Source organism: Lissotriton helveticus, chromosome 1_1 (genome assembly GCF_964261635.1).
Source record: "Lissotriton helveticus chromosome 1_1, aLisHel1.1, whole genome shotgun sequence".
NCBI classification, from domain to species: domain Eukaryota; kingdom Metazoa; phylum Chordata; class Amphibia; order Caudata; family Salamandridae; genus Lissotriton; species Lissotriton helveticus.
Genome location: NC_136057.1, coordinates 1,873,214,948 through 1,873,359,126, shown reverse-complemented (window position 1 = coordinate 1,873,359,126; position 144,179 = coordinate 1,873,214,948).

Below are 144,179 nucleotides of genomic sequence, written 5' to 3'. Positions count from 1 at the left end.
TGGCAATGAAATTACTAAGTTGATGTTGGACCATTAACTTGTACTTGCATGGTTCAGGTGGGCTTGTAACACAAGGTAGTGATGTTAATTTCACGTGCAGAGTTTGCACGCCACTAGAACAGAGAAATTCATAATTAGGGTCAAGAATCCCAGTTGCTCAGCATGCATACAACTATTGTCATTGTGGTCAACACCAAAACACCATAGAAAATTATGTAGGATTGATCTCCTTGAAAGGGGGCCAAAACAAAGTGAAGATCTGAAAATAACTAATCAGCAGCTGGAGTGACAAAGGTACAAGTCTTTAATCTGTGAAAACAATGCTGAGTAGAATGTGTGGGCCTTTTTTTGGCTTTTGACAGAGAAGGACACAACATTCTGTTCACTTATCGAGTGAAAAAATAAAAAGGACCAATGTTACATCAAATAGTTTCTTCCTTTCCTTCTCAACAGATACTGTTGGTAAAAGGAACGCGTTTTACGCTTAAAAGAAATTGGAATAATTTGACCGAAACAGCACTAAGATCCATTTTGCAAGATAATCCCCTCTGTTTATCGGCTAATCCCGATGTTGATGCAATATCGATACACCACTGGATCGCTACGGCGGTGGAGTCGGTAGCACCAGGCAGAGTGGTGCAATCAACTAGATTATCCCCTACTGCCACATGGTTCTCCAATGCCCTTAGGGAGAGCAAAAGTAAGTGCAAAAAGCTGGAACGACAATGGAGGCTGCGCTACTGTGAGAGATCGAAGGCAAATTATAAAAAAGCCTTAAAAGGGTTTCATAAGGAGATAAAAACAGCTAGACGAAACCATATTGCGTCATGTATTCGAAATGCTAACCAGTCCAGTAGTGAGGTCTTTAAGGTAGTTCAATCTTTTTTCAAGCCCTGGGTACTGGAAACAGAAGTAACCCCATCCCCAGCTGTGTGCGACAAGATCGCGAACTATTTTAATAATAAAATCTTAAAGGTCTACGAGTCATTCCAGGCCACAGAGGCCACTGTGAAAGGGGATAAATCTCTGCTCGTAGGGGAGATACCCAGATTGAGTGAGTTTACTCCAATTCTGCTGCAGGATGCCCTAATTGAAATTCAGAAATGCCATTCAGGAGCCCTAGATGATCCATGCCCTCCTAAATTATGGAAGATGTGATCTTCCTCACTGGTGGATGGGTTACGACACATCTGGAATTCCTCTCTGGAGACAGGCATCTTCCCAGATAAATGGAAGCATGCGACACTGCTCCTGCTGAAAAAGAATCAAAATGGAGACGCGGGTGATCTAAAATATCTGCGACCAATCTCTTTATTACCCTCTCCTGGAAAAATGTTGGAAAAATTAGTTCAACGTCAATTGACCAGATTTATTGAGCAGAATGGGGCTCTCCATGATACTCAATCAGGCTTTCGAGCAGGATTTAGTACGGAGACTGCTCTCCTGGAGGTGGCAGAGTCAATAAGGTGGTCTCTGGATTCAGGAGCACCAGCATTGTTGGTGCTCCTGGATATTTCCGCGGCATTCGACACTGTTGACCACACTATTTCGGTTGAGCGCCTAAAAGAAGTGGGCTTTGAGGGTAAAGTACTCACTTGGCTAACTTCCTATCTGAGGGAACGCACTCAGAAAGTTGCCCTTAAGCCATATGAATCTCAACCGAAACAGCAATGGTGTGGGGTGCCCCAGGGCTCAGCTCTGAGTCCTCTATTCTTTAACCTCTACCTAGCTCCTTTGTTTTCCTTGATTGCCAACTGGGGAGTGAAAGCAATTTCTTACGCCGATGACATCCAGTTGGTTTCCTCTTTCAAAGAGCAGACGGTGGATGGTTTTAAGAATTTCAAGGGATGCCTACGCGATATAACTAATTGGATGAATTCTAATAAATTAAAGTTAAACGCGGATAAAACAGAGGCTCTTTTTTTTGGGCAGGGAACTGTGCCAGAGTCAACACTATGGTGGCCATCAGAAATGGGTGCTCCACCATCCCCGGCCACCTCTATTCGCAATTTAGGAGTGAAATGGGAAGCAAATCTCGCCTTCTCAGCTCAAATGCAACAGGTCTCTGCGACTTGTTTCAGCAAATTGAAAAATCTCCGGAAAGTCTTGCATTTTCTACCAGAAGATTGCTGCAAAACAGTAGTACATACTATAGTAACTTCTAGGCTAGATTTTGCCAATGCTCTGTATCTTGGCCTCCCTAAATATGCAATCCAACGTCTTCAGATGATTCAAAATGCAGCTGCGAGACTGGTTTGCCGTATACCGTTCCGACACCATGGGGTCGATTCCAATCCGGTAAAAAGCGCTCCGAATCGTCGTACGGAGCATTTTTTCCCCGTACGAATCGTACATGTAAACGTCCCGTATGTACGACGAAGTACGATTCGTACCTGGAGCTGTACTCCGTACGAGTCGTACAAGACACCGTACGACACTAATCTCCGTACGATTCTCCCTCGGAACCCGCTGTACGTGACATCTGTACGGTTCGCGGCGGGTTTTTACGACCCAGCAAGTACGATACGTGTCGGGTACGCATCGTACGACCCTTTTTCTACGGGAGCTGAAAACGGCCGTAAAAGCAGAGTTTGCGCCGAAACAGGTACGGAACGGCCCCCCCGGGTACAGTGCGTACCCCCCATGATCGCAGGGATACGCACCGTACCCCTGCGATCATGGGGTGTACGAGCCGTACCCCCATTGTACGATCGGTGTACGAGCCGTACCCCATGTACGATCGGTGTACGAGCCATACCCCCATTGTACGATCGGTGTACGAGCCGTACCCTCATTGTACGATCGGTGTACGAGCTGTACCCCCATTGTACGATCGGTGTACGAGCCGTACCCCCATTGTATGATCAGTGCACGAGCCGTACCCCCATTGTACGATTGGTGTACGGCTCGTACACCGATCGTACAATGGGGGTACGGCTCGTACACCGATCGTACAATGGGGGTACGGCTCGTACACCGATTGTACATGGGGTATGGCTCGTACACCGATCGTACAATGGGGGTACGGCTCGTACACCGATCGTACATGGGGTACGGCTCGTACACCGATTGTACAATGGGGGTACGGCTAGTACACCGATCGTACATGGGGTACGGCTCATACACCGATCGTACAATGGGGGTACGGCTCGTACACCGATCGTACAATGGGGGTACTGCTCGTACACCGATCGTACATGGGGTACGGCTCGTACACCGATCGTACAATGGGGGTATGGCTCATACACCCCATGATCGCAGGGGTACGGTGCGTACCCCTGTGATCATGGGGGGTACGGACCGTACGGTGTGTGTGTTTGTGTGCTTTTCCGTATGACTCGCCCTTACCTGACGTGGACCGTACGAATCGCGTCCTCATACCCCGATCCGGATCGTACTCGTCGGGTCGTACGGCATGTGTACGAGTTGTACGGTATGTGTACGAGTCGTACGGTTCACGGTTTCAGCCTTGCAATACGTACGGATCGTGACGATTCGGACTGATTCCCGGAATACGGATCGTACTTCGCGACTCGGACGGACGGGTACGATTCATACGGAGAGGGCTCCGGATACAAATCGTACGGACGTTTTTTTTCCCGAATCGGAATCGACCCCCATGTCTCTCCGCATTTACATAAACTTAACTGGCTTCCAGTGGAGAAAATAATCATATTCAAGGCTATGACAATGGCCTATCGGTCTCTGAACGGAAACTGCTGAGTTATCTGAAGGAAAGATTATGCCCCTACAAGCAAAACCGGGTGCTGCGCTCAAACTCTTATAACTTACTACAGACCCCACGTTTTAAGAAATCTCGGCTAGGGAGGAGAGCATTCACGGTCAGAACGGCCGCTATGTGGAATGCCCTACCAGGCATCTTACGGAATGCCAAGTCAGAATCCTGTTTTAAAAAGACCCTGAAGACGTGGCTCTTCAGGGAAGCTGTTATGAAGGATCAATAAGTGTACTACTCCTTTTGTCGCTCTATCACCTGATGTTTCTAGCGCCGGGACACCCCTGTGTTGGGGGTAGCTGTCACGCTTAATAAATCTCAGTATTATTATTATTATTATTATTATTATTATTATTATTATTATTATTATTATACTGGCAGGTGCGGAGGATAGCTGCCTTTTCAGAACTCGTGCCACGCAACAAACCTGCTGAACTACTTCAGGCTGCAGTATCCGTCCGCCTAAATTTGGGAAAAACGGCTGAGCCAATAATCACTGTCTAGCACTCCCAGCTCTGAAATCGGTGTTCAGACAGAATATCGAGTTGGACATGTCGACTTACACAAATATCGAGTTGGGAATGTCGTGATTCAGAAATATCAACAGTAAGAATATTGCGATCACAAATATTGAATTTAAGGTAAGATATATTGTTTAAAAAAAAATCATTAATATTGTTTGCAAAAGTATAGTTGTTTAAAATATAATTTTTTTATTAGTGGTATGTATTTTAGTTTGTATTTTAAATGTATGTGATGTATGTTTTTTGTATAAGTATTGTTTATGTTTTTTAATATATGTATTACATTTTTAGTAGTTAACAATTTTATTTTACTAAAACATTGTGTTTCTCAGTTCCGTAGCGGCTTCTGGGTTTATAGGGGGATAGGGTGGGAAGTAATTTAATTACAATAAATTAGTGATTATTTTTTATTTACTTAATTTAGATTTTATAGTGCTAATTGTTGGAAGTTATTTATCTATAATTAATTATTAATTGGCTGTTAATTAATATTAATTAATTATGGTAATTGTGTCATTTGTTAAAGATACAGGTTGTGGGGTTTATAGGGGAAAGGGTCAGAAGTAATTTATTTTTGATTCATTTTATTTAGTTGTTAATTTATATTATTCATTGATTGAAAATTAATTATGGAAATTGTGTAATTAGTTTTAGGTCCGGGTTGTTGGATTTATAGAGGCAAAGGGTGGGAAGTAATTTATGTGTATTTAATTCATCATTAGTTGTTTATTTATATTAACTAATTAATTGATCATTAATTATGGTAATTGTGTGATTTTTGTTAGTTGTCTGTTGTGGGGTTTATGGGGTACAGGGTGGGAAGTAATTTATTTTTAATTAATTAATAATTAGTTTTTAATTAATATTGATTAATTCTTTGAAAATTAAATATGGAATTTGTGTAATTAATTTTAGTGTTGGTTATAGGATTTATAGGGGTAAAGTGCAGGAAGTAATTTATGTTTAATTAATTAATCATTTTTTGATCATTAATGTTAATTAATTATTTGATATTTAATTAGGGTAGTTGTTTATATTTTTTGTGTGTGAATTTAACTTTTTTAGGGGTAAAGAGTGGGGACTAAATTAATTTTAATTACTTTATAATGAGTTTATATATACTAATAGTTTTTTTAATTGAAAATAAGATTAAATTGTGCAATTATTTTTTTTACAGTTTAATTGTACCAGTGGTTTGTGGGGTTGTAGGGGTAAAGTGTGAGAAGTTTGTTAATTTTTATGAGTTTTAATTTGTTTTTTAATTAATATTATTTCTTTAATTGGTAATTAATTATGCAAGTACAGTTGTTTATAAAATGCTGATGTGGGTTGTGGATTGTGTGGTGTTATACGTGGGACATAAAAAAAGTAAATTTATGTAATAATTCATGTTTTGATTCTAAATAATTTCTAATTAAAATATATATTTATGTTTGAGAATTATCTTTTCTTTTATTTAATATAATATGTGTAGGTATTTGTAATATGCATTTAACAATATAATATGTTTTCTTTTAATTTGTAATATTAAATATAGTTGTATTTAATTTTTTTGATATATTTATGTATGTTTTTATTTATTTTGTTTTTAAAAAATATTTTTGTTTTTAATATTTTGTTTGAACTGACTGGAATGAGAATATTAATTGTTAACTCTTAGCAATTCAACATTTTCCACACTGTTGCTCTGATTGGAGTGGGAATAGTACATGTTATCTTGCCACTATCCAACACTTTCCCTACTGATGCACTGATTGGAGTGGGAATAGGAGATTTTGTCCTGCCACTATCCAACACTTTCCCTACTGTTGCACTTAAAGGAGTGGGAATAGTAAGTTTTACCCCTCCACTATCCAACACTTTCCCTACTATTGCACTAACTGGAGTGGGAATAGTAAGTTTTACCTCTCCGCTATCCAACACGTTCCATACTGTTGCACTGATTGGAGTGGGAATAGTAATTTTTTCCCCTCTGCTATCTAACACTTTCCCTACTGTTGCACTCATTGTAGTGGGAATAGTAATTTGTATCCCTACACAATCCAGCACTTTCCCTACTGTTGCACTCACTGGAGTGGGAATGGTAAGTTTTACCCCTCTCTATCCAACACTTTCCCTACTGTTGCACTCATTGGAGTGGGAATAGTAATGTTTAACCCTCCGCTATCCAACACTTTCCCTACTGTTGAACTCATTGGAGGTGGAATAGTGATTTTTACCCCTACGCAATCCAATACTTTCCCTACTGTTGCACTGACTGGAGTGGGAATAGTAAGTTTTTACCCCTACGCTATCCAACACTTTCCCTACTGTTGCACTGACTGGATTAATTGTTTTAAAGTCAATATGTATATGTACATTGATTATTATGTACGTGTTTACATTTTTTAAATTAAGTTTATTTGTTATATTTGTTAAAATGTACAATAAATCCACTTTCTTTTTTTAGTGAATTTTATTATTTAATATATATTATTTTATTATATATATATATATATATATATATATATATTTATATATATAAAAAAAGATATTTTGTACACCTATATTATTAACATCGTTATTTTTTCTGTCTCTATTTTTGTACTTACCTGTTTAAGTATACGAAGTCGATATTTTTGCATTCTATATTTTTTCGTGATATTTTTCACTTCTATATTTTTTACATCAAGCCGGGCCTGGTGGCTCAGCGGACTAAAGCAGACACTGCAGGGGCCTGTGTTCGACCTCATGGTCACAGGTTCAAATCCCGGTGGGTCCACTCAGCCTTTCATCCATTTGAGGTCGATAAAATTAGTACCATTGAGTTGGGTAACAATAAACATTTGTTATTCAGCACCAGGACACCTTCGGGTTATCGTGCGCTTTACAAATACACCTGTTATGTTATGTTATATTGATAGTCTGTCAGTGAACCCTGAAACCTCCACCAGTGTTATCCTTCCACCTATATTGGAAGCAGTTACAACTCCACATTGTCTACCTACTTTAAATCACTCTCGCCCAGTCACTTAATAAATCTGTTTGGTCTTGCATATGACAGGAGCATTGTCCTTGATGCCCACTCGATATTGGCATGCTATAAATCCCAGATGGCATAACAAAGTAATATACTTAGTACAGCCAGAGTCATGTGATGACACATCAGCACTGCTTCGACCTCCATCATTGTTTACAACAAGTCTACAGAAGTTCTCCCATATTTGAGAACACCATTCTGGCTCTCAGTGCCTGGACATATTTTGTGGCTTTGATCACTAAATCTACTCAGACATACACTGCACCTGTTAACAGGTATGCCAAAAGCTTATGTGGCATCATAGGTTGACTTTTAACAGGGTCTCTATTTGGCCTGAAGCAGCTCGAATTAGGAAGACGTACTATAGCCCAGTGGCGGCTCCTCCTCTAAGTTAGAGGAGCAACGACCCACTGCTTTTTTCAGTATAAAAAAAGGAAAAATAAAATGATAATAACTTGAGATTATTATCATTTTAATTTTCCCTCTTGTGGCGTCTTTGTGGGGTGGGGCGGATCTCAGAGCAGGGGGAGGAGTGGTTTGCACTCCCTTGATGAGCATATGTGCTTGGCCGGCCCTTTCGGGCTGCATTACAGCCTGCTTGGAGAACATGCCCACCCCTCCAGACCCTGGCTGAGTGCTGTGTCACGGCTCTCAGACCAATCACAATGCTGCATTGTAACATTGTGATTGGCTGCAGGGAGCCTGGGAGCCCTGGTGCTTCCTGTCTACCCCAAGAAGCCATGAAGAGGACGCAGTAGAGGCGGCGATCGGCCAGCCGGGTGGTAAGTGACAGTTTTTTTAACTCACCCCATTCCCCCGACCCTTCCGCCCACCCTGACCCTTCTCCCCACCCTGCCCCACTGCTGCTTCCAGATAGCAGCCGCTATTGCTCTAGAGAAATTAAAAACACAGTGTCCACCTAGCAGAGTTACTGCATTAGCAGCATCAAAGGATAACAGATTGAGCCTTCTGTTTTAATTTTCATAAACATGCTGTTCTAGGGGCGGCTCCTTAGTATGGGTTCCGGAGCACAGCCTGCTTCCTGTGAGGTGCCACTTACTGCCCTTTCTCTGAAATGAGTCCTCGGAAACCGGGGACTATGCAGCGCACAGCTCTAAGGTAATTATACCTCAATCAATTTTAACTATAATTTTCAAAAAAATCTTTTTTTATTTGTTTAAACATAAATTGTTCCGGTGTTTTAACTCTCCAACAAAATATTAGAAATGCTTCAGTAATTCATGACTACCATGAAAATCGTACATGCATCAACCAAACTGTTGTACATATATGTTAAATCAATGGCAATTTATGAAACAATAAAACAAAATTCACAAAATAACCCAATGCATTTCGGGTCCCTCCTGACCCTTCCTCAGGGGTATGGGTGAATTTTCTATGTACAAGAGTTCAAAGTTCAAAATCCTCAGGGATGATTCAGGTAACGTATCTACAACAAGATATGTGTAATATTCAAATTCATGAAAATATGCAATGTATACTTGTAACTCAAAACAAATAATGGCAACTCATGAAAATCATGCTCAAAGTATCCTCAGGGTATCCTTTGCATTCTCCCCTGTATACCTTTTATATACCAACAAAAAGACCATGTGCCATACCAAACTCTTTAAAAAACTCAAAGTGCTGTTGATAATGTAAACTACCCAAAAGTCATGCTCCAATATCACACATATGACTGTGTTCTATGAAGAATTATAAAAAAAATATATAAAATGAAAAGTTTGTGCCAGTGAAACAGAGCAAGAAATAATAAATACCCTTGTGTAATAACCATGGTGAAAAATGCATGCTCAAGAGAAACTATGTAATGTATACCATGTAGTATCCAACTACGTTCTGAGGTGAATATAGTCGCTTGAAGGGAATTAGTCCACTCTGCGAACAAACAATAATGGATCAAAAATAATCCAATTGAGGCTCGTGCACCAAAATACACTCGTGAATAGTGTGTACATACCCGTTACTCATGAATGGATCCTGACGCTATTGTAGGTTAACTGCAATGATCCTCCGGTGATGTGTACCTAATTAAAGGGGTATATGTGTAAACCTCGTATGTGCACCAATATCGTGCTATATGAAAACTCCACAGGGACGGCGTCTCCTGCTTACCCCAAACGAAGAAGAAGGATGTCCAATCTTCTAATGGCCAAATGCTACATCCGTATGTAACGTCTCCGATTAAGTCTGTGAGAATTTACAAATGAAAATATTGTAGAAAGACTAGACACGATAGTCTGTCAGTCTTCTCGTGTTACACTAAAACGCACGTACCTGTACTATGTTGAGAACTGTCTTGCACCCGGTCTCGCCACGATGTAAGCAGTGAGTTACCGGTCTGTTTGGAAGCCTCAGTTTAAACGCGACGGTGTATAACAACAATAGAAAGCGGACTGTGAAGAGTATGTATTCCAAGATGGCCCCTATCAGCAAACACGCAACCGAGTGTAAATTGCGTTATAATTATAATGAAGTGCATCAATTCAATAAAAAGAAACCCTTGCCAAGGCTTATAGTAGTGAAACTCATGTTAAAAATTAAAAATAAAAATGAAAGAATAATAAAATATAATAATGATAAAATAATGAAATGAATTAAATCTGTGAAGAGAATAATTATAGGTTCATGTTATAGAGAATGCAGAGTAGCCCCTTACAGTCTAAATATGTTCGCATGGTTACAAATAGCATAACAGTTCATAATGGTCATTCAGACCCCCCGGGATTATGGTCCCCAGTTTTTTTATCCATGCAGTCTCTTTTCTGGCTAGAGTGGTGTTGATGTCCATGCTTGAATGTGATCTAATCTGTTCTGTACTGCCCTTTGCCACCAACTGCTAATTATTTAACTTATCAATGTTCATGAAAACACAACTTTTGTGACATACAGAAAATGTATGGTATAACTACAATGGATGCCTGTGCATGATTGTGTGGGAGGGAGCTGCCGTTTAGTTCAGCTTGGGCCCATTTAACTGGTCTAATTTTTCCATTTTATATTAATGCTAATGGTCTTTGACAGTGAGGACTGTCAGACTTTACTTTTTTTATCAATGACTCTTAGTTTATATTGAGTAGCAAGTGTATAGGGACTTGCATTTACATTGCAGGGGATAGCGAGGAAGTTGGGTGGGATATCGCTTAGCCTAGTTTATATGGTGAGAGCAGTGGCAGTGTTTGCCTTCAGGTTCAATTACTTTTTTTTATCCACATATGAGGTTGTGAGATGGGTGTGTGATGTTGTTACTCATTCAATCACTACTCCAGATTTCTGGAGTCTCTATTATGCTTACTGTACTGTACTGAATTGCAGTATTTCTTAGAATTAAGCGGAATCTTTAATTCATACATATCCTTAGTATGTTGGATCTCTGTTTTGTTTTCTGTTTACCCCATTCCTCTCTTTCCTTCTGAAAATAAAAAAAATCATTGCAATAAAAATAATACAGCACTCTGTAGGTGTGTCTGGATTGTGACTGACTAAGGGGGTGTAGTCGAACTATGATCCCCTAACACAGGCGCAAACCATTTTATTTAACAGAACACTGCGCATGACTCAGACAGCACAGTATATTTTCTAAAATGTGGGTGTAAGGGTGCATATTAGTGCACCACTCAGGTGGTTTTCGATGTTACCACACATGTCAACACAATGCATACCTTTACCATGCATGTAATAACACGCGTTGACCTTTACAATGCATGGCATTACATTGTGGACCTGCACCATGCAGTTCTGTGGTTAAAGTAATGTTATAGTTAGGTTAGTATAGTTAGCCAAAAATGTAAGTTTAAACTCAATGTTTTAACTAAAAAACACTGAAATTCAGCAGTTAAAGTTAATTGAACTAACTCCTGCCTCCGCCCTGCAGTGTTGTCGTCAATGATGTCAGTTCAGTTGTCATCAGTGATGTTATCAATAATGTCACTGAACATGCCATAAGCACTTTAATATGTGAAGACATAATCAGTGCATGGTGAGGGAACAAGTTAATAGGTATGGTAATATTATCTTTCTTTGATTTACAAAAATCTCAGAAAATCACTGAAAGAAACAAAGGTTAAAGTGAGGTTACAACTAGGTGAAAATGTTAGTTTAAACGTAACATTCTAAACTAAAGAAATTCACCAATTATAGTTATTTCAAGTAACCATAACTTGTGCCCTCACCCTGCACTGCTTTTAACTCACATATTACAACATTCATGACATATTGTAAATGTAAATGTAAATGTGGGATACTTGTAAAGCGCACTGTTACTCTACCCGAGTGTCCTGGCGCTGTAGACAGCTGGGGAACCCGTCCTGGTTTTCCCTGTGAGATGGTCCCTTTCTGGGTATCTCCAGGGTGAAACCAGGCATCCCCAGCGTCTGTGGGGGGCCGTTGTAGAGATGAGGCAAGATTAATGCCCAGAGTTACCGAGTGTGTTCCCTGGTTGGAGTAGGCACTGAGGCGAGAATTATCGAGTCCGTTGACCCTGGTCCAAGACCCTGCCGTGTCGGGAATTGAACCCTGGTCCCGGGCTGTTCTCTGCTTACAGTTCTGGCGCCTCTAACCAGTGAGCCTCACCTCTCCATATTCTATAACATCATTGATAACATCACTGATAACAACTGAAATTACATTATTGATGACAACACTGTGCATGGCGGGGTTCCAAGTTATTGTAATCTGAGGTTGAGCGAGTGCATGACTATGTGAAAGTGAGCGTGAGGGAGTGAGTGAAGGACTGTGAGTGTGTTAGAAGGAGTAAGTGATTAGAGATTGTGAGAGGGGGTGGGCAGGAGTTAGGAGTGTAGTTATCAATTGTACCAGGGCCCAGAGTCAGTGAGTGTTAAAGAGTTAGTGTGTGTTAGCATGTTTTTAATTTTGAGTGAGAAACAATGAATCTGCATACATGTGGAGAAATCGAGTGAATGTTAGAAGAAGTGAGTATGAGTGGGAGTGAGAACATACAAGTGAGTAAGAGTGTGTTTGAGTATTTTGAGTGGCCATGGCATACTCAATATAATTCTGGGCTTATGGCAGCAACATGCTTCCACTGGCATACTGAAAATACTTCTTGGCATAAGGAAAGGGACCATTGCAAAGTGCAGGCCCTGATATTCTAGAAGTAATTATTGGCATAGAGGCCCATGTGCGAAATGCTGGTGCTTGCATACTGGAAGATAATCTTGGCATGGTGGAACCTATGGCAAAATGCTGGTGCTTGGACATTGGAGGTGATTCTTGGCATTCCGGAGGACACCCATGCTAAAATGTGGACTTTCAAATACTAAAAGTAATACTTCATGTAAGGGGACACCTATGGCAAAAATGCTGGTGCTGCATGCTTAAGGTAATTTGTTGCCTCAGAGAGGGTAGCCGTAGCTTAAGCATATGAGGGGCCGGTTTGATATAAGCAGACCATGATAAAATGCCGGCTTTGAAATACTGGAAGCAATTTTTGACATATAGGCTACCATTGTTATATGGACAGTATCAGTGACACAATTCTGGTATTGGAATACTGTATGTAATTCTTGGTAACCATAACAAAATGCTGGTATTGGCACAATAAAAGTAACTGCTAACGCATGGGAAACTCCCATGGAAAAATTTGGGGAAAAAATGGGGTGAATTCCAGGCAAGTATTACTCCAACTCCCTGCTGGGAGGTGAGTTCTTCGACCATTACAACCATCTGCTCAGGGGCATAGCTACACTTGTGCAATAGATGTGTGCCACTGGGGCTCATTGAACTCTGGCAATGTTTTATTTGACTACCCCAAAAGAAGTCAATGGTGTAATTTACCTTGATCGCACTAGGGACCATGCAACCTTCCTAAGCTACTGGCTTTGCTGTCCTTTTCCTAGGCCATCCCCACATTATAGGATTTTAAAAATTAAGTACATACAAGGGTTTTTCACACTAAAGAAACTAAGAACTATTGCCATCAAAGGTGCCCAACAGTGATAAAATGTAAGGATATATTTTTTTAAGACACAGTGAAAGGGCATTTCCTATGCAAACATGCCTCCCGGGTGCAAAAGTTATACATGAAATTATTTCGCTGGCATAATTACAGTTTCATCCAGGTGTAGTAAATGGGCGTGATGGTGGGACCAATGCAAACATAACAAGGGAAAGTGTGACTAAGGGCCTGATTTAAATAATGGTGACATTGTACCCTTTCCAGCAACCTAAAGGTCCACCCACCTCATTTAGAGTCGGGTGGATCTTTAGTGTGTAGGCAGGGGAAACTACTCTGTCTCCTCCCCCTACACAAACATCAGGCAGTCTGACAGAATAAGAGCTGTGGGAGGTTTGGCCATATGCACACCTGCCCTATTTAAAGTGGACGGACACAGGTTAATTTTCTCTACCCGTCATCACCATGAACACCTGGCGGTAAGGGGTAGCAAAAACGTTTAAATCACCCCCACAACAAGGCCTAATGCTCCAATGGTGAGGGAGGATGTAGTGTCCTTCCCAGCCCGGGAGCATGCAAATGAATATGCCACACATGGAGCTCTGTACCAGGCGTCTTTATTCCTCAGAATACGAACACACACTGCACTCTCATTATGTCATAACTGGTAATAGCCACACCTTAGCACCTCCCAGCTAGTTGCATAATTCATCTGTTGAGCCCATCCAGAACCACCAGTGTCCTAGCACACTTAAGTCTCACCATACTATATCTCCTCCTTAATTAAATAAAAAGTATAAACAACAGTTACCTCATAGCTCTTCAATAAGTCCTCAAGGCGCTCGCACTAAAAGGACAGATCAAGTTGTATGAGGTAGCTGAGGTGCACTTTGATTGGGCACCGATGGCACTGGTTCTGATGCTTGATCTGGACTGTTAGGCGGAGTCGCCTCATTCATGATTGCAGGAGCTGACGACCATAAACGTAGGTGCTTAAAGTGTGATGAGCCCCATCTGATGGACATTCCAGGATGATCTACCGTCACCATGTGGTTCTGCACGTCACAACCCTCAGAGGTTTGACAGCACAGAGTGTCTGTTTTCTGCTTTTGTTTCTGCTTGAACAGGACCCAGTTGAAGACTCTTTCCTGAGCTCCTCAACGCCAATCGGCATGTCTTCATTTTTCACTTTCGACAAGTGTCTGTGACACGAACGTTATCAGCATTCATGGATCGGTCGGCTGCACAGTGTGGGCGTTGGTTCTGATAGATCTCCCAAACAGCAAGGTGGCAGGAATCACCAGTTGTGGAGTGAGGAGTTGAATGATAAGCATGGAGGGCTTGATGGTGTCCATTTCCTAGGGGCTTAAAGAAAATAACTGCAAATCTTTCCCAGGCATGTGGAGGAAGGTCAGATATTGTCAGTGCATGCTGCAGCACGTTGGGGGAAAGGCAGTTGCAAAGATGGTACTCTTTTAGTTCCCTCTCAACTCGCTCATCTAGGCGTGGGAACCACAATCAGGGTCATATTTACAATGAAGTGGCAGAGCATGTCATTAGGCTCCTTGGCTTAACGACACAATGTGCCACTTTCGATATGCAGGGCTGCACCATATTTACATGAATATGGTGCAGCCCTGCACTGGTGCTAAATTTTGCATCCTAGGGCCAACGCAGGCACCCTTGCACCATAGTGTAAGGGGGTTTGCATTGAGGGGGAAGATTGTTTATGTGCAGGAAGGACCCCCTTCCTGCACATAAACAATATTTAAATGCCGTTTTGTAACTTAATGCAGCACACATAGAAGTTGCAAAACTGCAGTTTTTTAAAATTATTATTTGTGTGCAGGAAGGTTCACCTTTCTGCACATAAACAATCATAGGCAATTTGCTGTTTCTATGTGTGCTGTACAAGGCAGCACACATGGAAACAGCAAAAAAAAGGAAAAATAAATAATTTCTCCTCATTTCGCCTATTTAAGACCATGTTTTCCCTGGTCTTAATTTTGGCTCTGCCTCCTATTTACGCTGACTTAGTGAATAGGAGGCAGCATCAAATCAATGGGTGTTACGATGGAACGCCTACCACAACACTCATTACCCTCTCCTTTCACGCTAATTACAGCATGAAAGGGTGCCTTATTTACAAGGAAGTACAAAAGGGGGTGGTGATGGACGGAGCATCTGAACCAATCAAACACTCACACCCAGTCAACAGATCTGGGTTTAATCCATCACCGTTCTTTAGCCCACTCTGCCACCCCAGTTCAGACATGGCCATATGCAAATCAGTCTGACCCTGTGCCTCATGGGAACAGTCCAGCCCGAACTGCCAAGCCATGCCTTCCCTGGACCGGACACAAGCTTCCGAGGACCGGTTTCTGGCTTTTCAGCCGTCTTCAGCCTGGCTTGCTTGAATCCAGTGGCAAAGTGAGCAAGGGACTCACGTCTGAGCATACCCTGCCAACTTATGGCGAACAAAGTGGTACAAAAGGGGGTGGTGATGGTCGGACAAGGCAGCGTAAAGCTACATTAAGAGGCTTAAAGCTGCCATGTAAATAAGGTGAAGCGTCTATCGCCACTACAACGTCCTGAAAAGGGACACTGTGGTGGCGATAGGGGCTTGTAATTATGCCCCTCAGTCTCTTAGGGTTCTTTTGGTGGATACAATGCCACAATGTCCTTCATGGGCTAGTTCAATGACTTGCTGTCTTTGGCTATCAGGTATGACAATTCTCAAGCCTCTCAATACAACACCATCCCTGGTAACGGACAGTTCATCCTGTACATTTTTTAAATTTTTTTAATTCAACATTGTCTGCAAAAGGTCAAGTCTTCTACCTCCATGACTGAGATGAAATTATGTCTTTGGGGATAAGCATGTTGTTGTCAGCAATAGTAGCGGCAATAATTTGTTCAACAGGTAAGGCTGCAGGCGTGCTGGACCTCACAATGAAGTTGATGTACTCATCAGCCGTTTTGGATGTCAAACTGTGAGGAGGTGGCGATACTCGTGAAAAACAATCAGCAGGGTTCTGATTTTTACCTGGCTTGTGTACAATTGCATAGCCGTACTCTTGCAGTCGTCACCCCCACTTTTGAATGCGAGGGGCACCTTGGCTTTCGAAAAATAGTGAGCATTGCTTGGTGGTCTGTAACAATAGTAAAATGTTTTCTGTATTGAAACACATGAAAATGTTTGGAGGCCAGCACTACAACCAGGCTCTTCTTCTCCGGCTGAGAGTAGGCACGTTCTGTGTGAGACAGGCTTCAACTGGCTTAGGCCACAATGTGATTCTGAGCATTCGGACAACCAATATGTTGAGCAAGGATTACCCCCAACCCCACTGGGCTTAGTAGACTGAGCTCTCAGTATGTAAGTTGGGGTCAAAATAAGGCATCTTGGTTGCATTCTCAATTGCATGTTTTATTCTTTCGAAGCTTTGGTGACATTCAGCAGACCACTGGTAAGGGACAATTTGTTTTGTAAAGTCTCTCAATGGGGTACACACGGTAGCAAAGTCACAACTGTACCTTGAGCAATAACTGGCCATATGGGGGGCATGTAGCTGCCAGTGCTTGCACTTTATCTGGGTCAGGCGTCATTCTCCCATCAGAGAATGTGTGCCCAAAGAACTTGAGTTTGGTGAAACTCACACTTTGTTGCATTCAGAGTGACACGTGCATCTGCCAATAGCTGTCACACTTGTGTAAGAGCCTTGTCATGATCCATTTGTTTTGTGCCACATACCAGTATGTTATCACTGTAGTTAAAAGCATGTGAAACAGGTTGAATTATTCGACGTACATCCTGAAATATTTCTGCAGCTGACGACACTCAAAAACGCAAGCTTTTGTATGTGAAAGAACCAACATGAATCAAAAAAGTAGTAATGTACCAACAGTTCTCTTCCAGCTCAAATTGATGGTATCCTTTGTTAAGGTCAAGATGAGAGTAGACTTTGGCTCAGTTCAGCTGCATGATCATGTCCTCTATGTGTGGACCAGGATGTCTTTCTCAATTGCTTTGTTGGCCTGGTGCATTTGAACACAGATGTGCATCGTACCTCCACTGTACTGTTTTGGCACCGTCACTATGGGCAAGACCCAGGGTGTAGGACCAGTGGAGCGCTCAATGATGTCATGCTTCAACAGCTTTTCCAGTTGTTTCTAAACAGATTATTGCAAGTGAAAAGTGACTCTGCAGTGCCACTGGGCAACAGGGCAAATGTCTTCGTTAATATGAAGTTGCACTTTCATTTTCTTAAGCCTTCCCATGCCATGAAACAACAACAGTAACTGACTCACAATTTCAGATTGAGTATGAAGGTTATAGCTGAGGGAAATCAGTCCCATGTCGGCAGCAGGAGAAGAACTGAGTAGACATGTACTGGATGAAGTTCCTAGGAGAACGTGATTTGTAGTTTGAACTGATGTTGTTTTATGTTGCATGGTTGCTATTGTATTGTAATATATTGCAATTGCATTTATACAGTGCCTACTACCCCAGACAAGGCTTTGAAGAGCTTTTTAGGCAAGTAGCCCACTACTCCGGAACCCATAAAGGATTAGTGGCGAATTAGTATAGTGAAATAAATTAAATGAAATGAAAAAGGTCTTATACCGCGCTACTAAGCCCGGAGGCATCAAGGCGCCTAAAAAGGAAATCAAAATGACCAGTTAACCAGCGCTATGGATACGCCTTGGAAAATAGCCACGTTTTTAGGGCTTTCCGAAAGTTCTGGACTGACGGTTGGAATTTAATTTCAAGAGGAAGGTTGTTCCACAGTTTGGGGGCTACTGTTGAAAACGCCTTCCCACCCCATTTGGTTCTAAGAACACGGGGGACCACCAGCAAAATCTTTGTTGAGGAACGGAGAACTCTCTCCGGTGCATATAAATGCAGCAATTTCCTCACCCCCTCAGCCCCATTACCATTAAGTGCCCCATAGGTCACACAGAGTGTCTTAAAAACAATCCTAGACTCAATAGGGAGCCAGTGTAATGTTTTCCTGGTAGCCGTGGCGGAAGATAGTCTAGAAACCTCCAATACAAATTTGGCCGCCGCGGTCTGGACTGTCTGTAGACGCTGCACAAGACCTTTGTTAGCCCCAGCATAAAGGGCGTTACAATAGTCAAGTCGCGAGGCCACCAATGCAACGACGACCTGCTTGCGGGCCTGCAGGGACAAATAATGCTTGATATTGCGAAACATTTTAATAATGCCCCAGCAGGTAGCGACTGTTCTATTGACCTGCTGTACCATTGAGAGATCAAGGTCAATAATTACTCCCAGATTCTTAGCAGAATCCGTGGGTGTAGGACAGACTCCTAACGAAGGGGGCCACCATTCGGCACTCCAGATGCTAGTGTTTCCACCAAAGAGCAGAACTTCCGTCTTCTCCCCATTCAGTTTGAGTGAATTGTTGATCATCCACTCAGCAACCGCCTCCATACTGCTTCTAAAGTTATAAATGGGAGCGTGCACTGAGCGAGAGAGGGACACCAAGATCTGTGTATCATCGGCATAGGAGACTACCTCCATCCCATACGATCTCACCAACCTGGCAAGTGGGGCCACATAGATGTTGAACAGGGTCGGACTTAATGCCGACCCTTGTGGGACCCCACATTGCACAGGTGTGGGAGGAGATAAAAAGTCTCCGAGCTTAACCCTCTGCTCCCTTTGATTCAGGAAAGAGGCCAGCAAGCTCAAAGCCACGCACTCTACCCCTATCTCCCTCAGACGAGATGTTAAAATCGAGGGAGACAGGGTATCGAAGGCGGCTGTCAGATCTAATAGGATAAGCAGGGAAGTATGGCCCTGATCGACCTCAGTGCGGTGCGGATGTTGTCAAGCACTATCGTCAGGGCCGTCTCCGTGCTGTGCGCTCTCCTGAAGCCGTGTTGAGACTGATCGAACTGACCCGAGGTATCCAAGAATGCCGCCAGATACTTATTTAGGTGAGTCTCCAGCATCTTGACAGGAGCTGGGAGCAAAGCAATGGGGCGGAAATTCTTGAGTACCTCTGGGTGTAGTGTAGGCTTCTTAAGGAGGGGCTTGACTACAGCACTCTTCCACTGGTCGGGAAAAATACCATCCCTCATTGCTCTATTCATGATGTCCAAGAGCGGGGGCAGCAGGGTATCTCTGCACTCCTTAAGAACTTTAAGAGGACAGGGATCTAAAGGAGACCCTGACCTCATCTTGCTTAAAAGCAAGTCAAGCTCCTGCAGAGAAAGCGGTGGAAACACAGATAGATTCACATTGATGACGGGAACATCAGCTTCGGAGAGGAGAAGAGCAGGACCAGGAGAGGGAGGAGGCAATAAGGCCTTTTGTGAATCAAGGGCCAAGTAGATGTCTGCTATTTTCGTATGAAAATATCCTGCGATATTATCACAGAGGTCTTGTGAACATACTATAGGATCAGGCATCTGTAATGTACAGAGGGAATCAACTACCTTGAAAAGGTCTCTTGGGGAGGTAAGGGTAGTCGTTAGATGGGCAAAATATTCTTGTTTCACCTTAACGACCTCCACCTTATACTCCTTAAGGAGAGATTTGTGTGTCTCTCTCTAGGGGATTCCAGCTCGCCCGCCATAGCCTTTCCTGCCTCCTGCACCCCTGCCTCAGGAGTCTTAAAGACTCCGAGAACCAGGGAGCTGATGGTCTCTGACGGGCAGAGTAGCGCAAGGTTACAGGGGCTAATACATTTACTGCTGTCATAACAGCGTTCGTTAGTTCAGAAGCCGCTACATTAACATCTGTAGCTGAGCCGATGGCAGATATCTGCATCAGAGGGGCAAGAGAGGCATTGGTGACCTTCCTGAAATCTCTTCTAGGTTCTAGTTTACTGGGACCAGTCCACCTAAGGTTGCTAGAAAAAGCTTGACGTTCCAATGGGACTGCCAAATGGTCGGACCAGCTCAGTGGAATAGGAAAGCCTATCATAAGCCCAGGATCGTTCGAAAAAACCCCATCCAGGATATGACCTGCTTGGTGAGTGGGAAATTTAACCAACTGCTGGAGACCATAGGCGGACAGGGAGTCCACAAGAGTAAAAGAGTCGTTGGAGGTAACATTATCCAAATGGAAATTTAGGTCGCCCAGGACCGTCAATTGGCCGCAGCCAAAATAGGGTTCCAAGATGTTAAGCAGGGACTGGCTAAAGTCACTCCTAGGACCCGGAGGTCCATAGATCAATACGCCCACAAAAGGGGCAGCCCTGGCAAGACCAATTGAAAAGTGAAGGGCTTGAAAAGAATCAGAGGGACCAGACAGTTCCGAGGTACGACACGTATGGGAAATCTTATAAAGAATCCCTAAGCCGCCTCCCCTGCGCCCAACTCTATCCAGCCTGGGCAGTGCATATCCCTCCAGAATCACAGCCACCAGATCAGGGCCTAATATGAAATTAATTTGAGTGGTGGATATGTTAGTCAGTTATTTGGATTCAGAAGGATAGTGGAGGGTTAGAAGACGGACAAGGTTTGCATTTATATAATGCTTGCTACCCCTGATGGGGTGTTGAAGTGTTTTTTTGGCGAGTAGCATGCTACTCAGGAACCCATAAAAGATTAGTGGTGAATTAGTATATTGAAGTATGAAATTCATTTGAGAGGTGGACATGTTAGTCTGTTATTTGGATTGAAATGGATAGTGGAGGGATAGAAGAGGGAAGGATTTAGACATTTATTTTTTGTTGTTGTTTTGGAGGTCATAGCAGTAGGAGGACGCTTGGGATGAGTAAAAAGGTTGTGGAGGGGGAAGACTCAGAGGATATGGTTTAGAAAGGCTGGTTTTGGAGGATTGGAATAGTAAAAGAGGTTTGAGATGATGCAAGCAGGGGTAGAGTAGGGAAGATTTTAGAAAGGGTTATTTTGAGGATCATAGTAGTGGTATGGGGTTTGGGATGAATGAGAGAGGGGACGTAGAGGGTATATTGATAGAGGTATAGGGTGAGAAATAGGGTAGTGCATTGAAAAGAGTAGTAGACAGAGGTTTGAGATGAGTCAAAGAGTTGAGGTAGAGGTTATATTGAGAGAGGTATATGATGAGAAATAGGGTAGTGCATTTTTTATTTTATTTTTTTATTTATTATTATGTTATTATTTTTTTATTTTATTTATTAATATATAATTAAGATATTAATTAGTTATGCTGAATTTGAAGGAAAGTAATAAATATATAGATCCATAAGTAAATGGAAGGTATATAGATGGATAAAGGAAGTAAGTATATGTAGATTATAGATGCATTAAATAAACTCTGGCTTTCAAGTGTTGTTGTACTTAAAATTAATTTTATTTATTTGTTTATATATAGTTTTCTTTTTGTAATTTAGTAGTGAAGCAATTGTAGATAAATAGTTATGATACAAGATTTACTTATTAATGCAGTCACTTATATAAATGTTAACAATACAGAATAATGTAACTTTCAGTAATATGTACATTTGTTTAGCAGAACTAATGAATATCTATATTTTTTTTAACATAATTATTCTACACGTTTATACAAAGCAATACACCTATATAGGTAGATATCTATAGTGCAAATAAATGCTTATATACAGAGAGAGATGCTGTATGTTTCTGTTTGCGTATGGTGATTCTGTGGGGCAGAGTAGTTTTCTGAAGATAAGGTAGTTATCCGTGGATCCTATGTTGGGGGTAAAGAGTTCTATAGTTTGGCTGCTTGAACAGAGAAGGATGTGCCACCAATGTTTTTTTTCCTATATCTTGGTATTTTGAGGTGAGGTACCACTCTAGAGCGGAAATTCTTTGTTGAATGTGTTTGGCGATTTTATTCCTAATGAAGAGTGGTCCAGTTCCATGTATTGATTTGTGAGTGATACAAAGCAGCTTGAATGTGGATCTTCTGGCAAACAGTCACCAATGCAAGGCTTTCAAGGCAAGGGAGATGTAGTTGTGCGGTTTTATATGTAAGAGTAGTATGGCAGCTGAGTTCTAATTGGTTGTAGTCTTTCCATGTTCGTTAAAGGTGATCCGTGGTAGCGGCTATTGGTGTAATCGAGTTTGGACAGAACAAGGGAGATGGTAGCTTGGACCTTGTGTTGAAATACCAAATGGGGGAAGATTGTCGCAGATTTTTTATAATAACAAAGCTTTTTCTTGCTAGTTTGTCCACTTGGGCGTTCATCGGTAGCTTGGAGTCCATGGTCATTCTAAGGTTTCTTACTTTCTCTGATTCTTTAGGCAGTGTTCCCAGAACATCAGGCCAGGTGGCAAGCGGGTCATAATGTTTCCAATCACCATACATGAGTATTTCTGTTTTGGAAACATTCAATTTGAGATGACTCTACGTCATTCATTGATCCGCAGCTCTGAGACAACTGAAAATTGGTGAGTTTCCAATGTCTTTGGGGCATTCCAGTTGAAAGAGTATTTGAGCATCATCTGCATAGTTATAGCACATGAGGTGAAACTGATTGATCAGTGCTGGTAATGACTTCATGTAGATGTTGAAAAGGATGGGCCAAATGATGGAGACTTGAGGGACCCCTGCTTTTGTGGAGTACGGCCTGGATGAGAAAGGTGGGCTATTGATGACATTAGTTCTGTTGCAAAGGTAGGATGTGATCCAGTCTTGAGCAGTCCCCTCTATGCTGGCTTTGTAGAGTCTTTGTATCAGAGTGTCATGGTCAACTGTGTCAAAGGTAGATGAGAGGTTCAAGAGAAGTAGCGCAGCAACCCCGTTGCAGTCAACTGAGTACTTTAGGTCATCCCAGATTGCAAGGAGGGCAGATTCTGCGCCTCTTCCTGGATGGAAGCCTGAAAGTATGGCATTCTCTTCAATGAATTGTGACATCTGGGCAAACACTGCTCTTCCTATCAGTTTGCCAAGGAAAGGTCCATTTGTTATCGGTATGTAGTTGTCAGGGTTCAGCAGGTCCAAGTTTGTTTTCTTCAGTAATGGGCATATGTATGACTTTTTGAGTTCTTCGGGAAATATTCCGGTAATTAAGGAGTTGTTGATAATTCCTCTTACTGGAGTGGCAGGCAGCAGAAGTTGTTAGAAGAATTATCTTGAAGGTTTGCGGTGGACACGGGTCAGAAGGGCTGCCGGCAGGCCTGCTTGCTTTAACTAGGTCATGAGCCAGGTCACCAGGCAATGAAAAACCTTAGATTCTGCAATAGTTTGGTGGCCGCCCACGTGTATATCTTTGTGCTTGACGGGTTGAGGTGTGGCACAGGAGACAGGCTGTTAAACCTTTTGACTGACAAGATGTTAATTGATGGACAAAAGTCTACGATAAAAGTTATGGGGCAACTATTGACCTTTATTGTAATCTTGGCGCAGTGTACAAATCAATTCTGTTGTTTTGTTTGTTGGTTTGTCTTTGTCCTTTGTTCTTCTCTGCAAGCAGCCAAACCTATATGTGCATGTTGCTCTTTGGTTGATTCCATCCTCGCACATCCATCTTCTTCACGGGTGCTTGATAATGACTTGGAAGAGACTTTGTAAGAAAAACTTGATGACGAACCACTTTGTCTGGTTTCTACTTGTAACTGAATGTTGGCCTTTTGAGTGTGGCTAGAACTCTTCTGAAACCTTCTGGCGTCCATTTGCACTTTCCTTGCAAACTGTTATGAAATGTTTTTCTTTCCCTCAACCTTTGCACATCTATCCTATAGCTGGACATTTACCTTCATGGGAAAACAAAAACTAACATCAAAAACACAACCTTTTCTTCTTTGGAAAAGTTGACGTGTGTGCATCTACCTTGTGCTTGCCATTAATGACCAACGGCAGCTTCCTTATCAGCAACTTGTCAATCCACTCTTTTCTCTGCCCTTGCAGCCATTAGTACTTTCTCCAAACTGAGCATCTTTCTCAACATGATTCTTCTGAATGAGTCTCAAAGACAGCCATCGATGACACTGAGGCACATGGCTTCTTCGTCATTAACCCCATTATACTTCCAGTGTTTGATAAGCATATGACGTCTCTCAACAAGCTCATCCATCATTTCACCATCTTGCAGTCTTTCGTGATTGAAAATGTACCTTTCATAGTCAACATTCAGCATCAGATTGAACTTGGTTCCCAATGTTGCTTTGATGTGACGGTACGATATTGCATCAGTCTGCAACATTTTCTTCAGCACTTCTTTTACTCCATCACCGGCAAGGTTCTTTGAGTATTTAAAGATTTTCTTATCATCTACTGCTTCAAGGGCGTCTATGGAGCCATCAAATGTCTTAATACATGCAGCTTCTCATCGATTTGGGCGCTCGTGGCATGCACAAGCAGTTTGCTGTACTGTTGCAAACTCTCAGAGTGAGCAGTCTCATTTCTTCAGGACACGAATCCCCTACTCATCACCAGATGTAGAGTCCTCCTCAGCCCGGGAGCATGCAAATGAATATGCATACGATCACACACTGCACTCTCATTATGTCATAACTGTAAAAACAAACACACCTTAACACCTACCAGCAGTTTGTGTAATCCCTCAGTTGAGTCTACTAAGAACCACAAGGGTCCTAGTGCACATAGGGGAGATTTCCTAAGAATTTAAGCCATGTTTGCATCACAAAAGTGATGCACATTGGTGCTTTGCATTACCAAGCGCCAAGAGGGCGTACCATGGGTAGAGCATGGGCGTTCCCATGCAGCCACTCAAGGTTTCTGATGGTTAAACCACATTAATAAATAAAGTAGACAGGGTTTCGCGGCAGAAAGCTGTGCCCTTTTGAAGTAGGCACAAGGAAGGAGAAATGCATTCATTTCTCCTTCCTTTTCAGACTTTGAATGTGTGGTGCTCTGTACAGCACACATACAAAGAGGGAAAATGGTTTAAGGCAGCCTATGTATAGGATTTTGTATTGGAAGTGTGCCCCTCCAGTACAAAACCCATGCTAGACTCATAGAGACACCATGGTGCAAAGGTGTCTGCATGACGCACTGCACTAGGGAAAGGGGAGGAGAGTGACATATTTGAGCAAATTTGGCACTCTCCTGCTCCCTCCTTTTCACATCACACTGCGCAGCATTTGCGGCTGCTGCACTGCACTGTGTGAAAAAGTGGTAAATATGCCCCATAGTCTCATGATACTACAGAGGTCATTGTTTTTTTTTTCAATTTCAAAAAGAAAATCCTGCTTTGAGGTTTTCTTTTTGAAAATAAAAAAGTGTGTAAGTTTGACCTATGGTCTGTCATGTTGACGGAGCAGTCCATCTAACTTACAGTGTATTTACAGTGTATTTCCAGGAACCGCTGTGACAGCGGATCCTGTAAATGCAAGGGATGTCCACATTGGCAACAGGCATCTCTAAAAACGGTGGAGTACACTTACCATGGTGGGAGTAAAGTACTCCACCATAGTGATGGCACTTATTCCGTCCTTCAAGATATAAATCAGCCCCTAAGTCTAAATGCATTGAGAAGAAAAGATAATAAAGCTGGAGAGAGCACTTGGAGAAGAGGGTGATATTAGATTTTCATAAAAAGAGAAGAGAGTATGAGATTGGAAATATGAATGGAAAGAACATGAATGCATAACAGACAAGAGAATAAAGATAGGACTGGAAACGACCCAATTGGGGAAAATCAAACAGGGACAAATGCAAGTGGTGAAAGGAAGGGTGCGAAGCATGAGGATACAGCTGGGAAAAGAAAGAAAAGGAAGCTTAAATATGAAATGAACAGATGTGTAAAAGATACAGACTAGGGGTGACAGAGAACAAGCTAGAGGTCCCACAAGAAGGGAAGGGCACCTGTAATAGCAGGAAATAACAGAAGTAAGAATAAAGGTTTTTGCAACATGAAAGAATTGCTACTCATTCCGATTGGTACCCATCACAGGGGTGGTGGCCTACTAGAGTCAGCAGTCCACCATGCCTATGATTGCCTTTAAATAAAGTAAACCTATTGTTTTAAATGCAGACTGTTTCCCTTAAAGGAGATAGTGCTGCTTTTAGAAATAAAAGTTTCTTTTTTTAAAGTTTGCTTTAGAATTTGCATTGACCTCTTGGACAACTGCCTACTCTGCAAACAACTTTTTTTTACGCTCCCAATGGAAAAGGTGCCCCAAGGAGACCCCTAACCCTTTTGAGAACGCCTTCCCACCCCAATTTAAGAATCAGTAACTTTTTAATATTTTGCGCCCAGCTTACAGTTGCAAAACATTGATACATTTACATGCCGAATCAGTATTTGTAATTGTTACCTACAACACACTCCTTCTTCAAATGGTGATTCGGTATAGAGCCACAAACCAATTTTAGGAGTTGGTAAAAATTGACCACCTTCTAAAATAGTGTTATACATAATAAACAACGGGGTATATTTACAAGCCCCTATTGCCACCAGAACGTCACATTTAGTGACATTCTGATGGTGATATGGGCTTCTCCTTATTTTACAAGGCAGCGTTAAGCCTTTTAGCATGGCTTAATGCTGCCTTGTAAATAAGGCACCCTTTCACGCTATGCTTAGCGTAAAAGGGGAGTTGTGATGGGCGTTTCACTGCAACACCCATTGACGCTGACACATATTTACCAGGGTGGTGTAAAGATGGGGCAGTGGCAAAATTAAGACCAAAAAAAACCTGGTCTTACCCTGGAGAAACGAGGAGAAATGCTTTATTTCTCCTCTTTTTTGCTGTTTCTATGTGTGCTGCATTGTGCAGCACACATAGAAACAGCAAAACACCATTGATTGTTTATGTGCAGGAAGATGTCCCTTCCTGCACATAAACAATCTTTTAAAAAAAAATTATGCATTGGAACTTCTATGTGTGCTGCAGCACACATAGAAGTTATAAAACACCATTGGATATTGTTTATGTGCAGTAATATAAAACACCATTGGATATTGTTTATAAGCAGGAAGAGACACCTTCCTGCACATAAACAATCTTTCCCTGCAACGTAGGCACCCTTGCACAATGCTGCAAGAGTGCCTGAGTTGGCGCTAGGCAGATGCAATTAGCGCCAGTGCAGAGTGAAACGCAGGGCTGCACCATATTCTTGTAAATACGGTGCAGCAGAGCGTTTCAGAAGTGGTGGAGCGCAGCGTTAAGCCCACAAGGCTTATGCCACTCTCCATCACTTCATTATGAATATGCACGAACGTTTTTGTGGTCGCAAACAGCGTTTCGTACATCAGGCACTAAGGGACATGAATGGAAACAGATAGCATGGGATGAAAACGAGCAGTTAAAGAAAGAGAAAAGATGAATATTGGTTGCACCCTGCACTTGTCCGAATCAATTATTTCACTGTTCCACATTTACCATACGTAGTAGGCTTGATTGATTCTTTGATACTGTCGTCTGTAGCCCTTCAATGCCAGTTTCCAAGACCACAAGTAATCTGCTTGGATCCTCTTCCTCAGGTTGCTGCTATGGTGCCTCCTCGTAGCCTGCTAATAACATAAACACATCATTTATCTTGAGGTAAATCCCAGGCTGATGTTTTTAAGTCCTTTACTCCCTACAAGTAGTTGGCAATTTCTATCATACGTAAACTGCCGTGAACTTCTACGTGCGTCACGTAACGTGAGCCAGGAAATAATGTGTTCCAGAATGCTGGGATACCTTCCCTGCCGAGAGTTCGAGGCAGAACACCAAGGGTGAGCGATGGCCATTTATGTTTGCTTGATCACGACTTGGCAGAAAGGTGAGCATTTTATTTGTTTTCTGCCCTGGCAGAGGAGTGGACAGTGTTGGAAAGCCGTCCAATGAGCTGCTCTCTACGTTTTACGGGATTTGGGCTCCTCGTCATACTCCACGGTTTCTTCTTTCTTGACATAAGCTCTGGGATCCTCAGTACATTGTCCAGCTCCTTCTCTGCAAATGTCAGACATGAGAGAGAGGCTGGCGGGCCTGGCAGGAGGCAGGGGCTGGAGAGAGGGGGAGGCTGCAGTGGTCATAGAACAGAGACGGAATCAGAAAAGAGACACTTAAAGAGCAGCTAGAGAGGCACATGGAGTGAGATTCTGGAAAAGAAAGGAGGCCGTTACAGAAAGAGAGAGAAAGACACAGAGAGGAAAGGAAAAAGTGAATGGGAGGGTAAGTCTGGAATATTAATAGGAAGTGAAAGGCAGAGAAGGAGAAACTAGAAACAAGCATTTACAATGCAACGGTTTCGCCTTTGGAAAAGTTAGAGCTATTGGCATTGTAAATGACAAAATTTGTATTTATGTGTTGGTTTTGAAAACAGGTAAATAAATGGCATTGTCATTTACATTGCCAATAGCTTAATGTCTCGCAAAGGTGAGACCTATTGTACAATACGGACGAGCTCAGCAGACAGCAATTACTACCACACACACACCCAGAGCCACACACACACACACAGACACACCCAGAGCCACACACACACCCAGAGCCACACACACCCCCAGAGCCACACACACACACACACACACACACACACACCTGCTCCGCTTAATTTTGTGCGACAAGGCGGGATTATGAACACTAAAGTTGTATTTCAGAAATTAGCACAGATGTCTTCTGCTTATGTCAATACACAGAATTTTGCAGAAGGCCTCTAAGTTTACACAAGCCCGCGGGCTGCTGGTGTAATAGTGGAGAAGTGTGGCTCACTGGTTAGAGCAGGCAGACCCTGAAGCAGAGGTCAGACCCGGGACCAGAGTTCAATTCCTGACGCGGCAGGGTCTCGAGCTCAAATGTCCACGGACTCGATAATTCTCGCTTTGGTGCCTGACCTAATCATGGGTTCACACTCTGCAACTCTGGGCATTAAGCTTGCTTAATCTCCACAACGTCCCCCCGTGGCGGGATGCCTGGCTTTCACCTTGGGGATGCCCTGTAGGGGCTATCTCACAGGGAAAAGCCAGGACGGGTTCCCAAGGCAAAGCGCTTAGAGACCCCTTGGTTATAAGCGCTATATAAATCCAAACATACATACAAACATACATACATAATAAGCTGTCTCGGTCCACCTAATAATTACTTCATGTAAGCAATGAGCCCAGGTGGGTTGTTGGTTCCTGACCTCTTGCCTTAATCTCCTATTTTTTAAAGTAAAAGTGGCAATGAACTTTCTGACGCGGGTCAGCGGAAAAATGACAGCAGGCTTTCAAACGAGGAGCTTTATTTGAACTCCCTGACAGTGACAGATGACTGCAATAATCAGATTTCACCATATGCCATAACAAGGTGTATAGTTAACTCACCACTTAACACCTGAAAATTGATACTTCTGAAAAAGAATAAAGTGCGGCTCTGTTAAGTTCCTTCCCATGGCTATCTGTCGTCTCCCACCGTTCCCCCATCCCCTCCGCAATTTCCTCTTCGTCTTCACAAACAGATCAGCCGATTGAGATAGACTTTGCGACTTTACTCTGTGGACACGAACGGATCCCCTCCTTGATGAACTGGAACCTGCACCCCCACCCCCAGCGCCTTGAGACCCTTACAGGTGAGTAGTCGCGCTCAACAAACGCTTGATTGATTGATTGATATACATCCGGTATCGCATACTGTAGAAATGATGTCAAATAAAGTGCCTTACTTTTTGCTCACCAAGAGGAGTCATTGTTTTCACTTCTAATATGGTTAGTCCTAAACTGTACAACGAATAGAAGCACATAAAATAACCGCCCAGGGTTTGCATGCTGCCTGTTATGTTATGCACCTATTATCTGTCTTCACTGTCATAGAAGTGGAGCTGGCCCAGATCGTGAGCTAGTCCTAAATGTCCGCTATTCCTATAATTGTATTTGTGGTGTCCACTTTGAGGAAAAATGATGCAGGTTTTGTAGAATATTAGATTAAAACCTTTGCAAACTTGATAATACCGGTTTTTAGACAGCACTCTCTGACGTGGCTTTTGCAGTTGGTATTTGCTGCAGACACCACCATGGGCGATCTATTATCTAACTTAGAGGTTCTAAGTTCCCAGCGTCGGAATAATAGAAAGCTGAGCAGCTTGCTGCGATTTTTTACTTGTGACAGCAGATGTCAGCAGGGAGCTATGATCTGTGGATTAACCATGCAACCATGAGCGTGTTAATTTAAATGTTTTTTTATATATATCTTAAAACTTACTGTCTTGAAATCTATTTTTGTAATATATCTTAAAACTTACTGATTTGATACATTTTAAATTTACTGATTTGAAATGTTACTGTATGTATGTTGTTATGATCTATTACTTTTTAAATGTGTATATGTGTCTTTTATGGCCTAAATTGGCCGAAATAAAGAAATAAATAAAAATAAAAATGTTTTTTTTGTTGTTGCGATATTAACACGAACATTAATCCAAGCGACTCCTCAAAACAAGACACGATGAAGGGTCTTAATGTAAATGCTGGCTTAGAGTGGGAACTGTCAGAACCCGGGTTCCATTAGATTTTCTTATGCGGGAGCTAGGTTCTGGGCTGGGCCTGTTGAAGCATCACGTCTATGGTACCTGCACCAATGTGATCAACTGTTAAATAACGACTCGTTAAAAACATTCTGTGACTGAAAGGTAGGGCTATTTGCAGGCCCCGCTTAAATCCATGAATTATTTTACCAACCGGAAACTTGTGATCTGCGCTTAACGCAAGGGTCTCTGCAAGTATCGCACTAACCCACTGATCGGTCTTGCATGGACTACTGCAGTTTACATGCAGTGTCCTGGTGCATTGCCACTTTAAGTTATTTTATGATGATTCAGACCTGCGACCGCGCACAGATCTCTGTAGCAAGTGCATTTCCCAGCTGAACTACCCCACTTGTAGTAAACTATGAGACGAGCTGTATACACGTAGACTATGTGACACTTACTTTGTTTTAGCTGCAGTTCCTGCTTCAACTCCACAGGCATAGCGGCAATCTTTTAACAGCATATCAGCGCCCCAAGCACAAGCCCACACCTCGCCGCACCCGCTCTGCGGGTGCCGCTTTGACGTGAGCTGCGGATACCTACACAGCGGGGCAATCCTTGTGGCGGTAAGGCGGCTGTGGGCGCGAGGCGACAGCGGGGCTGCGAGTGTGCGGGGACTTCATTTCCCAGAAGTCCCTGCAAGACCGACGGAGAGCTTCCGGTCCGCTCTCCCTGCTGGCCCGCCCCCCCGCCCCCCCCCACGAGGCTTCTAAGAGGCGACCCGGACCTCCAACGTGTGGGACACTTACTTTGTTTTAGCGGCAGTTCCTGCTTCAAGTCCACAGGCATAGCGGCAATCTTTTAACAGCATATCAGCGCCCCAAGCACAAGCCCACACCGCGCCGCACCCGCTCCACGGGTGCCGCTTCGACATGAGCTGCGGATACCAACACAGCGGGGCAATCCTTGTGGCGGTAAGGCGGCTGTGGGCGCGAGGCGACAGCGGGGCTGCGAGTGTGCGGGGACTTCATTTCCCAGAAGTCCCTGCAAGACCGACGGAGAGCTTCCGGTCCGCTCTCCCTGCTGGCCCGCCCCCCGCCCCCCCCCCACGAGGCTTCTAAGAGGCGACCCGGACCTCCAACGTGTGGGACACTTACTTTGTTTTAGCGGCAGTTCCTGCTTCAACTCCACAGGCATAGCGGCAATCTTTTAACAGCATATCAGCGCCCCAAGCACAAGCCCACACCTCGCCGCACCCGCTCCGCGGGTGCCGCTTCGACGTGAGCTGCGGATACCAACACAGCGGGGCAATCCTTGTGGCGGTAAGGCGGCTGTGGGCGCGAGGCGACAGCAGGGCTGCGAGTGTGCGGGGACTTCATTTCCCAGAAGTCCCTGCAAGACCGACGGAGAGCTTCCGGTCCGCTCTCCCTGCTGGCCCGCCCCCCACACCCCCTATATCATAACCTCCGCCTCCCGCAGCGCGGGACGCAGCCCGGGCGAAGACTGGGCAAAGACAGGGCCGTTTTAGGCCGTTATAGACCGGTAAGACCGGACCGGGCCATCTCTTTTGGTTTTAATTGCGTTATTTAGTTGGATTGTTTGCTTTGTTTTACTGCACTTACTGCCCACGTAATGTCTGCCCGTGAAACTAGGAGTAAGTCTATTAAGACCTCGAAAAAGGCTACAGGCACCCTAGATGATTTTATCACTAGGACTAATCTTTCAATTGACAATGAGATAACCAAATTCCAGCACAGAGTATCCCTAGAGTTAGAGTCTGCTAGGAGGCTCTCTATTGAGTTAGCGCTAAAGAAAAAATCCTCTTTAGGTAGTATTGCTACCGCAAAAACTCCTGAGCGCACGACTGGTCCCACTCCAATTATCACCCTGGCCGAGGTTCACTCTATTGCTGAGGAAACAACCCCCTTTACCAATCATGACCTCGCACCCACTGGGCCTTCTGTCAGTGTTGAATCCGAAAGTCTTCCACCTTCGGATCCTCTGATAGGGAACATCGAGGGCACCAAAAATGGAGAGACCAAAAATGGAGAGAAGAAAAAGGCACTGGTGGAATTAGAGTCGAACAAAAGTCAGGTGCCTGCTAAGATATCATTAAAACACAAGAGAAAACGCAAACATTTAACTGCATTTGCTAGGAAAAAGGCAAAAGTAGCCCTTAGCCAAAAGATTATAGGGGGTGCCCCACACATACCTAGCGTAATTACTGATAACAACATATCTGACCAAGCACCTTTAGTTGCAGTAAGTGTTAATGACAGCATCGATGAGCAAAATTCGATTGTAATGGTTGACCATTCTGTTCATGAGGGCCAGAGAGTCTCTTTGAATATGACAGAACAAGAAGGGGGAAGGGAAGAGTTTCTTAAACTGGTGTGGGAGACGCTTAAGAGATTACTTAGGCCGCTAGAAGTCCGGCTAACGGGCATCGAGAATCAGTTGCTTGAGGTAGAGAAAAGAGTTATCACATTAACTAGCCTAAGCCTTACCTGTACCGATGTACCCATAGTCCCTAAGCAAGCTCCAGCCACTGCTCCTGTGTTACCTTCGAATAAAAACTCATCTAGCGTACAGCAGCAAAAAGAGGGAACAGTTAAAAACATAAATACAAACTCTTTAACTAACACTGCTGATAAATTAAATCCAGTACCCTCAACTTCATCATCTGTAAATACCACTAGTAAACCCCTGCAGAAAGGTCATGTCAAAAATAAAACATCTCAAATGCCAAATACTGCCATCACTCACTCTCCTACTCCGAATGCATTGGCTCCACAGAAATCCCTACCTAATCCTTTTACCCACTCTCATATTATCCCCGCAAGTAGCAAACCGCTATCTGACAAAGCCTTTGCCAACACTGTTAGCAAGCCAAATTATCAATCTGGTTATGCGTATAATAACTTTAAAGGAGGGTATATAGATCTGCCACCTGATGCCAGCCCATTTGTAGCCGTTCTTACAGGGGTGCCTGAATTAGAAAGCCAATATGAAGAGAATTTTCAGTCTCTGAAGAACAAAGTGATATATTGGTTAAACTCAAATAAACCCATTCCGAACCACATGAAAAGCAAAATACTCATGGTTCGTAGGGTGCCGTGGGTGGGACCCTTGGCCAAATCAATTATGGGTGACTGTATAGTCATTTCTTTTGAGGAACCCCATAGTGCAGAACAGATTTTCAAATGGAAATCATATGATGATATATCACCAACTGAAGCTAGGCCCCTATCGTTTTTTTACCCTCCACCCAGGCCTATACAATATGGGCCTAACTGGAATACTGTTAACCAGTATCACGGTTATGCACCCAATTTGGCTAGACAGGTTGATCGAGATATGTGGTCTGGTATTCCCACCTTTAATAAGTACAGTTGTTTAGATGCCGTCGACTGACTTGGAACTATGCCAGAATGTATACCCAAGCTGTATGACACCTACTGCACCCTTGGTAATGATAATTCTTATCCCAGAACAGACAAACGAATGATCACAGATAGTAAGGGTGTTGTAGATAGGAAGAGTAGTAGTATGGGGAACCATCAGAATAAAGAACTGTCCCTATCAGCTGATAAAGTATGTCACAGCCTGGATATGGTTTGTATGAATGGGGGAACCAATACTGTAGCTAGAGATATGGCTAAAGAGTCAGGGAAAGAAAATGCCGATTCACAGCTACGTAGTGTACCTCACCAGCCGGTATCCATGCCAGCCCTTGATGAACAGAGCCTAACACCGCGTATGCTTGTTCTGTCATGGAATATCGCCGGTGTTAGCAAAAATTTAAAGGATCCTGAATGGGCTGACTATGTTGACACCAGTGACTTTTGTTTGCTGCAAGAAACTTGGGCGATTGAAGTACCACACAGGGTTGGATATAAAACCTATGGGAATGAGGCAGTCCAGTCTGACAGAGGGAGACCATCAGGGGGTCTGATCATATGGCTTAAAATTACTTTGGCCGTGAGGGTTGAATCAATTGACACAGGTACTCCTAACATTCTGGCCTTAAAGGTTATACCCCCAAATGGAAACGTATGTTACATCATCAATGTCTATAATAGACCAATTGGCCATTCCAAGGTCTCACCTACTTTGGAAACATTGGATCTGTTTTTGAAAAATGTTGTTGGAGATACTCCGGTTATTTTAGGAGGTGACTTGAACTGCAATTTTGAACCTGTTTCTGGCATCAATGATGTTTTTGAGGATGAGGATCAAGTGTATCAAATTCCCCAGCTTGAAACCTCAAAATTTGTTAAGTATTCGACCTTGGCCAGCCAATTACTAAGGCTCACTGCAGATCATGGCCTCAGAGCATGTAACGGCCGACTTCCCTCGGATCTGAAAAAACAACCAACCTTTGTGAAAGCCAATAGTAATCTAGACTTCATACTTGTTTCACTTAGTATTTGGCATTACTTGATTGACTTAAAAGTGGCATGTAGGGGGGAAAGTGATCACTATCCTTTGGAACTTTACATTGATGTGCAAATGTTTTGTGACACTCTCGCCAATTCAGCTACTTCACCAACTGAGAACACCAACGGAAAAATGTGTGAGGATGTACACATAACTAACAATAGACGTGCAGTAAAATGGTCCTATATTTTGGCGGATGGCAAGGCTCTGGCGTCGGTGTATTCTCTTTTTGAGAAAACATTCGAACATATAGTTGGACAACCCTTTTTACCGGTACACTTTAAACACTTTGTCAAACTTCACAATGCATTTTTTAGTGAACTAAAAACCTACTTGTCAAAAATGCCAAAGAAAAAACAACAAAATATAAGAGTGGGAAGTCACGGAAAATTATGGTACGACCACTCGTGCAGGACGGCTAAGAGAAACCTACTGCTTGCTATAAAAAATAAATCAAAAGATGAAGTTAAACTTGCAAGGGAGGTATATAAACGTGCCCAAAAAACAGCAAAAAAATTATGGGAGGAGTTGATTTGGGCTGAAATGCTAGCTGCTGCAAAAATTAATGAAAATGTGACGTAGATGTTTACAGCAGGTACCTCAACCCCTAAGCTACCTTAAAATGCCATTTGTTAGTGACCCAGAAAGTAAACCGGAATCGTATTACTTTTCGAGTTTTCGTTGGCGCCAATTTCCTGAGGGAGGGGTACAATAATGCCATTGTACTGATATACCATAGACTGGCTGTTATTAACCCGCCTCGTGACCCTGGCCCATGGTTGCTGCCACTAGTGCAACAGCGAGGTCTTGTTAAGCCACGTTGAAGGCAGTGCTTAATTTGTCAAATTTGAAGTGCAGGGGCTCAAATGTTTGTCAGAGGCCACACCTACTTTTCTCTGGCTCCACTCACTTCCTCCATTGGCTCCACCCACTTACTCTATCCGCTCCACCCACATCCTCAATTGGCACTGCTAAAAGTCAGATGTAATACCCAATCTGAATTTCAGGATAGGAGGTTCCCCTGCCTTGTGAAAAAGATTAAATCAAAAAGGGCATTTTAAGCACAATTTTGGAATAAATTGGCTAAAATCACTAATGATTTGAAAAGGAACAAATCCAGTGCTCTATGTGCCGATTTGGGGAAATTACAATATTGGGGTATCATAAGGAGGACAGGTACCTCTCCAGGCAGGTGCAATAACAACAGGCCATGTTGCCAATGCATTGTGAAAAGTAGAAGAGCTACTTTAGTCAGCTGGTCCATGTTTTCACTAATGTGCTGCCTCCATAGCAGGTGTGAAGTCACGGCTGCCCGGAGAGAGGGGCAGTGCTTTATATATGCACTGACCAAGTCTGCATCTGGTGCACCCACTTAAAGAGGCCAGGCTTGTTCACTGGAATATTGGGCTGCAGTTTAAGTCCCATGTGTTTCTAAGTTCATCAGATGCTGATGCTCTTATATCACTTCTTTCTGGTCTGATGCTCTTGCCAAGTAGAAAACCTGCTCTCAGCCTCACTGGCTATGCTGCAGCCCCACATTACCTCTTTGAGCCACAATTGTGCATTTTCAGGTTCAACAGATGCTAAATGTCTGTCAGTGCAAGTGCTCTTACCCTTTAGTCCAACTGTAGTTTGTGTTTGGCTACTGTTTACTCACACAGATGATGGGAATGTCACGATGCAATCTACATGGAGCTTTCTCTTTGCCGGAATGTTAGCACACCTCCCGTTTTTACCAGCTCAAAACAAGCTCCCAACAACTGAGCAACCGTGTAATGAGCAGCATGTGTTGTTTGAATTATAAAAAGTGCAAGCAGAGGTCATGAACTTGGAATTAAATAGGTGATCAGCAAAATAAACACACAGTGTGTGAAACGGTCATGTATACATGTGTGCTTTTTCAAAACGGAATTCTGTTCCTATTCAATATATGAATTTAAAGGGCAGACTTACTTTCCTGTCCTGTCCACAATCCTCTGTCAAACTCCAGGGTGCTCACACTATCCGCCCTTCCTGCTGAACAGCGGGACTCACACTGTCCTACCAGGCAGAGAGATGAGCTGAACTACCCCACTGCCCTCCATTCATACAGTACAGTTCTGTCTCTTAAAATGGCAATGTCTCACGTCATTTCTCTCAAGCACCAGGGCTGCCTTAGTGTCTTTTCTGTGACAGAGTTGAGTTATCTCGGAGTTTTCTCTCTCTTGCAAAAAATATAAGTGTGCTTAATTCGCAACAGGGGTTTCTAATTTGATGTCGGTGATACCATAGGGAGTCGGGACGTCTCATTGTCATCTCTTTCAGTCTCAAATCTCCGGGACAGCCGTGGTAGCACCGAGGCCCCCACACTCTCTTGACAGGAGTTGTCTGCTGAGGTGTGTGTTTGATGAGGAGGAATGGAGGGCGGAGGTGGGTTGCGGGGCGAGGCCAGCCGATACAGGATACATCCCCACAAGAAGGCAGACTAGATGCCGAGGGGGCTTGACAAGCGAAGTGATGCAGGAGTCCCGGCACTACCTCTGCTCTCTATCGCCACGACATTTGTGTGGAGATGGAGGGTCACGAGTGGGGGGGCTATAAATATTACAACTTAAAACCATTTGCGGACCGAGAAATTCTACTACATCTGAGTGCAGACACAGGATAGAGAGGCACAGGGAACTCACATCAAAACATAAGGACCCATACATGGGGCATAAAGGTATATGTAGGTGAATTGGCACTGCTCTTTATAAAAGTGGGGCAGTAAGACGGAAACTGAAACTTGGAGAGCTCAAAAATGAGGTTAATAGGTTAAAAATGAATGTATTGTGATCGTGTGTAAAGTAACTTGTGCTCAGTGACACTTACCCCATCAATGCATTGGTGATGTCACTGCCCTCCTAATCGGACAGCTGCATCAGGGTGGCAGCTGAGCTCTCCGCAAACGCCAGTACCGGTACTTGCCGGGGCTGGGCCAGTCACTCCTCGCTGATTGTCAGCGAGTACTGATTGATGGTCATGGAGGCATGAAGAACGGGCCCAGCCGTGAAGTGCAGCGGTAGCGCGGCCCGTCTGAGAAGAGAGGACTCGAGTGCCTTGCACAGATCAGGCTGCATTCAGATTTTCACTTGGCTGCTGGCCGCTGCACTCTGTAATGGCAGAGCGGCCAGGCTGCTGAGGTACCTGGCACCACTCTGTAGCGGCCGCGGGCCCCATTGACTTCAGATAGGGGTGCGGCAGATCGCAGTAGAGAAGGAGCCTCCTGGTGCGCGGGGGTGCCATGTTCTACCGCCGCACTTGGAATAAGAGATATGCCTCGGTAAAGTGTCATCCCCACTAAGTTGGTAGGGTCAGCGGAGCTTGCCTAGTCACTCGGCACAACGCAGTGCAAATTACAGCGGCAGACTACTCCCGCCTCTGACAGCTTGCGCAGGCTCATTCATACTTTAAATGTATCGCGCGCGCCCAATATGTCACACTATCGGCTGTTGCGATTGGATGCCACGTTAATACCGCGCATCATCATTGGGCAACCATCATCACGTTGACAGACTCTCGTGAGCAACAGGTGTTAGTGGAACACTGTAACCAGGCGAGCCCAGAGCGAGGTCAGCCAGCCCCCAAACTTAGTTTACTGGCTGCAAAGCAGCGCGGACGCACAATCTTATCTAAGGCAGGAACTCTGAACACTCTGCACCGAGTCTTAGGGAAATCAATTATATCAATAAATTTCATGTGAATAATGTGACGTCACGAGCAGCAGACGCGTAGACTCGGCCCTGATAAGAAAGTGCCGGTGCACCGGCACAAATTAAGCACTGGTTGAAGGGCATGTGTTATTCCGCATTGCAAAGAATGAACCCGGGTGCAACGTTCTGATTGGGTGGAGATATCTGTGAAAAAATTCAGAGGTTGGCAAATAAATCAATTTCTGATCCGAGCGTTTGCTATATAGTCTGGAGATTTAATGTAACATACGCTCCTTGGAAATATAAAGTAGAATGGCAAACAATGCACATTGTTTCAGTTTACGTTTTATGTGAAGAGCAACCGATATTCTAAATCCAGCCCGTTGCCTAACTCAGACGATTTGCCACACTTCCGCGGTGTGAAGACAAGTACCTATGTAACTCAATCCGTCGTCTGCCTGCTGTTCACACCTTGGCAGACATGCAGGCTCATTCGTAAGGTTAGAAACCTTGCACATTCCCCAAAGTGCCCCCTCCCCTTCTAAACAGCGGCCGAAAAGGAGCTCGCTATGTTGGACGTCAGGCGGAGGTTCCGCTTGAGGGAGAATGAGTCACGTGCCTGCACAATGATTAGTGTTTGACGGGATCCAGGCCTGATTCTCTAGTTTACCACAGACATTTTTTAAGTGCCTGATGTAATGGGGCTGAATCAGCAAACTGCTCCCTGCTGAACCATTACTGGCCACGCAAACCATTAACCCTTGCCGAAGATGTGCTTCTAGTTAACATCAGTTAATTAAATTCCTATCTTTGGAGGTCGCTAGACCTGTCTGCCGTCCCGATTAGCACTTAACAAGAGTTGTTCCCTTCTGACAAAAATGCTCGGTAAATATAAAGCTCAAAGTACATTAGTGGGGAATGACGTGGGTGTCCCGGGCCGGCAGATTCGGGGGCATGTTTTTCGTGCTCTCCCCTTCCCATTGGCTGGAAGGTAAAATTCCAGCCAATGGGAAGAGGAGAGGGCGGGAGTTAAAAAAAGACACGGAAACGCCCCCGAATCGCGTTCCGACGGGGAAATAGTGACTGACAGCCAATCTCTTCCAATGGCTAGCCTCCATCTATGGAGCTAGCCAATGAAGACAGAGGCGGGACGAAGCCCCATACTGTAGGACATAAGATTTCGCCCTGGGCGGAGCACTGCTTCGCAGTGCTACGGCCAGGCCGAAACCTAAAAAGAAAAGGAACCCTTGAGGAACCAGATAACTTGGAAGTGACAGATTGCGCAAATAGGGAGCAAAACACTAACACATGCACACACACACAATTTCACAAAGACGCACACACAGACACACTCTCGATGCAAGAGAATAAGAAAGAGACATACTGAAATAGAGAAAGAGAAAGAAAGACATCAAGAAGAATGCGGGACACACCAAAACACAGACACCCTAAGTGAGCTGGGGAAGTTACAGTGAAGTGTGTGAATGACAGCAAAAGAGAGACTGAAAATAGTTTACATCTCCCAAAAGAAAGAGAGATAGATAAAAAGAGTGTTTGAAGGGAAAAGTCAAAGTCTGATTGGCTGAAAAATAAGGAGACACTTGACCGTTAATTTAGTTGAATCGCTTATAAGACAGAGGACGGGAAACAGCCTTTAACATCACGGTTCTAAGCCTGTTGTGCCTTAACATCGCGGCCCGAAGAACAAATGCTTCTTTACAACGCATTCCTTTACCACGCAAGTCAGTCAGTCAGTCAGTCAATCAACTTTATTTCTGCTTAAAGGAACCATAAAAGAACACAAGATAAAAATTTAAAACAAGATAAATGCAGATCACAATGCAAAATGTATGGAATGAATTACAGCTGTTATAATACATCTGCTGATAAAGTGCCACATAGTAAAGACATGACCAAGGAAACAAAAACATCAAAATTGTCCATAAAAGAGGACTCATAAGAGATCTGCCAAGTTGCCCAGGATAATCTGATGGCTAACAATCAGATATTTATATCAATAAGAGCTTTTTAGGTCTGCATAAATCCATATTAATAAAAACCAGTTGCATAGGCAAAACCTGTTAGGAAAAAAAGGACAGCAACGAGTAAAACACTCCGGAGTAAGAATCAGTCATAAAAAGCATTATAAAGTTAAAATAGTCAATACTCAAAATTCAAGTGCGATGTTCATATCAGAATAAAATACTGCAATTAATAAAAACACTTTTTAGCTCAGAGTTTCCCTGATTTTTAAAGCCCCACAGATAAAACTAATGATAGCAAGACAGCATAATTCTGACTCTAGGCATAGAAAGGTGAGTGAGACAAGCAAGTGTTTTGAGATCTGACACCAAAGGACTGCAAGATGGGTTGTAGAAAAGACCTTCTAGGTTGGACGTAATAGCCACAAAAAACAGGAAGTGGGAGAGTGTTTATTTTGAGGTGTATCACAGGGACAGGGTAGAAAACTGTAGAACCATAATCCCTGTGGGGGTGCTCTACTAGGAAGTGGGCCAAGTCTAACCTAAAATGGGTATGATAGAACCTGTGTTCTGTGTTGGTAACTCGAAGGAGATAGCATTGAACACCCACCTTTTGTTTAAAACTTAGGTAATGTGATACTGTAACTAGAGATTATTATATTATTATTATTATTTATTGCATTTATAACGCGCAACAGCTACCCACAAAGGGTTTCCCGGCGCATACATGAACTAATTCTGTGGTTCTGCTGCAAATAAGACATGTTTTAGATATTAAACAGCCAGGTCTTTAAGGCTTTCCTGAAGCTCATATAGATAGTCTCGCTTCGTGCCGTAAATGGCATAGAATTCCACAGCATGGGTCCCAAAAAAGAAAAGGATTTGCCACCTACGCATGACAGTTTGATTTTGGGAATTACAAAGTTCTTTGCTGTGGCGGATCAAAGTGCACGGGAAGGACAATATGGACGCACCAGACTTTGAAGATATTTTGGGGCTCTTTTTGTGTAAATTTTGTGCATAAAGCAAAGTGATTTAAATTTAATCCGGTTCTCCACTTTTAGCCAGTGGAGATCTCGAATATACTTAGAGGTGGAGGTCATATTTGGAATTTTGCATAACAATCTAGCTGCAGCATTTTGGACTGTCTGCAGCCTACGAATCATTGCCTTCCTTGCCCCTAGATACAATACATTTCCGTAATCAAGCCTAGATGTAATTACTGCATTGATTACAGTTTTCTTGGTTGATTCTGGCAACATCCAGCAGATCTTCTTTAGCCATTTTGGGATTCCAAAACAGGTAGCAGATGTTTTCACTGCTTGTTGATGCATATTGAGGGAATCATCAATAGTAATACCTAAGTTTCGAGCCTGCAGTACGGGAACCGGAAGCAGGCCCATTTATAGTGGCCAGTGTTGAGGGCCCCATAGCTCTCTGTCTCTACCCAGGATCATCACCTCAGTTTTTTCACCGTTTAATTTAAGAAAGTTTTCTTGCATCCATCTTGCGATTTCCACTAGTCCTCATTTTAAAGTAGAAGGGTTTTCATTTTTCTCAGAGGAAAGCGAGAAGAGCAGCTGTGATTCGTCAGCATAAGAGAACATTTGTAGTCCAGTCTCTTCTACTACCTTTGCCAGTGGGCTCATGTACAGATTAAATAATAAAGGACTTAATATAGAGCCTTGTGGTACTCCATGTTTAAATACCTGAGTGTCTGAACACGCCGAACGAGAAAAAAATTGAAAGGTGCGTTTCTCCAGCAGTGACTTAATCCAGTTTAGCGCCGGGCCTCTAATACTTAATAAATATAGTGTCCTCATTAATACAGTATGTGATACCGTATCAAATGCGGCACTAAGGTCCAATAATACTAGTGCAACCGTTTCACCTCCATCCATTATAGCACGAATATTCTCTGTGACTCCCAGCAGTGTAGTCTCCGTAGAGAAACCTGATCGAAAACCTGATTGTTGGGGGTCATCAGATCCTGGGCTATAATAAATTCGGTTAAGGAACGATGTACATGCTTTTCTAGGATCTTGGAAAATATGGGTAATAGGGAAATTGGGTTAAAATGTGAGGGCAAATTAGGGTCGGCTCCAGCTTTCTTTAATAGTGGGTGGATCATGGCATGCTTCCATTCCTTTGGCACGATCTCCTCCTGAAGGGACAAATTTAGGAGGTCTGTAATAGTGTCCATTGGCTTCTTGTCAAGTGTTTTAAGCACTGAGCATGGTAATGGATCGTTAGGTGAGCCAGATTTGATGGTACTAAGTAGCACAATAACGGTGTCAGTGCTAAGTATAGGCCGATTCTCTAATAGACTACTAGGGACAAGAGGGGGCAACCGACCAGTATTATTAGTAGATACCTCAGTTGAGGCATTATATGAAGCAGTGTCTACCTGATAACTTTTGTTCTGGGCCTGTTCAATCCCTTGATAAATTTTGTCCACTTTGTTAACAAAGAACGTGGCTAATAGATCACATTGCTGTTTATTTAGATCTGGTGGAGTTTGTAATGTTTTCGAGCCAGCTAGTTCTTTCACCATTTTGAAAAGTGCTTTTGATCGATTAAGCGCCTCCGCAATAGTAGAGCACACAAATTCAGCTCTTGCTTTACTGCAGAGCGCGTGATATTTAGTTAGTTTATTTTTGTATTCTTTTTTAGCTTCTGGTGAATAGGTTTTTCTCCACATGCGTTCGGAGTTTTTGCACCTAGATTTTTCTTGCTTCAATGTTTCCGTAAACCACGGAGCAGGAGATTGATGATTTTTACATTTTAATTTAGTTTTTGGTAAACAGGTATCTGTGGCTATCATAAGCCATTTCTGAACTGCTGCTGATAGGTTATGAACGGATGATTTCGAACATGGCGTATGTGAGTTTAAGAAAATATTCAGGGCGTCCATATCTAATTTCTTCCAGTTTCTAATAAACTGTGTTTGCTCCGATGTGTCCCCTTTCCCTAAAATAGCGACTTGGAGTGAGAATTTAACTAAGTGATGGTCCGACCAACTAATAGGTAGAGCAGGGAGGGTGGTAATTTCATTGATATTTGAGAAGATCGGATCGAGGAGATGTCCTGCATTATGCGTAGGTCCAGTGTTCCTTAGGGTTAAATTGAGGGACTCCAAATCGGCTATGAACTCTGTGGCTTTTACGCAGTTAGAGTTTTCCAAATGTAAATTCATGTCACCAATAAGGGAGAAATTGGACGTCTTCATGACTAGAGGGCCAATCAATTCAGGGAGGGCTGTCACCCAGTTTGTCGCCGTCCCTGAATGGCGATATATAAGTGCTCCAGATAGTGTATAATTGGGGGTAAGAGCGAGCTTAAATATAGCCGCCTGACAATTAGAGCAAGGTAGTTTGGTGAATTCGCAATTGAATTCCTTCTTAAATAGGATAGCAATCCCTCCCCCTACTTTTTTTTCTTGATCCAATCTTACTATTGCATAATGATCAGGTAATGCTTCGGCAATTTCTGGCCCTGAGCTTTCCTGGAGCCATGTTTCCGTTAGGAACAAGGCTTCAGGTTCTTCATCATTCAATAGATTAAAAATCTCAGCTTTGTGTTTTGGTAATGATCGGCAATTCAAGCTAAGAAAGGAAAATGTTCTTACTTTGGGTTCGTTGAAGTACTTCTTAGTCCTATCTCTACTTTCAATATCCTTTATGCGTTCTGGGGTTACAGAAAAGTTACATTCTTGGCATACTGCCTTATTTCCACCTAAGTGCAGTAGGCTGCATTTCGTTTTCAGAGAGAGTCTTAAAACCCGCAGCTGCTCAAAGTTGTATTTTATTGTTAAGTACGATTTTTTAATTAGACTTAGTTCAGCAGAGGACGTTACCTCCTTTTGTTCATTAACTGAAGATAGTGACTGGGCCATGGCCCTAAGCCCGGCCTCGGCGCGGACGGGCGCAGATGGGCTAGACTCTGGCGTGACTCCGGTGCTGATGCGGCGCGTCCACTGATCGCGTTCGCTGCGCGGAGACACCCCCTCTCTTTATATAGGAATGGCTAGAGCATTGAAATTGCTGCCGCCTCCCACCCAAGATATCCGCTGTCGAAGATCTTCTCCCGGGTCTCGGTACTCAGCCCTAAGATCGGCTGGGACCGTCCAAAGTGCGGGGGAAAGGGAATAAAACTGCCAAAATAATAGTGAGTGCTAAGGGAAATGAAAATACGTTTTTAAAATTCGCCGCATTAAAAATATGTTCACCACACGCTAGTATTCAGCAGAGTAAACAAAACACAGCACACTACCTCCCGGCTTCCGCCTCAGGAGGGGTCCAGTATTGCACAGTCACACAACAGAATCTCGCGTCTGTCTCAAGTGTGCTCTTTATATAGGAATGGCTAGAGCGCTGAAATTGCTGCCGCCTCCCACACAGGATGTCTGTTGTCGGAGATCTTCTCCGGGGTCTCGGTACTCAGCCCTAAGATTGTCTGGGACCGTCCAAAGTACGGGAAAAAGGGAATAAAACTGCCAAAATAATAGTGAGTGCTAAGGGAAATGAAAATAAGTCTTTAAAATTCGCCGCATTAAAAATATGTTCACCACACGCTAGTATTCAGCAGAGTAAACAAAACACAGCACACTACCTCCCGGCTTCCGCCTCAGGAGGGGTCCAGTATTGCACAGTCACACAACAGAATCTCACGTCTGTCTCAAGTGTGCTCTTTATATAGGAATGGCTAGAGCGCTGAAATTGCTGCCGCCTCCCACCCAAGATGTCCGCTGTCGGAGATCTTCTCCGGGGTCTCGGTAATCAGCCCTAAGATCGGCTGTGACCGTCCAAAGTGCGGGGGAAAGGGAATAAAGCTGCCAAAATAATAGTGAGTGCTAAGGGAAATGAAAATAAGTTTTTTAAATTTGCCGCATTAAAAATATGTTCACCACATGCTAGTATTCAGCAGAGTAAACAAAACACAGCACACTACCTCCCGGCTTCCGCCTCAGGAGGGGTCCAGTATTGCACAGTCACACAACAGAATCTCACGTCTGTCTCAAGTGTGCTCTTTATATAGGAATGGCTAGAGCGCTGAAATTGCTGCCGCCTCCCACCCAAGATGTCCGCTGTCGGAGATCTTCTCCCGGGTCTCGATACTCAGCCCTAAGATCGGCTGGGACCGTCCAAAGTGCGGGGGAAAGGGAATAAAACTGCCAAAATAATAGTGAGCGCTAAGGGAAATGAAAATAAGTTTTTAAAATTCGCCGCATTAAAAATATGTTCACCACACGCTAGTATTCAGCAGAGTAAACAAAACACAGCACACTACCACCCGGCTTCCGCCTCAGGAGGGGTCCAGTATTATTTGGAAAGTCTAATCTGGTTTCTAAGTTGCTAAAATGCAGTTGTAACCTCGTCTTTTGCGCTGCCAGTAAAATTGTTTGGGGAAAAGAAGAAGTGAGGAAGTTCAAGGTCCAAGAAGGATTTTTTAACATAAGACAACCAAGGAATGGTGTTTGCTTGTTCTAGTTTTAGGCAATTTGTCATGATCTCTTTGAAAATGAGCAAAACGGGGAAGTCCAGACTTTCTTCCACAAAAGCAGATGGGCGGCTAAGACTGCATCTTCAAGAAAAGAAAGGCCAGATTCCAAGTGGGTGATTAGACTGGCTGTACTCTGTTGTGCAGCTAATAGCCTACTGAGAAACTTGTTCTCGATTGTTTGTAGTATACCAGGTGAAGTATAACCCCACACTTCTGCCGCTTATGTTCCCAAAGGGACGCATTTCGTTTCATACAGGGCGATTAACTCCTGGAACGGTTTATGATCTAATTTCTTTGAAAAACTAAATATAGCCTCTATCGCCCCCTCCATCTTGCCAACTCTCGATGTCAGGAGTTTTTCCCATTTTAAATCAAAAGATATTATTACAACGACTTGACTTAAGGAAAGCGTTGTTCGTCTGATGTTGGACTTGAAGTCCAACACTTTCCCTACTGTTGCACAGACTGGAGTTGGAATTGTAAATTATACTATTTCAAAGCCCAGCACTTTCCCTAAGGTAAGTCCTAATGGCTTGCATGGTAATGGAATGCGTTGGAAAGACACATTCGTGGTTTGGACCACATTGTTAAGGCAGGCATGGTAAATGCCTGCGTGGTTCCAACATATAACCACAGAGGACGTCAGCATAAGGTCCTGCAGAGAAAAGTAAAGAATTGAGGGGGGTTGCATCTAGGCTCAGATCAGATTGACATGGCTTCCTTTACACAAATTATGCAAAATCCCCAGAAATGACTCAACATTATGCATAATTATGCAAAATGCTGTTCCTGACAGTTTGCATGCCAGATGGATACATGGATGTATTTTGCGCTAAATAAAAGCACGGAACCGCATGTGTTGTGAGCCATCCAAATGTCCATTTTCATGAAGTTGTGGCACTACAGGCTCCTGCCTGCTCTATCCTACCCACCCTACACAAATCTGATACTTTTCCTCCCACCGATCCAAATTTTTTAAAGTTTTCATTTTCTGCCCTCTTTTCCTGCCCCTTTTCTTTTCTTTTCCATTTTTATTTGTTACTGCCAATCTGCTTTTGTTTTTGTATAGTCACCCACCCTCCCCCCAACACACACTCATTCATGGCAGAGGAATGCAGTGCTGATTTTGAAATGTTCTTTGTTACATATGAAACGGACCCCAGAAAGGGTTTCTGATGAATTGTACTGCACTGTATCCAAGTGTTGATGTATGACCCAAGCCCTAGGCACCTTGTCATCCCCAAAACAGCAGTCACCTTGTCTACCCCAAACTGCAGAAGCCTATGTAAACAGAAAATCACTTACTTAAATAAAATGTAATGCTCTACAGCCTTGGATTCACTGGAAGCAAACACACAGTTGTATTATCTCCCCTCTCTCCTCATTCGTGGATGGAGTTGAGGTGGTGCAGGCAGGCGGGGTGGGGGAGGGGCAGGGTGGGGGGTGATAAACACCGGAATATGGATGATTACAGGTAAGTAAACAATTCAATTCATAAAACGAATTTCATAGCGCGCCCTGCATTGCATTTTACGATGCAGGGCACCGAACGAAATTCATTTTTATTAATTTAATTGTTTACTTACCTGTAATCATCCATATTCCGGTGTTTATTACCCCCCACCCTGCCCCTTCCCCGCTTCGCCTGCCTGCCCCACCGCAACTTCCTCCATGGGCCGCGGCTGCTCCTCATCCAGCATGTGTAATGAGAAGACTGTTTTTCAATGGCTAGATTAATGGTATGCAGCCCTCTCTCTTAACTCTGAGTGGTTGTTGCCAACCAATCAATGTGAAGGAGTGTTTCACAGTATTGAATGTGTGCTGGTATAACTGAGGGATATGGAATGAGAAGTACGGATAATTGATAATGAATAAGGTCTGAGAAGTATGGCTGAGAAGTAGGAATGATAGAAGATGGATGAGAAGCATGGATGAGAAGTAGTGATAATGAATGATGGATGAGAAGTAGGGATGATGGAAAAGAAGTAGGGATGGTAAATGATGCACAAGAAGTAGGGATGAGAAGAAGGGCCAATGGATGTTCCATGAAAAGAAGGGATGAGAAATGGGAATGATGAATGAGAATTAGAGATGATGGATGAGAAGTAGGGATGATGGATGAGAAGTAGGGATGATGGATAAGAAGTAGGGGTGATGAATGATGCATGAGAAGCAGGGATAGTGGATGTTGTATGAAAAGAAGGGATGGGAAATGGGAATGATGGATGAAAAGTAGAGATGATGGATGAGAAGTAGGACTTTTGGATGAGAAGTTGGAATGATGGATGAGAAATAGGGATGGTGGATGAGAAGTAGGGATGATTGAAGAGAAACAGGGTTTATTGAAGAGAGGTACGGATGAGAAGTTAGAATGATGGCAGAGAAGTAGAGATGAGAAGAAGGGATGATGAATGAGAAGTAGGGATGAGAAGCAGGGATGATGGGGAGGAAAAGTAGGGGGGAAAAGTAGGGGTAATGGATGAAAAGTGGAGATTATGGATGAGAAGTAGGAATGATGGATAAGAAATAGGGATGAGAAGTAGGGTTAATTGATTAGAAGTAGGGATGATGGATGAGAAGAAAGGATGAGGAGTAGGGATGAAGAATGAGGAATGAGGATGTTCTAAAATTGATGCTTTACAGCTAAACGTTTTTATTGTTTGAGTGATCAATCATTCATGGCACTTGTAGCTAGTTGTTTGGAATCCGTGGTAGTAGATTGGTTCATAGTTAATCGTACACTAGCTTATGGTCTGCAATCTCACTCCTTGCGCACCATGTGTATCTTAACTCACAAATATTGATATGCTCTTTTCTCACTCTCCAGACCTTCTCTTCTGCCAAGAAGTGGAACCACCATGGTGCTCCTGCTGTAGTGCTCTACCGTTCACACCAGCCCCCATGATGAACATAGACAACACACTATTTCAACAGTTCATATTTCTGCTAAAAATGCAATCCCAATTTCAGTAAAATACTCATTAAATTTAAAATTCACTGACACAATCAGCAGGTCCAAAGTAACATTTTTAGACCTTGAGGTAAATGTAAAGAACACTGCAGTGCATACACAAACCTTTAGAAAAATCACCACAGGCAATTCAATCTTGCATGCGAACAGCCACCATCCGACAAAACTCTAAATGAGCATCCCTTATGCTGAGCATCTCCGGATAAAACGGAACTGCAGTGAGAGGCAAGCATTAGAGGATGCTCAAACTAGTCTTACCAGGAGGTTTGAGGCCAGGGGCTATAAAAATAATGTTCTAGAACAAGCATTGCAAAAGGTCGGAGGTATCGGGAGAGATGAACTCCTTAAACCTTTCGAGAGGAAGGAAGAACTAAAGAGGAAAGACAATGAGGAAATAAGGCTAATCACAGGGGGGAAACATCCTTTACAACGCAACTTTTACTCCGCACTACCATTACGACGCAGCTATTACAACGCAAGTCGTTAAAACGACTTGCGCTGGAGGGCGCTGTGGGCTAGGGAATAGTTTAATTTTCTATCCAACACCTTCCCTACTATCCACGGGGACTGGAGTTGGAATAGAAAATAAAACTATTCCACTATCCAGCGCCCCCCCCAACGCAAGTCGTTGTAAAAACTTGCGTTGTAAAAACTGCGTTGTAATGGCATGCGGAGTAAAAGCATGCGTTGTGATGATGTACATCCATCACGGGGTACAGTGCCTACCACACAGGGGTGAGAGACTCTGTGAGTAGGCACTGGCACCTGATTAGGAGTGATCCTATGCTGAGCACAATTGTAAAGCGCAGACCACAGGTGACTTTCAAACGGGCCATATTCATGAGGCAAGAACTTGTAGACAGTAATCTTGAAATACCAAAATCCGAGAATTGGCTGAAGTCAAATCCAGGGTTTTACAAATGTCAAAAATGTAAAGCCTGCACAATTGGAAAAAAACCCAAGACAATCATGTCTCCACTGATGAAAAAGCCATGGAAAATAAGACACTTTTCGAATTGTCTAGTAACCATGTTGTATACATTTTACAGTGCTCCTGCCCAGAGATATATGTAGGGAACACTATTCACATGGTCCAAGTCCGCATACTCCAAAACGTGTGGGCAGTTAAAAATAATGATAAGACCTATCCTGTGGCCCGCCATATTAATGAGTTTCACAGAGGCAGGTTGGAGGATTTAACCTTTTATGCAGTGGACCAGGTACCCAAAATGAGAAGAGGGGGAAACAGAGAAATAAAATTGCAGCAACTAGATTCAAAATATATTATGCTATTGAATACTAGAATTCCATCTGGAATAAATACAGGCTTGGATTTATATGTGGATTTAATGTCCAGATCAGCTAGCTCATTTAAAATTACAAGCTATCATTTGAGAAAATGATTGCCAAAAGTTTTGGAAGTGTGGATTTGTAATATATATTGTCCAGGTTTTATCTACTAAAGTCAAGATGTGATTTGACAAAGGAGTATTGTAAATTAATTTATAGTTTTTTATATTTATATATATCAATCTTTTTAAAGGATGAATCAATTGAAGAATATAAAGGAGACTGATGTGAAGTTATATATTTCTAGAAATGAAAAATGCAATAGCACGTTATAGATTGTTCTCGATGAGATATAAAAATCGATCAGTTAAAATTGTGGTAAAAGCTCATGCACTTTTTGAATTCATGTACTGTATAGATAACATGCCTGCACTAAACACTTTATAGAGGATATGTTGTGTAGGAAGAGTAAAGAAAGAAAGACAAAAAGCACTTGAGCTTTATCCCTTTTAGAATATTGATTGATGAGTTATTTGAATAATTTAAAAAACTTTTTTTTATATCATCATCATAAATGAACATCAAAAGAACCCTGGGGCATATTATCAAGGACGTCGATAAAATTATTGCCGCTTTAGCGGCAGGAACCTGCCGCTAAAGCGACAATAATATGCTCTTGTGAATTCCCATAGCAGCCCAGGTTCTGGTGTTAACCTGGGCTGCTATGGGAATTCACAAGGGCATATTATCAAGCCCATTATCGCCGCTTTTAGAGGCAGTTTCCTGCTGCTAAAGCGGCGATAATTTTATTGCCGTTCTTGATAATATGCCCCTATGTTTCTTTACAATGCACCTGCACTTTAATCAATTAGATATGTTGAAAAGGCCTCTTTGGTGTTTTATTGTTTTGTTGTTTTAAACTTTTTAAATATATATGATGTTAATATATATTTTAAAGTTTTAAATATTGAAATATTTATGAGTACTCCAATATGCACATGTCAAATTTTAAGGTGCATATAGGATGGAGCACTAGTCTTGTCCTACCAAGTATGAAATAATAAAATGAGCATGCATGTTGTGCAAAATTTCAAAAAGAAAAAATCCGGCACTTGCCAAGTATGGAAAACCTGAGTGGGAATGTTGAGGAGAAAGTTGAAATCGCTCGACTTCGTGTTATTTAGATATGGACAAATAAGATAAATGTTAATATACACATATATATTCCCTTAAATTGTTTTCAAATCTACTACAGTATGAAATGAATTTAGGATTATTACTAGGAGATCAACACAGCAATTTAGCAATATCTGTTTGGGATCACAATCTGGTGTATAGTCTGCAGTGGTTGAAGCGGACCATGTGATCGGAAGCTTGCATTTTAAAAATGTAGTCAATGCAACAACGTTTGTTTGTGTGAACAAGCCTGCGAGATTGGAGTCCGAGTTCTGGAAGGAATTCAGAGTTTGTTTTTAAGTATATATATATATTTCATGAATGTGTAGTGGATGAACTAAAGAAACTAAATCGGAAAGTGAAGAGAAACAAGCATAAACAGACACACAAGGAGAAGCAATACACCAGATTGATTGACAAACTCAGCAAAAACAATGAGATCGTAATAAACAAATGGGACAAGGGAGGCAATATTGTTCTCTGGCAGAAAAAGGAATACATTATGGAAGCCATGAGACAATTGGAGAATGCGGAGTGCTATGTGAAAACCAACGGTCTGGAATATAAAAAGGTCAAGGACAGCTTGCGAGGCAATTGATGTCCTATAAGAGGGAGGGGTTGATAACATCAACTGAATTTTGCTTTTTGCACAACAAAAATCCTGTGTTGCCCAGCCTGTATCTTATACCAAAGATACACAAAATGAAACATCTGGTACCTGGCAGACCGATTATTTCGGCGATAAACAGCATAAGTGAAAATATCTCCAGATATATTGACTTCTTTTTACAGGACCATGTGAAAAAACTAAGTAGTTATGTTAAAGATACTGGGGACTTTTTAGAAAAACTGAACTCTATTGAATGGCAGGAGGGCTTGTGCATGCTAACTCTTGACATTGAATCATTGTATACCTACATAGAGCATGGAAAAGGTATACAAAGCCATAGAGCATTACTTAGGTCGCAGGTCCTGTGAATATTACGGACACAATAAAATGTTGATTGAATTGGTAAAGTGGTGTCTGCACAATAACTTTTTTATGTTTGGTAGAGACATTTGAAGGCAGATCAGAGGAGTGGCAATGGGATCCTGCTTCTCCCCCAGCTAAGCTTGTTTGCATGTGGGCTGGTGGGAGGAGCGGGATCTCATTGTCACCCCTGGTTTTAACCATGTTCAACATTGGATGAGATTCATTGACGACGTTTTTTGCGTCTGGGAAGGGGATGAAAGCAGTGCAGTTAGTTTTGTTGAGTCACTCAATCAAAACAAGTGCAACCTCTTTTTTACATCCAATGTCAGTAAATGTAAATCTGAATTCCTCGATGTCCAGATAGAGATATCTGAATGCACAATTACAACATCTCTATTCCGTAAACAAACAGCTGGCAATAGCATTTTGCATGCCAGCAGTGGTCATCCCCGGCATGTTATAGAAAGTATCCCATACGGAGAACTTTTATGCCTCAAAAGAATATGTAGCACTCCAGAAATTTTTGACAAATGTGCTCAAGAAATAGTGGGGCGTTTAAAAGCGAGAGGATACAAAGAAACCACTTTAGCTAATGCTCTAGTAAAAGTACAAGCACGACCCAGGGAATAATTATTCTCAAAATGTGAGATAGCTGAGCCTGAGACTGATGAAACACCACGCCTGATTTTAACATACAGTAAACAGGAAAGAAATATAAAATCAATCATCAAGAAAAACTGGCCCATTGTACTAACAGATGGCATCCTAGGGGAAATGTTACCTGATACTCCAACGATAACGTATAGAAGAGCATGTAGCATGCGCAACAAACTAGTTAAAGCCAATTCAGAGCTAGGTAGTGGCAACACTTGGTTAACGTCAAAGAATGGTTTCTTTAAATGTTCCGTCTGCCGAGCATGCAAATTCGGAATAAATAAAACACATTTTTATTCCCCTTTGACCAGCGATCCAATTACCATCTCAGGTAATTATAATTGCCGGACTGAGTATGCTGTGTATGTCCTGGAGTGCACCTGCGGCTTACGCTATATATTGGTAGCACAAAGCTGCAGGTGCATGTCAGGGTATTGCAGCATCTCAGGGCAATTGTCAATAACGACAACGCCTACCCTGTGGCACGTCATTTTAAATCAACACATGGTAATGACTTGGCCTGCTTATCGTATTATGTGATAGATGCAGTTGCACCACTCAGAAGAGGAGGGAACAGGGACAAATTACTGAGGAGAAAGGAGACTAGGTATATTGTTGAACTGGACAGCAACTATCCTAATGGATTAAATACAACAGAGGATTTGCACAATTTTTTATGAATGCTGTTAACTGGTATTTGGTAGAGAATTGTGTTTAAGCGTTCGAGTTCTGGATTTCTCCATGTTCAGTATACTGTTATCTATATTTACATTTTCCATCTGAATTGATGTACCTCGTTCAAGCGGCTCTGGAGGGTATGAATTTCTGTATTACGTTTTATTCAATGAGAGGCTTGCAACCTGTTTGTAGGTTAGAAGAAAATATGAAATTGCACTATATAAAGTCTCACTTCCCGAAGTTTTTCATGAGGTGTGAAAGACACACCTTTTACTTTTTAGGGTCACTTGTATAAAGAATTTTTGTAAATACACTTTTTCACATGTGCATTAATTTAAGGGAGTCCGGTTACGGATCTAGGTGTATATAAGGTTGCCACAATATTGAAACAAAAAAACTACAAAAATGAGGGCTAACAATAGTCTTGATAAATAGTAGTTGTAGGATGCACAGCACGAGGATAACACTTGATGTTTTCTATTTTGCACCTATCATGATCAGACCACATAGTAGCAAGGATGTAGAGGAGTGAACAATACTCAAACAGGAATGTGTTTGTTTATACTCGATATTGTTTATATGATGGACAATGGTTTGTCAGTAAATTCGGAATAATAAGTTTTGCTACAAGAACAACCAAATACAATATGCTAAGGGAAAGTTATAGGAACAATACATTTTTAAACAATATTTGTATTGTAAATAGACGTTGTAAATAGTAATTTGTGAAGTACTGGCACTTAGCATGTTGGTTAATTTTTGTGGTATTACCATTTGAAATTTTAAAACACGTTACTGTTCCCAGCGAGAGCAATGTGTAACAGACAAACCACTAGCTAAGTATAGATAATGATACACTGATTTGTGGGACATTATACATAGGGGTCATTAATGTATTCATACAGTTGAAAATTATGTCCATCGAGTTTAGAACAATGTTGTAAATATAAAATGGCATTTTTAATTGCAATTACAAACATGAAATAATGCATAAAGTAACTTGGCATGTAAAAAAGTATCTTCTCACTCTCTATGATGGTGGTCATGTGACACATGAGTGGGAGGGTGTATGCAAAAAGAGAGAGAAAAAAAGAGTTTAAAAGGTATGCTGACACGGTGCTCTGCGTGTGAACAAGGGCACTTGTTGCTTGAAACGCGTCACTGCTGAGAGGTTGAATTTAATAAAATCTGCCTAACCTGAGTACGCTGCTAGGTCCATTTCTTCATTTCGCCGTTTGGAGGTCTTGAAGATTGTTTTTTGCATATGTATATATATATATATATATATATATATATATATATATATAAATATATATTAATACAAGATGCCTGTGACATGAGAGGCAACACTGCAGGGCTCTCCCATCCGGGCTAGAATGTCGCAGTGCGCTTCTGCACGATGCATGGAGTGATGTGCCCGACGCGTTTCTGGGGGACTCCACCCCCGTCATCAGGGGCTGCTTCCTGTCGACTTACGATGTGTGTCATACTGTTTATGGACATTTTCTTTCAGGCAAACCCATGGACAGCATATGTCCTCTTCAGTTGGGATTATGGGATTTGTAGTCCGTAGGTGAAAAGCACATCGATAGTCTTGGGTCCATAATGCTTTCATTAGATACCTTAAGTAGGCTGCTGTTCGTGCTTAGGCGCGCTGCAAATAAAGTGACGAGTCCTGCGCTCCTTGCAGCCAAAAAGTTTGGATGCTACAAGCTTCATCCCGCTGCTCACCATTACAGAGCAACAGGCGATGGTGCTCTCTCCGCGGCCAGGCGCCGCGTGGAAAATGTTAATACAAGATGCCTGTGACATGAGAGGCAACACTGCAGGGCTCTCCCATCCGGGCTAGAATGTCGCAGTGCGCTTCTGCACGATGCATGGAGTGATGTGCCCGACGCGTTTCTGGGGGACTCCACCCCCGTCATCAGGGGCTGCTTCCTGTCGACTTACGATGTGTGTCATACTGTTTATGGACATTTTCTTTCAGGCAAACCCATGGACAGCATATGTCCTCTTCAGTTGGGATTATGGGATTTGTAGTCCGTAGGTGAAAAGCACATCGATAGTCTTGGGTCCATAATGCTTTCATTAGATACCTTAAGTAGGCTGCTGTTCGTGCTTAGGCGCGCTGCAAATAAAGTGACGAGTCCTGCGCTCCTTGCAGCCAAAAAGTTTGGATGCTACAAGCTTCATCCCGCTGCTCACCATTACAGAGCAACAGGCGATGGTGCTCTCTCCGCGGCCAGGCGCCGCGTGGAAAATGTTAATACAAGATGCCTGTGACATGAGAGGCAACACTGCAGGGCTCTCCCATCCGGGCTAGAATGTCGCAGTGCGCTTCTGCACGATAGCATCCAAACTTTTTGGCTGCAAGGAGCGCAGGACTCGTCACTTTATTTGCAGCGCGCCTAAGCACGAACAGCAGCCTACTTAAGGTATCTAATGAAAGCATTATGGACCCAAGACTATCGATGTGCTTTTCACCTACGGACTACAAATCCCATAATCCCAACTGAAGAGGACATATGCTGTCCATGGGTTTGCCTGAAAGAAAATGTCCATAAACAGTATGACACACATCGTAAGTCGACAGGAAGCAGCCCCTGATGACGGGGGTGGAGTTCCCCAGAAACGCGTCGGGCACATCACTCCATGCATCGTGCAGAAGCGCACTGCGACATTCTAGCCCGGATGGGAGAGCCCTGCAGTGTTGCCTCTCATGTCACAGGCATCTTGTATTAACATTTTCCACGCGGCGCCTGGCCGCGGAGAGAGCACCATCGCCTGTTGCTCTGTAATGGTGAGCAGCGGGATGAAGCTTGTAGCATCCAAACTTTTTGGCTGCAAGGAGCGCAGGACTCGTCACTTTATTTGCAGCGCGCCTAAGCACGAACAGCAGCCTACTTAAGGTATCTAATGAAAGCATTATGGACCCAAGACTATCGATGTGCTTTTCACCTACGGACTACAAATCCCATAATCCCAACTGAAGAGGACATATGCTGTCCATGGGTTTGCCTGAAAGAAAATGTCCATAAACAGTATGACACACATCGTAAGTCGACAGGAAGCAGCCCCTGATGACGGGGGTGGAGTCCCCCAGAAACGCGTCGGGCACATCACTCCATGCATCGTGCAGAAGCGCACTGCGACATTCTAGCCCGGATGGGAGAGCCCTGCAGTGTTGCCTCTCATGTCACAGGCATCTTGTATTAATATAAATATATATATATATATATATATATATATATATATATATATATATATATATATATATATATATATATATATATATATATATATATATATATATATATATATATATATATCCAACCGATCCTCTTTGATCCTCTTCCACAAAGTATGAGTTTGGACCCAGCTTTTGTGAAGGTATATTTTATTGTTGAATTTCACACATTTAGACCGCCAAGATGCATTTCGGTCGACACTCGGCCTTGATCACATGACATCGCCAAAACATTGTTGCCAACATTTTAAGTGCCAGTGCTAACAATTCCAGTGATAAACATAGACAACACACTATTTCAACAGTTCATATTTCTGCTAAAAATGCATTCACAATCTTAGTAAAATACTCTGGATATCATAAAGAAATAATATCCCCCATGAATGGTGTATTATCACATTTTTTTCCGTGGGTATAATATCCACATTTATTGGGGCATAAATGCCTTCAGGTCTATCCTATGCTTCTTGACCTGTGGTAGTATATTGTTATATATGACTTGGAATAATTCCCCCTATTAATTTCTCTTATTATAACGAGTGTTAAGTAACTTTTATCTATATTTTTTCGCAATAAAAGGCGCATTAACTGAAGTTCATGATCCTATTCTGTGCAAATTACACAGTGCAAAAATTGTTGAAATATGTCTCATCCTAGCATAATTTTCAGTGACATCCAGGTGTCATCCTATTTATATGCAAAAAGTGCGATGGGGGTGTGGATGGAATTAGAGGAAATGTTCATAGACTTTTCATAAATATTGTAGTAGCAGCTGATTGACATTTATATTCATAAATACATAAATAAATAAATATTCATATAAATATGCTATAAAAAATCTGCCATCTAAAATTGAATAAATATGTGCATGAATAAGATCCTAATAATATTCTGCAATATCAATATAGTAATTATGAGACAGTAGCCGCTGCACTCGCTAACTGATGCATTAACTAAATAACCATCCTTGAGACACATATTAGGCATTCAGTAAAGATTTCTCAATGTCATAGATATGTGTGCAGGTCTTCACTGGTGTTGAGACTCACCGGCTGTTTTGAATCAAATTCTAATATGTAGCTTGTTTCTAGGCATCTCAGCTTGGCTTCTCGGGTTTCCCCTCTTTTTTAAGCAGTATAGCCTCAATTGCATAGTATTTGAGGTTACTATTGTGACATTCCTTGAAATGTCTAGCCACCGGGTAGCTGGCATCATTGTTGGCTATGGCTCTTATGTGCTTTAATATTTTTCTATGTACAGTCAGCTTTGTACTGCCCACATACTTCAATTTACAGCTGCATTCCAGGATCAATACTACATATTCAGATTTGCAGGTTAAGTGTTGTTTAATATCCTGTGTTTTTGTGTTAAATGCAGTCTGATGTGAAGTTGTATTAATACCGTATTGGCAGGCTTTACAGGTGCAACACTTAAAAGAGCCTTTCCTGGCGGAGAGCCACATCCCAGCACCCATATCTTCTGGGCTGCTTTTTACCAGCATATTTCCCATGCTTGCAGTTTTTCTGAAAGTAATGCCTGGGATTGAAGGTAAAAGCCTACCTACCATAGGGTCATCTCTGACAATGGGCCAATTGCGTCTAAATATTTCCTCAGCTGCCTTTGTTGCCTAGAAAAAGATTAGCCTGCTGGGTTCCAGGCCCTCATTTCCCCTTCCCCTACCTTGATTTAACACTATATTGCAGAAGATCCTCTCTTGCTTGCTCTTTGGATCTAGCTATTGCTGCATCCACTATCTCGGTCCTATATCCTCTATCCAAGAATCGGCTCGACTTTCTGCCCGCTTAATTATAGTGTCTTCCTCATCACTACAGATGCATCTAATGCGTAACATTTCCTCTTAGGGGATGCTATTTATCAGATGGGGAGGGTGTGCGCTAGACGCATCCAACAATGTGTTGCCGGCTGTGGATTTGTGAAAGAGGGATGTGGAGAGGCGGTTGTTTTTAGTTTGAACCAGCACATCTAAAAATGTTTTTTCATCTTTACTGATGTTAGAGGTAAAAGTTAAATTGATTTCACTGATGTTAATTTGAGCAATAAATTCCATAGCACTTAGTTTAAAGCCTCACCATACTATAAACAGATCATCTATGAATCTTAACCAACAGACAACTTTGTCCCGGAAAATATGTTCAAACTGCCTCATGACCAGCTCTTCCCACCAGCCCCTAAACAAACAGGCATAGGTAGTACAGAAGCTGACCTCCATTACTACTCCTTGTATTTGTTGATGCAATTGATGTTTAAATAAAAATACATTATTCTAAACAAAAGAGTAGCATACTAAGTAGCATTTTGTTGTGCTGAGCATACATGAGAGGCCTATTGGTTAGAAAATATTCTACAGCCCTGATGCCATCCATATTTCTAATGCATGTATACAGTAAGGATACATCTAGGGCTATTAGCAGGTAATCAGGTTCCCATTGTATGTCTTTGATTATTCGAGGAAAATCACAAGTGTCCTGTACATAGAATTTTAACTTTTTAACATGTTCTTGCAAGAAATGATCTATGTATCTGGACATGTTTTCCAAAGGTCCATTGCATGCCTCGATGATGGGCCTACCCGGTGGTCTGTGTATGTCCTTGTGCACTTCTGGAACAAAATAAATGACTGGGATAGTTGGATGTTCCTTCTTGAGGTATTTATATTCTTCCAAGCTTAAGAGACCTAAACTTTTCCATGCCAGTAATTTAGAAAAGAACAGGCCCTGTGTGCTTTTAAATTTTTGCATGGTACTTTTTCATATATTCCTCTAAGGGCCATAACACTATATTCCTGCCCTTGTCTGAGTTCCTGATTACCACTTTCTTTTCTTTCCTGAGTTTATCCATCAACTGATAGTATTTCCTTTCTTAGTTAGTGATTGACTTCTTGGATATGTTAATAGTAATATTACATTTCTTTACTTGTGCTACCACTTGTTCATTAAATTCATCAGTGAATCACGAGACATAATAGTTATAAACTTTAACTTCATCTTAAAAGGAATAGTTGGTTTAACATTCGTCTCCAGTCTGGGATATTCCTCTTCATCGAGGCTGTTAGAGTTGGTTTGAGTCCCACTGGTGTTGGCCAAGGACTCAATTCCTTGTTCTAATTCATGCATGTCCCGTAACGGTCCATGGTCTGATACCATTAAATTAGAGGGATCTGTGCTGGTATCTGCTTGAGAGTTATTATCCATATGTCTGGGATTAATGCGTTGTTGATGATATTTTTTCAATTTCAATTTCCTAATAAATTTGTAAATATCCACCCTTGTTTTTTTGTAGTTGAAATTCGATTCCAGGCAGTAGGATAATCCCAGGGACAAGAGCTGTTGTTCTGCCTTGGTCAGATTTATATCTGTCAAATTGATAATTTAATTGGCACATTGAGTAGTAAGGGAGCTAAGGGGGATTTGTGGGGTACCCACTACTTACGGTTGCCCCGGCCTCGACCCCTTTTCCTGACATTTGCGTTTTCTACGGGCTTGCCATCTCTCCCTTCTTCTCTTGGTGTTCCTGTTCTGGCTGCCCCCTTGTTCCGCGGATGTAGTGTATCTCTTTTTCTCCTCTTTAAAATGTCCAATTCTTCCCCCAACGTTAGCCTGATAGTACTCTGATCCGGCCTTCTTCCTAGGGTCTCTGTGTCGGACTCGCTCTCTGGTACTGAGCTTAAGTCCGATGCAGACGAAGATTCAACTTGTTGTTGGTCTAAATTAGTTTTCTCAGAGATCTGCATGCGTTTGTTAGCAGTAGCCATTCTCATTGAATCATAACATGTGGCAAAAGTAAAAATCTGACCATTGGCATAGTCGTCTCTGTCCCTTCTAAACTTATAAGTATTCCTGGTTTTGATTTTTCCCTTCTTTATGTAGCCTAACTAGCATCTCTTCATGCAATTTCTGTCTCGTTTGGGAATCACCTTGTTGTTCAATTTTATTATCCAGGGCGTTGATTTTCACTTGCAATTCAACTCTGTCCATCTCTGCATATTTGATTAGTATCACTACAAGTCTGCGAGATGACTCTAAACTGCATTCCACCCTCTCAGCCATCATGAAGGGATTGGGTGTTTCGTAGCTGAGGGCAATCAAAATTCTGAGGCCCCTGGGAATTCTTTGAACATCCAGGTACCTCTGGAGTGACCACGCCTCTCACCATTTTGACTGTTCGTAACGCATAAGTTTCTCTAGCATCCGATGGTGGTCTTTTAGTCCCTTTACCCTTCCACTGTGTTCCTCATTTGCACCATTGTTGGCACCTTGCGGTTCTGAGGGAGAGTCGGAAAACATCTCCTCTGAGGCTGTTTCTCTATTTCTCAGCGTGTCGCAGACATGGTGAATATATTTAGTCAAACAATCAGTTCCCATAAGTACTCCTCGTTCGGTCAGTGCCGCTGGGAGTTCTTGGGATGCACACCTCTCCACCTGCTTGTGACTGTTTTTCACCATACCTTGAGTGGTGGGCAGTTAGTTGCCCAGCTTCTTTCCCCGATGTCTGCTCCTCCGAACAGTACCCTCGGGTTGAGCTCTGCTTCTCACTGCTCTTCACACTCCGGCTTGTCTGTCTTTCTTGTCCGCAGGGGGCTCCAGCGAAAGCAGCTCCCCGAGCCTGCAATGCCGCTGACTTAAGCCGCTGGAAATTTTGACTTTCCTGATACAGAGCCTGCTTGTAGGAAGGGTGTCCACGAGTGGGAGGAAGTCGATCCGGCAAATATCCAAACCCTCGTAGGTTAGCGATCCTCTTCCTCAAAGTGCGAGTGTGTACCCAGCTTTTGTGCATGTATATTTTATTGTTGAATTTCACCCATTTCGTCTGCCATGACGCGTTGGAAAAAAAGGTTAAAGATGAGTTATAATTAGGAAAACATTATTTCTTGTTTCTATGCAAACCCAACTTAAAATATACAAAGAATAAAAATTCTAAATTTATAGTTATCAGTCACACTTATAATTTATGCACCTCCTTCAAATTTGTATGTCATAGTTATAACTTTCAGTTATAATTCACGCACCCTCTTCAAATTACTATAAGCCATAGTTATAAATAACATTTTCATTTATGCAGCACCTTCAAATTACAGTAAGTTACGCACCTCTGTACACAGTCTTGTCACCTCACTCGCCACACTGCATTACTTATAACTCACCACCATGCACTGTATTCTCACAAATCATCTCATTTCAGATGTCAGAAGTATTGTTATGAATGTTATAATTTCGTATGCTATACGTTATGTAATATGTAAGGGTATTACCAGTGCATGGAGAAAGCGCAAGTTATACTTAATATATTGTTTATAATACACTGTTATATAGTGGAGTGTAGGGGTAATACCAGGAATAAAGTGTCATAGAGAGGCATATAGTGTAGTAGAGTGTTGTAGAGGGGAGTTGGATAGAGTACAGTAGTGTGTCAAACAGTGGAGCTGAGTAGAGTGGATTGTTGTATAGTAGCGTAGAGTGAGGTAAAGTCGCGTACAGTGGAGAAGAGTCGAGTGGAGTGGTGTAACATAATGTGGAGTAAAGTACAATGAAGTGTACTTGTGGGTTGTAGAGAAGAGTGGCTTGGAATGGAAAAGTAGTGACCTAGTTTAGGTAGTAAACTCTTTTAAATTGGATCGGGATCTCATACAGTAGAATGGAGTGCTGTGTAGAATAGAAAAGTGTTGAATACTGGAATAGAGTGTTGTACAATGGAGTGTATGGGCATAGAGTGGAGTATAGAGTTGGACAGTGGAGTGCACGGGGATAGATTGGTGTACAATGTTGTAGAGTGTTATAAAGTGAGGTACACTTTTATAGAGTAAAGTTATATAGAGTGGCGGAGAGTGTCATACAGTGGAGCGGCGTACAGCGGAGTGGTGTACACTGTAGTGGTGTAGAGTGGATTACCGTAAAGTGGAGAGGCATACAGTCAAATAGTGTACAGTGGAATACTGTACAACAGAGTGTAGAAGAGAGGAGTGACATGGAGTGAAATAGTATAGAGTTGAGTGGTGTACAGTTGAGTGGCATAGAGTGGAGGAGGGTACAGTAGATTAACGTAGAGTGGGTGGCGTACATTGAGTCGAGGAAACTGTTATAAATTGGAGTGCCGTCTCATACAGTAGAGTTCATTGCTGTTTTATATAGTGTTGGAAACTGTCATAGTGTTGCAAAGTAGAGTATAAGGACATAAAGCTGAGTAAAAATTTGGACAGTGGAGTGTATGGGGAGTGAAGTAGAGTCTAAAAGAGTGGCATAGACTGTAGTAGAGTATTGTAGAGTGGAGTTAAATAGAGTGGAGGACAGTACACTGGAGTAGCTTAGCCTGGAGTGCCATACAGTGGAGTGGAATAGCGTAGAGTGGAATAACATATAGTGGAGTGGTGAATAGTGGAGTGGCTTACATTGGCATAGCATAGACTGGAGTGGGGTAGAGTGGAGAGACAGAGAGTATAATAGCGTATAGTATAGTATCCTACAGTGGAGTGGCGTATAGTAAAGTAGTGTAGACTGGAGTGGTGTATTGTGGGCAGGGGTAGAGTGTAATAGCATACAGTGGAGTGGCATACAGTGGACTGGGGTAGAGTGGAATGACATACAGTAGAGTGAAAAAGGTTGAAGTTGCATACAATGTAATAGCATAGAGTGGAGTGGCGTACTGTGGAATACCATAGAGTGGAGTGGCGTCGAGTAGAATAGGGAAAAATGGAATAGTGTAGAGTGGAATAGCGTAGAGCAGAGTTGTGTACGTTGGAGTGGTGTAGACTTGAGTGGCGCACAGTGGAGTGGGGTAGAGTGGAGTAACATATAGTGGAGTGGCTTAGAGTGGAGTGGTGTCCAATGGACTAGCGTAGAATGGAGTATCATAGAGTGGAGTGCTGTACACTGAAGTGGCATAGAATGGAATAGGGTATAGTGGTGTAGGGTACAGGGCAGTGGCGTACAGTGAAGTGGCGTAGACTCGAGTGGGGTAGAGTTTAATGCCATACAGTGGAGTGGTGTACAGTGGAGTGGCATCCGATGGAATAGTGTAAAATGGAGTGGCATATACTGAAGTGGCACAGAGTGAAATATCATACTTTGGAGTGTTGTACAGTGGAGTAGTTTACAGTGGAATAGCATATAGTGTAGTGGTGTACAGTAGAATGGCGTAGAGTGGAATCTCATGTACTGGAGTAGCGTATAGTGGAGTGGTATACAGTGAAGTGGCCTACATTAAATGGGTGTAGACTGGAGTTGCATACAGTGTCATAGCGTAGAGTCGACTGGCATAGCTTGGAGTGTTGTGGAGTGGAGTGGTGTAGAGTATAATAGTGTATAGTGGATTAGTCTATAGTGAAGTCCTGTACAGTGAAGAAGGATAGAATGGAGTGGCATAAGAAAGATGGTTTTTGCACAGGAGTACATAAGAAAGATGGTTTTGTTTGGCTTGTTTGGCACATTTTTATTTTGTGAGCCAGAGAATATGCAAAGTACACTTATCTAGAGTAAGATATATTATATTTGTTATGTATTTGTTTATAGGTTTCCATTAGCATGTGACCATAAATGGGTATTTCAGTTGTTCATGTCGTAAATCTGAAACTTTACATAGGCAGACTAGTTTATTTTTTGAGCTTCCTTGCTAATTTTATTAGCATTGTGCTACGCAGATATCACTAAGTTTTTGACCCTTATAACTTCTTAACCACTTCATAACATCACTTGCAATAGTACAAAGAATCATCTACATAGTCTAATGTACTCTGCTGTGAAATTTCGTTACAATCTGTTCAGCCATTTTGCTGAAATGTAAAATAGCTAAATCTATATAAAATGCATTAGAGGGCAAGTGTATTTTGGGACCCTCCTTATTTCTTTGCACCCCCTTGACCAAACGCACAAACGTTTGCAAAGATTCATCAAACAGGTGCATAGTTATTAAGGGACAAAAATCTAAGGAATTCCTATCTCTGGTAACCTTAACTATAACTACTGAGTAGCGGAGCTGCACAGATAAGGCTCCACCCTTACACGTCACAAAAATTTAATTATATACTCACATTTGACATTATATTCACTGTGTGCCTTAACATTATTAACATCTGTCAAGCCTTTAAATATATTAATGAAATGTATTCACTGTAGAGGCTAGAGATTTATACATGTGAGCATTAATGTTCTGTATAAACATGCTTACATGTATTCTTTGTTCACCTTTTTACATTAAGTCCTCCAGTTACATGTGCACATGTCTACCCATGTATTCGAAGTGCACATTAAGTGCTCAGTTAAATTAGCCAGACTACAAGCCTCACCTGAAATGCATTTTGCTTGGCCAGCATGTTCTTTCTTTCTTTGCAGGTTTATTAGCATGATTTACGTTACTGCTGATAGAGAATCCTAGAGGGAAAACTTGGCAGTAAACATGGAGAATCAACTGTTGAAAGAGGGTTTTCTATTCATCATGTACCAGGAAGGAAAGATGTTCCAGGTTGAGAACTGCAGTCCCAGTTCAATGCATTGGTAAACTGAAGCGATGTTGCACATGTACTCAAGTAATGGTTTTTTGGTTTCTGGTGGTGTGAAAGGAGAAAATGACATTTCTGAATCTCCTATTCCTCTATTGTTTTAAAAAATTGGTGTTCACCCAGTTAGAGTCATCAAAGATTCCCTTCAAACTTTGAGAGCCACAGACCTCTCTGCGTGCCATATTCTTGAAAGTGTGAAGCTTTATGTAAAACACTTATTTCCTTTTTTCCTTCCACTGAAGTCTTATCGTGCTCATACCTTCCATGCTCCTGATATAGAGACCATTGATAGTTGACCCTAAACTTTTACCTATGTTTAAAGAGGGAAGGGGAGTTTCGTTATGGAACACCTATTTGCTTTAATCTCTTTCTATGCTATTGTGGCTATCACAATTCAGTATTTCATTTTATTGCGTCTCAACCTGCTGAAATATTTCAGGATACCTTTTGTATTGATGCAGTTAATTAACTTACTTTTGGTTTGCATATATACTGAATTCATTGGTAATGCAAAATAAAACCCTTTAAGCATATTCAGAGATTCCTGGTCCTTTTTGTGGAGTCACATTGGCTTCACAAGTCAGAAATGTATTGTTGATCTCTTCTCCATTTCGGTACTTCATGTCAACCAACAAAGGTCCATATGACCAATGGAGTGAAACCTTTACCAACTTGACTAAGAGGATACGTTGTAAGGCGCGACTCTGTTGTATATATACACATATGCACTGCTGTAATTCCGTTCAGCAGTGATTGCTGTTGCCTTGCCTAAAGAAGTCTATGGAAGATGCATGGGGATTTTGCATTTTGGGGAAAGTGTTCTGTCCATGGAAAGGCAGACTTAACAATAACTATCTAGTGGCAACTGCCACTATGTAATATATATATATATATATGTGTGTATATATATATATGTATATATATATATATATATTCACTGAAAAAACCATAGGTTTCAGGAGTTATATAGTTAGGAATTAGCTTTTAAAAAACCTTTGAAATTCACTCAAAAAAACTATAAGTTTTAGTGGTGTTATAGTCAGCTGGACATTTTACTCATACAAAATCATTGAAATTGCTCCTATATAGTTAGTTGTACTAACTATATTTTGCGCACCCGCAATCCACTGCTGATGATGTCACATATTAGATCATTCATGACATGGTCAGTGACATCACTGATGACATCTCAAATGGCATCACTGATGACATCTCAAATGACATCATCCACGTGACAATCACATACACCTTTTCATACACTATTACAATTTTTCCTCACTCTTTGTAAAATACAGAGTATCATATTTAAATCCATTGTCACAGCAATACAAGTATCTAAAAATCCACTCAGTGATTCATAGATGTATACACACATCTAATCACTTACCTATGGATTCACTCATACATGCTATCAATGAACAATATAACACTATCAAAAATACTTATACATCTATATCGACATTAAACAACAGCACACATCCTATTCACATATGAAGTCATCCTACTCACTTATGCAAACAATGGATCATACTTACATATTTACTTAGCAAAACACTTATACAAACACCACTTCTTCTATTCATTTAGATAGTAAGTCATACTTAGTGAATTATAAAATCATTATTACAAGTATACAGTTATCCATACAGACACTCACACAATCATTCATTGTGTCTTATGTATACTTATTTATATACAACAACTGACACATACACTGCCTTTTATTTTTCTAGTTTGTTGGACCTGTACCATTGAGAAATATATTTGCTCATCACCACACCCATAAAGATATTCACTCACCCAAACAACTGTTAGAACATGTAGTTTTAACTTCATATATCTACTGAATCAACTATTCACACATCTTTGGACAGTCACACACCCCCCACCGAACCACACACACTTTCAAACTCCCATACAAATACTCAGTTAACTAATCAATAACTAATATAGACTTTCACATAGCTAGTAACCAACTGTAGAATCAGTTTACACAACAACTGACAAAGTGATACAGATATTCACACAGTTTAGTCACTATCCACTATATTTAGTGAGACATTATAAATTGGTCAAGTAAACAGTCAATTACACTGCTACTAAATCCTCCATTCAAATATGTATTTATATATATCCACTTATTCTTCAATGCAAATTGCTACATATATAATGCATATTTAAATAACGAAGCAAACCACATTCACTGGATGATGTCATCAGTGATGTCATCAGTGATGTCATTTGAGATGTCATCAGTGATGTCACTGACCATGTCATGAATGATCTAATATGTGACATCATCAGCAGTGGATTGCGGGTGCGCGAAATATAGTTAGTACAACTAACTATATAGGAGCAATTTCAATGGTTTTGTATGAGTAAAATGTCCAGCTAACTATAACACCACTAAAACTTATAGTTTTTTGAGTGAATTTCAAAGGTTTTTTAAAAGCTAATTCCTAACTATATAACTCCTGAAACCTATGTTTTTTTCAGTGAATTTCAAAGGTTTTTTAAATGCTAATTCCTAACTATATAAGGCCTGAAACCTATGGTTTTTTCAGTGAATTTGCAAGGTTTTTTAAATGCTAATTCCTAACTATATAAGGCCTGAAACCTATGGTTTTTTCAGTGAATTTCAAAGGTTTTTTAAATGCTAATTCCTAACTATATAAGGCCTGAAACCTAAGGTTTTTTCAGTGAATTTGCAAGGTTTTTTTAAATGCTAATTCCTAACTATATAAGGCCTGAAACCCATGGTTTTTTCAGTGAATTTCAAAGGTTTTTTAAATGCTAATTCCTAATTATATAAGGCCTGAAACCTATAGTTTTTTCAGTGAATTCGCAAGGTTTTTTAAATGCTAATTTCTAACTATATAAGGCCTGAAACCTATGGTTTTTTCATTGAATTCGCAAGGTTTTTTAAATGCTAATTCTATTAGCGGATAACGTTTTTATATATTAAAACGTTTTTTAAATCTCAAATGCCTGCTTTGCTAACAGAGTTTTTAAGCACAGGCTCTTTTGTCTCTGGTGGCCATCTTGGGAGACTGCATATCAGAATTTTTTTAATGAAATATAAGAGGATTTGAGAAGTCACTCAAAATGTGCCCTAATTTTTCTTTCTTCAGCACTAATCATAATTTCTATGGCAAAATGAACCCCCTCATTTTGTTCCTTTGCAAATTAAATGTTTTAAGTGTTAACACTTTATTCCAATCAAGATGACTTCAGGTGTGCCATACTTTTGTCATAAGTAAGACTGTTAGCGCTCTAGTTGTTCTTTAGAACACTCTGGGACATTCTGTCATTGGGCTATAGTTGGGCTACATCTGGCTGATATTTGGGCTACATTTGTTTTTTTTTGTCTCTGGTGGCCATCTTTGGGCTACATTGGGCTACATTGGGCTACATTTGGCCTCTAACATATATATATAGCCCAATGTAGCCCAATATATATTTTTTCAAAGTTAATTTTCGTAAAAACCACTGGAGCACATATCTTGAGACGTAGCAAAGGCACATCGGGCTACCAGTCCCTACAATTTTGCCAAGTTTGGTGGAAAACCATTCAGCCGTTCGGGCTAAAAGTGAGTCCAACCGCTCTATGGAAATTAACATGGGGAAAACACGTTTTGGGACCCCCCTTTTATCTCGGCCCCCGCTTGACGAATCCCCCCCAAACTTTCAGGGAAGGACCGGAGCGCCGCGAGGCAAAGTTAAGGAAAATTTCAGGAAGATTCCTCAACCGGCGCCAAAGTTATTCCCAATAGAATGTTGCGATTTCCCTATGGAAAACAATCCTAACTATATATACCTACTGGCTATCGCCAGTAGGTAATATATATATATATATATATACATATATATATGTATATATATATATATATATATATATAGATATATATATCTATATATATATATATATATACATATATATATATATATATATATATATATATATATACATATATGTAAATATATATGTATAGATAGATAGATAGATAGATAGATAGATAGATAGATAGATAGATAGATAGATAGATAGATAATAACTATATATAATAACTTTCTATTACTTAGTGGTGGTCGCCACTAACTAGTTATTGTTAGGTCTGCCTTTCCACAGGGCTCCTCATACCCTGACGTGCACCTATGCTGACGAGCCACGACATACCAATGAGGACTGTTTTATATATGTCTGTCTATGCTCTGTCTATGGAAAGGCCGACTTAACAATGAATATCTAGTGGCGACCGCCACTAAGTAATATATATATATATATATATATATATATATATATATATATATATATATATATATATATCAACACACGCTGTTAGTACCTCGTAACATCAACAGGAGCCGCAGACACATGAAGGCTTACACAGCAGTATATATACATATCCTTTACCACTACCGGTCACCACAGTTTCACTGCCAGAAAGATGACACTGCAAACCGAAGGTCTGTTTCCATCACTTAATTTATTTCAAAAGGCTATTACGCATTTCGGCAGAGTCCCCTGCCTTGTGCACACAACGAGCCACAATTCATAACTTCATTTTTTAAACTCTCTTTCTGACATCACATGCTAATAGACATACTCTCTGTGTGTCTATTTTCTCTCTCACTTTTTTCTTTTTGCTTCTTATTTTACAATCTTCCTGTATCAAGACCGTTTTTAATTTTACCATACATCTCATACCAACATATATTTATTTAGTTTTGTCTTTTTCAATTTTTTCTTTTCGTTTACTTTCGTCAGAATGGCTGTCATCTGCATTTTTTGCATTTCAAAAAAACTTTATTGCACCACAGTGTTTGAATCTAGTCTCAGGGATAAATATTTTCCTGTATCATGTAAGTGTCTGGCTCGAGTGCTGAGTACAAACGATCCTGCTGCCACCAGGATCTTGTTATAAGGGATACTAGGATCACAACAGTGTTGTTCACTCGATGTCCTGACTGTTTGTCATGTCCAGGTTAGTTAATGTGCCATACTACTGCTGCTGTATGATGAACCCAACCGCCTACAATTTAAATATCACAACATAGGCTGGTACTAAAGTGCAAGTGCTTAGTGCAAGTCTTTTTTGAAAGAAGTGCTAGTGCAATAAATAACATATTCCAAAGTAGCAACATATTTACATTTTCTTAATCTGTGCAAAACTGCATGATTAAAATATAGTGCAAGGACATATGACCGTATTCTTCTCAATGGTTTTACTATCTTGATTCAATAGCTTGAAAGTATAATTGTGCAAATGTACGCAAATTTTTGGAGAATAAGGTGCCAGTGCACATTAATCTTATCACGTAGCAGCATACTCTGTTTACACAGTACTGTGCAAATTTCGCAAGTTTGATGAAGTGCAAATGCAATGGAATGAACTGTCCTTTTCTCTTTTGGATACAGAGTCTTAAGTAGATAACTCTATAATAACTGTGCAAAACTGTGCAAATTACGCTGATATGTTACAACATATTCTTAAGTGCAGGTGCTTTCTTTCTCAGTAAGAAATGTTCCCAGTAGAAACAGGCCCTTTTTCGCAATGTGCCTAGCTGTGAATTTTGGATCACCGGGCTGACACAAATTTCCCACCACCCTGCATTTTGCCAGGCCTACCGATAAAAATGGTACCTCACTTGTGTGGGTGGGCCAAGTACCCGTGGCAGGGAAGGGCCCAAAATGTATTGTGGAGACGTCAAAATTACCAATCACAAAACGACTTGGCTTTGCAAGTGTGGTCACCTGGGTTTTTTACCCCGAGCTCAGTAGCCATCTAGGGAAACCTACCAAACCAAGACATTTCTGAAAACTAGACACCCAGGGGAGTCCAAGGATGTATGGCTTGCGTGGATCCCCACATGTTCACCACTCCCTGGTGGCTAGTAGGTGCATCCTGAGGGAATCCCCAAGCATGGATGCACTAGGGGAGATTCTTCCCTTTCCAATGATACCTCTCCCATCTGCCTCGGTGCTCAGGGGGCTGAGATAGCCCCCTGAGCACAGAGGCAGTAAAACTGAGTTTCAGTTTCTGTTTCCCTGAAATGATATCAGCGCGACATGTGCGCCGATCGCCATTTCAGAGAAAGTGCCAGAACACCCTCGGAGCTGGAGAAGCTCTTCCCGAGCTCCTGAGGGTGTTTTGACTGAAAGGAAATCCCTCTGGTGCCTGCAGCAGAGTGATTTCCGGTGCCATGTGCAAGGACGGCTAGGAGCCATCCTACATACGTGAGCACTGTGGCATCGGGCGGCTCCCAACTGTCCAATGCACCAAACCGCTTAAACATATATATTAAGGCACCACAAAAGTTAAATTAGTATACTTTGTCTACTACTAATGAGTGATTTCATGTTTAACATATATTAAGTGAGTGGCTGTGTGTGAGTGGGAGTATAAGCGACTCGGTGTGTGAGTAAGTGTCTGAGTGGCTGCATAGATGAATAAGTGGGTATGTGAGAAGCTGTGTGAGTGAGTGGTTGTGTGAGCGGTTGTATAGGTGAGTGAGTGGGTATGTCAGTGGCTGCATGGAGCTGTGGGAGTGGCTCTATGGTGGATGAGTAGATGTATGAGTGACTGTATGAGTGAGTGAGTAGGTGTCTGAATGGCTGTATGAGTGAGTGACTTGGTGAGTAAGTGGCTGTATGGGTGATTGAGTGGCTATCTGAGTAAGTGTTTGGTTAAGTGAGTTGGTGTGAGTGGCTGTACTGTCAAGTGAGTATCTGTGTGAATGGCTGTATGGGTTAGTGAGCGGATGTAGGAGTGTTTGTATGGATGAGTGAGTGGTTGTGTTGAGAGGCTGTATGGGTGTCTGAGTGGATGTGTGAGTGGCTGCATGGGTAAATAAATGTGTGAGTGTAGCTGTATGGGTGAGTGTGTGGCTGTGTGAGTGGATGTATGGGTGAGTGACTTGTATGAGTAGCTGTATGGGTGAGTGAGTAGGTATGTGAGTGGCAGTAAGGTTGAGGGACTGTTGTATGAGTAGCTGTTTGGGTGAGTGACTAGGTATGTGAGTGGCTCAATGGAGGAGTGAGTGATTGTGTGAGTACTTGTATGGGTCTGTGAATTGGCATATAAGTGGTTGTGTGGATGTGTGAGTATATGAGAGGTTGTATAAAGGTGTTAGTAAGAGTGTGAGTGGTTCTGTGGAATTTGTCATCAGTGTTGTCATTTGAGATGTTATCAGTGATGTCATCAGTGACCTCACTGCCCATGTCATGATTAATGTAATATGTGAGGTCACAAGCAATGCATTGCGAGGTCATATATATATATATAGGATAGGCCAGAGTAGTGATGGCACAGTAATGTATTTTTGAGTGGCCACGCCCTGATGGGCGGGTACTGGAATTGAATGTAAATGCCAGGAAAGTCTCTTCGCATTTTGAAAGGAGCCTTTGAAGAAGTGCACACAGCACGAAACGCGTCGGCTCGAACATTAACTTAGCTGAAGGCACACTTTTTTCATTCTTGCAGCAGTCTTATTAAAAATAGAAAAGCAGCTCTTACCTGCGTGGGCTCTTCCGTTTCATTGGGCACCTTTGTGGATTGATTTACGGCAAAGCCTGAAGCCGTTGAAGGAGCCCCACTGCTATACAGACCCAAGGCACACTTTTTGCATTTTTGCAGCAGTCTTATTAAAAATCAAAAAGGGCCGGTGCGAGATACGGGTGCCAAGACCCTTTAATTCATCACAGGAAACCTCTGTATTCACACATCCGAATACAAGGAAGACTCGCACTCCAGGATCGTGGTCATACATTTTTAGATGTAGTAGTTCAAACAGCAACACATTTCGAGCACAGAGGTTGGAAAAATATATAAATATATATATATATATATTTCCGCATTCATGGTTCTCCGTACACCACTCAGCCGCATCCACCAAACAAGACTGTTACTGGGCAGCGGGGTACAGAGTCCCCGTACACAATAAACAACAACCCCTACACAGCTGAGCAAGGGGAAAATTAAATGATAATAACAATAAGTTATTATCATTTGATTTTTTTCCATTTTCAACTTGCTCAGTGGGGTGACGCTCCTCCACCTTAGCGGAGGAGCTGCCACTGTTAGGCGGTAACGAGCTTCTAGACTCAATCTAGCCAGGTTTCAGACCATCTTGCAGTACAGTACAGAATCAGCACTTCTGTGAAGGCAGACAACCTTAGACTCAGTCTGTGCCAGGTTGGTAGGGCTGCCCTGGTTCTTCTGCACCTATCGAGTGCCTTTGATACTGCTTCGCATTCTGTACTCTTGCCCAGAATGACAGAATTTAGTATTTACAGGAAAGATTTGGAATAGTTTCAGTATTTTCTCCTAAGAGGCCAAAGACCATAGTGCTACCTCTTTTCAATCAGTTTCTGTTTCTTTAAAATGATGGATCTCTCAAGGATCTTCATGAGCCCCACAATTTTAAACATCAATATGTCCCCATTAGCCTTTTTGGCAAGATCTTTCGACTTCAATATTATCTCATATGTGTATGATACAAATGTCATCTTATCTAGTTCAAAAACCGTAGAGAAAATACTAAAGCAAACTTTTACTATTGTATGTCCACTGCTGTTCGCTGTATGGGAGAAAATTGTCCCAAATGAGACAGGAACAAAATTGAAATTTCGATCTTTGCCAAACAACCTTGGACGTTGACCTCTTACTTGTGGCCAAAAGAATTAGGCTCCTGAGCCATACCTGCAAAGTCAGCCAAAAACCTTGGAGTGATCTTTAACAATACCTAATCCTTTGCCACTCAAATTAATCAGATAGAGGCCTCTTCTTTCCACATACCTAAAATGTTTTCCTGTTATTCTGACGCTTAATACTTTCAGGATTGACTATGGGAAATACCCATATTTAGAAGCTCCTTAGCACATTCGTAATCCCCAAACAGGTCTCCTTAAAGTCTTACCGTAGCTCCTTACACTGGCTCCCAGTTCTCAAACGTATGATTTTAGAGATGTATGCTTCACGCACATAGCATTACATAACATGGAACCTGTCAACCTGAGACATAAGTCTCAGCAAGAAAGCCCCATGGTTTAACGACGAACTCAAGAGCTCCAAGAAGAACTGCAGAGCACTCGAGAAAACCTGGCGCAGAGACCCAACACCGGACAACATGACTGCCCTCAAGCTCGCCACCCGAAAACACCACCAGCTGATCCGCGCCACCAAGAAAACCGCATTCAAGGAACGACTGGACAACAACGCACACAACTGCAAGGAACTCTTCAACATCGTGAAAGAGCTCTCCAACCCCAACGCCGGAAACAACGACATCACCCCTTCGCAAGACCTCTGCAACTCCCTCGCCTCCTACTTCCACAACAAGATCGCGGACATACACAACAGCTTCAGCACTCAACCAACGCACGCCACGACCGAACCACCGCCCCCCACCGCCACCCTCCGCGCCTGGACCCCGATCAGCACCGATGACACCATCCGCACGATGAACTCCATCCACTCCGGCTCTCCAACAGACCCCTGCCCTCACCACGTCTTCAACAAGGCCGACGCTGTCATCGCACCCCACCTGCGGGACATCATCAACACCTCCTTCGACAGCGCCACCTTCCCGGAGAGCTGGAAGCATGCCGAACTCAGCGCTCTACTCAAGAAACCATCAGCAGACCCTACCGACCTCAAGAACTACCGCCCCATCTCGCTGCTCCCGTTTCCAGCCAAAGTCATCGAGAAGACCGTCAACAAGCAACTGGCCGCCTTCCTCGAGACGAACGGCTCCCTCGACCTCTCGCAGTCTGGCTTCCAGGCCAACCACAGCACCGAGACCGCCCTGATCGCAGCTACAGATGACATCCGAGCCCTGCTCGACAACGGAGAAACAGCGGCCCTCATCCTCCTGGACCTCTCCGCGGCCTTCGACACTGTCTGCCACCGCACCCTAGTACAGCGCCTCAGCAACGTCGGAATCCAGGAGAAGGCACTGGAGTGGATCACCTCCTTCCTCGCCGGAAGGACACAGAGAGTCCGCCTCCCCCCGTTCAGATCGGAAGCCACCGAAGTCATCTGCGGCGTCCCTCAAGGCTCCTCGCTCAGCCCAACTCTCTTCAACGTCTACATGAGCCCCCTCGCAGCCATCGCACGCCAGCACAACCTGAACATCATCTCCTACGCAGACGACACCCAGCTGATCCTCTCCCTCACCAACGACCCCGCCACCGCCAGAGCCAACCTGCACGAAGGGATGACAGACGTAGCCAAATGGATGTTGAACAGCCGCCTGAAACTGAACTCGGACAAGACGGAAGTCCTCATCCTGGGATCCTCACCCTCCGCCTGGGACGACTCCTGGTGGCCCCCCGCCCTGGGCAGCGCACCCAAACCAACTGACCACGCACGCAACCTGGGCTTCATCCTGGACTCCTCCCTCTCCATGACCAGACAAGTCAACGCCGTCTCCTCGTCGTGCTTCAACATCCTGCGAATGCTACGCAAGATCTTCCGATGGATCCCCACCGAAACCAGGAAGACGGTCACCCAGGCCCTCGTCACCAGCCGGCTGGACTACGGCAACTCCCTCTACGCCGGCACCACCGCCAAACTCCAGAAGAGACTCCAGCGGATCCAGAACACCTCAGCACGACTCATCCTGGACATCCCCCACCGCAGCCACATCTCCAGACACCTGAGAGACCTGCACTGGTTCCCGGTCAACAAGAGAATCACCTTCCGGCTCCTCACCCACGCACACAAAGCCCTACACAACCAAGGACCAGGATACCTCAACAGCCGCCTCAACTTCTACGCTCCCACGCGCCAGCTTCGATCGACCAGCCACGCCCTCGCCGCCGTCCCCCGCATCCGAAGAGCCACCACAGGAGGAAGGGCCTTCTCCTACCTGGCCGCCAAGACTTGGAACTCCCTCCCGACCCACCTCCGCCTGACCCAGGACCACCTCGCCTTCAGGAAGCAGCTCAAGACCTGGCTGTTCGAGCAGTAGCGGACCCCCCCCCCCCCCTCCAGCGCCTTGAGACCCTCCGGGTGAGTAGTGCGCTATACAAATGTTTTGATTGATTGATTGATTGATAAGTTCTCTGGTTACAACCCTGTCCAAAATCTATGTTTTGCCTCTCATTATCTGCTTATCACTACCAAATCATGCTGACTAGACAAGAAGGTAGATATTTTTATACCATGAAGCCAAGCTAAGGAGCACATTTCCTTCCCACCTAAGAGTTCCTTCAGCACAACCTGTTCAGGAAACATTTTAAAACCTGCGTATTCCCTTTTCCACTTTGTTCTCCCTCTTCCTTTGCTTTTTTTTTTTTTTTATTGAAAGTTCATGACAATATAATGTTCTGTATACATAACAATATATATTAGCATAGAAGTATAAATATACATAAAGAATGATGAATACGCATAATAAAAGCTCAGATATGAAAAACATGTTAAAACATAAGGCCATGAATACAGAATATATGTTAAGAGTATCAGCAGTATCAACATGGGTATTATTTACGCTATGGGCCCCCCACTTTTTGCCCGCCTCCATGATGCCACGGGCGACCAGATCTTTAATCCCATTTCCCTGGATTTTGCTCCCTTTAGGGCATACAGCTCCGACTCAATGTTATGGATCCCGAGCATCCTGCACATCCACATTTGAAAAGTTGGAGGCTCGACATCCTTCCATGCAGCAGCAATTAATATTCTAAAAACAGCTGTTGATATAAAAACAAGTGCCTCAGACTCTATACTTAAACCTAATTTGGCATCACACCCGATTATTAAAAGTGTAGGGGATAGGTCTATTTTGACAGCTAGCAGTCCCTCTAAAAACTTTTCAATTTCCTTTTTGATTGGCCCTAATTTCCCACAACTGCAAAACATATGTAGTAGATCAGCGGGCCCATTTCCACATCTAGGACAATAGTTATTCACACTCTTTCCCCATTCAAACAGTTTTGCCGGTGTATAATATAAGTTAAAGAGAGTCTTAAAGTGCTGTGCCTTAAATTTGAGGATCGTAGAAACCTTTTATCCATAATGATGGCTCGATCCAAATCGATGTCGGGATCTCTCAATTTAACAGCCCAGGCAGCCTCTGTCTCCCTCTTCCTTTGCAATGCTGAACTTATAGCACCAAGGCACACTTGCATAGCAGAGCGCACTATAAACCTTTCATTTTCAATTTCAATTTACATTAACTCTCAATTGGTGAGGTATAATTATACATAACCACTATTTGATTCTTTACTTACACTTAAAGCTTCCATCTGCTTTTTTTATTTAAAATACTCAAGGAATTGTTTTTAGTGCCATTCCCACAAGGCCATATAGCAACTTATCAGTTGTTTCTAAAGGTGATTTATCTATCTTACTTTAGATTTCTATTGTAGCCTATTTCTATGTTGAGAATTTGGATTCAGTATTAGTTATTAGTAAGGCCCTGATTGCAATATGGGGCGGTTTGACCGCCGAATGCTATTGCGGCAGCCAGAAGACCGCCTGACAAGCAGTCAGTGGTCTGACTGGCCAATTACGATAGGACCGCTGCGCTGGCGGTTGGAAAGTGCTCTTCAACACTGCATCTTGTGCTGCAGCCCAGGAAAAGGGCAACAGCACAAGGCACAGTGTTAAAGAGCACTTTGTGCAAATCTATGCACTGTGTGCCATGTGGTGCATGGCACACGGTGCATGGATGTGCTTCGGGGCACTACACATGCCCGAGGACCACTTTGCAGTGGCCCATGACGGATGGGGCCCTGTTTGGGCCCCCCAAATTTCCTTTCTGGCAGCCTTTCCATGGCGGTGGGACCATGGTGAAAAGGCCGTCAGAAAGGGACATTGTAATTCCAATGAGGGTGCCTGCTCAGGCATCACCGTCATTGGGGATTGTGATTCTGACCACTGCCCCATCGGAATCCGTAGATCCTGCCAGAGGCAGCGGACTGTCTCCCGTCCAACAATGGTTCGACCACCTGTATCATAATGTGGCAGTCGGACCCAGGGGCTGACGGTCAGGCAAACTGCAACTGACGGCCTGTCAGTGGCGTTTTGCCTGACACCGTAATTAGGCCCTAGGTATGCATTTTCGAATTTGCTAGGTAAGCCTTCCTTTACCGTAATTTTTTAACTGTTGCCAATGGTCAGGTATGTTTTGCCATCTAGAGGTATCTGACTGCACTTTAAATTGTTTATCTTAGAACTGGCTTGCATCCCATCTGCATTCTGCCTAAGCAATATTAGGCCGAGACACTTGCCTACTTCTCGAATTCCTAGGTTTTTCTGGGATTCTCCTGTGCATTTTTCACAGGAAGCATTATGATTTGCCTTTTGTGGAAGTGTTTCAAACTGCACTTCGTGTTCCTGGTGAACACTGATAGAGGCAAACTTATCTATCAGGACACAGTTGGAAAACTTGTATTCCCAAGAATACTTTATTAGTAAAGTATTTTTCATAGTAATTTCTTCGTTTTGAACAGATTGAAAATATCCATCAAAACTCCTGGTCATTTTGTTGTTTCTGTCACTCGTATTGATTAATCTTCAAGACTCTTGACATTACTTCTCTAATTCTTGTTGAGTTATATATCCCTTGTTGTCTTCGTTAATTTCTGTTATTTTCTACATTTCTGAAAATAAATATCATTGTTCATTTTCTTCCAGAGATTCTTTTTCTTTTATAAGTAGAAATTGTGTATTATCTGCCAGACTTGCCTAACAGTTAATTCCACTTGTGTTTGAGAATTGTATATATACATCTGCTGCATAAATTGCTAGAATTTATTTGTCTTCTTTGTATTTCTTCTTTCTTTGATTCCTGTTCTTCTTGTCTTTTTTGTCCTTGTCGTTCTTCTCTTTTCTTTTCTCTCTGTACACTTTTTCAGTTATTTGATACTGACCATGATGGAGATTGTCAGTGCTTAATTTGAGGGGTGCGTTCCGGGGCTCAGCACCGACACCTCAGAATCGAACCGGGTTACCCAGCTCCGAAATTGGCAGCTTTACCCATTGGGACAAGTCCTGCACAGGTTAATAAGTGCCGAGGCTCTAGTCAGGAGGCAGTTTGTACCAGCAGATTTGTCCTGTTAGCGCTGCCTCCCGAGGAGAGCCCCGGCACTTTTTATTTTACAAATTAACCACTGGAGAGTGTAGACGGTTCTGAGCCCATTGTATTTGCTAAGGCAGTTGGAATATACATTACATCTGTGAATGATGTCAGGAGGCAAGAAAGAAGGTGGAAGGTGATTACTAAAAGTTACGCGCAGGGTAACTGTTAGAATTGGGGGTCTCTGGTTGGCGCAAGTATGCACTTGTGACAAGCAGGGACCTTCTCCTCTAAGTCAGGGCAAAGGATGACCCCTTAGAATTACCCTTGCTCACCCTCTAGGTGCATGGCGTGAGCAGCCAAGGCTATTCTTCAGGCGTTATGGAGTTAAGCATTTGTAATAACACACACAGTAAAATATACCAATCCCCCCACAAATGGACACCAGGGAAGTATTATATATAAAAATATGTTCCTTTATGAAAAAAATAAGTATATGCAGATCAAACTTATCACAAGACCAATAAAGTTTTTCTCAGGTTGGGCCACAGGTTGTAAATTGGCAAATGTTCTTCGCGCTGGTAGTTCAATAAAACAAAGTTCTAGTTCTCTTCATATGCCACAGTTCTTTAAATGCACCTTCTAGCACCTCTTCAGGCAGTTCCCCTCGGTCTAGGGGCTTCCTAGCGCTCCTGGACGCTTCCGGCTCGAGTTACGGGCCCGGCCTGCCAAAGCTCACGCTTCTCGCATGTGGCGCGGCCGGGTCGGGGAGAGAGTACGAGGCGTACCGTGTTGTGCGGCTCGTACGGGGAGGGAGCGCCGGTTTAGGAAGTTACCAGGAGCCCAGGTGCACGGAGCGGTGCGAGCCTCGATAGAGGGGCGGCTCGTACAGCGGGTCGGTCGCAGCAGCTCAGAGGTCCGTTGTGAAGGCGGGGGGCCAGACGTACCGGGGCAATCACCCGCACAGTGCTCAAAGGGAGAAAGAATAATGTTGCGGGCCCCCAGCCCGTGGTGAGCACTGTGCGTGGGCTAGTGGCGTTGTTTTCCCACGAAGGCAGATGCGGGGCATGCAGCAGCTCCGGGCAGAGCGAGGCTGGCACCCGAGGCGTCCGGGCTTCGATGGGTCTGTTCTCTGGGTCTGGTGCAGACGTCAGGCTGGAGCGTGGGGGATGACCAGCGAGCCTTCAACGGCGGTGATGCGGTGATCTCCCTCAGCGGGTGGAGAGCGGCTCGACGGAGTGGGGCTCTCCCTTGGTGGGGACGAGGGGGAAACAGTAGATCACGGCCTCAAGGAGGGGCTGGGGGGCACCACGAAGGTTCCGGTAGCGAGCCTCCAAGGCGAGGTGACTCGGTGATTTCCCTCGGCGGGGAAAGAGCGGCTCGATGGAGCGGGGCTCTTCCTCGGCGGGGACGGGGAAACACGGTTGAGTCACGGCCTCAGGGAGGGGCTGGGGACACCAAAGGTCACAGCTCCGTCGGGGCAGAGAGCAGGTTGAGCCAGATGGTCCTGTGGCTCAGGTCAGGGGGCAAGCTCAGTCAAGCCCTTGGAGAAAGTTTCAGCACAAATCAGCAAAGTCTTTGTATCAAGTCTTTTCCTCTCCTTCCTCAGCAAGGCAAGCAGCAGGCCAGTCCTTCCAGCGTCTTCTTCTCCTTCTAGTTGGGCAGAGGTTCGTTGTGTGAAACAGGATTATGATTTACAAGGAGCAGGGCTCCTACTTTTATACAGCATTTATTTTGTCTTTTCAGGCCAGGGGGGCCTTTGCATAACTTCTTTCAGTCTCTGAGCACATGTTGGGTGTACTTCTGGCTTCTGCTTTCAGTGTGAGGGGCAGGCACATCAGACGCTCCACAGGAGGTGGAGCCAGCATTGTGGGGACAGGGGCAGCCAGGAGTACCTTGATGACAGTGCTTCACCCTTCCTGGGCCATGTGCAGGCTGAGTCATCAGTCACTCCCCAGGGGGTGGAGCCAGCATTGTGGTGGCAGAGCACAGCCCTATTAAGAGTCCGGGGGCACTTCTACCTCCCACTAAGGTGTAATCCTTGCATTCACCACCTGTCATCCCCCAGCCCTGTCACTCACACATCCCAGACAGTCAGATACACATACTAGCAGAGGTGGGCTGAAATGGTTAGACAAACAAATGCTAACTTTCTAAAAGTAGCATTTGTAAACACAGGATATTAAAATAAACGTTACTAAAAGAAGTATTTTATTATTCTGAGTTCAGGCATACTAAACTTTAATTTCTACCATGTTCCCTGAGCCTGCTGGGATTATAGAATGTAATAATTCCAGCAGCCCATCTGGTCTAAAGGGAACAGGTAGCCTCACAATAGTGAAAAACGAATTTGGCAGTAATTCACTATTAGGACATGCCCCACTCATCAGAGCATGTCCTACCTTACACTTACAATGCACCCTGCCCTTGGGCCTACCATAGGGGTGACTAATATGAAGTTAAGGGAAGGTTTAGGGGCTGGCAAGTGTGTGCACTTGCCCAGCCAGCATGACAGTACCAGACTGCACGCAGGTTCTGCAATGGCAGACCCTAGACATCTTTTAAAAGGCTGCTTCTGTGGGTGGTGCAACTGCAGGCCCACTAGCAGTATTGGCATTTACAAGCCCTGGCACTCCTGGTGCACTTTACTGGGGACTGACAGTAAATCCAATGAACCAATCAGGAGTATCAATCACAGTTACACTTTACATAGGGAGCACTTGCACTGTGGCACGGATTGGCCGTGGCGCAGTGCCCTGAGCAGCGGACGCCAGCAAAAACATCTGAGGCACATCAGCAAAAAGTAGAAGGAAAACTCACGCCAAGGTGCCAGGTCTAACACGTGTCCCCTCCAGCTGAAATGTGGGGGGAACTACCCTTCCCCAGGGAGTTCCTCATCACTAAGGCGGAAAAACCTGGACAGACCGTCAGCATTGGCGTGATCTGTGCCAGGGCGATGTTCCACCGTGAAGTCCATACCCTGTAGGGAGATGGACCACCTCAACAGCTTTGGGTTCTCACCCCTCATTTGCATCAACCGTCTGAGGGGCCTGTGGTCTGTCTGAACCCGGAAGTGAGACCCAAACAAGTAGGGTCTTAGCTTCTTCAGCGCCCAGACCACAGCAAAGGCTTCTCGCTCTATTGCACTCCACCTACGTTCCCGTGGAAGTAACCTCCTACTGATGAAGGCTACAGGTTGGTCCCAGCCCTCCTCAGTCATCTGTGAGAGAACAGCCCCTACACCATGCGCCAAAGCTTCTGTTTGCACTAGAAATTCCTTGGAGAAATCAGGAGCCAAGGCCACGGGCGCCGTGCACATGGCAGTTTTCAGGGTGTCAAAAGCCTTCTGACAGATGTCAGTCCAAATCACATTCCTGGGCTGCTTCTTGGAAGTCAGCTCTGTCAAGGGGGTCACAATAGTGCCATAGCCCTTGACAAACCTCCTTTAGTACCCAGTGAGCCCCAGGATGGCTCTCACTGCAGTCTGGGTCTTGGGGGGCTCCCAAGCCAGGATGGTCTCAATTTTGGGTTGCAAGGGTGCCACCTTGCCACTCCCCACTTGGTGTTCCAAGAACACCACTGATCCCTGCCCAATCTGGCACTTGCTTGCCTTGATTGTGAGGCCTGCTTTGCGCAGCGCCATCAACACTTCCCAGAGGTGCCGCAGGTGTTCTGGCCAGGTGCCACTGAACACCGCGATGTCATCCAGGTAGGCGGCACTGAACTCATCCAGCCCAACCAACACCTGGTTGACCAACCTCTGAAAGGTGGCAGGGACATTCTTCATTCCAAATGGCATAACCCGGAACTGGAAATGCCCATCTGGTGTAGAGAATGCTGACCTCTCTTTTGCCCCATCGGTCAAGGCGATCTGCCAGTACCCAGACGTTAAGTCAAAAGTGCTGAGGAACCGGGCAGCCCCTAGCCGATCAATGAGCTCCTCAGCTCTGGGGATAGGGTGCGCGTCAGTCTTGGTGACTGAATTGAGTCCTCTGTAGTCCACACAGAACCGGAGTTCAGGTGTGGCTCCCGGCGCAGCAGCCTTTGGGACCAAGACCACTGGGCTGGACCAAGGACTGCTGGAGGACTCAACCACCCTAAGAGCAAGCATCTTGGAGACCTCCTCCTTGATGCAGGCCCTGACCCTGTCAGTTACTCTGTAGGCCTTATGCCTCACAGGTAAACTGTCTCCTGTGTCCACATCATGGACTCATTATAACTGCATTGCGCTCACACTTAGATGCGTTAAGCGCTTTTAAACGACCCGTCTTTTGCCTTTTTTAATTTGTGTTTTACTTTTTGCACAGTTTGCCCTGTTTTTAATCTCTCTCCCCCTTGCCACATTGCCGTACCTTAAATTGTGCCCTTCACCGCTATCTTAGCGGGCCGGACCCTCGCGCTCGCATATTGGTGGGCGCCATCTTGGGTGGGTGCTACGGAAGCGCTGATAGTCTCTGCGCTCTAGCAGTCAGGTGGACTGGCTAGAGGCAGTCTGGGGGCTTGTCTTACTTAAGGGCCTGAGGTAAGAGCACTCTTGCTGGCTCATTATAACTGCATTGCGCTCGCACTTAGATGCGTTAAGCGCTTTTAAACGACCCGTTTTTTGCCTTTTTTAATTTGTGTTTTATTTTTGCACAGTTTGCCCTGTTTTTAATCTCTCTCCCCCTTGCCGCACCTTAAATTGTGCCCTTCACCGCTATCTTAGCGGGCCGGACCCTCGCGCTCGCATATTGGTGGGCGCCATCTTGGGTGGGTGCTACGGAAGCGCTGATAGTCTTTGCGCTCTAGCAGTCAGGTGGACTGGCTAGAGGCAGTCTGGGGGCTTGTCTTACTTAAGGGCCTGAGGTAAGAGCACTCTTGCTGGCTCATTATAACTGCATTGCGCTCGCACTTAGATGCGTTAAGCGCTTTTAAACGACCCGTTTTTTGCCTTTTCTTATTTGTGTTTTATTTTTGCACAGTTTGCCCTGTTTTTAATCTCTCTCCCCCTTGCCGCATTGCCGCACCTTAAATTGTGCCCTTCACCGCTATCTTAGCGGGCCGGACCCTCACGCTCGCATATTGGTGGGCGCCATCTTGGGTGGGTGCTACGGAAGCGCTGATAGTCTCTGCGCTCTAGCAGTCAGGTGGACTGGCTAGAGGCAGTCTGGGGGCTTGTCTTACTTAAGGGCCTGAGGTAAGAGAACTCTCGCTAGCTCATTATAACTGCATTGCGCTCGCACTTAGATGCGTTAAGTGCTTTTAAACTACCCGTTTTTTGCCTTTTTTAATTTGTGTTTTATTTTTGCACAGTTTGCCCTGTTTTTAATCTCTCTCCCCCTTGCCGCATTGCCGCACCTTAAATTGTGCCCTTCACCGCTATCTTAGCGGGCCGGACCCTCGCGCTCGCATATTGGTGGGCGCCATCTTGGGTGGGTGCTACGGAAGCGCTGATAGTCTCTGCGCTCTAGCAGTCAGGTGGACTCGCTAGAGTCCCATATAAACCGGTGTAAATGGCGCGCAGCGTGTGCGCGCAGCGTGTCAGTCGCAGCCACGCCGGAATCACGCCAGAGTCCAGCCCGTCTGCGCCCGTCCGCGCTGAGGACGGGCTGGACAGCTGGACGTCTGGTTATGATATCTCTGCCTCCCCACAATTTAGATATACTCTCCAGGCTCTCCTCGAGTTTAAACCCTCGAGACGCACCTGCTCACATACTTGTTCCCCTGACGATTTTCTATGTCCTTTACCATGTGGCTGCTGGACATCCAATATGATAAACCCCACCCTACCTCTACCCAGGTATAGGCCTAAACATTGCAATGTTCCTGGGACTAGGGCAGGGAAGGAAGATGGTATTCTCCTTAATGCTCACTCGCTTGTTAAAAATAATATTTTGTTTAGGGAATTTATATCTGATAGGAAGCCTTCCCTGGTCTTCGTTACAGAAACCTGGGCAAAGGACTCTTCCGGTCCAGACCTCATTGAAGCAATCCCGGAAGGATATTGCTTGGCTCGTCAAGACAGACTTGGTCGAGTGGGAGGAGGGTTAGCAATTTTATATAGGGATCATTTCCATTGTCACACTGTTGTTATTACTGACCCTAGGGACAGCTTTCAAGCTCTCTCCTTTTCTATAAAAAGTGGCCATAGAGCCCTTCTAAATGGAATTCTGGTATATCGCCCTCCTGGCCTACGAACCGATTTTGGGCAATGGTTGCTCCATGTCCTAGAACCTTTCTTTGGTCAAAAATCTTTTATGATTCTAGGAGATTTTAATTTTCACTTGGAAAGGCATGACAACAAGGATACCATCTCCCTGTTGGATATCATGTCAGCCTGTGGCTTTAACCAGTTGGTTAAAGGAGCTACTCATCGAGACGGACACACCCTCGATGGAATTTTTTCTAATGATGAGAGGCTGCTGATTAAGGACTCTATTCCTTTATCATGGTCTGACAATTTGGCTGTTCCATTTCAGATTAGTTGTCCTCGCACACTGGCATCTATAAATATACCCAGCAAACAAGAACTCCGTAGGAACTATAAGGATATTTCAAACAGTTCCTTTTTCCCTTGGGCATCCAACTTATGTTCTTCTCAGGAAGAAAGTGTCTCCACAGCTGCTATGCAGTTTGAAAGAACCATAACTGAGGCTCTAGATGAATTGGCCCCGCTACAACCTTGCCGATGTGCCAGGAAAAGGCCCTCAGCCCCCTGGTTCTCAGAACACCTTAGACTTCTGAGACAGAAGGTTAGGAGACAGCAGCGCCTATGGCACACTGGATGGGACCAAAAAGATAAGGAAGCCCATAAGATCTTACTAAGGAAATATAAGGCTGAAATTATAAAAGCCAAACAAGAGCACTTCACGACTTTGACAACATCATTGTCCTCCCCTAGAGAGCTCTTCAGGGTTGTAGATTCACTTATAACCCTTCAAACCCCAGATCCCGTAGTGGCGTCGCAAGAGCTTTGTAACAATATTGCTTCTTTCTTCCAGGCAAAAATATCAGACATCTATTCTGCCCTGGAGTTACAAAAATCTCTTATGAGTGGCCCCCCTGATTTTGGGACTATGGATCTCGCCCTGGTTGAAAAACCTCCTGTGGGAACTCTAGATTTCTTTCCCCCTCTCTCTGTAGAGAACTTAGACAGTCTCCTTAACAAAACTAAATCTGGCTCTCCCTTGTATGTGTGCCTCCTTAGGATTTTTAAACAGTGCAGGGAAACTCTCCTGCCTCCTTTGGTGGATATTATGAATAGAGCCATGAGAGACGGCTTCTTTCCCACCCAATGGAAAAGTGCGGTGGTAAAACCCCTTCTAAAAAAGACCTCCTTGGATCCATCGGTTTTAAAAAACTTCCGGCCCATTTCATTACTCCCTGCCCCAGCAAAGATGCTAGAGGCGCATCTCAATGCGCATCTTGCCGCTTTTGTAGAGAGCTCGGATTGTCTTGATTCCTCTCAACATGTCTTCAGGAGGGAACACAGTACTGAGTCAGCCCTCACCGTAGTGTTAGATAACATCCGTACCTGCGTTGATGAGGGCCAGACTACCCTCCTGATCTTCTAGATCTGACGGCGGCTTTCGATACCCTTTCTCCCTCAGTATTAACATCTCGGCTGAGGGAGATTGGGGTGCGAGATGCAGCTCTGGATCTACTCACTTCTTTCCTCAACCATCGAGTGCAAAGAGTGAAACTGGGGGAGTATCTATCTCTATCCCTTCCTGTGCAATGTGGGGTCCCCCAGGGGTCAGCCCTTAGTACGACCCTATTTAACATCTATGTGACCCCACTTGCCAGGCTTATCAGATCTTATGGGATGGAGATAGTTTCCTATGCAGATGACACCCAGATCCTTGTCTCTCTCTCCCAGACTAGCGTCCAGACTGCCTCCAATTTTAGATCTTGTAGGGAGGCAGTCGGACAATGGATGATCCATAACTCGCTTAAACTAAATGGAGAGAAGACAGAGGTGATGGTGTTTGGAGGGAAAGATGACATATGGTCATCCTGCTGGTGGCCAGACTCATTAGGAGCATGTCCCACCCCTACCTCCTCCGCGAAAAATCTCGGGGTTATGATTGACCCTGCCCTTGACATGGGTAAGCAGGTTAGTAGAACTATCTCCACCTGTTGGGACATTATACATGTTTTGAGGAGGATCAGGCATTATCTATGCTTACAGGCAAGGAAACAGCTGGCTGTGGCCCTCATCGGCTCCAGGATGGACTACTGCAATGCGCTGTATGCGGGCATAAATAAGAGCCTACTGCAGCACTTACAGGTGGTCCAAAATGCCGCCGCTAGGTTTGTCCGGGATCTTCCCAAACGTGCTTCAGCCACAGCGGCTAGAAAGTCGCTACATTGGCTCCCTGTCGAGGCCCGCATTCATTTTAAAACCCTATGCATGACATACAGGGCTTTGGCTAGAAACAGTTCCACTGGTGTAGGTTCTATCTTGTCCCGTTACATTCCTTCTAGGGGCTTGCGTTCCTCTGGCAGACTTTTGTTATCTGCCCCCCATTTCAGGAGAGTGAAATGGGGTGGCAGGGCTTTCTCCAGAATGGCGCCAAAGTGGTGGAACGCACTTCGGCTAGAAATAAGATCCCTACCTACTCTTCAGGCTATTAGAGGGGCTTTAAAAACACACCATTTTGTGCGAGCGTATCAGCAGTAATGGAGTGACTATTCTTTTGATCTGTTTTTGTTAGGCGCCTTGATGCCTTCGGGTTACAGTTTGCGCGTTATAAATTTTATTCAATCAATCAATCAATGGACGCACCAATCTGTGACACCAGGATCCAGGGAGAACAGATCTGGAAACTGCCCCAGAAATTGGCGGCAGTCTTCCTGTTGCTCAGGCTTCAGGGTGGGTGAGAGGTTAACTCCATCCACTGACCCATCTTTCTCAGAGGCTACCAAGAGGTCAGGGAGAGGCTCAGACTTCTCCTCCATTCCATCATCAGTTGCCAACAACATGCCCACTTCGGACCTCTCCAAGTGGAGCTTAAGGCGGTTAACATGTAGGACCCTCAAAGGGTTCCTGGGAGACTGCATGTCCACCAAGTAGGTTATAGGACTCTTGCGCTCTACAACCTCAAATGAACCTGTCCACCTATCCTGAAGTGCACAAGGCTCCACTGGGGCCAAGACCCACACCTTTTGTCCAGGTTGAAGCTCCACCAGAGTGGCATTCTGGTCATACCACCGCTTCATCTCTTCCTGGCTGGCTTCCAGATTTGCCTCAGCAAGTTGCCTGAATCGCCTGGTCTGGTTTCTGAAGGCCAGCATGTAACTGTATACATTCTGGGGAGGTTTCCTGGGAGATTGCTCTCAGCCTTCCTTTACCAAACTCAGAGGTCCTCTCACTGGGTGACCATACAGCAGTTCAAAGTGGCTGAATGCTAGGGACTTCTGTGGCACCTCACGGTATGCAAAGAGAAGGCATGTTAAGAGGACGTCCCACTTACGCCTCATTGGACCTTCCAGGCCCATGATCATCCCTTTCAGGGTTCGGTTGAATCTCTCAACCAACCCATTTCCTTGGAGACGGTAAGGGGTGGTGAACTTGTAGGTTACACCACACTCTTGCCACAGGGATTTCATATACTTAGATATGAAATTGGTCCCCCTGTCACTCACCACCTCTAGAGGGAATCCCACTCGTGAGATAATTCCCATCAGTGCCCGTCCCACCATGGGGGCCGTCACTGTCCTCAGAGGGATGGCTTCAGGGTACCGGGTGGCATGGTCCACCAAGACCAGGATGAACCTGTTGCCCATGGCTGTCTTAGGGTCCAGAGGCCCAACAATGTCAATACCCACTCGCTGAAATGGCGTACCGACCACTGGGAAGGGTTGCAGAGGAGCCTTGTGCCTCCCTCCACTCTTACCACTTGCCTGGCAAGTCTGACAGGATCTACAATGAGTATCTGAGCTCTTGTGCATTTGGGGCCAGTAAAAGTGGGTGACAAGCCTGTCATAGGTCTTGTCCATCCCCAAATGTCCTGCTAACCACACATCATGAGCCAGCCCCAGTAGGAAGGCTCTGAACTTCTGGGGTACCACCAGCACACGGGCTGACCCAGGTTCAGAAGCCTTAGGCTCTGAATACAGGAGGTCATTCTCCCAGTACACATAATGTGTCTTGGCCTGAACACCATTGGCCTGGTCTGCAGCCTGCTGCCGCATACCCACGAGAGAAGGGCATTCTTTCTGCTCCCTGCAGAATTCCTCCCTGGAGGGGCCTCCTTCTTGCTGCCAATGGGTCAGCTCAGGCAGGTCCCCCAGTTCAGCAATCTGTTCCCCAGTAGGCTCCAGGGCATCCCCCTCAAGGTCTGCTTCCTCCTGGACCGTGGGAACTTCAGGGGCAGGTTTCCCGCGCCCCCTGCGCCTTCTCCCTAATGCTGGCTCCTGGACCTCTCCTTCAGGCCCCAGGATCTCTTGAGAACCCCTACTGGCTGCCATTGACCGGGTGGTCATGCACGCCCAGTCGGGCAGACCCACCATCCTCAGGTGAGTCGTCTTCTCCACCTTTTCCCAAGGGGAGTCTTCCACGTCATTCCCTAGCAAACAGTCTACAGGCATGGCTTTCCTCATACAGACCTGCAGAGTACCAGAGACCCCCCCACTCGAAGGGAACTTGAGCCATCGGACACCGACTCTCTGAATTATCAGCATTGATAACCCTACAGTAGGCATGGGGTACAACCTGCTCTTGAGACACCAGGTGCTGCCTCACTGCAGTCACACTGGCTCCTGTGTCTCTAAGAACCTCAGCTTTCTTACCATTGATGGTCACCACCTGCCCATATTTCTTAGTGTTAGAGGGCAGGTAGTTTTCAGGGACCATCTCATTGTCTCCTAGAGAGACTAGGGTCATCTGGACAGGATCTCCAACCCCGGGGACTACTACTTCTTCCCCCAAATTAACACTAGTTACTTGCCGGGGTGGAGCACCAGTGGGTGCTGGTTTACCAAACAGGCGACACTTGGGGTCACTGGCAATGTGCCCCGGGTCACCACACTTGTAACAATTGAAGGGCCCCTTTGGAACAGGCCTACCTGTTGGGGCCCCAGTCTGCTTCGGGGGTGGGGGAGGCTGAGAACCTCGCTGCTGAATCCCTTGGGGATTACTTTGGGGGCCTCGCTGGAACTCTCTTTGTTTACCTCTGTCCCGCCCACTCTTCTGCTGGGGACCCTGCCCACCCTTGGCGGAGTCTCCCACTGGACCCTTGTGGACCCTGGTGCTGAGCCAGTGGTCCGCCTCCTCAGCAAGCTTCCTCGGGTTGGACAGCTTGCTATCAATCAGGTGCTGGCATAGCTCAGGAAAACAGTGATCAGACAAGTGCTCCAATGCAATTAAATCAAAGAGCCCCTGAAAATCATTTACCTTACTACCCTTCACCCATCCATCCAGTGCTCTGCAAAATCCAGTCACATACTCCACATACGTATTCCCAGGACGCTTTACACTCTCCCTGAACTTCTTCTGTACATTTCAGTGGTAAGCCCATACCTGGTCATTAAGGCCTCTTTCATGCGGGGGTAGGAACTTTGTTCATCAAGGGGCAAATCTAGGAGGGTGTCCCGCCCTTTCGCTAAGGAACCTCCCCCACAACCCCGCTCCCCAATCCTTGTCAGGGACCCGGTGGGAGGACATGGCTACCTCATATGCCCTAAACCACTGTCCTATGTCATCCCCCCTAAAGAACTCCTTAACTACATCTTTGGGTATGTACACCCTGGACTCTACCTGCACCGGAGTTGTGCTGCCACCAGAAGGAGCTGTTCCTGAACCTCTCAGCTCCAACTCCTTCAATCTTAGGTCATGGTCCAGCTGGCGTTGCTGTGCCTCCATGGCCAATCTTTGCTTGTCCATTTCCAATTTTTGCTTCTCCATTTCTAGTTGCCCAACTAATTTTGCCATCTCCATTGCATGTGCCCTGTCTGCTGCCCTGTCTGCCAGCTCCTCTGGTGACAGGCCTCTGCTAGGATCTACAACGCCATCTGGTGGTATGATATCCACCGCATTCTGTGGTTCCCTTGACTCCTTCCAGGCTCTCAGTGCGAGTCGGGTTTTGTTGTTCAATCCGTGTTTGGAAATTCTGCACTTCCCGCAGAGTTCTTTCAGACGGTCATTTGTGAGGCCCCTCAGGGCGTCCTCTCCCCAATCTATGTCATCTTCTCCTGAGAAGACAGAGAGTGCTCTTCCCACAGGGAGTGAGCCAGGCATGGCTTCAGTAATGGCAGATGTCTCAACAAAATTATCAAAATGGAAATCTGTGGCTGCGTTATTGGTCTGCTCTCGCTATGTGGTGATCAGTAATTCACTGTATGTCAACTACAAATGCAATTTCGCAAATCCTCACCGCTGCGTCCAATGTTAGAATTGGGGTCTCTGGTTGGCGCAAGTATGCACTTGTGACAAGCAGGGACCCTCTCCTCTAAGTCAAGGCAAATGATGACCCCTTAGAATTACCCTTGCTCACCCTCTAGGTGCGTGGCGTGAGCAGCCAAGGCTATTCTTCAGGCGTTATGGAGTTAAGCATTTGTAATAACACACACAGTAAAATATACCAATCCTCCCACAAATGGACACCAGGCAAGTATTATATATAAAAATACGTTCCTTTATGAAAAAAATAAGTATATGCAGATCAGACTTATCACAAGACCAATAACGTTTTTCTCAGGTTGGGCCACAGGTTGTAAATTGGCAAATGTTCTTCGCACTGGTAGTTCAATAAAACAAAGTTCTAGTTCTCTTCATATGCCACAGTTCTTTAAATGCACCTTCTAGCACCTCTTCAGGCAGTACCTCTCGGTCTAGGGGCTTCCTAGCGCTTCTGGACGCTTCCGGCTCGAGTTACGGGCCCGGCCTGCCAAAGCTCACGCTTCTCGCGTGTGGCGCGGCCGGGTCGGGGAGAGAGTACGAGGCGTACCGTGGTGTGCGGCTCGTACGGGGAGGGAGAGCTGGTTTAGGAAGTTACCAGGAGCCCAGGTGCACGGAGCGGTGCGAGCTTTGATGGAGGGGCGGCTCGTACCGCGGGTCGGTCGCAGCACCTCAGAGGTCTGTTGTAAAGGTGGGGGCCAGACGTACCGGGGTAATCACCGCGCACAGTGCTCAAAGGGGGAAAGAAGAACGTTGCGGGCCCCCAGCCCGTGGTGAGCACTGTGCGTGGGTGAGTGGCGTTGTTTTCCCATGAAGGCAGATGCGGGGCACGCAGCGGCTCTGGGCAGAGCGAGGCTGGCACCCGAGGCGTCCGGGCTTCGATGTGTCTGTTCTCTGGGTCTGGTGCAGACGTCAGGCGGGAGTGTGGGGGGTGACCAGCGAGCCTCCAACAACGGTGATGCGGCGATCTCCCTCAGCGGGGGGAGAGCAGCTCGACAGAGCGGTGCTCTTCCTCGGCGGGGACGGGGAAACACGGTTGAGTCACGGCCTCAGGGAGGGGCTGGGGACACCAAAGGTCACAGCTCCGGCGGGGCAGAAGTCTTTGCAAACGAGCAGAGAGCAGGTTGAGCCAGATGGTCCTGTGGCTCAGGTCAGGGGGCAAGCTCAGTCAAGCCCTTGGAGAAAGTTTCAGCACATATCAGCAAAGTCTTTGTATCAAGTCTTTTCCTCTCCTTCCTCAGCAAGGCAAGCAGCAGGCCAGTCCTTCCAGCGTCTTCTTCTCCTTCTAGTTGGGCAGAGGTTCGTTGTGGGAAACAGGATAATGATTTACAAGGAGCAGGGCTCCTACTTTTATACAGCATTTCTTTAGTCTTTTCAGGCCAGGGGGGCCTTTGCATAACTTCTTTCAGTCTCTGAGCACTTGTTGGGTGTACTTCTGGCTTCTGCTTTCAGTGTGAGGGGCAGGCACATCAGACGCTCCACAGGAGGTGGAGCCAGCATTGTGGGGACAGGGGCAGCCAGGAGTACCTTGATGACAGTGCTTCACCCTTCCTGGACCAGGTGCAGGCTGAGTCATCAGTCGCTCCCCAGGGGGCGGAGCCAGCATTGTGGTGGCAGAGCACAGCCCTATTAAGAGTCCAGGGGCACTTCTACCTCCCACTAAGGTGGAATCCTTGCATTCACCACCTGCATCCCCCAGCCCTGTCACTCACACATCCCAGACAGTCAGATACACATACTAGCAGAGGCGGCTGAAATGGTTAGGCAAACAAATGCTAACTTTCTAAAAGTAGCATTTGTAAACACAGGATATTAAAATAAACTTTACTAAAAGAAGTATTTTATTATTCTGAGTTCAGGCATACTAAACTTTCATTTCTACCATGTTCCCTCAGCCTGCTGGGATTATAGAATGTAATAATTCCAGCAGCCCATCTGGCCTAAAGGGAACAGGTAGCCTTACAATAGTGTACAACGAATTTGGCAGTAATTCACTATTAGGACATGCCCCATTCATCAGAGCATGTCCTACCGTACACTTACAATGCACCCTGCCCTTGGGCCTACCATAGGGGTGACTAATATGAAGTTAAGGGAAGGTTTAGGGGCTGGCAAGTGTGTGCACTTGCCCAGATAGCATGACAGTACCAGACTGCACGCAGGTTCTGCAATGGCAAACCCTAGACATCTTTTAAAAGGCTGCTTCTGTGGGTGGCGCAACCAGCGCTGCAGGCCCACTAGCAGTATTGGCATTTACAAGCCCCGGCACTCCTGGTGCACTTTACCGGGGACTGACAGTAAATCCAATGAACTAATCAGGAGTATCAATCACAGTTACATTTAACATAGGGAGCACTTGCACTGCGGCACGGATTGGCCATGGCGCAGTGCCCTGAGCAGCGGACGCCAGCAAAAACATCTGAGGCACATCAGCAAAAAGTGGAAGGGTAACTCACGCCAAGGTGCCAGGTCTAACAGTAACAAAAGAGGGATGTCATGTCAGAGTAAGCTCCTGGCTGTAAACTGAATGTGATTCCTGTTTTGACAAATACTTAATTTCACTACTGTACCTATTGCAACATTTACCAATTGTGACTCAAATTTCAGTTTTATAGGCAGTATAACTACGGTTTAGGCTCAGGTGACTTTTTAATCATGCAGTTTTAGATACTGGGGGCCTGATTTAGAGGTCGGCATACCTATACTCCATATTTAGAGTTTTCCGCCAGCCCCGGGGACAACTCTAGTCATCCACAGGAGCTAAAACTATGACAAGCGGATCTATCGAATATTTCAGCTACACGTCTTATTTTTAACTTTATTTTGTAACTTTTAACTTTTGGAAAATCAGAGACTAATGACCCCATAACACCGGAGTTTTCTCCCTGTACTTGGGGGTCATTTAAAAATGTTTATGTCCCTTACCACTAGGTTCTTCATTGCAGTAATAGATAGTAAAAACTGGCAATCTGACCATCCACTCTAAATTGGGCCGATAGTCACATGACCAAACCTCTAACGTCCCTTACTCCATTTGGCTGTGGGAGGAGTAAGTCAGCGCTGGAGCTGGAGTAGTCTCTATCACTGACATACTTAAAGTCTGCCCAACTGTAAATCAAGTGGGTGGACCTTCAGTTTGGTGGAGAGGATACTCTGTCACCATTTCAATGGAAAACCCTTTCCTCAAAACTCTAAATCAGACCTTTTGTTTTCAAGTTCATTAACACTGTTAACTGCCTTTAGCTGTACTGTGAGGTTCATACCATTATGTTCCAGCTGACAAATGGCTGATTATTCGTAAATTTGATGGCTTTCAGACTCTAGCACTGCAGTGTTAAACTTCCAATATTATCATACAGTCTACTGTCCAGTCACTTTTTTTCTGACATATTGCCCAGTTATTTTGGATTATACAGTGCTCAAAGCAACCTTGTGGGCAGTATATCTTTTTACTTACTCCTTCACAGAGTTTGACAGCTCTTATGTCTCTTATTATTGCACAGTGTCTACTGCTTGATGCTTTTTTGTGTTATATCATCATGCTTGAAATGTGTTCAAATATTTACATTTACTATACTTCCAAAGCTGTTTCTTTATTTATTTTTGTTTCCTCATAACAGGGCCTCACTTCCTCATTTTTGGCTCAAGGCAGTACAGCAAGTCACTTTGCTGTACTGCCCTGCATCAAAAGGAAAGCGGAGTATTTATGATACATGGTGCAGTCCTGTCCTTTCAACCAGCGCCGGCGCACAATTTGATGCTTAGCGCCAATGCAGGCACCCTTGCACCATGGGTGTCTGCGTTGTTGTCAGGATTGTTTTTGTGCAGGAAGGAATAACTTCTTGCCCATAAACAATTATGTGAGGCACTTTCCTCTTTTTAAGTGTGCTGCAGAATGCATGCAGGGTAGCTTTGCATTACCTCATAGATATGATTTATAGGCCTGCACCACCAGAGCATCACAAATAGTGACACTCTGGGCGCACAGGCCTCTTGGACATGAACCCCCTCATTTAATGAAAGCTGACCAGTCTTTTACTGGTGTCAACAGCAGTATGTCTCCAAAGAGGATCACACATTTACCAATCAATAACTCATCATAACCTGTTTGTAAATCTTGCATTGAAACATTTACAAACCTAAGCATCAAATAGCATGCTTCTTCTTCAATGGTCAACACCTTAAGTTTTTTGCAGGAGATAATTGATTTCTTGTGGCATCTTTGGACTCAATTTGTTAAAATACAAGCTAAGGTCAGGTTCAACAGGTAATATCAATAATTTGATACTCATTTAATGTTGTAGCCAACCAGTCTTGTTGCTGCTCTTACAATGTATAACAATTATTAGGATCCAAATATTGTATTAACATGAATATAAATTCCAGGTAATATTCATCATAAACTCCACATACGAGTAGTAAATATAGATATAAATACATATTGTTCATATTATATAACTTAATAAACTAAGTGGGATATAACAACTTACAAAGAGCTGTTATCAACAAAAGACATAGGCTATAAATGAAGTTGACTTAAAAGCAGATAAAAAATAACTCATACAATGCTTAACAACAAGATTAGGGAGAAAAGCTCAAACAATTTAATCCAAACCTTTCAAACTAATCTTGCTTCTTCAGATAGGAAATATATTGTCCCCAGAGTTTTTCAAATTTCTTCACTCCCTTGGGGGTCGATTATGATGGCGGTGAATCCGCATCCTCCTTGCCGGTGGAAGCCACCGCCGGCCCGGAGGATGCGGATTCACCACCGCAGACACAGAAAACACCCACCACCAGATTATGATGGCGGTGGGAACAGCGGCGGACGGCAGGTCTGCAAGACACCGTCAGCCAAATTAGGATGTGTGTTTAAACATGCTTTTCCGCGGTGGCTTTTCCGCCATGGAAAAGCATGTGGAACTTTGTGGGCCCCCAGGGTGAAGGGGGGTGGGGGTGCACATGGGGGGTACCTATGGTACCCCCCTGCATTTACATGCACAAAGCGGCAGGCACTGCGCGGTGCCTGCCCTTTGTGCATGTAAATGCAAAGCATGCATTTTAACCTTGCGGCGGGTGCTACTTGAAGCAGCACCCGCTGCAAGGTTAAAGATACGGGATGTGACCGCCAGAGTGGCGGTCACATCCTAATTGCAACGGATGGACCGTCGCTGCCCCTGCGGACGCTCCCTCCACCTCGGGGGTGGCGGACGGACGCAGGTCCGTCCGCCATCCTGATAGGCCTCCTAGTTCGTATTGCATATAGCTCTTCGCTGGTTCTAACTTACCTCATTTTCTGTAGCTAGACCTTCATTGTGGGGATCACCTGAGTTCGCCAATCTTGGAGTTAAAGGGACTGAGCTACAGCTATTGCTATGTATGCTAATTTTACCCATTTGTTAGAAAGCCCACTGCTGGATCATACCCCAAGACTCTTAGCAAAGTGGTTGAAGCCAAATTAATCCTCCATTCACTTCCAAGATACTAAAATATTTCAGCCTAGTATCCCCGGATTGTGAGCAATGACTGATTACGTGTGTCCAATTGGCCGAGGATTGGCCTATTCATCAAAATTAGTGTCCTGGGAGACTAGGATTAATGTGTGTTAAAATAGCCAGAGTCCTTTATAGAAAACGGTTAAAAAAAAAAAGCATTCAACGCCAAATAGCCCCCCTCAGCACATTAAAGTTCAATATATTAATGTTCTTTAACATCTTATTTGTCATTTGCAGACTTTCATATTTGTCCCAATTATTTATCGCTTTTTGGGCGCGGTCAGGGCCTTTGATAACGTAGAGCATTCTTTTCCATTCCCCTGATTTTCCAGTACCCTATCATCAATTAGAGCAAAAACTGCCTCTCTACTGCTGAGGATCTGGCAAAGATCTAGATCAGACAATATTTTACTGAGTATTCTATATGAGCCCAAAAGGAGAAAGTCATCCTGTATACACTGTCGGACGTCTGCTAAATGTTGCCATCTGTCCCCCAACAAGAGGTCTGATATTTTCCAATATCCTGCTTTTCCCAATTGTTGAACAATTTCAAGTGCAAGCTTCACCCCTGGTTCCATTTCTACTGCGCCAAGGGTGTCACCAAATTGATCTGGGTAATGGAATATCTCCTATGAAGATCCCCATGCTTCCAAAATAACCACTTCAAGTTCTAATAGCAAACTCTTTTTTGGTAGTTTAACTGACTTTAGCAAGTCCAGAAAATGAAAGTCTTTAAAAATCAACTGCTTAAAATTATTCATAAAGAAACTTCTGTGCAACTTTGAATTACGTACAAATACTAGGAGTCAAGAGGGAAGTGCAGAACTAGGTCGCCCTCCACTCAGTAAATCAACAAAACCAAATGACCTAATTCTTTAGGCAATTTCCATCCAGACCTGTGAACACATTTGGATTGTCAAATGATCCTTCCAGCCACACCTCTAACTCTAGAGATTGTTACCGTGTTCCAGTCTATTGCCAAAATAAAAGATAGCCATACTCTGATCAACACATTACGAAACAGCACAGGACATACGTTCACTAGAAGGACTACATTTGAAAAAATTTGAATAGCTAGATGGCACCTCATGGGCGCACCACCAATGGGACCCCTGGTTGGTACTCACCAGGATGGCCCTGTTCTCATCATCGGTGCCACCTAGCTTAACGTAAACGTGTCCGAAACCCAAAGGAAAAGAGACAGTGAATGGTGCAGTGTACACAAAACCTATATGTGACAAGGACTAACAACATTCAACATATAACGCAAAAATTACTGTGCAAACAAGATACAGAAACCTTTTACTCGCATTCTCTTGTTGCAAACAGTAAACACATATACATAAAAAGGAGAGATGCGAATACTACCTATCGATTCACACTCTGCTTATGGCCGACATGTTTCATTGCCTTGGTCTTTATCAGGCAATTTCTTCAGGGCAAAAAAATATTGAGCTGCCAATGGTTCCAGTGCTGAGAAGACGCCGAACGACTATTCTTCACTGATAAAAGTACTGAAGGGAGAAAGGACCATACTCACTGACTGGGAGTTGTGACTTGATATTAGAAAGTGGTTTCTCTTGAATGGTATGAGAGAAAAACTGGCCAACTGGCACTCAAAGCACAGTGTTTTTGGCAGCGGCAGCTCAATATTTTTTTGCCCTGAAGAAATTGCCTGATAAAGACCAAGGCAATGAAACATGTCGGCCATAAGCAGAGTGTGAATCGATAGGTAGTATTCGCATCTCTCCTTTTTATGTATATGTGTTTACTGTTTGCAACAAGAGAATGCGAGTAAAAGGTTTCTGTATCTTGTTTGCACAGTAATTTTTGCGTTATATGTTGAATGTTGTTAGTCCTTGTCACATATAAGTTTTGTGTACACTGCACCATTCACTGTCTCTTTTCCTTTGGGTTTCGGACACGTTTACGTTAAGCTAGGTGGCACCGATGATGAGAACAGGGCCATCCTGGTGAGTACCAACCAGGGGTCCCATTGGTGGTGCGCCCGTGAGGTGCCATCTAGCTATTCACATTTTTTCAAATGTTGTCCTTCTAGTGAATGTATGTCCTGTGCTGTTTCATAATGTGTTGATCAGAGTATGGCTATCTTTTATTTTGGCAATAGACTGGAACACGGTAACAATCTCTAGAGTTAGAGGTGTGGCTGGAAGGATCATTTGACAATCCAACTTTGAATTACACCTAGACATATATTGTTCAAAGTAGTAATCTTTAAGATTAGAGAGTGCCAACCCTCCATCCTCTTGCAGTTTGTATAAAGTACTTACTGCAATTCTGGCTGGCTTTTTTTGTCGGATAAATGATGAAAAAATAAACGCTACAAATTTTTTAAAAGAGGCATATAAACACACTGAATTACGGAGAACAGGAAAATGAATAATGGAAGGACCGACTTTTTAATCAGGGAGACTCTCCCTAAAATAGTCAACGGGAAAGAATTCCGCCGAGAAAATACATTGTGAACTTTTAACAGGAGGGGAGTGAAATTAAGGGCATAGAAATCCTTAATCTTAGATGAGAACCTCATGTCTAGATATCACTTTGGTTGGGAGTTAACAAATGCGACCATGTCCGAGTGTAAAACATCGGAACTACAACCACACAGTATTATTTCTGACTTCTTCTTGTTAATTTTTTACCCTTCCAGCTCCTCGTATTGAGAAAAAATCTCAAAAACCTTTTCTTGGGTCTCCTTCCCACTATCCAAGATTAGCATGATATCATTGGCATATAGTTTTATCTTATCCATCTGTGGAAGAGGGGGCTGGATGCTGTTATTTCCTTAGATCGTTCTAGCTAGAGGCAAATAAAAAAGGGGATTCTGGTCACTCCTGCAACTTCTACTGAGCTGACGATGTTACCAGCTTCGGCTTTACAGTACATATTATATATAAGCCCCATGATCTGGGATGGAACACCAAATCTGGTCAAGATATTAAAAAAAATTTTCCCAGACCACGAAGTCGAAACCAGAAACACCAAAGCTTGTATGTCATTCACTGCAAAAAAATCCAGAGCTCTACCAGAGAGTGAGTATTTGTCCCTAACTGCTGGCCTACCATGAAACTGTTCTGATCTGTATGGATCAATCCGGTGGCTATTGAGTTAAATCTCTTGGCAAGCAACTTTGTTATAATTATATAATCTATTTTTAGTATGTGATAGGGCAATATGAGTTTGGGTCCTCAGCAATTCTTATATTTCTTAAAGAAACTTTCAACATTCCCTTTAAAAAAAGAAGGTGGTATATCACCCCCACGTAGCATTGTATTAGTGAGCGATAAATGATAATTGACTAAACATCTGAAAAAAGTTTTCAAAATTCCCCCAGAAATTCAAGCTTTACCATTCGGAAGATTCTTAATAGCCTCGATCAATTCCTCTTTAGTTAAGGGTTGAGACATATCAGCCCCCTTTTCTCTAGTTAGAGTTGGGATGTTGCAGTCTGCTAAAAATCTGCCCAGGGGGAGTATGTCAATCATTTGAGTTTGTGTATATATCTGTCTATAATGATCTAACATAATTTCTCCTACCTTCTCTGATTCCCTACTTGTAGTTCCCGAGGTTGAGCATTTCAAAGCATTTATCCTGTTCTTGGCTGCTTGTACACATGCCTGCCAGGATAGGAATTTTTCAGTGAAGTTGCTTTCCTCATATACTTTCTGAAAATGTGCCTGACTCAGTGCAGTGCATTTTGCGTAATATGATTCGCTCATTGCCTCTCTAGCGATGTTGAGCGCTTTTTACATTAGCCCTAGATGAATTATTCAGAAACCTGTCATAGATCTGCTGTACCTTCTGTGCTAAAATGTGTTTTTTATTTTTTAGCTTTAAACAATTTTCTGCATCCTTGCTCATTACTCTCCCCCTAATGAATGCCTTCATGGCATCCCTTACAATGCCCGATGATGTGGTCTTATCATTAATCATCAAAAATTCCCTTATCTCCTCTTTGAGAATTTGCCCTCATCCTTCCTCCTGTAGGTATTGTTTATTGAGCACCCAGCGTCTAAGGCACACAGGTACGTTTTATTTTGTGTAATGTTACGTAATGTAGTGCTGAGCTTTTTACATTTGTGTAACTGTTTAAGTGTTTCTTTTTTTCCAGTTCCGGTGTTATTATGTGCCCCATTGCCAAGCTTGCACAGGATGACGGTGGCGGAGCGCAGCGCTGCGAAGGTGCGTTTTATTTAATGTTATGTTATGTTTTGTAGATTTGTGGTTTTTTGACAATTGTGTAACTGTTTATTGTGTTCCTTTTTTTCAGGTCCATTGTTATTATGTGCCCTATTGACAAGCTTGCACAATATGGTGGTGGCAGAGCGCAGCGATGCAAAGGTAGATTTATTTTGCGTTATGTTTTGTTTTGTAGGGCTGAGGTTTTTTCAATTGTGTGTTTTTTTTTCCATGTCCAGTGTCATTACGTGCCCCATTGACAAGCTTGCACAGGATGGCGTTGGAGGAGCGCAGCGATGCAATGTTATGTTTTATTTTGCGTTATGTTATGTTTTGCAGTGCTGACGTTTTTACAATTGTGTAACTGTTTAATGTGTTTAATTTTTCCAGGTCCGGTGTCATTACGTGCCCCAAAGACAAGCTTGCACAAGATGGTGGTGTCGGAGCACGGCGATGCAAAGGTACGTTTTATTTTGTGTTATGTTATGTTTTGTAGTACAGAGCATTTTACAATTGTGTAACTGTTTAATGTGTTTCTTTTTTTCCAGTTCCGGTGTTATTACGTGTCCCATTGACAAGCTTGCACAGGATGGCGGTGGCGGACCGCAGCGATGCAAAGGTACGTTTTATTTAGTGTTATGTTATGTTTTGTAGGTTTGAGATTGTTGACAATTGTGTAACTGTTTAATGTGTTCCTTTATTTCAGGTCCGGTGTTATTATGTGCCCTATTGAAAAGCTTGCAGAGGATGGTGGTGGCAGAGCGCAGCGATGCAAAGGTACATTTTATTTTGCGTTATGTTATGTAATGTAGTGCTGAGCTTTTTACAATTGTGTAACTATTTAATGTGTTTCCTTTTTTTCCAGTTCTGATGTTATTACTCGCCCCATTGACAAGCTTGCACAGGATGGCGGTGGCGGAGCGCAGGGCTGCAAAGGTGCGTTTTATTTAATGTTATGTTATGTTTTGTAGATTTGTGGTTTGTTGACAATTGTGTAACTGTTTAATGTGTTCCTTTATTCAGGTCCATTGGTATAATGTGCCCTATTGATAAGCTTGCACAGGATGGCAGTGGCGGAGCGCAGCGATGCAAAGGTACATTTATTTTGCGTTATGTTTTGTTTTGTAGGGCTGAGGTTTTTTCAATTGTGTGGTTTTTCTTCCAGTTCCGGTGGTATTACGTGCCCCATTGACTAGCTTGCACGGGATGGTGGTGGCGGTGCCCAGCGATGCAAAGGTATGTTTTATTTCCCGTTATGTTATGTTATGTAGGGCTGAGGTTGTTGTCAATTGTGTAACTGCTTAATGTGTTTACTTTTTCCAGGTCTGATGTCCTTACGTGCACGAAAGACGAGCTTGCAGAGGATGGCGGTGTCGGAGCGCAGCGATGCAAAAGTATGTTTTATTTTGCGTTATGCTATGTTTTGTAGTGCAGAGCTTTTTACAATTGTGTAACTGTTTAATGTGTTTTTTTTCCCAATTCCGTTGTTATTACATGCCCCATTGACAAGCTTGCACAGGATGGCGTTGGCCGAGCACAGCGATGCAAAGGTACGTTCTATTTATTGTTATGTTATGTTTTGTAGATTTGTGGGTTTTTGACAATTGTATAACAGTTTATTGTGTTCCTTTTTTCAGGTCCATTGTTATTATGTGCCCTATCGACAAGCTTGCACAATATGGCGGTGGCAGAGCGCAGCGATGCAAAGGTAGATTTATTTTGCGTTATGTTATGTTTTGTAGGGCTGATGTTTTTTCAATTGTGTGTTTTTTATTCCATGTCCAGTGTCATTACGTGTCCCATTGACAAGCTTGCACAGGATGTCGGTGGCAGAGCGCAGCGATGCAAAGGTACGTTCTATTTATTGTTATGTTATGTTTTGTAGTGCTGAGGTTTTTACAATTGTGTAACTGTTTAATTTGTTTCTTTTTTTCCAGTTCTGGTGTTATTGCGTGCCCCATTGACAGGCTTGCACAGGATGGCGGTGGCGGAGCGCAGCGATGCAAAAGTACGTTTTATTTTGCATTATGTTATGTTTTGTAGTGCTGAGCTTTTTACAATTGTGTAACTATTTAATTTGTTTCTTTTTTCCAGTTCTGGTGTTAATATGCGCCCCATTGACAAGCTTGCACAGGATGGCGGTGGCGGAGCGCAGCGCTGCAAAGGTGCGTTTTATTTAATGTCATGTTTTGTAGATTTGTGGTTTGTTGACAATTGTGTAACTGTTTAATGTGTTTCTTTTTTTTAGGTCCATTGTTATTATGTGACCTATTGACAAGCCTGCACAGGATGGCGGTGGCGGAGCGCAGGGATGCAAAGGTAGATTTATTTTGCGTTATGTTATGTTTTATAGGGCTGAAGTTTTTTCAATTGTGTGGTTTTTCTTTCAGGTCCAGTGTCATTAAGTGCCCCATTGACAAGCTTGCACAGGATGGCGGTGGCGGAGCGCCGGGATGCAAAGGCAGATTTATTTTGCGTTATGTTATGTTTTATAGGGCTGAAGTTTTTTCAATTGTGTGGTTTTTCTTTCAGGTCCAGTGTCATTAAGTGCCCCATTGACAAGCTTGCACAGAATGGCGATGGTGGAGCGCAGCGATGCAAAGGTATGTTTTATTTCCCGTTATGTTATGTAGGGCTGAGGTTGTTGTCAATTGTGTAACTGTTTAATGTGTTTAATTTTTCCAGGTCCGGTGTCATGACGTGCCCCAAAGACAAGCTTGCACAAGATGGTGGTGTCGGAGGGCGGCGATGCAAAAGTAAGTTTTATTTTTCGTTATGTTATGTTTTGTAGTGCAGATCTTTTTACAATTGTGTAACTGTTTAATGTGTTTCTTTTTTTCCAGTTCTGGTGTTATTACGTGCCCCATTGACAAGCTTGCACAGGATGGCGGTGGCGGAGCTCAGCGATGCAAAGGTACCTTTTATTTTGCGTTATGTTATGTTTTGTAGGGCTGAGGTTTTTTCAATTGTGTGTTTTCTATTCCAGGTCTGGTGTCATTACGTGCCCCATTGACAAGCTTGCACAGGATGGCGGTGGCGGAGCGCAGGGCTGCAAAGGTGCATTTTATTTAATGTTATGTTGTGTTTTGTAGATTTGTGGTTTGTTGACAATTGTGTAACTTTTTAATGTGTTCCTTTTTTCAGGTACATTGGTATAATGTGCCCTATTGACAATCCTGCACAGGATGGCGGTGGCGGAGCGCAGCGATGCAAAGGTAGATTTATTTTGCGTTATGTTTTGTTTTGTAGGGCTGAGGTTTTTTCAATTGTGTGGTTTTTCTTCCATGTCCAGTGTCATTACGTGCCCCATTGACAAGCTTGCACAGGATGGCGGTGGCGGAGCGCAGCAGTGCAAAGGTACATTTATTTTGCGTTATGTTTTGTTTTGTAGGGCTGAGGTTTTTTCAATTGTGTGGTTTTTCTTCCAGTTCCGGTGTCATTACGTGCCCCATTGACTAGCTTGCACGGGATGGCGGTGGCGGTGCCCAGCGATGCAAAGGTATGTTTTATTTCCCGTTATGTTATGTTTTGTAGGGCTGAGGTTGTTGTCAATTGTGTAACTGCTTAATGTGTTTAATCTTTCCAGGTCGGGTGTCCTTACGTGCACGAAAGACGAGCTTGCACAGGATGGCGGTGTCGGAGCGCAGCGATGCAAAAGTATGTTTTATTTTGCGTTATGTTATGTTTTGTAGTGCAGAGCTTTTTACAATTGTGTAACTGATTAATGTGTTTTTTTTCCCAATTCCGTTGTTATTACATGCCCCATTGACAAGCTTGCACAGGATGCAGGATGACGTTGGCGGAGCACAGCGATGCAAAGGTACGTTCTATTTATTGTTATGTTATGTTTTTTAGATTTGTGGGTTTTTGACAATTGTATAACAGTTTATTGTGTTCGTTTTTTCAGGTCCATTGTTATTATGTGCCCTATCGACAAGCTTGCACAATATGGCGGTGGCAGAGCGCAGCGATGCAAAGGTATATTTATTTTGCGTTATGTTATGTTTTGTAGGGCTGATGTTTTTTCAATTGTGTGTTTTTTATTCCATGTCCAGTGTCATTACGTGTCCCATTGACAAGCTTGCACAGGATGGCGGTGGCGAAGCGCAGCGATGCAAAGGTACGTTCTATTTATTGTTATGTTATGTTTTGTAGTGCTGAGGTTTTTACAATTGTGTAACTGTTTAATTTGTTTCTTTTTTTCCAGTTCTGGTGTTATTGCGTGCCCCATTGACAGGCTTGCACAGGATGGCGGTGGCAGAGCGCAGCGATGCAAAAGTACGTTTTATTTTGCATTATGTTATGTTTTGTAGTGCTGAGCTTTTTACAATTGTGTAACTATTTAATTTGAATCTTTTTTCAAGTTCTGGTGTTAATATGCGCCCCATTGACAAGCTTGCACAGGATGGCGGTGGCGGAGCGCAGCGCTGCAAAGGTGCGTTTTATTTAATGTCATGTTTTGTAGATTTTTGGTTTGTTGACAATTGTGTAACTGTTTAATGTGTTTCTTTTTTTTAGGTCCATTGATATTATGTGACCTATTGACAAGCCTGCACAGGATGGCGGTGGCGGAGCGCAGGGATGCAAAGGTAGATTTATTTTGCGTTATGTTATGTTTTATAGGGCTGAAGTTTTTTCAATTGTGTGGTTTTTCTTTCAGGTCCAGTGTCATTAAGTGCCCCATTGACAAGCTTGCACAGGATGGCGGTGGCGGAGCGTAGGGATGCAAAGGCAGATTTATTTTGCGTTATGTTATGTTTTATAGGGCTGAAGTTTTTTCAATTGTGTGGTTTTTCTTTCAGGTCCAGTGTCATTAAGTGCCCCATTGACAAGCTTGCACAGAATGGCGGTGGCGGAGCGCCGGGATGCAAAGGCAGATTTATTTTGCGTTATGTTATGTTTTATAGGGCTGAAGTTTTTTCAATTGTGTGGTTTTTCTTTCAGGTCCAGTGTCATTAAGTGCCCCATTGACAAGCTTGCACAGAATGGCGGTGGCGGAGCGCCGGGATGCAAAGGCAGATTTATTTTGCGTTATGTTATGTTTTATAGGGCTGAAGTTTTTTCAATTGTGTGGTTTTTCTTTCAGGTCCAGTGTCATTAAGTGCCCCATTGACAAGCTTGCACAGAATGGCGATGGTGGAGCGCAGCGATGCAAAGGTATGTTTTATTTCCCGTTATGTTATGTAGGGCTGAGGTTGTTGTCAATTGTGTAACTGTTTAATGTGTTTAATTTTTCCAGGTCCGGTGTCATGACGTGCCCCAAAGACAAGCTTGCACAAGATGGTGGTGTCGGAGGGCGGCGATGCAAAAGTAAGTTTTATTTTTCGTTATGTTATGTTTTGTAGTGCAGATCTTTTTACAATTGTGTAACTGTTTAATGTGTTTCTTTTTTTCCAGTTCTGGTGTTATTACGTGCCCCATTGACAAGCTTGCACAGGATGGCGGTGGCGGAGCTCAGCGATGCAAAGGTACCTTTTATTTTGCGTTATGTTATGTTTTGTAGGGCTGAGGTTTTTTCAATTGTGTGTTTTTTATTCCAGGTCTGGTGTCATTACGTGCCCCATTGACAAGCTTGCACAGGATGGCGGTGGCGGAGCGCAGGGCTGCAAAGGTGCATTTTATTTAATGTTATGTTGTGTTTTGTAGATTTGTGGTTTGTTTACAATTGTGTAACTTTTTAATGTGTTCCTTTTTTCAGGTCCATTGGTATAATGTGCCCTATTGACAATCCTGCACAGGATGGCGGTGGCGGAGCGCAGCGATGCAAAGGTAGATTTATTGTGCGTTATGTTTTGTTTTGTAGGGCTGAGGTTTTTTCAATTGTGTGGTTTTTCTTCCATGTCCAGTGTCATTACGTGCCCCATTGACAAGCTTGCACAGGATGGCGGTGGCGGAGCGCAGCAGTGCAAAGGTACATTTATTTTGCGTTATGTTTTGTTTTGTAGGGCTGAGGTTTTTTCAATTGTCTGGTTTTTCTTCCAGTTCCGGTGTCATTACGTGCCCCATTGACTAGCTTGCACGGGATGGCGGTGGCGGTGCCCAGCGATGCAAAGGTATGTTTTATTTCCCGTTATGTTATGTTTTGTAGGGCTGAGGTTGTTGTCAATTGTGTAACTGCTTAATGTGTTTAATTTTTCCAGGTCGGGTGTCCTTACGTGCACGAAAGACGAGCTTGCACAGGATGGCGGTGTCGGAGCGCAGCGATGCAAAAGTATGTTTTATTTTGCGTTATGTTATGTTTTGTAGTGCAGAGCTTTTTACAATTGTGTAACTGATTAATGTGTTTTTTTCCCAATTCCGTTGTTATTACATGCCCCATTGACAAGCTTGCACAGGATGGCGTTGGCGGAGCACAGCGATGCAAAGGTACGTTCTATTTATTGTTATGTTATGTTTTTTAGATTTGTGGGTTTTTGACAATTGTATAACTGTTTATTGTGTTCCTTTTTTCAGGTCCATTGTTATTATGTGCCCTATCGACAAGCTTGCACAATATGGCGGTGGCAGAGCGCAGCGATGCAAAGGTATATTTATTTTGCGTTATGTTATGTTTTGTAGGGCTGATGTTTTTTCAATTGTGTGTTTTTTATTCCATGTCCAGTGTCATTACGTGTCCCATTGACAAGCTTGCACAGGATGGCGGTGGCGAAGCGCAGCGATGCAAAGGTACGTTCTATTTATTGTTATGTTATGTTTTGTAGTGCTGAGGTTTTTACAATTGTGTAACTGTTTAATTTGTTTCTTTTTTTCCAGTTCTGGTGTTATTGCGTGCCCCATTGACAGGCTTGCACAGGATGGCGGTGGCGGAGCGCAGCGATGCAAAAGTACGTTTTATTTTGCATTATGTTATGTTTTGTAGTGCTGAGCTTTTTACAATTGTGTAACTATTTAATTTGTATCTTTTTTCAAGTTCTGGTGTTAATATGCGCCCCATTGACAAGCTTGCACAGGATGGCGGTGGCGGAGCGCAGCGCTGCAAAGGTGCGTTTTATTTAATGTCATGTTTTGTAGATTTGTGGTTTGTTGACAATTGTGTAACTGTTTAATGTGTTTCTTTTTTTTAGGTCCATTGATATTATGTGACCTATTGACAAGCCTGCACAGGATGGCGGTGGCGGAGCGCAGGGATGCAAAGGTAGATTTATTTTGCGTTATGTTATGTTTTATAGGGCTGAAGTTTTTTCAATTGTGTGGTTTTTCTTTCAGGTCCAGTGTCATTAAGTGCCCCATTGACAAGCTTGCACAGGATGGCGGTGGCGGAGCGCAGGGATGCAAAGGCAGATTTATTTTGCGTTATGTTATGTTTTATAGGGCTGAAGTTTTTTCAATTGTGTGGTTTTTCTTTCAGGTCCAGTGTCATTAAGTGCCCCATTGACAAGCTTGCACAGAATGGCGATGGTGGAGCGCAGCGATGCAAAGGTATGTTTTATTTCCCGTTATGTTATGTAGGGCTGAGGTTGTTGTCAATTGTGTAACTGTTTAATGTGTTTAATATTTCCAGGTCCTGTGTCATGACGTGCCCCAAAGACAAGCTTGCACAAGATGGTGGTGTCGGAGGGCGGCGATGCAAAAGTAAGTTTTATTTTTCGTTATGTTATGTTTTGTAGTGCAGATCTTTTTACAATTGTGTAACTGTTTAATGTGTTTCTTTTTTTCCAGTTCTGGTGTTATTACGTGCCCCATTGACAAGCTTGCACAGGATGGCGGTGGCGGAGCTCAGCGATGCAAAGGTACCTTTTATTTTGCGTTATGTTATGTTTTGTAGGGCTGAGGTTTTTTCAATTGTGTGTTTTTTATTCCAGGTCTGGTGTCATTACGTGCCCCATTGACAAGCTTGCACAGGATGGCGGTGGCAAAGCGCAGGGCTGCAAAGGTGCATTTTATTTAATGTTATGTTGTGTTTTGTAGATTTGTGGTTTGTTGACAATTGTGTAACTTTTTAATGTGTTCCTTTTTTCAGGTCCATTGGTATAATGTGCCCCATTGACAATCCTGCACAGGATGGCGGTGGCGGAGCGCAGCGATGCAAAGGTAGATTTATTTTGCGTTATGTTTTGTTTTGTAGGGCTGAGGTTTTTTCAATTGTGTGGTTTTTCTTCCATGTCCAGTGTCATTACGTGCCCCATTGACAAGCTTGCACAGGATGGCGGTGGCGGAGCGCAGCAGTGCAAAGGTACATTTATTTTGCGTTATGTTTTGTTTTGTAGGGCTGAGGTTTTTTCAATTGTGTGGTTTTTCTTCCAGTTCCGGTTTCATTACGTGCCCCATTGACTAGCTTGCACGGGATGGCGGTGGCGGTGCCCAGCGATGCAAAGGTATGTTTTATTTCCCGTTATGTTATGTTTTGTAGGGCTGAGGTTGTTGTCAATTGTGTAACTGCTTAATGTGTTTAATTTTTCCAGGTCGGGTGTCCTTACGTGCACGAAAGACGAGCTTGCACAGGATGGCGGTGTCGGAGCGCAGCGATGCAAAAGTATGTTTTATTTTGCGTTATGTTATGTTTTGTAGTGCAGAGCTTTTTACAATTGTGTAACTGATTAATGTGTTTTTTTTCCCAATTCCGTTGTTATTACATGCCCCATTGACAAGCTTGCACAGGATGGCGTTGGCGGAGCACAGCGATGCAAAGGTACGTTCTATTTATTGTTATGTTATGTTTTTTAGATTTGTGGGTTTTTGACAATTGTATAACTGTTTATTGTGTTCCTTTTTTCAGGTCCATTGTTATTATGTGCCCTATCGACAAGCTTGCACAATATGGCGGTGGCAGAGCGCAGCGATGCAAAGGTATATTTATTTTGCGTTATGTTATGTTTTGTAGAGCTGATGTTTTTTCAATTGTGTGTTTTTTATTCCATGTCCAGTGTCATTACGTGTCCCATTGACAAGCTTGCACAGGATGGCGGTGGCGAAGCGCAGCGATGCAAAGGTACGTTCTATTTATTGTTATGTTATGTTTTGTAGTGCTGAGGTTTTTAAAATTGTGTAACTGTTTAATTTGTTTCTTTTTTTCCAGTTCTGGTGTTATTGCGTGCCCCATTGACAGGCTTGCACAGGATGGCGGTGGCGGAGCGCAGCGATGCAAAAGTACGTTTTATTTTGCATTATGTTATGTTTTGTAGTGCTGAGCTTTTTACAATTGTGTAACTATTTAATTTGTATCTTTTTTCAAGTTCTGGTGTTAATATGCGCCCCATTGACAAGCTTGCACAGGATGGCGGTGGCGGAGCGCAGCGCTGCAAAGGTGCGTTTTATTTAATGTCATGTTTTGTAGATTTGTGGTTTGTTGACAATTGTGTAACTGTTTAATGTGTTTCTTTTTTTTAGGTCCATTGATATTATGTGACCTATTGACAAGCCTGCACAGGATGGCGGTGGCGGAGCGCAGGGATGCAAAGGTAGATTTATTTTGCGTTATGTTATGTTTTATAGGGCTGAAGTTTTTTCAATTGTGTGGTTTTTCTTTCAGGTCCAGTGTCATTAAGTGCCCCATTGACAAGCTTGCACAGGATGGCGGTGGCGGAGCGTAGGGATGCAAAGGCAGATTTATTTTGCGTTATGTTATGTTTTATAGGGCTGAAGTTTTTTTAATTGTGTGGTTTTTCTTTCAGGTCCAGTGTCATTAAGTGCCCCATTGACAAGCTTGCACAGAATGGCGGTGGCGGAGCGCCGGGATGCAAAGGCAGATTTATTTTGCGTTATGTTATGTTTTATAGGGCTGAAGTTTTTTCAATTGTGTGGTTTTTCTTTCAGGTCCAGTGTCATTAAGTGCCCCATTGACAAGCTTGCACAGAATGGCGATGGTGGAGCGCAGCGATGCAAAGGTATGTTTTATTTCCCGTTATGTTATGTAGGGCTGAGGTTGTTGTCAATTGTGTAACTGTTTAATGTGTTTAATTTTTCCAGGTCCGGTGTCATGACGTGCCCCAAAGACAAGCTTGCACAAGATGGTGGTGTCGGAGGGCGGCGATGCAAAAGTAAGTTTTATTTTTCGTTATGTTATGTTTTGTAGTGCAGATCTTTTTACAATTGTGTAACTGTTTAATGTGTTTCTTTTTTTCCAGTTCTGGTGTTATTACGTGCCCCATTGACAAGCTTGCACAGGATGGCGGTGGCGGAGCTCAGCGATGCAAAGGTACCTTTTATTTTGCGTTATGTTATGTTTTGTAGGGCTGAGGTTTTTTCAATTGTGTGTTTTTTATTCCAGGTCTGGTGTCATTACGTGCCCCATTGACAAGCTTGCACAGGATGGCGGTGGCGGAGCGCAGGGCTGCAAAGGTGCATTTTATTTAATGTTATGTTGTGTTTTGTAGATTTGTGGTTTGTTTACAATTGTGTAACTTTTTAATGTGTTCCTTTTTTCAGGTCCATTGGTATAATGTGCCCTATTGACAATCCTGCACAGGATGGCGGTGGCGGAGCGCAGCGATGCAAAGGTAGATTTATTTTGCGTTATGTTTTGTTTTGTAGGGCTGAGGTTTTTTCAATTGTGTGGTTTTTCTTCCATGTCCAGTGTCATTACGTGCCCCATTGACAAGCTTGCACAGGATGGCGGTGGCGGAGCGCAGCAGTGCAAAGGTACATTTATTTTGCGTTATGTTTTGTTTTGTAGGGCTGAGGTTTTTTCAATTGTGTTGTTTTTCTTCCAGTTCCGGTGTCATTACGTGCCCCATTGACTAGCTTGCACGGGATGGCGGTGGCGGTGCCCAGCGATGCAAAGGTATGTTTTATTTCCCGTTATGTTATGTTTTGTAGGGCTGAGGTTGTTGTCAATTGTGTAACTGCTTAATGTGTTTAATTTTTCCAGGTCGGGTGTCCTTACGTGCACGAAAGACGAGCTTGCACAGGACGGCGGTGTCGGAGCGCAGCAATGCAAAAGTATGTTTTATTTTGCGTTATGTTATGTTTTGTAGTGCAGAGCTTTTTACAATTGTGTAACTGATTAATGTGTTTTTTTTCCCAATTTCGTTGTTATTACATGCCCCATTGACAAGCTTGCACAGGATGGCGTTGGCGGAGCACAGCGATGCAAAGGTACGTTCTATTTATTGTTATGTTATGTTTTTTAGATTTGTGGGTTTTTGACAATTGTATAACTGTTTATTGTGTTCCTTTTTTCAGGTCCATTGTTATTATGTGCCCTATCGACAAGCTTGCACAATATGGCGGTGGCAGAGCGCAGCGATGCAAAGGTATATTTATTTTGCGTTATGTTATGTTTTGTAGGGCTGATGTTTTTTCAATTGTGTGTTTTTTATTCCATGTCCAGTGTCATTACGTGTCCCATTGACAAGCTTGCACAGGATGGCGGTGGCGAAGCGCAGCGATGCAAAGGTACGTTCTATTTATTGTTATGTTATGTTTTGTAGTGCTGAGGTTTTTACAATTGTGTAACTGTTTAATTTGTTTCTTTTTTTCCAGTTCTGGTGTTATTGCGTGCCCCATTGACAGGCTTGCACAGGATGGCGGTGGCGGAGCGCAGCGATGCAAAAGTACGTTTTATTTTGCATTATGTTATGTTTTGTAGTGCTGAGCTTTTTACAATTGTGTAACTATTTAATTTGTATCTTTTTTCAAGTTCTGGTGTTAATATGCGCCCCATTGACAAGCTTGCACAGGATGGCGGTGGCGGAGCGCAGCGCTGCAAAGGTGCATTTTATTTAATGTCATGTTTTGTAGATTTGTGGTTTGTTGACAATTGTGTAACTGTTTAATGTGTTTCTTTTTTTTAGGTCCATTGATATTATGTGACCTATTGACAAGCCTGCACAGGATGGCGGTGGCGGAGCGCAGGGATGCAAAGGTAGATTTATTTTGCGTTATGTTATGTTTTATAGGGCTGAAGTTTTTTCAATTGTGTGGTTTTTCTTTCAGGTCCAGTGTCATTAAGTGCCCCATTGACAAGCTTGCACAGGATGGCGGTGGCGGAGCGCAGGGATGCAAAGGCAGATTTATTTTGCGTTATGTTATGTTTTATAGGGCTGAAGTTTTTTCAATTGTGTGGTTTTTCTTTCAGGTCCAGTGTCATTAAGTGCCCCATTGACAAGCTTGCACAGAATGGCGATGGTGGAGCGCAGCGATGCAAAGGTATGTTTTATTTCCCGTTATGTTATGTAGGGCTGAGGTTGTTGTCAATTGTGTAACTGTTTAATGTGTTTAATATTTCCAGGTCCGGTGTCATGACGTGCCCCAAAGACAAGCTTGCACAAGATGGTGGTGTCGGAGGGCGGCGATGCAAAAGTAAGTTTTATTTTTCGTTATGTTATGTTTTGCAGTGCAGATCTTTTTACAATTGTGTAACTGTTTAATGTGTTTCTTTTTTTCCAGTTCTGGTGTTATTACGTGCCCCATTGACAAGCTTGCACAGGATGGCGGTGGCGGAGCTCAGCGATGCAAAGGTACCTTTTATTTTGCGTTATGTTATGTTTTGTAGGGCTGAGGTTTTTTCAATTGTGTGTTTTTTATTCCAGGTCTGGTGTCATTACGTGCCCCATTGACAAGCTTGCACAGGATGGCGGTGGCGGAGCGCAGGGCTGCAAAGGTGCATTTTATTTAATGTTATGTTGTGTTTTGTAGATTTGTGGTTTGTTGACAATTGTGTAACTTTTTAATGTGTTCCTTTTTTCAGGTCCATTGGTATAATGTGCCCTATTGACAATCCTGCACAGGATGGCGGTGGCGGAGCGCAGCGATGCAAAGGTAGATTTATTTTGCGTTATGTTTTGTTTTGTAGGGCTGAGGTTTTTTCAATTGTGTGGTTTTTCTTCCAGGTCCAGTGTTATTACGTGCCCCATTGACAAGCTTGCACAGGATGGCGGTGGCGGAGCGCAGCGATGCAAAGGTACGTTTTATTTTGCGTTATTTTATGTTTTGTAGTGCTGAGGTTTTTACAATTGTGTAACTGTTTGATGTGTTTCTTTTTTTCCAGGACCGGTTTAATTTTTTGCCCTATTGACAAGCTTGCACAGGATGGCGGTGGCGGAGTGCAGCAATGCAAAGGTACGCTTTATTTACCATTATGTTATGTTATGTAGGGCTGAGGTTGTTGTCAATTGTGTAACTGTTTAATGTGTTTAATTTTTCCAGGTCCAGTGTCATTACGTGCCCCAAAGACAAGCTTGCACAAGATGGTGGTGTCGGAGCACGGCGATGCAAAGGTACGTTTTATTTTGTGTTATGTTATGTTTTGTAGTGCAGAGCTTTTTACAATTGTGTAACTGTTTAATGTGTTTCTTTTTTTCCAGTTCCGGTGTTATTACGTGTCCCATTGACAAGCTTGCACAGAATGGCGGGGGCGGAGCGCAGGGATGCAAAGGTACGTTTTATTTTGCGTTATGTTATGTTTTCTAGGGCTGAGGTTTTTTCAATTGGGTTTTTTTTTTCCAGGTCTGGTGTCATTACGTGCCCCATTCACAAGCTTGCACAGGATGGCGGTGGCGGACCGCAGCGATGCAAAGGTGCGTTATATTTAGTGTTATGTTATGTTTTGTAGGTTTGAGATTGTTGACAACTGTGTAACTGTTTAATGTGTTCCTTTATTTCAGGTCCAGTGTTATTATGTGCCCTATTGACAAGTTTGCAGAGGATGGTGGTGGCAGAGCGCAGCGATGCAAAGGTACATTTTATTTTGCGTTATGTTATGTAATGTAGTGCTGAGCTTTTTACAATTGTGTAACTATTTAATGTGTTTCTTTTTTTTCCAGTTCTGATGTTATTACTCGCCCCATTGACAAGCTTGCACAGGATGGCGGTGGCGGAGCGCTGGGCTGCATAGGTGCGTTTTATTTATTGTTATAATATGTTTTGTAGATTTGTGGTTTGTTGACAATTGTGTAACTGTTTAATGTGTTCCTTTATTCAGGTCCATTGGTATAATGTGCCCTATTGACAAGCTTGCACAGGATGGCAGTGGTGGAGCGCAGCGATGCAAAGGTACATTTATTTTGCGTTATGTTTTGTTTTGTAGGGCTGAGGTTTTTTCAATTGTGTGGTTTTTCTTCCAGTTCCGGTGTTATTACGTGCCCCATTGACTAGCTTGCACGGGATGGCGGTGCCCAGCGATACAAAGGTATGTTTTATTTCCCGTTATGTTATGTTTTGTAGGGCTGAGGTTGTTGTCAATTGTGTAACTGCTTAATGTGTGTAATTTTTCCAGGTCTGGTGTCCTTACGTGCACGAAATACGAGCTTGCACAGGATGGCGGTGTCGGAGCGCAGCGATGCAAAAATATGTTTTATTTTGCGTTATGTTATGTTTTGTAGTGCAGAGCTTTTTACAATTGTGTAACTGTTTAATGTGTTTTTTTCCCAATTCCGTTGTTATTACATGCCCCATTGACAAGCTTGCACAGGATGGCGTTGGCGGAGCACAGCGATGCAAAGGTACGTTCTATTTATTGTTATGTTATGTTTTGTAGATTTGTGGGTTTTTGACAATTGTATAACTGTTTATTGTGTTCCTTTTTTCAGGTCCATTGTTATTATGTGCCCTATTGACAAGCTTGCACAATATGGCGGTGGCAGAGCGCAGCGATGCAAAGGTAGATTTATTTTGCGTTATGTTATGTTTTGTAGGGCTGATATTTTTTCAATTGTGTAACTGTTTATTGTGTTTCTTTTTTTTGTCCAGTTCCGGTGTTATACGTGCCCCATTGACAAGCTTGCACAGGATGGTGGTGGCAGAGCACAGCGCTGCATAGGTGCATTTAATTTAATGTTATGTTATGTTTTGTAGATTTGTGGGTTTTTGACAATTGTATAACTGTTTATTGTGTTCCTTTTTTCAGGTCCATTCAGGTGCCCTATTGACAAGATTGCACAATATGGCGGTGGCAGAGCGCCGCGATGCAAAGGTAGATTTATTTTGCGTTATGTTATGTTTTGTAGGGCTGATGTTTTTTCAATTGTGTGTTTTTTATTCCATGTCCAGTGTCATTACGTGTCCCATTGACAAGCTTGCACAGGATGGCGGTGGCGGAGCGCAGCGATGCAAAGGTACGTTTCTATTTACTGTTATGTTATGTTTTGTAGTGCTGAGGTTTTTACAATTGTGTAACTGTTTAATTTGTTTCTTTTTTTCCAGTTCTGGTGTTATTGCGTGCCCCATTGACAGGCTTGCACAGGATGGCGGTGGCCGAGCGCAGCGATGCAAAAGTACGTTTTATTTTACGTTATGTTATGTTTTGTAGTGCTGAGCTTTTTGCAATTGTGTAACTATTTAATTTGTTTCTTTTTTCCAGTTCTGGTGTTAATATGCGCCCCATTGACAAGCTTGCACAGGATGGCGGTGGCGGAGCGCAGCGCTGCAAAGGTGCGTTTTATTTAATGTCATGTTTTGTAGATTTGTGGTTTGTTGACAATTGTGTAACTGTTTAATGTGTTTCTTTTTTTTAGGTCCATTGTTATTATGTGCCCTATTGACAAGCCTGCACAGGATGGCGGTGGCGGAGCGCAGGGATGCAAAGGTAGATTTATTTTGCGTTATGTTATGTTTTATAGGGCTGAAGTTTTTTCAATTGTGTGGTTTTTCTTTCAGGTTCAGTGTCATTAAGTGCTCCATTGAAAAGCTTGCACAGGATGGCGGTGGCGGAGCGCAGGGATGCAAAGGTAGATTTATTTTGCGTTATGTTATGTTTTATAGGGCTGAAGTTTTTTCAATTGTGTGGTTTTTCTTTCAGGTCCAGTGTCATTAGGTGCCCCATTGACAAGCTTGCACTGAATGGCGATGGTGGAGCGCAGCGATGCAAAGGTATGTTTTATTTCCCGTTATGTTATGTAGGGCTGAGGTTGTTGTCAATTATGTAACTGTTTAATGTGTTTAATTTTTCGAGTTCCGGTGTCATGACGTGCCCCAAAGACAAGCTTGCACAAGATGGTGGTGTCGGAGGGCGGCGATGCAAAAGTAAGTTTTATTTTTCGTTATGTTATGTTTTGTAGTGCAGATCTTTTTACAATTGTGTAACTGTTTAATGTGTTTCTTTTTTTCAGTTCCGGTGTTATTACGTGCCCCATTGACAAGCTTGCACAGGATGGCGGACCTCAGCGATGCAAAGGTACCTTTTATTTTGCGTTATGTTATGTTTTGTAGGGCTGAGGTTTTTTCAATTGTGTGTTTTTTATTCCAGGTCTGGTGTCATTACGTGCCCCATTGACAAGCTTGCACAGGATGGCGGTGGCGGAGCGCAGGGCTGCAAAGGTGCATTTTATTTAATGTTATGTTGTGTTTTGTAGATTTGTGGTTTGTTGACAATTGTGTAACTTTTTAATGTGTTCCTTTTTTCAGGTCCTTTGGTATAATGTGCCCTATTGACAATCCTGCACAGGATGGCGGTGGCGGAGCGCAGCGTTGCAAAGGTAGATTTATTTTGCGTTATGTTTTGTTTTGTAGGGCTGAGGTTTTTTCAATTGTGTGGTTTTTCTTCCAGGTCCAGTGTCATTACGTGCCCCATTGACAAGCTTGCACAGGATGGCGGTGGCGGAGCGCAGCGATGCAAAGGTACGTTTTATTTTGCGTTATGTTATGTTTTGTAGGGCTGAGGTTTTTTCAATTGTGTGTTTTTTTCCAGGTCTGGTGTCATTAGGTGCCCCATTGACAAGCTTGCACAGGATGGCGGTGGCGGAGCGCAGCGATGCAAAGGTAGATTTATTTTGCGTTATGTTTTGTTTTGTAGGGCTGAGGTTTTTTCAATTGTATGGTTTTTCTTCCAGGTCCAGTGTTATTACGTGCCTCATTGACAAGCTTGCACAGGATGGCGGTGGCGGAGCGCAGCAATGCAAAGGTACGTTTTATTTTGCGTTATTTTATGTTTTGTAGTGCTGAGGTTTTTACAATTGTGTAACTGTTTGATGTGTTTCTTTTTTTCCAGGACCGGTGTCATTTTTTGCCCTATTGACAAGCTTGCACAGGATGGCGGTGGCGGAGTGCAGCAATGCAAAGGTACGTTTTATTTACCATTATGTTATGTTATGTAGGGCTGAGGTTGTTGTCAATTGTGTAACTGTTTAATGTGTTTGATTTTTCCAGGTCCAGTGTCATTACGTGCCCCAAAGACAATCTTGCACAAGATGGTGGTGTCGGAGCACGGCGATGCAAAGGTACGTTTTATTTTGTGTTATGTTATGTTTTGTAGTGCAGAGCTTTTTACAATTGTGTAACTGTTTAATGTGTTTCTTTTTTTCCAGTTCCGGTGTTATTACGTGTCCCATTGACAAGCTTGCACAGGATCGCGGTGGCGGAGCGCAGGGATGCAAAGGTACGTTTTGTTTTGCGTTATGTTATGTTTTCTAGGGCTGAGTTTTTTTCAATTGGGTGTTTTTTTTCCAGGTCTGGTGTCATTACGTGCCCCATTCACAAGCTTGCACAGGATGGCGGTGGCGGACCGCAGCGATGCAAAGGTGCGTTTTATTTAGTGTTATGTTATGTTTTGTAGTGCAGAGCTTTTTACAATTGTGTAACTGTTTAATGTGTTTCTTTTTTTCCAGTTCTGGTGTTATTACGTGTCCCATTGACAAGCTTGCACTGGATTGCGGTGGCGGAGCGCAGGGATGCAAAGGTACGTTTTATTTTGCGTTATGTTATGTTTTCTAGGGCTGAGGTTTTTTCAATTGGGTGTTTTTTTTCCAGGTCTGGTGTCATTACGTGCCCCATTCACAAGCTTGCACAGGATGGCGGTGGCGGACCGCAGCGATGCAAAGGTGCGTTTTATTTTGTCTTATGTTATGTTTTGTAGGTTTGAGATTGTTGACAACTGTGTAACTGTTTAATGTGTTCCTTTATTTCAGGTCCGGTGTTATTATGTGCCCTATTGACAAGCTTGCAGAGGATGGCGGTGGCAGAGCGCAGCGATGCAAAGGTACATTTTATTTTGCGTTATGTTGTGTAATGTAGTGCTGAGCTTTTTACAATTGTGTAACTATTTAATGTGTTTCTTTTTTTCCAGTTCTGGTGTTATTGCGTGCCCCATTGACAGGCTTGCACAGGATGGCGGTGGCGGAGCGCAGCGATGCAAAAGTACGTTTTATTTTGCATTATGTTATGTTTTGTAGTGCTGAGCTTTTTACAATTGTGTAACTATTTAATTTGTATCTTTTTTCAAGTTCTGGTGTTAATATGTGCCCCATTGACAAGCTTGCACAGGATGGCGGTGGCGGAGCGCAGCGCTGCAAAGGTGCATTTTATTTAATGTCATGTTTTGTAGATTTGTGGTTTGTTGACAATTGTGTAACTGTTTAATGTGTTTCTTTTTTTTAGGTCCATTGATATTATGTGACCTATTGACAAGCCTGCACAGGATGGCGGTGGCGGAGCGCAGGGATGCAAAGGTAGATTTATTTTGCGTTATGTTATGTTTTATAGGGCTGAAGTTTTTTCAATTGTGTGGTTTTTCTTTCAGGTCCAGTGTCATTAAGTGCCCCATTGACAAGCTTGCACAGGATGGCGGTGGCGGAGCGCAGGGATGCAAAGGCAGATTTATTTTGCGTTATGTTATGTTTTATAGGGCTGAAGTTTTTTCAATTGTGTGGTTTTTCTTTCAGGTCCAGTGTCATTAAGTGCCCCATTGACAAGCTTGCACAGAATGGCGATGGTGGAGCGCAGCGATGCAAAGGTATGTTTTATTTCCCGTTATGTTATGTAGGGCTGAGGTTGTTGTCAATTGTGTAACTGTTTAATGTGTTTAATATTTCCAGGTCCGGTGTCATGACGTGCCCCAAAGACAAGCTTGCACAAGATGGTGGTGTCGGAGGGCGGCGATGCAAAAGTAAGTTTTATTTTTCGTTATGTTATGTTTTGCAGTGCAGATCTTTTTACAATTGTGTAACTGTTTAATGTGTTTCTTTTTTTCCAGTTCTGGTGTTATTACGTGCCCCATTGACAAGCTTGCACAGGATGGCGGTGGCGGAGCTCAGCGATGCAAAGGTACCTTTTATTTTGCGTTATGTTATGTTTTGTAGGGCTGAGGTTTTTTCAATTGTGTGTTTTTTATTCCAGGTCTGGTGTCATTACGTGCCCCATTGACAAGCTTGCACAGGATGGCGGTGGCGGAGCGCAGGGCTGCAAAGGTGCATTTTATTTAATGTTATGTTGTGTTTTGTAGATTTGTGGTTTGTTGACAATTGTGTAACTTTTTAATGTGTTCCTTTTTTCAGGTCCATTGGTATAATGTGCCCTATTGACAATCCTGCACAGGATGGCGGTGGCGGAGCGCAGCGATGCAAAGGTAGATTTATTTTGCGTTATGTTTTGTTTTGTAGGGCTGAGGTTTTTTCAATTGTGTGGTTTTTCTTCCAGGTCCAGTGTTATTACGTGCCCCATTGACAAGCTTGCACAGGATGGCGGTGGCGGAGCGCAGCGATGCAAAGGTACGTTTTATTTTGCGTTATTTTATGTTTTGTAGTGCTGAGGTTTTTACAATTGTGTAACTGTTTGATGTGTTTCTTTTTTTCCAGGACCGGTTTCATTTTTTGCCCTATTGACAAGCTTGCACAGGATGGCGGTGGCGGAGTGCAGCAATGCAAAGGTACGCTTTATTTACCATTATGTTATGTTATGTAGGGCTGAGGTTGTTGTCAATTGTGTAACTGTTTAATGTGTTTAATTTTTCCAGGTCCAGTGTCATTACGTGCCCCAAAGACAAGCTTGCACAAGATGGTGGTGTCGGAGCACGGCGATGCAAAGGTACGTTTTATTTTGTGTTATGTTATGTTTTGTAGTGCAGAGCTTTTTACAATTGTGTAACTGTTTAATGTGTTTCTTTTTTTCCAGTTCCGGTGTTATTACGTGTCCCATTGACAAGCTTGCACAGAATGGCGGGGGCGGAGCGCAGGGATGCAAAGGTACGTTTTATTTTGCGTTATGTTATGTTTTCTAGGGCTGAGGTTTTTTCAATTGGGTTTTTTTTTTCCAGGTCTGGTGTCATTACGTGCCCCATTCACAAGCTTGCACAGGATGGCGGTGGCGGACCGCAGCGATGCAAAGGTGCGTTATATTTAGTGTTATGTTATGTTTTGTAGGTTTGAGATTGTTGACAACTGTGTAACTGTTTAATGTGTTCCTTTATTTCAGGTCCAGTGTTATTATGTGCCCTATTGACAAGCTTGCAGAGGATGGTGGTGGCAGAGCGCAGCGATGCAAAGGTACATTTTATTTTGCGTTATGTTATGTAATGTAGTGCTGAGCTTTTTACAATTGTGTAACTATTTAATGTGTTTCTTTTTTTTCCAGTTCTGATGTTATTACTCGCCCCATTGACAAGCTTGCACAGGATGGCGGTGGCGGAGCGCTGGGCTGCATAGGTGCGTTTTATTTATTGTTATAATATGTTTTGTAGATTTGTGGTTTGTTGACAATTGTGTAACTGTTTAATGTGTTCCTTTATTCAGGTCCATTGGTATAATGTGCCCTATTGACAAGCTTGCACAGGATGGCAGTGGTGGAGCGCAGCGATGCAAAGGTACATTTATTTTGCGTTATGTTTTGTTTTGTAGGGCTGAGGTTTTTTCAATTGTGTGGTTTTTCTTCCAGTTCCGGTGTTATTACGTGCCCCATTGACTAGCTTGCACGGGATGGCGGTGCCCAGCGATACAAAGGTATGTTTTATTTCCCGTTATGTTATGTTTTGTAGGGCTGAGGTTGTTGTCAATTGTGTAACTGCTTAATGTGTGTAATTTTTCCAGGTCTGGTGTCCTTACGTGCACGAAATACGAGCTTGCACAGGATGGCGGTGTCGGAGCGCAGCGATGCAAAAGTATGTTTTATTTTGCGTTATGTTATGTTTTGTAGTGCAGAGCTTTTTACAATTGTGTAACTGTTTAATGTGTTTTTTTCCCAATTCCGTTGTTATTACATGCCCCATTGACAAGCTTGCACAGGATGGCGTTGGCGGAGCACAGCGATGCAAAGGTACGTTCTATTTATTGTTATGTTATGTTTTGTAGATTTGTGGGTTTTTGACAATTGTATAACTGTTTATTGTGTTCCTTTTTTCAGGTCCATTGTTATTATGTGCCCTATTGACAAGCTTGCACAATATGGCGGTGGCAGAGCGCAGCGATGCAAAGGTAGATTTATTTTGCGTTATGTTATGTTTTGTAGGGCTGATATTTTTTCAATTGTGTAACTGTTTATTGTGTTTCTTTTTTTTGTCCAGTTCCGGTGTTATACGTGCCCCATTGACAAGCTTGCACAGGATGGTGGTGGCAGAGCACAGCGCTGCATAGGTGCGTTTTATTTAATGTTATGTTATGTTTTGTAGATTTGTGGGTTTTTGACAATTGTATAACTGTTTATTGTGTTCCTTTTTTCAGGTCCATTCAGGTGCCCTATTGACAAGATTGCACAATATGGCGGTGGCAGAGCGCCGCGATGCAAAGGTAGATTTATTTTGCGTTATGTTATGTTTTGTAGGGCTGATGTTTTTTCAATTGTGTGTTTTTTATTCCATGTCCAGTGTCATTACGTGTCCCATTGACAAGCTTGCACAGGATGGCGGTGGCGGAGCGCAGCGATGCAAAGGTACGTTTCTATTTACTGTTATGTTATGTTTTGTAGTGCTGAGGTTTTTACAATTGTGTAACTGTTTAATTTGTTTCTTTTTTTCCAGTTCTGGTGTTATTGCGTGCCCCATTGACAGGCTTGCACAGGATGGCGGTGGCCGAGCGCAGCGATGCAAAAGTACGTTTTATTTTACGTTATGTTATGTTTTGTAGTGCTGAGCTTTTTGCAATTGTGTAACTATTTAATTTGTTTCTTTTTTCCAGTTCTGGTGTTAATATGCGCCCCATTGACAAGCTTGCACAGGATGGCGGTGGCAGAGCGCAGCGCTGCAAAGGTGCGTTTTATTTAATGTCATGTTTTGTAGATTTGTGGTTTGTTGACAATTGTGTAACTGTTTAATGTGTTTCTTTTTTTTAGGTCCATTGTTATTATGTGCCCTATTGACAAGCCTGCACAGGATGGCGGTGGCGGAGCGCAGGGATGCAAAGGTAGATTTATTTTGCGTTATGTTATGTTTTATAGGGCTGAAGTTTTTTCAATTGTGTGGTTTTTCTTTCAGGTTCAGTGTCATTAGGTGCTCCATTGAAAAGCTTGCACAGGATGGCGGTGGCGGAGCGCAGGGATGCAAAGGTAGATTTATTTTGCGTTATGTTATGTTTTATAGGGCTGAAGTTTTTTCAATTGTGTGGTTTTTCTTTCAGGTCCAGTGTCATTAGGTGCCCCATTGACAAGCTTGCACTGAATGGCGATGGTGGAGCGCAGCGATGCAAAGGTATGTTTTATTTCCCGTTATGTTATGTAGGGCTGAGGTTGTTGTCAATTATGTAACTGTTTAATGTGTTTAATTTTTCGAGTTCCGGTGTCATGACGTGCCCCAAAGACAAGCTTGCACAAGATGGTGGTGTCGGAGGGCGGCGATGCAAAAGTAAGTTTTATTTTTCGTTATGTTATGTTTTGTAGTGCAGATCTTTTTACAATTGTGTAACTGTTTAATGTGTTTCTTTTTTTCAGTTCCGGTGTTATTACGTGCCCCATTGACAAGCTTGCACAGGATGGCGGTGGCGGAGCTCAGCGATGCAAAGGTACCTTTTATTTTGCGTTATGTTATGTTTTGTAGGGCTGAGGTTTTTTCAATTGTGTGTTTTTTATTCCAGGTCTGGTGTCATTACGTGCCCCATTGACAAGCTTGCACAGGATGGCGGTGGCGGAGCGCAGGGCTGCAAAGGTGCATTTTATTTAATGTTATGTTGTGTTTTGTAGATTTGTGGTTTGTTGACAATTGTGTAACTTTTTAATGTGTTCCTTTTTTCAGGTCCTTTGGTATAATGTGCCCTATTGACAATCCTGCACAGGATGGCGGTGGCGGAGCGCAGCGATGCAAAGGTAGATTTATTTTGCGTTATGTTTTGTTTTGTAGGGCTGAGGTTTTTTCAATTGTGTGGTTTTTCTTCCAGGTCCAGTGTCATTACGTGCCCCATTGACAAGCTTGCACAGGATGGCGGTGGCGGAGCGCAGCGATGCAAAGGTACGTTTTATTTTGCGTTATGTTATGTTTTGTAGGGCTGAGGTTTTTTCAATTGTGTGTTTTTTTCCAGGTCTGGTGTCATTAGGTGCCCCATTGACAAGCTTGCACAGGATGGCGGTGGCGGAGCGCAGCGATGCAAAGGTAGATTTATTTTGCGTTATGTTTTGTTTTGTAGGGCTGAGGTTTTTTCAATTGTGTGGTTTTTCTTCCAGGTCCAGTGTTATTACGTGCCCCATTGACAAGCTTGCACAGGATGGCGGTGGCGGAGCGCAGCGATGCAAAGGTACGTTTTATTTTGCGTTATTTTATGTTTTGTAGTGCTGAGGTTTTTACAATTGTGTAACTGTTTGATGTGTTTCTTTTTTTCCAGGACCGGTGTCATTTTTTGCCCTATTGACAAGCTTGCACAGGATGGCGGTGGCGGAGTGCAGCAATGCAAAGGTACGTTTTATTTACCATTATGTTATGTTATGTAGGGCTGAGGTTGTTGTTAATTGTGTAACTGTTTAATGTGTTTGATTTTTCCAGGTCCAGTGTCATTACGTGCCCCAAAGACAATCTTGCACAAGATGGTGGTGTCGGAGCACGGCGATGCAAAGGTACGTTTTATTTTGTGTTATGTTATGTTTTGTAGTGCAGAGCTTTTTACAATTGTGTAACTGTTTAATGTGTTTCTTTTTTTCCAGTTCCGGTGTTATTACGTGTCCCATTGACAAGCTTGCACAGGATCGCGGTGGCGGAGCGCAGGGATGCAAAGGTACGTTTTGTTTTGCGTTATGTTATGTTTTCTAGGGCTGAGTTTTTTTCAATTGGGTGTTTTTTTTCCAGGTCTGGTGTCATTACGTGCCCCATTCACAAGCTTGCACAGGATGGCGGTGGCGGACCGCAGCGATGCAAAGGTGCGTTTTATTTAGTGTTATGTTATGTTTTGTAGTGCAGAGCTTTTTACAATTGTGTAACTGTTTAATGTGTTTCTTTTTTTCCAGTTCTGGTGTTATTACGTGTCCCATTGACAAGCTTGCACTGGATTGCGGTGGCGGAGCGCAGGGATGCAAAGGTACGTTTTATTTTGCGTTATGTTATGTTTTCTAGGGCTGAGGTTTTTTCAATTGGGTGGTTTTTTTCCAGGTCTGGTGTCATTACGTGCCCCATTCACAAGCTTGCACAGGATGGCGGTGGCGGACCGCAGCGATGCAAAGGTGCGTTTTATTTTGTCTTATGTTATGTTTTGTAGGTTTGAGATTGTTGACAACTGTGTAACTGTTTAATGTGTTCCTTTATTTCAGGTCCGGTGTTATTATGTGCCCTATTGACAAGCTTGCAGAGGATGGCGGTGGCAGAGCGCAGCGATGCAAAGGTACATTTTATTTTGCGTTATGTTGTGTAATGTAGTGCTGAGCTTTTTACAATTGTGTAACTATTTAATGTGTTTCTTTTTTTTCCAGTTCTGATGTTATTACTCGCCCCATTGACAAGCTTGCACAGGATGGTGGTGGCGGAGCTCAGGGCTGCATAGGTGCGTTTTATTTAATGTTATGTTATGTTTTGTGGATTTGTGGTTTGTTGACAAGTGTGTAACTGTTTAATGTGTTCCTTTATTCAGGTCCATTGGTATAATGTGCTCTATTGACAAGCTTGCACAGGATGGCAGTGGCGGAGCGCAGCGATGCAAAGGTACGTTTTATTTTGCGTTATGTTATGTTTTGTAGGGCTGAGGTTTTTTCAATTGTGTGTTTTTTTCCAGGTCTGGTGTCATTACGTGCCCCATTGACAAGCTTGCACAGGATGGCAGTGGCGGAGCGCAGCGATGCAAAGGTAGATTTATTTTGCGTTATGTTTTGTTTTGTAGGGCTGAGGTTTTTTCAATTGTGTGGTTTTTCTTCCTGGTCCAGTGTTATTATGTGCCCCATTGACAAGCTTGCACAGGATGGCGGTGGCGGAGCGCAGCGATGCAAAGGTACGTTTTATTTTGCGTTATTTTATGTTTTGTAGTGCTGAGGTTTTTACAATTGTGTAACTGTTTGATGTGTTTCTTTTTTTCCAGGACCCGTATAATTTTTTGCCCTATTGACAAGCTTGCACAGGATGGCGGTGGCGGAGTGCAGCAATGCAAAGGTACGTTTTATTTACCATTATGTTATGTTATGTAGGGCTGAGGTTGTTGTCAATTGTGTAACTGTTTAATGTGTTTAATTTTTCCAGGTCCAGTGTCATTACGTGCCCCAAAGACAAGCTTGCACAAGATGGTGGTGTCGGAGCACGGCGATGCAAAGGCACGTTTTATTTTGTGTTATGTTATGTAATGTAGTGCTGAGCTTTTTACAATTGTGTAACTATTTAATGTGTTTCTTTTTTTTCCAGTTCTGATGTTATTACTCGCCCCATTGACAAGCTTGCACAGGATGGCGGTGGCGGAGCGCAGGGCTGCATAGGTGCGTTTTATTTAATGTTATGTTATGTTTTGTAGATTTGTGGTTTGTTGACAATTGTGTAACTGTTTAATGTGTTCCTTTATTCAGGTCCATTGGTATAATGTGCCCTATTGACAAGCTTGCACAGGATGGCAGTGGCGGAGCGCAGCGATGCAAAGGTACGTTTTATTTTGCGTTATGTTATGTTTTGTAGGGCTGAGGTTTTTTCAATCGTGTGTTTTTTTTCCAGGTCTGGTGTCATTACGTGCCCCATTGACAAGCTTGCACAGGATGGCGGTGGCGGAGCGCATCGATGCAAAGGTAGATTTATTTTGCGTTATGTTTTGTTTTGTAGGGCTGAGGTTTTTTCAATTGTGTGTTTTTTCTTCCAGGTCCAGTGTTATTACGTGCCCCATTGACAAGCTTGCACAGGATGGCGGTGGCGGAGCGCAGCGATGCAAAGGTGCGTTTTATTTAGTGTTATGTTATGTTTTGTAGGTTTGAGATTGTTGACAACTGTGTAACTGTTTAATGTGTTCCTTTATATCAGGTCAGGTGTTATTATGTGCCCTATTGACAAGCTTGCAGAGGATGGCGGTGGCGGAGCGCAGGGCTGCAAAGGTGCGTTTTAATTAATGTTATGTTGTGTTTTGTAGATTTGTGGTTTGTTGACAATTGTGTAACTGTTTAATGTGTTCCTTTTTTCAGGTCCATTGGTATAATGTGCCCTATTGACAATCCTGCACAGGATGGCGGTGGCAGAGCGCAACGATGCAAAGGTACATTTATTTTGCATTATGTTTTTTTTTGTAGGGCTGAGGTTTTTTCAATTGTGTGGTTTTTCTTCCAGGTCCAGTGTCATTACGTGCCCCATTGACAAGCTTGCACAGGATGGCGGTGGCGGAGCGCAGCGATGCAAAGGTAGTTTTATTTTGCGTTATTTTATGTTTTGTGGTGCTGAGGTTTTTACAATTGTGTAACTGTTTGATGTGTTTCTTTTTTTCCAGGACCGGTGTCATTTTGTGCCCTATTGACAAGCTTGCACAGGATGGCGGTGGCGGAGTGCAGCAATGCAAAGGTATGTTTTATTTAGCATTATGTTATGTTATTTAGGGCTGAGGTTGTTGTCAATTGTGTAACCGTTTAATGTGTTTAATTTTTCCAGGTCCGGTGTCATTACCTGCCCCAAAGACAAGCTTGCACAAGATGGTGGTGTCGGAGCACGGCGATGCAAAGGTACGTTTTATTTTGTGTTATGTTATGTTTTGTAGTGCAGAGCTTTTTACAATTGTGTAACTGTTTAATGTGTTTCTTTTTTTCCAGTTCCGGTGTTATTACGTTCTCCATTGACAAGCTTGCACAGGATGGTGGTGGCGGAGCGCAGGGATGCAAAGGTACGTTTTATTTTGCGTTATGTTATGTTTTCTAGGGCTGAGGTTTTTTCAATTGGGTGTTTTTTTTCCAGGTCTGGTGTCATTACGTGCCCCATTCACAAGCTTGCACAGGATGGCGGTGGCGGAGCCCAGCGATGCAAAGGTACGTTTTATTTAGTGTTATGTTATGTTTTGTAGGTTTGAGGTTGTTGACAATTGTGTAACTGTTTAATGTGTTCTTTTATTTCAGGTCCGGTGTTATTATGTGCCCTATTGACAAGCTTGCAGAGGATGGCGGTGGCAGAGCGCAGCGATGCAAAGGTACATTTTATTTTGCGTTAGGTTATGTAATGTAGTGCTGAGCTTTTTACAATTGTGTAACTATTTAAGGTGTTTCTTTTTTTCCAGGTCTGGTGTTATTACGTGCCCCATTGACAAGCTTGCACAGGATGGCGGTGGCGGAGCGCAGGGCTGCAAAGGTGCACTTTATTTAATGTTATGTTGTGTTTTGTAGATTTGTGGTTTGTTGACAATTGTGTAACTGTTTAATGTGTTCCTTTTTTCAGGTCCATTGGTATAATGTGCCCTATTGACAATCCTGCACAGGATGGTGGTGGCGGAGCGCAGCGATGCAAAAGTACCTTTTATTTTGCGTTATGTTATGTGTTGTAATGCTGAGGTTTTTACAATTGTGTAACTGTTTTATGTGTTTCTTTTTTTCCAGTTCCAGTGTTATTACGTGCCTCATTGACAAGCTTGCACAGGATGGCGGTGGCGGAGCGCAGCGATGCAAACGTACGTTTCATTTTGCGTTATGTAATGTTTTGTAGGGCTCAATTGTGTGGTTTTTTTCCAAGTCCTTTGTCATTACATGCCCTATTGACAAGCTTGCACAGGGTGAGGGAGCGCGGCGATGCAAATGTACGTTTTATTTAGTGTTATGTTATGTTTTGTAGGTTTGAGGTTGTTGACAATTGTGTAACTGTTTAATGTTTTCCTTTTTTTCAGGTCCGGTGGTATTATGTGCCCTATTGACAAGCTTGCACAGGATGGAGGTGGCGGAGTACAGCGATCCAAAGGTCGGTTTTATTTTGCGTTACGTTATGTTTTGTAGGGCTGAGGTTTTTTCAATTGTGTGTTTTATTTTTTCAAGGTCCGGTGTCACTACTTACCCCATTGACAACCTTGCATAGGATGGCGGTGGAGGAGCGCAGAAATGCAAAGGTACAATTTATTTTGTGTTATGTAATGATTTGTACTGCTAAACTTTTTACAATTGTGTAACTGTTTAATGTGTTTCTTTTTTCCAGTACTGGTGTTGGTACGTGCCCCATTGATAAGCTTGCACAGGATGGCGGTGGAGGAGCGCTGCGATGCAAAGGTACGTTGTATTTAGTATTATGTTATATTTTGTAGGTTTGAGGTTATTGACAATTGTGTAACTGTTCAACGAATACCTTTTTTTCAGGTTCGGTGTTATTATGTGCCCTATTGACAAGCTTGCACAGGATGGTGGTGGCGGAGCGCAGCGATGCAAAGGTACCTTTTATTTTGCGTTATGTTATGTTTTGTAGGGATGAGGTTTTTTCAATTGTGTGTGGTTTTTTTTCCCAGGTCCGGAGTTATTATGTGCCCCATTGACAAGCTTGCACAGGATGGCGGTGGAGGAGCTCAGCAATGCAATGTTATGTTTTATTTTGCGTTATGTTATGTTTTGTAGTGCTAAGGGTTTTACAATTGTGTAACTATTTAATGTGTTTCTTTTTTTCCAGTTCCGTTTGGTATTACGTGCCACATTGACAAGCTTGCACAGGATGGCGGTGGCGGAGCGCAGCCCTGCAAAGGAACGTTTTATTTAGTGTTATGTTATGTTTTGTATGTTTGAGGTTGTTGACAATTGTTTAACTGTTTAATGTGTTCCTATTTTTTCAGGTCTGGTGCTATTATGTGCCCTATTGACAGGCTTGCAGAGGATGGCGGTAGCTGAGCGCAGCGATGCAAAGGTACGTTTCATTTAGTGGTATGTTATGTTTTTTAGGTTTGAGATTGTTGACAATTGTGTAACTGTTTAATGTGTTCCTTTTTTCAAGTCCGGTGTTATTATGTGCCCTATTGACAAGCTTGCAGAGGATGGCGTTTGTGGAGCGCAGCTATGCAAAGGTACGTTTTATTTTGCGTTATGTTACGTTTTGTAGGGCTGAGGTTTTTTCAGTTGTATGGGTTTTTTTCCAGGTCTGGTGTCATTGCGTGCCCCATTGACAAGCTTGCACAGAATGGCCGTGGCGGAGCGCAGAAATGCAAAGGTACGTTTTATTTTGCGTTATGTTATGTTTTATAATGCTGAGTTTTTTACAATTGTGTAACTATTTAATGTGTTTCTTTTTTTCCAGTTCTGGTGTTATTGTGTGCCCCATTTACAAGCTTGCACAGGATGGCGGTGGCGGAACGCAGCGATGCAAAGGTACGTTTTATTTTGCGTTAAGTTATGTTTTGTAGGGACGAGGTGTTTTTCAATTGTGTGTGGGTTTTTTCCCAGGTCCGGAGTTATTATGTGCCCCATTGACAAGCTTGCACAGGATGGCGGTGGAGGAGATCAGCGATGCAATGTTATGTTTTATTTTGCGTTATGTTATGTTTTGTAGTGCTGAGGTTTTTACAATTGTGTAACTATTTAATGTGTTTCTTTTTTTCCGGTTCTGGTGTTATTATGTGCCCCATTGACAAGCTTGCACAGGACGGCGGTGGCAGAATGCAGCGATGCAAAGGTACGTTTTATTTACTATTATGTTATGTTTTGTAGATTTGAGGTTGTTCACAATTGTGTAACTGTTTATTGTGTTCCTTTTTTTCAATTCCCGTGTTATTATGTGCCCTATTGACAAGCTTCGACAGGATGGTGGTGGCAGAGCGCAGCGATGCAAAGGTACGTTTTATTTTCCATTATGTTATGTTTTGTAGGGCTGAGGTTGTTGACAATTGTGTAACTGTTTAATGTGTTCTGTGCCCCATTGACAAGCTTGCACAGGATGGCGGTATCGGAGCGCAGCGATGCAAAGGTACGTTTTATTTTGCGTTATGTTATGTTTTGTAGTGCAGAGCTTTTTACAATTGTGTAACTGTTTAATGTGTTTCCTTTTTTCCAGTTCCGGTGTTATTACCTGCCCCAGTGACAAGCTTGCACAGGATGGCGGTGGGGGAGTGCAGCGCTGCAAAGGTGCGTTTTATTTAATGTTACGTTATGTTTTGTAGATCCGTGGTTTTTTGACAATTGTGTAACTGTTTATTGTATTCCTTTTTTTCAGGTCCATTGTTATTATGTTCCCAATTGACATGCTTGCACAGGATGGCGGTGGCGGAGCTCAGCGATGCAAAGGTACATTTTATTTTGCTTTATGTCATATTTTGTAGGGCTGGGTTTTTTAAATTGTGTGGTTTTTTTTTCCAGGTCTGGTGTCATTACGTGCCCCATTTACAAGATTGCACAGGATGGCGGTGGCGGAGCGCAGAGATGCAAAGGTACCTTTTATTTAGTGTTATGTTATGTTTTGTAGCTTTGAGGTTGTTGACAATTGTGTGACTGTTTAATGTGTTCCTTTTTTCAGTTCCGATGGTATTATGTGCCCTATTGACAAGCTTACAGAGGATGGCGGTGGCAGAGCGCAGCGATGCAAAGGTACGTTTTATTTTGCGTTATGTTATGTAATGTAGTGCTGAGCTTTTTACAATTGTGTAACTATTTAATGTGTTTCTTTTTTCCCAGTTCCGGTGTTATTACGCGCCCCATTGACAAGCTTGCACCGGATGGCGGTGGCGGAGCTCAGCAATGCAAAGGTACGTTTTATTTAGTGTTATGTTATGTTTTGTAGGTTTGAGGTTGTTGACAATTGTGTAACTGTTTAATGTGTTCCTTTTTTTCAGGTCCGGTGTTATTATGTGCCCTATTGACAAGCTTGCAGAGGATGGCAGTGTCGGAGCGCAGCAATGCAAAGGTACATTTTATTTTGCGTTATGTTATGTAATGTAGTACTGAGCTTTTTACAATTGTGTAACTATTTAATGTGTTTCTTTTTTTCCAGTTCTGGTGTTATTACGTGCCCCATTAAAAAGCTTGCACAGGATGGCGGTGGCGGAGCGCAGCGCTGCAAAGGTGCGTTTTATTTAATGTTATGTTGTGTTTTGTAGATTTGTGGTTTGTTGACAATAGTGTAACTGTTTAATGTGTTGCTTTTTTCAGGTCCATTGGTATAATGTGCCCTATTGACAAGCCTGCACAGGATGGCGGTGGCGGAGTGCAGCGATGCAAAGGTAGATTTATTTTGCGTTATGTTATGATTTGTAGTGCTGAGGTTGTTGACAATTGTGTAACTGTTTAATGTGTTCCTTTATTTCAGGTGCGGTGTTATTATGTGCCCTATTGACAAGCTTGCAGAGGATGGCGGTGGCAGAGCGCAGCAATGCAAAGGTACGTTTTATTTTGCATTATGTTATGTAATGTAGTGTTGAGCTTTTTACAACTGTGTAACTATTTAATGTGTTCCTTTTTTTCCAGTTCCGGTGTTATTACGTGCCCCATTGACAAGCTTGCACAGGATGGCGGTGGCGGTGCCCAGCGATGCAAAGGTATGCTTTATTTCCTGTTATGTTATGTTTTGTAGTGCTGAGGTTGTTGTCAAATGTGTAACTGTTTAATGTGTTTAATTTTTCCAGGTCTGGTGTCCTTACGTGCACCAAAAAGCAAGCTTGCACAGGATGGCGTTGTCGGAGCACAGAGATGCAAAAGTATGTTTTATTTTGTGTTATGTTATGTTTTGTAGTGCAGAGCTTTTTACAATTGTGTAACTTTTTAATGTGTTTTGTTTCCCAGTTCCGTTGTTATTACGTTCCCCATTGACAAGCTTGCACAGGATGGCGGTGGCGGAGCACAGCGATGCAAAGGTACGTTTTATTTTGCGTTATGTTATGTTTGGTAGGGCTTAGGTTTTTTCAATTGTATGTTTTTTATTCCAGGTCTGGTGTCATTACGTGCCCCATTGACAAGCTTGCACAGGATGGCGGTGGCGGAGCGCAGCGATGCAAAGGTATGTTTTATTTAGTGTTATGTTATGTTTTGTAGGTTTGTGGTTGTTGACAATTGTGTAACTGTTTAATGTGTTTCTTTTTTTCAGGTCCGGTGCTATTATGTGCCCTATTGACAAGCTTGCAGAGGATGGCAGTGGCGGAGCGCAGCGATGCAAAGGTACGTTTCATTTAGTGTTATGTTATGTTTTTTAGGTTTGAGGTTGTTCACAATTGTGTAACTGTTTAATGTGTTCCTTTTTTTCAAGTCCGGTGTTATTATGTGCCCTATTAACAAGCTTGCAGAGGATGGCGTTGGCGGACCGCAGCGATGCAAAGTTACGTTTTATTTTGCGTTATGTTACCTTTTGTAGGGCTGAGGTTTTTTCAATTATGTGGGTTTTTTTTTCCAGGTCTGGTGTCATTGCATGCCTCATTGACAAGCCTGCACAGGATGGCCGTGGCGAGCGCAGAAATGCAAAGGTACCTTTTATTTTGCGTTATGTTATGTTTTATAATGCTGAGGTTTTTACAATTGTGTAACTGTTTAATGTGTTTCTTTTTTTCCAGTTCCGGTGTTATTACGTGCCTTATTGACAAGCTTGCACAGGATGGCAGTGGGGGAACGCGGCGATGCAAAGGTACGTTTTATTTACTGTTATGTTATGTTTTGTAGGTTTGAGGTTGTTGACAATTGTGTAACTGTTTATTGTGTTCCTTTTTTTCAGGTCCCGTGTTATTATGTGCCCTATTGACAAGCTTGCACAGGATGCAGGTGGTGGAGTGCAGCGATCCAAAGGTACATTTTATTTTGCGTTACTTTATGTTTTGTAGTGCTGAGGTTTTTTCCATTGTGTGTTTTTTTTTCAGCTCTGGTGTCATTACGTACCCCATTGACAAGCTTGCACAGGATGGCGGTGGCGGAGCACAGAAATGCAAAGGTACGTTTTATTTTGTGTTATGTTATGTTTTGTACTGCTAAAGTTTTTACAATTGTGTAACTGTTTAATATGTTTCTTTTTTTCCAGTTCTGCTGTTATTACGTGCCCCATTGACAAGCTTGCACAGGATGTCGGTTGAGGAGCGCAGCGATGCAAAGGTACGTTTTTTTGCGTTATGTTATGTTATGTAGGGCTGAGGTTTTTTCAATTGTGTGTGGGGTTTTTTCCCAGGTCCGGTGTCATTATGTGCCCCATTGACAAGCTTACACAGGATGGCGGTGGAGGAGCGCAGCGATTCAAGGTTACGTTTTATTTTACATTATGTTATGTTTTGCAGTGCTGAGGTTTTTACAATTCCGGTGTTATTACGTGCCCCATTGAAATGCTTGCACAGGATGGCAGTGGCGGAGCGCAGTAATTGTTTAATGCGTTTCTTTTTTTCCAGTTCCGGTGTTATTACGTGCCCCATTGACATGCTTGCACAGGATGGCAGTGGCAGAGCGCAGTAATGCAAAAGTAAGTTTTATTTACTGGTATGTTCGTTTTGTAGGTTTGAGGTTTTTGACAATTGTGTAAATGTTTAATGTGTTCTGTGCCCCATTGACAAGCTTGCACAGGATGTTGGTGTCGGAGTGCAGCGATGCAAAGGTACGTTTTATTTTGCGTTATGTTATGTTTTGTAGTGCTGAGGTTCTTACAATTGTGTAACTGTTTAATGTGTTTCTTTTTTTCCAGTTCCTGTGTTATTACGTGCCCCATTGACAAACTTGCACAGGATGGCAGTGGCGGAGCGCAGCGAGGCAAATGTACGTTTTTTTTACTGTTATGTTATGTTCTGTAGGTTTGAGGTTGTTGACAATTGTGTAACTGTTTAACGTGTTCCTTTTTTTCAGGTCCGTTGTTAATATGTGCCCTATTGACAAGCTTGCACAGGATTGCGGTGGCGGAGCGCAGTGATGCAAAGGTACGTTTTATTTTGCGTTATGTTATGTTTTGTAGTGCTGAGGTTTTTACAATTTTGTAACTGTTTAATGTATTCCTTTTTTCCAGTTCCCGTGTTATTACGTGCCCCATTGACAAGCTTGCACAGGATGGTGGTGGCGGAGTGCAGCTGCAAAGGTACGTTTTATTTTGCGTTATGTTATGTTATGTAGGGCTGAGGTTTTTTGAATTGTGTGTGGGTGTTTTTCCCAGGTCCGGTGTCATTATGTGCCCCATTGACAAGCTTACACAGGATGGCGGTGGAGGAGCTCAGCGATTCAAAGTTACATTTTATTTTGCGTTATGTTATGTTTTGTAGTGCTGAGGTTTTTACAATTGTGTAACTTTTTAATGTGTTTCTTTTTTTCCAGTTCCCGTGTTATTATGTACCCCATTGACAAGCTTGCACAGGATGGCAGTGGCGGAGCGCAGCGAGACAAAGGTACATTTTATTTACTGTTATGTTATGTTTTGTAGGTTTGAGGTTGTTGACAATTGTGTAACTGTTGAACGTGTTCCTTTTTTTCAGGTCCATTGATATTATGTGCCCTATTGACAAGCTTACACAGGATTGCGGTGGTGGAGCGCAGAGATGCAAAGGAACGTTTTATTTTGCGTTATGTTATGTTTTGTAGTGCTGATGTTTTTATAATTGTGTAACTGTTTAATGCGTTTCTTTTTTTCCGGTTCCCGTGTTATTACGTGCCCCATTGACAAGCTTGCATAGGATGGCAGTGGCGGAGCGCAGCGAGGCAAAAGTACGTTTTATTTACTGTTATGTTATGTTTTGTAGGTTTGAGGTTGTTGACAATTGTGTAACTGTTTAATGTGTTCTGTGCCCCATTGACAAGCTTGCACAGGATGATGGTGTCGGAGCGCAGCGATGCAAAGGTACATTTTATTTAGCATTATGGTATGTAATGTAGTGCTGAACTTTTTACAATTGTGTAACTATTTAATGTGTTTCTTTTTTTCCAGTTCTGGTGTTATTATGTGCCCCATTGACAAGCTTGCACAGGATGGCGGTGGCAGAGCGCAGCGCTGCAAAGGTGCGTTTTATTTAATGTTATGTTCTGTTATGTTTTGTAGATTTGTCGTTTGTTGACAATTGTGTAACTGTTTAATGTCTTCCTTTTTTTCAGGTCCATTGTTATTATGTGCCCTATTGACAAGCCTGCACAGGGTGACAGTGGCGGAGCGCAGCGATTCAAAGGTAAATTTATTTTGCGTTATGTTATGTTTTGTAGGGCTGAGGTTTTTTCAATTGTGTGGTTTTTCTTCCAGGTCCAGTGTCATTAAGTGCTCCGTTGACAAGCTACCACAGGATGGCGGTAGCGGAGCGCAGCGCTTCATAGGTGCGTTTTATTTTGCATTATGGTATGTTTTGTAGTGCTGAGGTAATTACAATTGTGTAGCAGTTTAATGTGTTCCTTTTTTCCAGGTCCCTGCCGCGATGCACAGATGAGATTTATTTTTGTTGGCAAGTTTATAGCAGTTTAATGTGTTCTTTTTTTTCCATTTCCGGTGTTATTACGTGCCCCATTGACAAGCTTGCACAGGATGGCAGTGGCGGTGCCCAGCAATGCAAAGGTATGTTTTATTTCCCATTATGTTATGATTTGTAGGGCTGAGGTTGTTGTCAATTGTGTAACTGTTTAATGTATTTAATTTTTCCAGGTCTGGTGTCATTACGTGCCCCAAAGACAAGCTTGCACAGGATGGCGGTGTCAGAGCGCAGCGATGCAAAAGTACGTTTTATTTTGCGTTATGTTATGTTTTGTAAAGCAGAGCTTTTTACATTTGTGTAACTGTTTAATGTGTTTCTTTTTTCCAGTTCCGGTGTTATTACATGCCCCTTTGACAAGCTTGCAGAGGATGGCGGTGGCGGAGCGCAGCGATGCAAAGGTACGTTTCATTTATTGTTATGTTATGTTTTTTAGGTTTGAGGTTGTTCACAATTGTGTAACTGTTTAATGTGTTCCTTTTTTTCAAGTCCGGTGTTATTATGTGCCCTATTAACAAGCTTGCAGAGGATGGCGTTGGCGGAGCGCAGCGATGCAAAGGTACGTTTTATTTTGCGTTATGTTACGTTTTGTTGGGCTGAGGTTTTTTCAATTGTGTGGTTTTTTTTTTCCAAGTCTGGTGTCTTTGCATGCCCCATTGACAAGCTTGCACAGGATGGCTGTGGCGGAGCACAGAAATGCAAAGGTACATTTTATTTTGCGTTATGGTATGTTTTGTAATGCTGAGGTTTTTACAATTGTATAACTGTTTAATGTGTTTCTTTTTTTCCAGTTCCGGTGTTATTACGTGCCTCATTGACAAGCTTGCACAGGATGGCGGTGGGGGAACGCAGCGATGCAAAGGTACGTTTTTTTTACTGTTATGTTATGTTTTGTAGGTTTGAGGTTGTTGACAATTGTGTAACTGTTTATTGTGTTCATTTTTTTCAGGTCCCGTGTTATTATGTGCCCTATTGACAAGCTTCCACGGGATGGTGGTGGCGGAGCGCAGCGATGCAAAGGCACGTTTTATTCTGCTTTATGTTATGTTTTGTAGGGCTGAGGTGTTTTCAATTGTGTGAGTTTTTTTTTCCAGGTCCGGTTTCATTACGAGCCCCATTGACAAGATTGCACAGGATGGCGGTGGCGGAGCGCAGTGATGCAAAAATAAGTTGTATTTTGCGTTATGTTATGTTTTGTAGTGCAGAAATTTTTACAATTGTGTAACTGTTTAATGTGGTTTTTTTTCCAGTTCCGGTGTTATTACATGCCTCATTGACAAGCTTGCACAGGATGGTGGTGGCGGAGCGCAGCGATGCAAAGGTACGTTTTATTTTGCATTATGATATGTTATGTAGGGCTGAGGTTTTTTCAATTGTTTGTGTTTTTTTTTCCCAGGTCCGGTGTCATTATGTGCCCTATTGACAAGCTTGCACAGGATGGTGGTGGCGGAGCGCAGCTGCAAAGGTACGTTTTATTTTGCGTTATGTTATGTTATGTAGGGCTGAGGTTTTTTCAATTGTGTGTGGGTGTTTTTTCCAGGTCCGGTGTCATTATGTGGTCATTGACAAGCTTACACAGGATGGCGGTGGAGGAGCGCAGCGATTCAAAGTTACATTTTATATTGCGTTATGTTATGTTTTGTAGTGCTGAGGTTTTTACAATTGTGTAACTGTTTAATGTGTTTCTTTTTTTCCAGTTCCCGTGTTATTATGTACCCCATTGACAAGCTTGCACAGGATGGCAGTGGCAGAGCGCAGCGAGGCAAAGGTACATTTTATTTACTGTTATGTTATGTTTTGTAGGTTTGAGGTTGTTGACAATTGTGTAACTGTTGAACGTATTCCTTTTTTTCAGGTCCATTGATATTATGTGCCCTATTGACAAGCTTGCACAGGATTGCGGTGGCGGAGCCCAGAGATGCAAAGGTACGTTTTATTTTGCGTTATGTTATGTTTTGTAGTGCTGATATTTTTATAATTGTGTAACTGTTTAATGCGTTTTTTTTTTCCGGTTCCCGTGTTATTACGTGCCCCATTGACAAGCTTGCACAGGATGGCAGTGGCGGAGCGCAGCGAGGCAAAGGTACGTTTTATTTACTGTTATGTTATTTTTGTAGGTTTGAGGTTGTTGACAATTGTGTAACTGTTTAATGTGTTCTGTGCCCCATTGACAAGCTTGCACAGGATGACGGTGTCGGAGCGCAGTGATGGAAAGTACGTTTTATTTAGCATCATAGTATGTAATGTAGTGCTGAACTTTTTACAATTGTGTAACTATTTAATGTGTTTCTTTTTTTCCAGTTCTGGTGTTATTATGCGCCCCATTGACATGCTGGCACAGGATGGCGGTGGCAGAGTGCAGCGCTGCAAAGATGCATTTTATTTAATGTTATGTTCTGTTATGTTTTGTAGATTTGTCGTTTGTTGACAATTGTGTAACTGTTTAATGTGTTCCTTTTTTTCTGGTCCATTGTTATTATGTGCCCTATTGACAAGCCTGTACAGGATGACAGTGGCGGAGCGCAGCGAACCAAAGGTACATTTATTTTGAGTTATGTTATGTTTTGTAGGGCTGAGGTTTTTTCAATTGTGTGATTTTTCTTCCCGGTCCAGTGTCAATAATTGCCCCGTTGACAAGCTTGCACAGGATGGCAGGAGCGGAGCGCAGCGCTACAAAGGTATGTTTTTTTTGCATTATGTTATGTTTTGTAGTGCTGAGGTTTTTACAATTGTGTAGCCGTTTAATGTGTTCCTTTTTTCCAGGTCCCTTCCGTGATGCAAAGGTGAGATTTATTTTTGTTGGCAAGTTTATAGCAGTTTAATGTGTTCTTTTTTTTCCAGTTCCGGTGTTATTACATGCCCCATTGACAAGCTTGCACAGGATGGCGGTGGCGGTGCCCAGCGATGCAAAGGTATGCTTTATTTCCTGTTATGTTATGTTTTGTAGTGCTGAGGTTGTTGTCAAATGTGTAACTGTTTAATGTGTTTAATTTTTCCAGGTCTGGTGTCCTTGCGTGCACCAAAAAGCAAGCTTGCACAGGATGGCGTTGTCGGAGCGCAGCGATGCAAAAGTATGTTTTTTTTGCATTATGTTATGTTTTGTAGTGCAGAGCTTTTTACAATTGTGTAACTTTTTAATGTGTTTTTTTTTTCCCTGTTCCGTTGTTATTACGTTCCCCATTGACAAGCTTGCACAGGATGGCGGTGGCGGAGCACAGCGATGCAAAGGTACGCTTTATTTTGCGTTATGTTATGTTTGGTAGGGCTTAGGTTTTTTCAATTGTATGTTTTTTATTCCAGGTCTGGTGTCATTACGTGCCCCATTGACAAGCTTGCACAGGATGGCGGTGCCGGAGCGCAGCGATGCAAAGGTATGTTTTATTTAGTGTTATGTTATGTTTTGTAGGTTTGTGGTTGTTGACAATTGTGTAACTGTTTAATGTGTTTCTTTTTTTCAGGTCCGGTGCTATTATGTGCCCTATTGACAAGCTTGCAGAGGATGGCGGTGGCGTAGCGCAGCGATGCAAAGGTACGTTTCATTTAGTGTTATGTTATGTTTTTTAGGTTTGAGGTTGTTCACAATTGTGTAACTGTTTAATGTGTTCCTTTTTTCAAGTCCGGTGTTATTATGTGCCCTATTAACAAGCTTGCAGAGGATGGCGTTGGCGGACCGCAGCGATGCAAAGTTACGTTTTATTTTGCGTTATGTTACCTTTTGTAGGGCTGACGTTTTTTCAATTGTGTGGGGTTTTTTTTCCAGGTCTGGTGTCATTGCATGCCTCATTGACAAGCTTGCACAGGATGGCCGTGGCGAGCGCAGAAATGCAAAGCTACCTTTTATTTTGCGTTATGTTATGTTTTGTAATGCTGAGGTTTTTACAATTGTGTAACTGTTTAATGTGTTTCTTTTTTTCCAGTTCCGGTGTTATTACGTGCCTTATTGACAAGCTTGCACAGAATGGCAGAGGGGGAACGCGCCGATGCAAAGGTACGTTTTATTTACTGTTATGTTATGTTTTGTAGGTTTGAGGTTGTTGACAATTGTGTAACTGTTTATTGTGTTCATTTTTTTCAGGTCCCGTGTTATTATGTGCCCTATTAACAAGCTTGCACAGGATGCAGGTGGTGGAGTGCAGCGATCCAAATGTACATTTTATTTTGCGTTACTTTATGTTTTGTAGTGCTGAGGTTTTTTCCATTGTGTGTTTTTTTTTTCAGCTCTGGTGTCATTACGTACCCCATTGACAAGCTTGCACAGGATGGCGGTGGCGGAGCACAGAAATGCAAAGGTACGTTTTATTTTGTGTTATGTTATGTTTTGTACTGCTAAAGTTTTTACAATTATGTAACTGTTTAATATGTTTCTTTTTTTCCAGTTCTGCTGTTATTACGTGCCCCATTGACAAGCTTGCACAGGATGGCGGTGGAGGAGCGCAGCGATGCAAAGGTAAGTTTTTTTGCGTTATGTTATGTTATGTAGGGCTGAGGTTTTTTCAATTGTGTGTGTGGTTTTTTCCCAGGTCCGGTGTCATTATGTGCCCCATTGACAAGCTTACACAGGATGGCGGTGGAGGAGCGCAGCGATTCAAGGTTACGTTTTATTTTGCGTTATGTTATGTTTTGCAGTGCTGAGGTTTTTACAATTCCGGTGTTATTACGTGCCCCATTGACATGCTTGCACAGGATGGCAGTGGCGGAGCGCAGTAATTGTTTAATGTGTTTCTTTTTTTCCAGTTCCGGTGTTATTACGTGCCCCATTGACATGCTTGCACAGGTTGGCAGTGGCGGAGCGCAGTAATGCAAAAGTAAGTTTTATTTACTGGTATGTTCGTTTTTTATAGGTTTGAGGTTTTTGACAATTGTGTAAATGTTTAATGTGTTCTGTGCCCCATTGACAAGCTTGCACAGGATGTTGGTGTCGGAGTGCAGCGATGCAAAGGTACATTTTATTTTGCGTTATGTTATGTTTTGTAGTGCTGAGGTTCTTACAATTGTGTAACTGTTTAATGTGTTTCTTTTTTTCCAGTTCCTGTGTTATTACGTGTCCCATTGACAAACTTGCACAGGATGGCAGTGGCGGAGCACAGCGAGGCAAAGGTACGTTTTTATTACTGTTATGTTATGTTCTGTAGGTTTGAGGTTGTTGACAATTGTGTAACTGTTTAACGTGTCCCTTTTTTTCAGGTCTGTTGTTATTATGTGCCCTATTGACAAGCTTGCACAGGATTGCGGTGGCGGAGCGCAGTGATGCAAAGGTACGTTTTATTTTGCGTTATGTTATGTTTTGTAGTGCTGAGGTTTTTACAATTGTGTAACTGTTTAATGTATTCCTTTTTTCCAGTTCCCGTGTTATTACGTGCCCCATTGACAAGTTTGCACAGGATGGTGGTGGCGGAGCGCAGCTGCAAAGGTACGTTTTATTTTGCGTTATGTTATGTTATGTAGGGCTGAGGTTTTTTCAATTGTGTGTGGGTGTTTTTCCCAGGTCCGGTGTCATTATGTGCCCCATTGACAAGCTTACACAGGATGGCGGTGGAGGAGCGCAGCGATTCAAAGTTACATTTTATTTTGCGTTATGTTATGTTTTGTAGTGCTGAGGTTTTTACAATTGTGTAACTTTTTAATGTGTTTCTTTTTTTCCAGTTCCCGTGTTATTATGTACCCCATTGACAAGCTTGCACAGGATGGCAGTGGCGGAGCGCAGCGACGCAAAGGTACATTTTATTTACTGTTATGTTATGTTTTGTAGGTTTGAGGTTGTTGACAATTGTGTAACTGTTGAACGTGTTCCTTTTTTTCAGGTCCATTGATATTATGTGCCCTATTGACAAGCTTACACAGGATTGCGGTGGCGGAGCGCAGAGATGCAAAGGCACGTTTTATTTTGCGTTATGTTATGTTTTGTAGTGCTGATGTTTTTATAATTGTGTAACTGTTTAATGCGTTTCTTTTTTTCCGGTTCCCGTGTTATTACGTGCCCCATTGACAAGCTTGCACAGGATGGCAGTGGCGGAGCGCAGCGAGGCAAAGGTACGTTTTATTTACTGTTATGTTATGTTTTGTAGGTTTGAGGTTGTTGACAATTGTGTAACTGTTTAATGTGTTTTGTGCCCCATTGACAAGCTTGCACAGGATGATGGTGTCGGAGCGCAGCGATGCAAAGGTACATTTTATTTAGCATTATGGTATGTAATGTAGTCCTGAACTTTTTACAATTGTGTAACTATTTAATGTGTTTCTTTTTTTCCAGTTCTGGTGTTATTATGCGCCCCATTGACAAGCTTGCACAGGATGGCGGTGGCAGAGCGCAGCGCTGCAAAGGTGCGTTTTATTTAATGTTATGTTCTGTTATGTTTTGTAGATTTGTTGTTTGTTGACAATTGTGTAACTGTTTAATGTGTTCCTTTTTTTCAGGTCCATTGTTATTATGTACCCTATTGACAAGCCTGCACAGGATGACAGTGGCGGAGCGCAGCGATTCAAAGGTAAATTTATTTTGCGTTATGTTATGTTTTGTAGGGCTGAGGTTTTTTCAATTGTGTGGTTTTTCTTCCAGGTCCAGTGTCATTAAGTGCCCCGTTGACAAGCTAGCACAGGATGGCGGTAGCGGAGCGCAGCGCTGCATAGGTACGTTTTATTTTGCATTATGGTATGTTTTGTAGTGCTGAGGTAATTACAATTGTGTAGCAGTTTAATGTGTTCCTTTTTTCCAGGTCCCTGCCGCGATGCACAGATGTGATTTATTTTTGTTGCCAAGTTTATAGCAGTTTAATGTGTTCTTTTTTTTCCATTTCCGGTGTTATTACGTGCCCCATTGACAAGCTTGCACAGGATGGCAGTGGCGGTGCCCAGCAATGCAAAGGTATGTTTTATTTCCCATTATGTTATGATTTGTAGGGCTGAGGTTGTTGTCAATTGTGTAACTGTTTAATGTATTTAATTTTTCCAGGTCTGGTGTCATTACGTGCCCCAAAGACAAGCTTGCACAGGATGGCGGTGTCAGAGCGCAGCGATGCAAAAGTACGTTTTATTTTGCGTTATGTTATGTTTTGTAAAGCAGAGCTTTTTACATTAGTGTAACTGTTTAATGTGTTTCTTTTTTCCAGTTCCGGTGTTATTACATGCCCCTTTGACAAGCTTGCACAGGATGGCGGCGGCGGAGCGCTGCGAT